Source organism: Molothrus ater, chromosome 30 (assembly GCF_012460135.2).
Source record: "Molothrus ater isolate BHLD 08-10-18 breed brown headed cowbird chromosome 30, BPBGC_Mater_1.1, whole genome shotgun sequence".
NCBI lineage: Eukaryota > Metazoa > Chordata > Aves > Passeriformes > Icteridae > Molothrus > Molothrus ater.
The window spans coordinates 2,888,954-3,023,699 of record NC_050507.2 but is presented as its reverse complement, the minus strand read 5'-3'; the positions used below and the strand labels follow the sequence as shown (position 1 = coordinate 3,023,699).

Sequence of the window (134,746 nt, the reverse complement as noted above, 5' to 3'; positions counted from 1 at the left end):
TCCACCACTTCTTCCTGGTTGGGTGGACAATAACAGACTCCCAGTAGGATGTCAGCCTTGTTGGTCTTCCCCCTAATTCTCACCCACAGGCATTCAACTTCATCATCATTAATTTCAATACCTATGGTGTCCAAAGCCTCCCTAATATAAAGGGCCACCCCTCCACCTCTTCTCCCTTTCCTGTCTCTCCTGAAGAGCTTGTAGCCATCCAGTGCAGCGCTCCAGCCATGTGAGTCATCCCACCACGTTTCCCTGATGCCAATTACATCATAGATCTGCTGTTGGACCATAGCCTCCAGCTCTTCTTGTTTGTTACCCATGCTGCGTGCACTGGTATACATGCACCTCAGCTGGGCTGCTGATTTCAGCCCTAACTCAGGCTTACCACCCTTGGGCCTGCTTCCAGACAGCCCAGCTGATTCCCTACCCCCTTCAGACCTAGTTTAAAGCTCTCTCAATGAGTTCTGCCAGTTCATGATCTAAAAACCTGCTGCCCTTATGTCCTGGTTTGAAAAGGAAGTGAATTTTTTGGGATGCTGTGGTCAAACCAATAGGTGCTCAGATTTGAATATTGGCACCTGGTGTGGCCACTGAGGACATGGATACACCTCTGACAACACAGGGGGTTAAAAGCAGAGAATTCCCAGGGGGAAGCTCTTTTGGGTTCCTTCTGTGAAAGAGGTCAGAGCTGTCCTGCCCGGCTGTGGGCTGGCAGGGGAGGGGAAGCCATGCGGCCGCATGAGGTAGGCCAGGCCTTGGACAGAGAGGGGAGGTGAAGGCCCCTGCAGGATGGAAGGGTGGAGGAACATTGGAGAGTCATCGGGCAGCCAGCCCCCCACAGAGAAAGAAAGAGAGTGAGCCTGTGCCTGTGCTTGTGCCAGCTTGAAATTCGGTATCACATACGGGCAGCACGGCCAGCCATAAAGGAGAAGGGGGGTGCAGTGAGAAGGTGCCCGGCAGGGCAGCGTGGGAGTTCTGGGCAGGCAGAGACTGAGATTTTTAACCCTTTTCTTGGATAATGGAAACCTTACAAATGCTGATCCTCCTGGAGTTGAATGAGAAGAGAGATAGAGATGAGATAAGAGGAAATGGGCCACGAGCGAAGTTGAGAAGAATCTTAGGAGGGAGGAGGTGATGGAGTGGCCTTTGGCTGGACTTTTCTTGTATAGCTATGGACAGAACCCTCTTGTGACACAGAGACTGCATCTAGGGGGAGGCAATGGCTTGGAGCCAAGAGAGTGCAGTGATGTTATGTGAAGGAGTGTGTGAACAGAGACAACAGGTGAGGAGGGTGGTGGCTGTGCTCTCCGTCTTCAGGGAAGAAGAAGATCTCTGTTCTTGAGACCCCTCGGCCCCAGGGGGTGAATCTGGGGGGGGACAGGTGTCCCAAAAGTGAGAGACTGTGCTTTTTTTGGAACTGGGCAAAGCATCCTTAAAAGGAGAACCCTAGAAGCAGCTCTGGTCCATGTGCAGTGATGAGAGCACTGGGCATGGAAGGAAGAGGTCATGATGGCAAACGTCCTCCAGGCAGTGCCACATGTGACATGGAAACACACAAGGTCTCAACTGTGTTTCCAGGGGAAGCCTATGGTACAAGAGGGACTCCTCTCTTCTTGATGAACTGAGAATTGATTATCTAAAGGGTGGTGATGGGGTGATGGACTGAGAGTTGGTGATCTAAGGGGTGGTAACTGAATTGAGAATCCAAGGTTTTGTACTACTGTGATGTATTAGAAATTTGGTGGGGGGAGAGGAATGTTTTTGGAAGGTTTTCATTCTGAGTTCTGTGTGTGTTTCTTTTTATATATAGTTGTAGGTTAATAAAGTTTTTCTTCTTTATTCCTAAGTTGGAGCCTGCTTTGCTCTATTCCTGGTCACATCTCACAGCAGACTCCAGGGAGCACATATTTTTATGGGGGCACTGGCATTGCGCCAGCATCAAACCGTGACACTGTCCCTCTCTCAGGATGGTGCTGATTACACGATCCTGAGCTGTAACTTAACTCTCCTCCCTATGGCCTCTTTCCTGGTTCCCCCATCCATTATTATGAGCCAAGATGGCGCCGACCCCATGAGGGGACCCACTATCTTAGGCCAAATGGCACGAATTTTAATCCTGCACCACAAAATGGCACCCAGAACCCTCCTCCTCCCTTCTCAGTTCCCACTCCTCCATCGTCGAGCTCCTCCCCTGTGATGTGTTCCCCTCCACCCACCACATCAATGGTCGCTCCTGTGTCGGGACTTCTTTCTCCCAGTGCCACCCTTCTGGTGCAGGTCCTGCCTCTCCCCTTGTGTTCTCCACCTCTTTTGCCCAAAACTCCACCTCTGGTGGCCATGACAATGCTGGTCCCCACATCACTGGAGCTGGAAGTAGACATGATGGTGACTGGAAAACAGCCATCTTGGCTGCCAGCAGCCCACACCAGGCCGCGCTGGTTAACAGGAAGCACTGCTCTTGTGCCAAAAGACCTTGCTCCTCGGAGGAAGAGGACAGTGATTCCTCAGACTCAAATACTGAGCCTGAGGATCATTGGGCAGAGGTGCAGAAGCAGGCCACTACTGCGGAGGGCGAATGGGAGATTGCAGGGAGGCTACAAATCCGAGTGGCCCCTGCCCAATTGACAAGAGGGAAAAACCTGAAGTGAGAGTCTATCCCATATGGAGAGCTTAGAGAACTGTGTAAAGTATGGGAGGGGGTCACCCTATTTCAAAAATTTACTAAATGTGACATTCTCGGCCCATGTTCTCGTGCTGCATGACCTGCGGCACATGATGGCAGTCCTCCTCTCTCCCACTGAGTTTCTCCTTTGGGAGCATGAGTAGGAAAAACAGCTTAAGAGACTAATTAAGAGCTATAAAGATGAGGAGGAACAAGCCCAAATGACCTTAGAGATGCTCAGTGGAGGAGGTGATCACTTCAAGCCAGTAGGACCAAGCCCAGGACATCCCTAGGACTGTCCTGGATGATATTTAGAATGCCACCCAAAATGCTCTTTTTAAAACACCAGACGGCACCACCCTGCAACAAAATTTTGCTGACATCTTCCAGGGTACCAATGAAATATTTATTAAGTTTATTGACTGCTTCAAAGATAGCATTGATAAACAGACTGTTGATCCCAATGCAAGAGAGGAATTGCTTTGCAAGCTGGCAGTTTCTTACATGAACATAGACTGTAGGAAAATGTTAAGAGCACTCCCTCTTGACCCTGAGCCCACCATCCAGCAGATGGTAGAGGTGTGCACCCAATTAACATCTATGGAACATATGGTAGCCCTGGCAGTCAGCAAGGGGGGGCTGAAATTTCCATGACAGCAAAAGTAACACCACAAAATAAAGGTAATATGAAGTGTTTCAAGTGCGGCAAACTCAGTCATCCTCCGGTCAAGTGCAATAAAGACATTTTACAACAATACCCCTCCACTACATATCCATCAGCCACCGTGTCAAGAGTGCAAAGAACATTTTAAGCATTGTCTGCAGTTCTCATCATCAGCAGATCCAACATTACCCCGTTTACTAGCGACATCCAGGAAACTACAAGCTGAGCGTGGGGCAGCCCCACACAATTACACCAAATTCCAAGCTGTTCTGTTGTGCATTCCCCACCATCTTGGAGAGTCAGTGTGCTGAGAAATCATTTACAATGACACCTACTATGAAGAGGAGCACCAGCTCTCCAAGACCTACCAACATGCCCAGATGGGGACCCAACACTCACTGGTAAGTTCCTTGTCTATACAATTTGATGATGAAGCAGTTTACTAAATGCCAACCAGGAAATTTGGACCTGCTGATGGACCATGAGACATTTGAGTTATTGGTGATTCAATCAACGGACCTGACAAATTGCATGTGTTAGTGGAAGTCCAGACTGTGGGTCCAAGAGATGAGATCATTATTAAAGTAATGTGTTTAAACCCGCCACGGTTTTTACATCGAGGCACTTCCACTTGCTCAAGCTTTTCTCCTACTGAAATGGACAGACTGGACACCTGACAAATCCAGCGGCATTTTGGACAGAAATTGTAGGTCAAGACAATCCCCTTTTAGAGTGCTGCCTGATTATAAAAAGGCTTCAAAATTTATCTTCCAGGGATGGTGGACACCGGGGCAGATGTCACCATCATCACCCTCTCCAAGTGGCCACAGGGCTGGGAACTGGTACCAGCAAATGGTGTCATTTCTATGACTGGAGGAGCTGTCACCTCCATGAGGAGCAAACAAACTATCCTAATTGAGGGACCTGAGGGTTGGGTAGCCATGGTAAGACCTTTCATGGTTAGGGCACCCATTATCTTATGGGGCAGGGACCTGTTACCCCAATGCGGGGCTAGGTTAGAAATCCCCTCTCTACCACAGGATTTCCAGTTGGGGTCACTGTAAAGCGTGTGACTCCACAACTGGTCTGGAAGACCGATGAGCCAGTGGGTGGACCAGTGGCCCCTTTCAGCTGAAAAGCTGAAAGGACTTGAGTCCCTCATTCAAGAGCAGTTATCCAAGTGCCACATCGTTCCCACCAATAGCCCTTGGAACACCCTTGTCTTTGTGATTAGAAAACCTGGCAAAGACAGGTGGTGGCCCTTGCACGACCTCAGAATGATCAATGAGGTCATTGAGGATATGGGTCCCCTGTAGCCCAGCCTACCCTTGCACTCAATGCTCCCACAAGACTGGAGGTTGGCAGTCATTGACATCAAAGACTGTTTCTTTAATATCCCACTCCATCCCAGAGATGCACAATGTTTCGCATTCTCAGTCCCATCCCTGAACAGGCAGGCCCCTCTACAAAGCTTTCATTGGCGAGTCCTCCCCCAGAGAATGAAAAACTCACCTTCTATCTGTCAAATGTTCATGGCCCCCGTTCTCGCGCCAATCTGGGAGAAAATCCCTGACGTGACAATACTCCACTACACGGAGTATTCTAATTTCTACTCAAACTGACTCCTACCTGGACATTGTACTACAAAAAAACATTGACACTATTCAGAAAGCTGGGTTTGAGATTGCCACTGAGAAAATCCAATGTACCTGCCCCTGGACCTACCTTGGACTCCGGATCGGTAAACAAACCATTGTACCCCTACAGCTCACCATAGAAGACAACCCCAGGACCCTGCAAGACCTCCATCAACTCTCTGGGAGTATCAGCTGGGGTTTTCCACTGTTGGGGATCACAACCAGGGACCTTGAGCTGCAGTTCAACCTCCTGCGAGGAAGAGAGGACCTTGACTCACCAAGGACCGTCACCCCAGAAGTCAAGGTAGCCATCCAGAAGGTAGCAGAAGCCCTGCAAGTGCACAGAACAGACCCTGCTCTGCCATTTCAGTTTTGCATTTTGGCTGTGTTGCCCAAATTTTATGGACTTATTTTTCAGTGGGACAGTACCCTAAAAGACCAAGTTTTAATTATTGCATGGGTATTCCAGGCTTGCCAGCCTGTGAAAACAATCATGACACTGCAAGAAATAATGGCTCAACTGGTCACAAAAGCCAGAGCTCATCTTCACATCCTAGTGGGGTGTGACTTTACATACATGCATCTACCACTGACACTACACGATCTGGATGCTTTGCTCCAGACAAATGAGCACCTCCAGTTTGCTTTCAATGGCTACACAGGACAAATTCTAATTCATTATCCAAAGCACAAGCTTTTTAATTTCACATTTCACTTAATTCCAAACTCTCTAAAAAGCAAAACTCGTCTGAAAGGTCTTACTGTTTTTACCAATGGTTCAGGAGGATCCCACAAGTCAGTCATGACTTGGAAAGACCCAGACACGCAGGAGTGGGAGTCTGATGTCTGGATTATCCAGGGATCCCCACAAATTGCAGAGTTAGCAGCTGTGGTCAGAGCCTTTGAGAGGTTCAGACAACATTTAAATCTATTCACTGATTGAGCATGTGTTGCTAGGGTAGCTGAGAGACCTGAAAACTCTTTATTAAAAGAGGTTGCCAATCCAAATTTACATAAGATTCTCTCGAGACTTGTTTACCTTCTCTCCCACCGAGAGCAACCCTATCATATTATGTATGTAAGGTCACACACCAACCTCCCAGGACCTATCACTGAAGGAAACTGGAGAGCTGATGCTGTGGCCATGGCAGTCTACAACACTTTGCTGAACATTTCTCAGCAGGCCAAGCTGAGTCACAACTTCTTCCATCAGAACATACCCACGTTAATGCGGGTGTTCAAGTTACCTCATGATCAGGCAAGGGCAATTGTGGGCTCCTACCCCAATTGCCAAGAACATGCATTACTGTTGATGGGGATCATGGTAAACCCCCACAGTCCAGAAAGCCTACAACTACAGCAGACCAATGTCACCCACTCCCCCTCTTTTGGAGGATAAAAATACATTCACAGATCAATCAATACTTTTTCTGGGGCTGTATTTACCTTAGTGCATGCAGGAAAGAAGGCCAAGTATGTAATCCGGCACTTCCTCCTTGCGTTTTCCACCTTGGGCATTCCACAGGCCATCAAAACAGACAACGGCCCTGCTTACACCTCCCACAAATTCCAACAATTCCTTAATCAGTGGGGAGTGAAGCACAGCACAGGCATCCGTCATTCCCCAGCAGGACAGTCAGTGTTGAAAGAGCCCATCATACCATCAAGCAGGTCCTTGATCAGCAGTGTGGTGAGGCGGGAAGGGGGGGCGGGGGGGGTGCGTTAGAACATTATCCAGCATTGAAAGGCTCTGCAAAGCTTTGTATGTCATCAACTTTCTTAACAGTTCCTTTGCCAGCTTTCCCTATCTTCAGGCACTTCTCCACCTCCACTCAAGCCCAGCTCAAGGAGACACCACCTGTGTTGATAAAGGACCCCAAATCCAAACAAATCATAGGCCCTTTCCCATTAATAACTCAGGGGAGAGGGTATGCCTGTGTTTCTACAGGGTCAGGCCCAAGGTGGATCCTGGGCAAAAACATCAAGCCCTTTGTCAAGGTGCCAAGCACAGCCCCTACAGGACCATCCAAAGAGCTGCACTATGAATAACACCAATAAACACAAGCCACTTGGAGAAGAAGAAAAAGAAAGAAAAGAACTACACTCAACCAACTAGTCAACTGATTTGACAACATCATATTCACTAGAGATCTTCAGCAAACTTACCTTTAACCAATTGAATAAGTCTTATCCCAATTCATTTAGCTTTATTGTATCTTAATTGTATCCTTCATTGTGTCTTAATGTATACTGTTACTTTTTCAACTATCCTTCTCCTCTTCCCACTCCCCTCTTTTTATTAAACAAGAAGGAGGCGTGTTGAGGGAAGAGCGAAAAAAGTTTATAAAGGTAACAAGTTATATCTTTCCCTTTGTCTTTTTGAAAACCCACAGGAAGAACCCCTTGTCCCCAGGATACCACCATGCTCCTGATGAAGCTTAATTACTGTCTGTTTACTATAAAGCTCTGGATGCTCCTTGCCCTACCACAGATAGCCGCGTGCATCATCCCCAAAACATCTGGGTCACCCTGGTGAAGACCCTTCAACAGGACAGTCTGTGTTTGTACATTGGCAGTGTAGAAAATCTGCTGTCAACATGCCTGGTGGGAATTCCTCTAACAGCAAATTATGATCCCTACACAGGTAAGAAACCAAACCTGGTTGATACCTGGGATGAGTGGACAAAGATTCTGCCACATGCATCAGAGGAACCTCAGGAATTGGATTTCCTGGGGTCCTTTGAAGCCATATTCTGCATTCAGTTCTATTACAGGCAACCAAGTCAGCCTTGACCCAAATTCTGTCGCACCCAATCCATCTACAGAAAAAAAGTGACACCATTCAGAAAGTGTATCATTTAGAAAATTGATGCAATTACACCAGCTCTACACCATCTGTGTCCTCTTACTATCCCAAAGTACTCCCCCAGGGAGTGTTTCTTATCTGTGGGGATCAAGTATGGGCTGGGATCCCCTCACGAGTTCAAGGAGGGCCCTGCAGCCTTGGCCGGCTTACTACCCTTACCCCAAACATAACCCTAATTCAAGATTGGAAATGGAAAAGTGAACTGGCCCGCAAAAAGAGATCCTACACAGAATTCAATGAAAATTGTGATAGCCAAATTGTCAATTGGAGTAAAGGCAAGACGGTCACAGCCTCTTTGTTTTTACCTTGGGTTGCTGCTGCTAAGGCCCTCGGTAAGCTTACTCATCTGGGGTGCTAGCTCAGTAAGCAGGTCAATGCTACATCTACTGCCCTGAACAATCTACTTGCTGATGAAGAGATTACCAGGCACACAATGCTTCAGAACAGAGCAGCCATCAATTTCCTATTGCTCTCCCATGGACACAGCTGTCAGGACTTTGCCAGGATGTGCTGCTTCAACTTGTCATCACATTCAAAATCAATCCATGCGAGCACCCAAAGGCTGGAGGACCTGGTGGAAAATATCAAGATCGAAAAAGGCTCAGATGGACCTACAGGACTATGAATATTGGGGACTTAAGGGATGGGTTTTATCTTTTGTTAAAGGATTTTTATAGGTTTTTATCATAGTTGTTGTTGTACTGATTACGTTCCCTTGCTTTATTAAGTTCCTGCAGAAGTCCATTGGGGAAGCCTTCTTGATTAAACATGGAGGAGGAGTTGTGGAGGCCCATGAGCCTACTGAGGAGAAGGCAATGGTGATGGCCCTGGAGAGATGCACTGTAGCTCCAAGCATTCCCTACAGGTTGGGGTGGGGAAAAAAGGCTTCCCCCATGGTGCCTCACAGCACAATGTAAATTATCCCCAGTTCTGTTCTCCCCATTGGCCCATTGGCCTTCCCTACCCCTTTGACCCTCAGGTGTACATGTTCCAGCAAGTTCTTCACTCCCTGTTCCCTCACTGGCTCCTGTAACCCTGCCTATCCACCCTGGCATCCCCTATTAGTCCCTTCCCTGTGTACTGCCCCTGTGCCCTCAGATCGTTTGCCCTCTGATGCTCTGCTCCGCCCCCTCTCTCCCTGCATTTAACCCCAGACCCTGCGTTGTATCGGGTCTTCTTTCCCTGGACCCCTTTGGCGTTGGACCCAAATAACCCTCATTGGAACCGCACACAGAAGACCCTCCTGTGTTTCCTTGTGGGCAGCTATCCGTTAATGTGGTTTTTGGGGCTTCCGGGGTCTCCCAACTCCGGCTGCCATGGGTGCCCAAGACAGAGAAGTCCAATTAAGCACGACCTGTCCAGGCCCCCCAGGCAGGCTCCAGAGGCACAGGCAGTCTTAGCAAGCTCAGCTCTTAAGTGAGATCAACTCTTAGTGATTATCAGCTCATTCATGATTTCAGCTCTTGGCTTGCTAAGTGCCTTTGGCAAACTCTGGGAGAGACATGAGAAGCACTGTGTGAGGTTCCACAGAGATGTCTTCATTGATGTCTTCTGCAAAGGGTCCCAGTAACATCTCCTCTACCAAACTGGGCAGGAATAGGGGTTTATATAGGGTACAGGAGTTTTAGAAAACAGTTCAATAGTAAGGGTCGAGGCAAAAGTGACCTATCATCTTACAGAGAGATAAGCAAGGGTCTGAAGGCAGGAGAGGAGCTTCTTAAGTCCAGCCATCATGACTAGGCATTTCCTATCTTAGGCTGCTGACTGCCATGGAGGCCTTGCAGGCCCTATGCCTGCTACAATCCGTGGCATGCTTGAATGCCAGTTGTGTGTGTGTGTCGTGAGCCTGCCTGAGTGCAGTCTCCTCAAAGACACTTTTAGGGAAGGTAGCGGCACTTCACCACCTCACTTGGCCTCCACACTGGGGCTGTATGAAGTCAACGTGAGGATCAAGCAACAAGGCAAGAACTGGGAAAATGGGGTAAGGAAGTAATGGTATGGGATGTGTGAGCTGATCAAAGCAAGGTGATTGAGAGAAGGGAGGGAATATAAATTGCACAGAGGGGTCAGAAAGGCAAAGCAAGCAATGTTCAGAAATGGCAAGTAAATTCAAGGTTGGGTAGGAATGGCAAGGCAAGGGAAGGATAGATAAAATGGTGAGAGTCTTTAGAGAAACCAGCAAGGCAATGCATGCAAGATCTGTAAAAAATGGTTAAAGAAGTCTTTGTGGGGAATGGGTGAGCAAGGCAATGCCAGGCAATGCAGTGGTAGGAACTGGAAGGGAATGGCATAGAACCCTGGAGAAATCAATGGAAGGTTGGGGGATGGAAGGCAAGGCAAAGGATGGTCAGGAATTAAAATGGAAAGCAAGGCTGAGCAGGAAAAGCAAGGAAATGCAAGGGTGGGAAAGGCAAGACAATGAGAGTCCTAGGGAAAAAGCACTGGGGAAGTCAAGGTGGGTGTAGGCGAGCCAGGCAGTGGAGGGGAAGGAAGAACAAGAGAATGAATGATGTGGAGGGGTCAATAAGGCAATGCAAGGTGTGAGTAGGCAAGGCAAAGGGAACTGAAAGAAGGACAGGCAGGGTAAAGTCAGGCCAGGGAAGAAAATTAGTCATATCATAGCAAGGTATGGGCATGCAGCGCAGCACAGGCTATAGAAGTGTTAAGCAGGGCAAGGCTAGGCAATGGATAGGTGTGCAAGGCAGGGGAAGTGCTAGACAGGCAAGGCAATGAGTGTCCTAAGAGGAGTAGGCAATGTACAGCAAGGCCAGGAAAACTGAGATAGAGAAGCCAGGGTGGAGGATGGGCGAGCAAGGCAATGGAGTGCCAGGAATAGCAAGGGAACGACACAGAGCAGTCAGCAAGTTTTGAGAAAGAAAGGAAAGGTAAGACAAGAGAGAAGATAGTCATGGAAGGCAAAGTCAGGCAAGGAAGGGGTAAAAAGGGCAAGCCGAGGAAAGGCAAATACTGTTTATTGCCCTGCACAGTCGTCCTCCACCTTCACCTACCTAGCCCTTTCTTCCCTGGTCTTGCCTTTCTGTTGCCTGCCCCTCCTTAGATTTGCCTAGCCTTGTCTACCCCAACCTTGCATTCCCCTACTGAAAACTCACTGCCCCAACTTGTTCGATTATGGAGTTGATCTCCATCTTTTGAAGGTAGTCTCCTGGAAGATGCAATTTGGCATGTAATTTCCCCTTCCCAAAGGTGGTCTTCTGAAATTTTTGGCAGTGCATTTATTTTGGACAAGATAAGAAACTATGCTGTATCTTGATATACAGCTGATCTAGGGCCCTGGGCAGGTAATGCCCAGTAACACAACCTTTGCATGGGTTCAAATCCCATGGCACCATGAGAGTTGTTTGCTTACCCTATTTTGTTACAGTTGGGCAGAAGAGAGAGAGGAAAAAAAAGAATTAATGAAGAGTTCATGAGTTGAGATAAGAACTGGAAGAAAAACACTCTAAGGGCAAAACAGGTTCAAATTTAAAGGCATAAAGTAAATTTATTATTACCAGAGTCAGAGGGGGACAAGGAAAAGTAAAATAAGCCCTTACAATACCTTTTTTCCCCTCCCTCCTTCCCACCAACAGCACTGGGATACAGGGCATGGGGGTTTTGGTGAGTTCATCACTCGAGATCTTCTGTTTGCTCCGAGAGAGGAGTCTTTTTTCTGCTTTGCCATGGGGTCCCTCCCACTGACAAACAGTTGTCCCAAAACTGTTGTGGCATGGGTCGCTAGGCCTTGGGGTGCAGCCCTCTAAGAATAGGCTGCTCTAGTTGGGAAGCAAGGGCTCTCTCTCTCTCTCTCTCTCTCTGTGTGTCTGGAAGCAAGGGCTCTCTCTCTCTATTTGGGTCTCCCACTGGATTACAGCCTTCTCTGGCATCCACTCCCTCCAGCGTGAATGCTTTTCCCACAGGCTGCGAGTGGATGTCTGCATCCCCTGTGGACTATGTGCATCACAGGGGGACAGTTTGTTTCACCATAGTTCTCACCATGGCCTACAGAGGAATCTCGGCTCTGACACTTGGAGCACTTCCTCCCCCTCTTTTTCCATTGACCTTGGTGCTGCCATGTTGTTTTACCTCACATGTCCTCACTTCCTCCTCTTCTCTGCTTAGAAGAAAAACTGCTGCCCACAGGTACCATTGCCAACAAGTTCCACCAGTTCAAAGATTCCTGCAGGATCCCGCAGCGCTGTTGGAATGTTGGGGGACACAAGACAGATTATGGACTTTGGACCTGGTTAACATAAGAGATTTGATAACAGGATGCCTTGGCAAAAGCATTGCAAGAAGATTAAATCAAATGGGTTTACTGGAAAAAGAAAATCCATTTCTTGTGGTGTGATGTCATAGCTTGCCTCAGTTTCCCGGTCCTTCCCTAGGTGCCAATGACCACTCCCTTCCCTCTCCCTTGCCCCCTGCTGAGTGCTGTCTGTCCATCTTGGCATTCCAGAAGGGCGTTGAGGGATTGGCAGAGTTCAAAAGATGCCTTTCAGCCCTGGGGGACATTGGGCCATCCAGGTGTCATTTGTCCCCTGAGACTTCCCCCCCTTACCTGGTTGGTGGGATCCCTATCCCTTCCCTCCCCCTCTCCCCGAGGTTAAAAGGAACAGCAACCACACGGTTCAGGAAGTTCTGTTAGAGCTGTTGCTGGATTCAGAGGCTTGTGGGCTAGGAATAAAGCTCTGGATCGAAACCCTCTTGTTGCCGCCGCTTTTGGGGCGTGGCGTCCCGGGTCGAGGACGGTTCAGTGGCGGCGCCTCTGCCACACGGGCCAAGCACATGCATACACCAATGTGGTGGACAGTAACTGGCCTCTATTAACGGTTAGACAGGGTCTTTTATAACAGGGGGTAACGGTCAGTTAACAGTAAAAGGGGAGGGGTTCTGCGTGACCTCGCGATATCTTGAGACCTCGCGATATTTCCCCACATTTCCCCCCCTTTTATGACCGGTTAAAAACATAAAGCAAAACTGACAAGTAGGAAACATGCATAACTGGCAAAATGCAATTAACAACATAACACAACTGCAATAAACTTGTAACTGCAAATGTTTAACAAATGAAAAGCTAACTATCTCTAACTGTTTTTTTCTAAAAAAAACCCAACACAAACTTGTTTAAAATGTAAGGCGATGAGTCATGGTGCTGACTGAACCCTATCTTTGAATATCTTTGTAGGACCTCCTCATTTTCTTGTTGGTTTTTTTTTTTTCAGTTGACCTCCTAGGACCGAATTATTTTCCCAGAGTCTGCGACCTGTTTGATCTTAAACTAGAGAGGATTTGGAGAGTCCATGTCCGGACTTATGTTCCCTCCAAATCGCCCTTTGATCCTTTGACACAGGGAAGAACTCTGGGTTACTTGGCATTCCATCCAAGTAGAGCCAGAACCTGGCCAGAGCTTGAACTCTACTTGATGGATACCTCTTTACATTTTTGCTGAGCTGTTTTTCCCCCCCATCCTTCTCTGTGCCAGCCGCTCCTTTAGTTTGGTCACTGAGTTCTTTCACGACCCTGGTATGGTCTGCCATCGGGCTGCTTGATGATTCGTCGCAGCCTTTAGGAAGCGGGGTATACAGGTCGCGGGGGTGTCTGAGGATTCAGTCCTGCAAAAACAAACTTTACAAATTTCATTAGTTTTTGCCCTGAAGGTACGGTTTTATTGACTTAAGCGGGCACCATTTGATTTTACTATTTTTCTTGACGGCTGCGTACCCTCGTCCTGTGAGTACCAGTCTCCAACCCTGTTCCCATTCCCCTAGTTCATTTTTAATTATGACCTGTGGGCCTTCCTCAAGTGCTCGGGTGGCCCAGTGTCACAATGTTAAAGTGTTCTTCTGGCCAGAAAGATCTGTTCACTGTATAGTTTGTTAAACAGTAGGCTGCTGCAGCAATTTGTGAAGGACTGAAGGAGGAACTGGCTGACGGCTGGGGCTGTTAGGTCAAAACCCAGCACTTTGAGAAGCAAGTGTTCCTTTCTTAGCAGCTGCTTCTTTGTGTAGGTATCATCTGTTATATAGACAAATTCATCCACATCTGGTGGGTAGATCTCTTCATAGTTCGCAGCCAGAAGAATTGCTGCTGTTGCCACAAGCTGTAATTTCCCTCTGAGAGCAGACATGCAGGAAAGAAACCTCTCCAAGAAGTTCACTGCCAAGTACAAAGTCTCTGTCCGAAGTTTATACTCTTCCCCTACTTCCTCCAGCCAGTCTACCAGGATAGAACGCATTCCTGTTGTGATATCTGGCTGCTTCTTCATGTAGTAGGGCTTGGGCCTAAATCTTACTTCTGCCTCTCGGAGGTACTGATAAATGTCTTCTGCATACTCTCCCACAGCCAGAGTTACAACATCTTCCACTACCATAGGAGAGCCTGAACTCAGATCCAGCCGCCAATGAATACTGGATATCATTGCAATGGTATCCAGTTCACAGTGGCTTAATTCCAGCTCTTCAGACACTTGGCAGCTGTAGTTCTCTTTATAGATAGCAAAACCTTGCTTTGATGCAGCATTGATGATGCAGTTGGGCACTTCATTTTTTCTACATGAAATGATGGTGTTTTCAAAGCCAGAAAAGCGACTGACAACAGCAGCACCCTGACCGCCGGGCCACTGCTGCTGCTGCTGCCCGTTCTCCATCAGTACCCCCAGCACGGCCCGGCCGCCGCTGCTGCTGCAGAGGGCGGCGGGGCAGGACTCCCGCCATCCCGCACGGCTCTTCTCCCCGGTGCGATGCATCGCCCCGACGTCGGTACCGCGCTGCCCAGCTCCGCTCGCCACCAGCCCACGGAAGGGTCTGGCCGCCCTGCGCCGCCCAGGCTGCCCGCCGGCCCTGCATAGGCACGGCTGCTGGAGGCGGCGGCTCTTGGCCGCGGCCAGTTGGGAGCCCGGCAGCTCAACCCTCAGTGCGCCGCCCTGCCAGCCCCGCCGGCCACGGGTCGCCATGGTGACACCCCCCCCTCTGGGGCTCATCACCCTGCGGCACATGAGGCGAAGGCCCCGCCCAGGCTCCCTCGGACTCCAAGTCAACGGAGGGGCCCCGCGGCTCCGAGTTAATGGTGGGGCTCCTCGCCTCTGAACCAACAGCCATGCTCTGCACCTCTGAACCAACAGCCACACCCCGCGCCTCTGAACCAACGGCCGCGTTCCGCGCTTCCTTTAGCAGCCCGTCCCAAAATGACAGCTTTTTCCCCATAGACGGGGTGCCTGGGCTCGGGAGCTGCAAAGAGCGCTCCCGCGGCTGCGAATCCCCACACTCAGTGGACCCACGATCGTCCGCACCCTGCCAGGGTCCCTCCCGCCAGCAGTCCTGGGTGGCCTTCCACTTTCCCCGCTCCCGCTGGACTGGCCGAGCTCTTTTCAGTGCCCGCATGACCCTGCCCCATGATTTTAGATTCCGCCCTGAGCCTGAGGACATAGCCTCCTCCGCTAGGGCCCCAGTACAACCATCCCATACTTCTGGGCAGAAGATATCCTCCAGATGCCTGATTACCCCAGTGCGCAGGAGCCTCAACACTGCGAGGACAAAATCTCCCGGCTCACAATCTATGCCCCAATCTCTGTGAATTTTAAAAATGACCTTAGCAAGGGGCTCCATCCTCTCCACCGCTGGCTATCGACACGAGCCTTCCTCCTTCGCCACTCCTGGCGCAAGCCCTCCTCCTTCGCCGAATGCCAGTGGGAGACCCGTCCCTCTTGCCGGTCCTCTGGGACCGTCCTCCCCGCCGGAGACAGTCCTGCTGCTCCGGCCACCGTCCACTCGCCCAGGTGATTCCCGCTTCCCGATTGTTCCCGGGTTTCGGCACCACTTGTTGCCGCCGCTTGGGGCGTGGCGTCCCGGGTCGAGGACGGTTCAGTGGCGGCGCCTCTGCCACACGGGCCAAGCACATGCATATACCAATGTGGTGGACAGTAACTGGCCTCTATTAACGGTTAGACAGGGTCATTTATAACGGGGGTAACGGTCAGTTAACAGTAAAAGGGGAGAGGTTCTGCGTGACCTCGTGATATCTCGAGACCTTGCGATATTTCCCCACACCCTCTAGCAGAACCCGACACCTTTTCCTTCACCTCGCCTTAAAGCTTCTCTGCCAGAGGTAAACCTGAGCTCCTGCATCCCTGGACTTGTCCCAAATACCCAGCTGCAACATCCACCCAGCTAGCCAGAGGTGTCTCTGAGGTGAAGTCACCACAGTTGCCTCTTTTGGTCAAGCAGCAAGGGCTGGGCAAGCCCAGGCACATTCCATCCAGCTATATTGGCTTTTAATTCCAATAATTGGTGCCCAACGTGGGGCTGCTCGATCCTGCAGCCCCGAGAAGACACTCCAGAGCTCCCAGAACCTCAGAAGACCACGTAGAGACTTTAAGGCAGCTTAGCATTCACTGGCAGAGCTTTGATGGCATAGCTCTGCAGCAGAGACTTTGGGACTTATCCCACAGGAGCCTCGAGGACATTCTGCGCCTCTGGAAAGCGCAGCTCCTTTTTGGTGAGCGACTTTTGATAGGGAGGATAGGGTAGCCCCTCCTGCCCATGGGGTCCTATTCAGGTTGAAGAGAAGACCCTGCCATACCACAGCATCGACAGCACTGATTTGGGGTGAGTATATCTGCTCCGTAAAGGATAGAAACTCAAACACAGTCTCTGCCGAGAGTTCTGTTCTTTTTCACTCTTATTCAGAGCACGAAAAGGCTGTGCAGCCACGTGGAAGGGGGAGTGATAGCAGGTTAGGCATAGCCCACAGCAGCGCTGCACTGCTGATTTTAGAACTCATGCGGCAGCAAGCTTGCACCACGGTGCCAGCTCAGAGGAGTGGGGGAGCTGTCCCTGCCCCTCCCCTTCACAGCAGCGTGGCACCGGCTCAGCTCTTGAGATTTCTCAGGGCGCCGTGGCTCGTGCGGCTCAGGGTTGCAGCGCGGCGCGGGAGAGTTCTCACTGCAGCGCAGGGGGGCTTTCTCGGCGCGGAGCGGCTCCGGTCTCAGGTTTGCTGTGCAGCACAGGCAGGGGGGCTCTGTCTATCCCCTAGCACGGTGTGGTGACTTCCGATCCATGCCACTGCCAGTGGCACTTTTAAAAGTAGTACAAGCAGCTGCGTTGTGAAGGACTAAAGATCTGTATGTTTTCGCTTCTTAACCGCGGTTTTTGGAAATTGGTAGCTGATTTGGTTTTGTCTTCGGTCAGTGGGAGATTGTGTTGTGCCTTTTACATCTAAAATGGGCTCTAAGTTAAGCACAGCACAAAAAGGAGTGTATTATCAGATTGTTGGAATTTTAGTTAGTGGAAATGTAATGTTCTCTAAAGGAAAATCGACACAGTTTACTTCCCACAAATTTCTCCTGATCAAGTCCATAATATCCAATTCTGGGACAAAGTAGGGCATGAATTGATAACCTTGGGAAAATCCGGGGACATGTCCTCAGCTAAATTTGTGTTTTGGAGATTACAAGTTCTATCAGCCTTGCTCAAGCAAAGGGAAGTGGAAAAAAACCTAAATAACAAGGAATGTACCTCTGCTCTTCCTGTTTCTCCCCCCACCAGCTCTGAACCCTGTACCCCAAAACTTGGTATTTTAAAGAGAGCTGACTCTGCTCATGCCCAGGGAAGCCGGCTCCCTGAGCACTCTAAAATACCTGCGTTCACCTGGCCAGACCATGTGGAATTGTCCCCAAACCCTTGTGTCCCCAGCTCTGTAACCCAGAGCACGTGTTGGCTTTTCGGAGAGCAGTAACACCAAAATGGCTCCCAGTCCCCAGAGAGCCAAGAAAATGGCGGATGCCACATGATACCATGCCATACCTCATCTCCTTCTTCCCATGATTCCCTTAAGCATCCCAAAATTCCTCATCTCCCACCCCTCCTGATCCTCATGACACCTTCCCTCCCCCCCCTTACCTGCTACTCCCTCAGCTCCGCCCCTCTACCCTTCCTAGGGAGTGTCTGCCAAAGTGATGTCACCAGGTGTCCCCGCTCCCTACTGATCCCCTGTCCCTGCCCCCTGTTCCCACGGTGTCCCTGCCCCCTCCCCAGGTTCCCACGGTGTAGGCACAAGCGCTGCTTGTCCCCACAGCTGTACCTGTGATCCCAATGCTTCCAATTCAGAGGATACAGGGCAGGGAACAGCAGACCCAATAGAGGGTCCCCCTTTGTCATTCGCTCCTGTTACATATCAGTATGCAGGGCAAGGGGGAGGAGTCCCAACTGCTAACTGGAAAGCTTTTGGACGAGAAATTATAAGAGAGGTCTGCAAAACAGACAAAGAGTATGGCCCATATAGCCCATACTTCCGTGGCCTTTTAAATGCCGAACTGGGTAGGACTGTAGTAGTCCCGTATGATTTAAAACAGCTTTTCTCGTGCCTCATGACCTCTACAGAATTCAAATTATGGGAATTGGCATAGAAACAACTGCTAAAAGAAGCTCTCCCAGACTTGCATGCTGACCCAAAAACAGCAAAAGATGCCAATGGCCTGCCAATTACCATTGAGCATCTCTCCGGTGAAGGCCAATGGTCCTTAGCCCAAATCCAAGCCGCAGTAATTCCTGTAGAAGCACTTGAGAGAGTCAAAGAAGCAGCTGAAAAAGCTTTTTTTACCCTCCAACCAGAAGGCCCATTCAAACCATATAGTAAGATCAAGCAGCTACCATCAGAGCCTTTTTTGAAATTTGTAGAAAGGTTGACTAGAGCTATTGAAATCCAAGTTAAAAAAAAGAGAAGGCAGGGGAAGAAGTTTTAGAAGAAATGGCATTTACAAATGCAAATGAACAGGGTCGAGCAGCAATTTTAAGCTTACCTCTAGAACTCCCCCTACACTAAAAGATATGCTTCTAGTTTGTAACAGGAAAGTGCCTCTGATGAGTGTGGCTGAAGACACCAGACCAAAGCTGCTGTCAAGACTACCTCAGCGTGTCACCGTTGCCAGCCCTGCGCCCATTCCCTCAGCACAGCAGCACCCTGGGCAGCAGTGAAGACCAGCAACGGTTGACCCCACAAAGCCATGCCTGCTTTGCCACAACCTTGGGCATTGGAGTAACCAGTGTCCCCTGAAAAAGCAATTCGATGAATTTAGAAATAGCAAGGGAGGAGAACTACAAGCGTTTCCAGAGGGTCAACAACAAGAAAAAACTGAATGAGGAGTGCCGGCCTGCCAGGCACGCAGACACAAAAAGAGCAGGCCAAGTAAATGAGGGAAACAAAAAAGTTTCCCTCAGGTAATATCTGTATTTCTCTAAGTGAAGCAGATGCTTCAAGGACCACTTCTGCTGGTCCACCATTGAAAGTGAAATCAAATAACCTTTACTATGACTTAGGTGAACCTATGTTAACCACAACTTCTGTTAATGAGCCTTTCAGATTGCAGCTGACAGAACCACTCCACCTGAAAGACACTGAGTGGCATTTTGTCTCCATCAACCCACAACAGCAGGGTACTTGGCACCAAATTCGCTGTAAGTACATCGTCATTGGGGACACCAAACACACACCACAAGAGATTGAAATTGCTCCAGGAATGACAGCATCAGATCCTGAGCAATTCGTTCTCGGGCTGCACTGTTTCCACCCACTCCTGTTTCTTCCCAAAGGACAAATTGTTGCACAAGCCATTACAGTGCCAAGTTTACCTGAAGACACTGAAAAACAAGGGCCCACAGTCGCCCGGGTCCAAGTTATTGGGAAGGACAAACCCAAAATCTGGTGTAATGTCAGTGGGGGTGGGGAGTCAAAACGCATTGAGATGCTTGTAGACACGGGTGGAGACTGCACAGTGATCCCAGCACAAGACTGGCCTGCACATTGGCCTTTGCAAAATGTGGCTGGTCAAGTTCGAGGTGTAGGGGGCATGCAATTGGCAAGACAATCCAAGAGCGTTGTCCAAATTGAGGGGCCAAATGGACAATTGGCAAATATACGTCCGTTTGTGTTAGATTATCTGGAATCATTGTTAGGAAGAGATTTAATGGCCCAGTGGGGTGTCACAATTGATATTCCAGACTCTCCACAGGATTTTTGGGCAACAGTCACTGAAAAGCACTCTACCCAAAAACTGAATTGGAAGACAGACACACCAGTTTGGGTAGAACAGTGGCCACTCAGTAAACAAAAACTGAAGGTGCTCGAGTGTCGCAGACATCTTTTCATTAAAAATCCTTTCTTAGGATTTTTCTTCCTGAGAAGCTGAGAGGCTTCAGGAACAAAATGTAAACAATGGTTATCTGCTGCTGTGGAGTGCAACCGGTGCATCTGTGATTGGCCCATCTTGGATGTTTATAATTAATGGCCAATCACAGCCCAGTTAGCTTGGACCCTCTGTCTGAGACACAAACCTTTATTTTTCATTCCTTTCTATTCTTAGCTTAGCTAGCCTTCTGAGATGAAACTTTTGCTTCTATTCTTTTAGTGTAGTTTTAATGTAATATATATCATAAAATAATAAATCAAGCCTTCTGAACATGGAGTCAACATTCTCGTCTCTTCCTTCACCTGAAAACCCCTGTGAACACCATCACACTCGAGGAGCTAGTGGAAGAGCAACTGAAAAAGGGTCACATTGTGGACACCACGTCTCCATGGAATTCTCGTGTTTGTCATCCAGAAGGCTGACAAAAAGAGATGGCGGCTCCTCCACGACCTCAGACAAATTAATAATGTCATTGAAGATATGGGCTCTCTCCAACCTGGTATGCCGTCCCCAGCGATGCTTCCCCAAGATTGGAAATTGGCTGTTAATGATATAAAAGATTGTTTTTTTCTGAATTCCCCTACACCCTGACGATGCACCGCGTTTCACATTCTCGGTCCCCACTATCGACAGGGAAGCCCCTATGAAAAGGTACCATTGGACAGTTCTTCCTCAGGGACTAAAAGCCTCACCATTGATCTGCCAGTGGTATGTCTCTTCCCTGCTGTCCCCAGTGCGTGCAGCTGCAGAAAAGGCCATCATCTATCATTATATGCATGATATCCCTGTGTGTGCCCCCAATGATGATTTACTCACCCACACACTTGACCTAACGATTGATGCATTGATTGCTGCAGAGTTCGAGCTCCAGGAAAAGAAAATTCAAAAGATGCCACCTTGGAAGTATTTGGGCTTAGAAATTGGAAATAGGACCATTGTTCCTCAAAAATTAGAAATAAAACGAAGACCAAGACCCTTGCAGATGTCCACAAGTTGTGTGGGTCCTTAAACTGGGTAAGGCTGTGGCTGGGTCTCACCAACGAAGACCTTTTCCTCTTTTTGATTTATTGAAAGGGGGAGGGGACCCGAGTTCTCCTAGGTCTATTACCCCAGAGGCACGGAAAGCTCTAGAAAAGGTTCAGATTGCAATGTCCACAAGACAGGCCCACCGATGTCAGCCTGACCTGCCATTCAAATTTATCATCTCAGATAAGTTGCCACACCTCCATGGAATCATTTTCCAGTGGGAGAAAAAACAAACACCTAGACAAAGAAAACACCTAAAAAGGGCCAGGACCAGAGGGATCTTCTCTTGATCATAGAATGGGTTTTCCTCAGTCACAAAAGGTCCAAGAGAATGACAAACCCCCAAGAGCTAGTAGCAGAACTGATCTGGAAAGCTAGGACCTAGATCAGAGAGCTGGCAGGATGTGACTTTGAGTGCATTCACATTCCAATCAAGTTAAAATCGGGCCAAATTACTAAGAAAATGTTAGAACATTTGCTTCAGGAAAACGAGGCTTTGCAGTTTGGTCTAGATTCCTACCCAGGACAAATTTCTATATATCTGCCTGCCCACAAACTTTTCAAACAAAAAGTCCAATTTACCCTGAAATTGGGAGGTATTCAAAGTAGGAGACCTTTAAAAAAGGCTCTGACCGTCTTTACAGATGCGTCCGGGAGATCCCACAAGTCTGTTATGACTTGGAAGGATCCTCAAACCCAGCAGTGGGAGACGGACATTGCTGAGGTGGAAGGTTCAACTCAGGTTGCTGAATTGGCTGCAGTTGTTAGGGCCTTCAAAAGGTTCTCAGAACCATTCAATCTGATTACAGACTCTGTATATGTGGCCGGAGTGGTATCCAGGGCAGATCAAGCAATACTGCAAGAAGTGTCTAACATCACACTTTTCAAATTGCTCTCAAAACTTGTAAAGTTAGTCTCCCACCGAGAGCAACCATTTTATGTGACGCACGTCAGGTCACACACCGACTTGCCAGGGTTTATAGCTAAAGGCAGCAGAAGGGCAGATGCTCTCGCTGTGCCTGCAGAGATGGCCCCTCTCCCAAATGTTTTTGAACAGGCAAAAATCAGCCACCAGCTTTTCCACCAAAATGCACCTGGCCTGGATCGTCAGTTCCACATCACTCGAGAACAGGCCAAAGCGATTATGGCCACATGCCCAAATTGCCAACAACATGCACTCCCTACAGTGAGTACGGGAGCAAACCCTAGGGGGTTGAACAGTTGTGAACCGTGGCAAACAGATGTAACACACATACAGTCATTCAGATGGCAGAAATATGTTCATGTTAGTGTAGATACCTTTTCTGGAGCAATCTATGCCTCTGCCCACACAGGAGAATCATCTTCCAATGCCAGAAAGTACATCCTACAGGTCTTTTCTTTCATAGGCATGCCCAAGGAGTTGAAAACTGATAATGGGCCCACTTACAAATCCAAGGAATTCAGGAGCTTCCTGCAGCAATGGGGAGTAGAGCACAAAGCTGGCATCCCCTACTCCCCTACAGGTCAAGCCGTAGTAGAAAAGACTCACCGTGATATCAAAAGAGTTCTAGACCAGCAACATCAGGTCCTGAAAGTGGAGCCTCCCCAAATCCGGTTGTCCAGGGCAATGTTCAAAATCAATTTTCTGAACTGTTCTTTTGACAGCCTGAATCCGCCCATCCTACGCCACTTTAGGGGGAGCAGTCAGATGTCAATGATAGAAAAGTCTCCGGTCTTAGTAAAGGACTCTGAGACTTGGAAGACAGTGGGACCTTAAAAATTTGTTACATGGGGACAAGGATACACCTGTGTGTTCACCTCCTCTGGTTTAAAGTGGGTTCCTTCTAAATGGGTAAGGCCCTATGTCCCCAAAGTCTCAGGGAAGTCTACAGAAGCGCCCCAGGTTGCCAATGCTGCCTGGAAAAGGAATCGCCGCACACATTCCCTGGAGGAAATTCCATTTAAGCTTCCTATCTGGAATAGTTTGTAATATATGTTTGTCTTAAGTTCCTTGTACCAGTTTAGATCCCATGGTTAGTGTGCAGTCTTGAGACGCCATGAGAGCGACTCTGCTCCTTGTCCTACTTGCAATCATTCCACCAGCGATCTCCTGGATAGCCTCTCAGCTGAAAGCAAATGTATGGACCACCTTCAAATTACGACATCAAGAAAGAAACTGATGACTGGCTGAGTTCGAGGGCTGGGGTCTCTCGGGCGGGTTGGGATCTATTCTGAAAACTGTAATTTTAGTATTGTTTATTTTAGTTATTGTTGTTGTAGTCGTTAGCATTGTTTTCAGACTAATCAAGCGCATGATTCACAAGCTAATTTCAAGCTCATCTCCCCCTCCTGAAGTCTACCATTTGGAAGCCCTTAGTGCTCCAATGGATGACATGGAAGCCTCAGTGGAAAACACTGACCCTCCTGAAGAGGAGGAACCAATTTACCAGTCGTGGTTTGGCAAGAATTCTGTGCCCCAAACCCAGTCCTCTTCATTTTAAACAAAACAAGGGGGAGATGTTGTGGTGTGATGTCATAGCTTGCCTCAGTTTCCCGGTCCTTCCCTAGGTGCCAATGACCACTCCCTTCCCTCTCCCTTGCCCCCTGCTGAGTGCTGTCTGTCCATCTTGGCATTCCAGAAGGGCGTTGAGGGATTGGCAGAGTTCAAAAGATGCCTTTCAGCCCTGGGGGACATTGGGCCATCCAGGTGTCATTTGTCCCCTGAGACTTCCCCCCCCTTACCTGGTTGGTGGGATCCCTATCCCTTCCCTCCCCCTCTCCCCGAGGTTAAAAGGAACAGCAACCACACGGTTCAGGAAGTTCTGTTAGAGCTGTTGCTGGATTCAGAGGCTTGTGGGCTAGGAATAAAGCTCTGGATCGAAACCCTCTAGCAGAACCCGACAGCTTTTCCTTCACCTCGCCTTAAAGCTTCTCTGCCAGAGGTAAACCTGAGCTCCTGCATGCCTGGACTTGTCCCAAGTACCCAGCTGCAACATCCAGCTAGCCAGAGGTGTCTCTGAGGTGAAGTCACCACAGTTGCCTCTTTTGGTCAAGCAGCAAGGGCTGGACAAGCCCAGGCACGTTCCATCCAGCTATATTGGATTTAATTCCAACACCATTAAACTCTGCAAGCAAGAGATGTTATATGCCTAAGTATGTGTATGTGATTTAAATCTAATCATTGTAGTACACATTACTAGTCTCCCTGAAATAGTATATAAGCGTTTGTATCCCACAAAAAAATCAGATTCTGATCACTGAGTCAGTGTCCCTGTCTCTCTCCATTGCCAACACAGCACTAAGTTGATTTTGTCTAGGTTCTGCATCAGTGAGCTGCTCGCTGTGCTTCCACTGTTGGCCATACAGCCCTGCTGCCATTGCAGGGCAGTGGCGGCCAATGTGGTGCTGGCGCTATTTAACGCCTCCCCTCATGCAGGGTGCTGGGAAGGGGACGCTACTGCCACTGTCCCTGCCCTTTCCACTGGCAGTGCAGCTGGCTCGGGGCAGCCACACAGGCAGGGCTCGCCGCAGGCCTTGCAGGCCAAACCAACACATCTCCATCCTTGTGCCCCACCCCTGCTGTCCTTGTCCCCATCCCATCCCCTCCTCCCCACCCTCATCCTAGTGTCCCCATCACAATGTCCCTATCCCCATTCATGTGTCCCAACCCCATCCAGGTGTCCTGATGCTCATCCAGGTGTCACTGTCCCCATGCCCCCTGCGGTGCCTCCGGAGCTGGCCAGGGTTCCAGAAAGTGCCCCTGCACTCAGGGCAGAGGTGAGGCTGCTCTCGGCCATGGGTACAGCGGTGTTGCCGCAGGTTGGAGCTGACACTGAAGCTCTTCCCGCATTCCCTGCATGTGTACGGCCGCTCCCCGGTGTGCATCCACTGGTGCTGCACCAGCGCCGAGCTCTCCCCGAAGCGCTTCCCGCAGTCCTGGCAGCCGAAGGGGTTCTCCCCGGCGTGGATGTGCCGGTGCGTGGCCAGGTTGGAATTCTGGCTGAAGCCCTTCCCGCAGGCGCTGCAGGTGAACGGTTGTCCCCCAGTGTGGGTGATGCAGTGCCGTGCCAGGCCCGAGCTCCAGCTGAAGCCCTTCCCACATTCCCCACAGATAGTGGGGTGCAGCCCAGCCCCTTCTGGCCTCAGCAGCTCCTTCAGGGGACTTGGTCCCCCCACAGGGGGCCTGGGGGGCTTCCGGTGTTGCTAGGCCGGGCCAGGATGGGCTGTGCAAGAGGAGGGTGGGCACCAGTTGGGCAAGGACAGGGGCTTGGGGCCCCCTGCCGCCTGCTCCATCCCAATGACACCTGCCCTTTCCAACTGGCACCTGCTCCAGGTCCTCTGTCTCAGCTTGGTCCCACTGGTCCCTTCATCCTTCTCTCCATTTTCCATCCTCTCTTCCCCTTTTCCATTCCTTTTCCACATTCTCCATTCTATTTCTACCTTCTCTATTCCCACTGTCCTTTCCCCATCCTCTTTCCCACCTTTCTCCAACTCCTCTTCCCCTTTTCCCATCCTCTTTTCTCTTTCCTTCTCCCATCCTTATCTGCTCCATCCCCTCTTTGCATTCTCCATCCCCTCTTCCCCTTCTCCACCTCCTCTGAGCCTTCTCCATCCCTTTTCCCTCTTCCCCATACCTGTTGCCACCTCCTCCCTCCCCTTTCCTACCCCCATCCCTATCATATTCCAAAGCCAGAGTTCACTTCCCCCAGCTCTGCACTGCCACCCAAACAAGGGTCTGGGATTGGGGTGCAAGGGGGGCCAGGGGCTGGAACAGACAAATTCCTTCCGGAAAACAGGGATGAACTTGGGGTACCCAGAAAATCCCCTGCACCCCAAAATCAGGACACCCTCATGCCATGGGTTTGGGGTAACTCTGCACTCCAACACTGGGACATCCTGATACGTGAGACTAGGACATTCTCACACCCCAAAATCAGGGCACCCCCATCCCACAGGACTGGGACATCCCTGCATCCCAATATTGGGGCATTCCCATGCCATGAGATTAGAACCCTGCACCCCCAAATCAGGTGATATTGACCTTTAACTCTGGGATTGTGGTGCTGCCATATCCTGGGATCAGGGCATCCTCATGCCCTGGAATTGGGGTACCCCATTCCATGTGAATGGGACATCCCTGTACCCCAACCCTGGGACACCCCCATTCCATGGGAACGAGACATCGCTGCACCCCAGGACTGTGGCACCCCTGGGCTGTTGGATCAGGGCACCATCTTACCCTGGATTTGGGACAGCCCCATACCCTGGGAACAGGGCACCCTACACCATGGGCACAGGACAACCCCACATTCCTGAGATTCCCATATCCTGGGATTGGGGAACCCCCATACTCCAGGATCAGGGTACCCCATTCCATGGGACTGGGACATCCCCACATCCCTGAAGCACCCCCAGACCCTGGAACTGGTGTACCCTTAGGCCACAGGAATGTGACACCCCTGTATCCTTTGGCATGGAAAAGGGGAATACCTTGGAACTGGGCTACCCCCACACGATGGGTGCAGGATACTCTCACATCTCTGTCCCCCCTTACCCTGGAATTGAGGTACCCCTGTGCCATGGGAATGGGCTACCCCAACATTCCTAAGATTCCCTTACTCTGGGATGGGGTCACCTCCATACTCTGGGATCGGGGTCCCTCCACACCGTGGGACCACAAGCCCCCCCATCCCTGGGACCCCCTGGGACCCTCCCTGAGGTTTGAGGTCTCCCTGTACCAGAAGGGCAGGGTCTCCCCCATTGCAGGTCGTTAAGGGACTCCAGAAAAAGCACCCACCCCCCCTCCACGATTCCCCCTCAGAACCTCTTGCCGTGGCCAGAGGCCTCTTTGGCAGGAGGTGGAGAGGTCTCACCTGTGGGGGGGCCCTCGAGCAGTGGGGTTTCCCGGGGATCCGTGGGGCCGGGGGGATCCCGGGGGGCCGACCCCCCCCCCCCCCAGCGTCCATTGCCGCTGTCCCCTGGACGGAAGGACCAGGGGGGAAGAGAGGGGGCAGGGAGAGAACTGGGGTGAGCCGAGGACACCCCACGGGGGGGCCGCTGCCGCCCCCAAGGGAGGGTTCGTCCTGCCCGAAGCCTTTCCGTGCCCCTCCTGACGCTGGGGTCACACACACAGTGACATGATGGCACTGCCCTCGTCCCACCCCACAGCCCCTCCCATTCCCCCATGGAGGAACCCCTGTATCTGGGGGGGGGTCGCTCCCTCTCGCCCCTCCTCCCGCAACTCAGCAATCGCGGCGGAGCTCTCGCAAGGGGAAGCGGAAAAAAGAAAGGACACGGCGGGGGCGAGGGGAATTGTTCACTCTCCGTTTCGGGGGGGGTGTCCCCGGTGGCCACTCACCGCTGTTGGGGAGCACGGGGGCTCAGGGGCACCGGACGAGGCCGGGCGAAGGGAAGGGCTCCCGCGCGGCCGCACTCGGGGCTGAACACTGGGCCCAAAACTCACGACCCGCACCCCCGAACCGCCCCTGAGCCCCCAAACGACGCTCCGGACTCCGCTCCGGACTCCGCTCCGGACTCCGCTCCGGACTCCGCTCCGGACTCCGCTCCGGACTCCGCTCCGGACTCCGCTCCGGACTCTCCGCTCCGGACGGCCCCACGCAGGACGCGCCCCGTCCATTCATAGCGGCCCCGCTCCGCTGTGGCGGGAGAGGAAGCCGCGCCTCCACTCCGCAGATGCGGAACTGCCCTGGCGGGAACGGAGCGCGGTGAGAGCGGGGCGGCGGCGGGGGGAGAACGATGGGCTTGAGGGAGAGAACTGTGGGAATCCGGGCTAGGGAAGTACCGAGGGCGCCGCGAGATCGTGGGGACCCGGAAGGAAGGGCTCTAGGCACACGGCGGGGACATCGGGAGGGACATCGGGGGGAGCCAGGACAGAGTGGGGGCACTGGGGTGACATTGGGCGTCCCAGGCCCAAGGAAGGATGGGGAGGCACAGTGGGGACCCAGCCCCAGGGTTGGGGGGCCACTGGGGGGAGGCTCGGCGGTCTCAGGCCCAGGGCAGGGTCTGCTCTAGGGGGACGCTGGGAGGGTTCAGCCCCGGGGGCACCAGGAAAGCCCTTGGGGTGGGTGGTGACCCATCTATCCCCAATTTATGGAGCACAGGGTGACCCCTTTCCACTCACACCCCGAATTTTTTGGGCCCAGGGGTCACCCGCTTTATCCCCCACTTTTTGGGCTGCATGGTGATTCCTCTAGCCAAACCCTTGTGTCCCAGCAGTGACCCCATTTCCCTGCGGGATTTTCTGCCCCGATGGCGAGAGACGAGCGGGCAGTGCTGCTGGATGTGCACCAGGCGCTCTCGGAAGAGCAGTTCCAGGACCTGAAGTACCTACTGGGAAGCGAAATTCCTGCCGGCCTTGTGCTCCAGGCATCGCGCCCAGAGTTGTGCCAGATCCTCCTCCAGCGCTTCCCAGGGAATTCCCTGCATGTGACCGCTAGGATCCTGCGGCAGATCGGCCGCCTCGACCTCATCCAACGCTTCCAGCTGCCCCTGGAAGAGCAAATCCTGGAGGAAACCCCCAGGGAACCTAATGGGGACACCCCCAATGTGACCGGGGACCCCACTTCAGGACAGCATCCTGGAGGGATTCCAGCTCCACCCGTGAATTCCCGACGCTTGACAGAGAAGGATTTGATGACAGTCGCCCGAAAATTGGGAAGAGAGTGGCAGGAGGTGGGAATTCTGTATCTAGGGCTGGAGCGGAGCCGGCTGGAGCAGATCCAGGAGGAAAATCCGAACAATTCCATCCTGCGGAGTTTTGAGATGCTGCGGGATTGGCAGCGGCGGCAGCGACACGAAGCCACAGCGTCCCAGCTCCTAGCCTGCCTTGAGCATGCTGATCGTCTTGATCTCGAGATCCTCAACTTCCTCCGGAGCCTCCAGGGGAATTGAGGGACCCCCAAACTCCATTTCTGGGCGAGGGGAGTGTGATATCAAATTAATTTAAAATTGGGACCATTAAATGCTCTTTTATTCCATGAGTGCTGAGTTTTAGGATCAAGCGCGGAGAACATCCATCTTTACTCCTGATTTAAAGATCCCAGAAGGAAGTCCAGGCTCTGCTCCGCCTCTTCAGGGATGGACGCAGCAGGTTTTGCAGTACTCTCCCAAGAGTTTTTTTGGGTACTAACAGATCCTCTTCCCTACAAGTTCCAGCCTCTGGAGCTTCAAGAAGTCGTGGGAATGTCAGGAGAGTCACAAGGCCACTACATGCTGTTCCCAGAATCCACAACCTCCTCTGGAGCTTCCAGGGAATTAAGGGACCCCCTACACCCCAAACCCTATTTTGAGGGTGGGGTTATATCAAATTATTGTCAGATCAGGACCATTAAATGCTGTTTTATTCCATAAGTGTGGAATTTTGGGGTCATTTCCAATTTGGGATGTGGGGAGGAAATCAAGGCTCTGTTCCTCTTCCTCAGGGATGGGGGGAAGGTTTTGGGGTCTTTCACAGGGGTTTTGGGGAGTGCTCACAGATCCCATCCCAATTCCTGTATCTCATCCAGGAAGAAGTCCAGGTCCTGGCGGGTGACAGCAGGATTGGTGATAATTTGCCGGAAGAAGTTGACGTGGGATCCTTGGGGTTGGTATCCCACCATCATGGAGCCCCTCCGGATCATCTTTTCCTTGATGGCTGGGGCCACCTAGGGGGAAACACCATTTCAGGAGGATTTTGTTTTTCTTTTTGAGTGATTTTTGGGGATTTGGAAGGCTGTTGGTGGTGGGGGAATTTGGAATTCTGGGCTCACCTTTCCCAGTTTGTCCCAGAATTCCGGGGAGTTCTCCTGGCCCCGCAGGCTGGGTGGGATGAACCAGAAGCAGAGGTTGATAAATTCCGGCTGCAGGAAGAGGAAGAAGAAGGAGATCATGGCCATTCACCCAATTCTCAGAATCTGATTGGGATTCGGAATGCCAGGAATTCAGCCATGTGTATTCAAACCTCTGAGATTTCAGCCTCTGGGATTGAAAACTCTGGAATTTAAACTTTGGGGATTCAAACCTTTGGGATTAACCCCCAGGGAGTTAAAGCTCCAGGATGATTTAAACCTGTGGCATTCCAACCTCCAGGACTCTTAGGTGTCCATATCCCCCATCCTACATTCCACTATCACCCTTACCTCCATCACCAGCTGGAATCCCTCCCTCCTCTTCACCTGCTCCAACAGGTACCTGGGGAGAGCAAAGGGGTGAAGCCAAGTTTGGGAGGGTGGAGGGTCCCCCTGATCCTGGGGCTCACCGAGTGGCACTGAACGCCCGCTCCACACGCTGTGCCAGCCCCCGGGTCCCCACGGCTTTCCAGAGGATCCAGAGCTTGAGGCCATCGGCACGGCGGCCGCACTGGGGGCTCTTGTCCCCTGTGTCCAGGGACACGTCGTAGAACTTGTCCCGCTGGAACAGGTAAGAGGCCCCCACACCATGGCAGCGCTGCAGGAGCCCCTGGGAGGAGCAGGGGGCACCAAAATTAATGAGCGGGCCCGGAAGGCATCCTAGGAGCATGAATTCAGGATGGGGGGCACCTACGGAGCTGTCATGGAGCAGGAATGCCGAGCACTGCAACCCCACCATCAACAGCTTGTGGGGGTTCCAGGTCACTGAGTCAGCTCTGGTGGGGAGGAACAGCAGAGTTTGGGGGGGGCCCTGTGGGGAAAAAGGGTATCCCCAAAAGCTCAGAGGGTGGGTGGGAGTCTTTTGCAGGGGTAGGGGGAGGGACACACCTGTGGATGCCGGCAAGGAGATGACGGAGTCGGGGGGACAGGAGGGCGCTGCCCCCCCATGCTGCCTGCAGGAAAAGGGGGATCAGCACCCACAGGGGGACCCCTGAGCCCCCCGCCAGCCAAGCACCCCCGAACTCACGTCCACATGCAGCCATAGCCCGTGGCGGGCACAGACGTCGGCGATGGCATCCAGCGGGTCGAAGGCACCTAGGACAGTGGTGCCACTCGTGGCACACACGAAGAGGGGCTCCGAGCCCTGGGGGAGGATTAGGGAGGGGTCTGGGGGTATTGGAGGGTGCAGGGGGCATGGAAGGGGGTAGAGGGCAGGGGAGCACAGGGAGTCAAAAGTGGCCAGGATGGTGGCACAGAAAAAGAAGGGGCTCTGAGCCCTGAGTGGGCATTTGTGGGGACTTTGAGGGGGCTCAGGAGGAAGGCTGGGGGGTGCTGGAGGATACAGGGAGACATTGGGGGTGCAGGAAATGGGCTACAGAGGACGTTGGGGCAGACAGGAGACTGACTTTAAGGGGGGACAGGAGGTCTGGGGAGGACAGGGGACTTTGGTGGATTGAAGAGTTGAAGAGACAGTGGGGGGCATTGGAGGATATTCAGGTTATTTGGGGGGACATTGGGGAGGTTTGAGGAGACATTGCGGGACATGGAGGGTGGTTTGTGGACGTGGGAAAGGCTTTGAGAACATTGGAGAGGCTTTGGGGACTTAGAGGGGGACACACGGACTTTGAGGGAGCTTTGGGAACCCTGGGAAGGCCGTTGGGGATACTGCAGAGGCACTGGGGAGTTTGAGGGGCTTTGAGGTGTGCAGCCTCTCCTGACCTCAGCTTTCACCCTCTGGATCTCCTTCTCCAGCTCTTCCGGGATCATCTTCCCCCTGAAAGGAAGGGATAGGGATGGATACATGCAGGAATCCCCTAACCTGGGGTCCCTCGGGACCTCCCAGCACTTACCTCTCATCTGTCCGCACCAGGTGAACATTGTCCGTGCCAATTCCCAGGAGAGCAGCTCCTTTTAGGATGGAGTAATGGCTCTGGGCAGGAAAACAGGACTGGGATTGGGGGGACCCCAGGAACCAGATCTGGAGGCACCTCAGGGACCAGACTTGGGGTAACCCCAGATTTTGGGTAATCTCAGGGATCAGACTTGGGTTGACCCCACGGGCCAGGTTTTGGGGTAACCTGTGACCAGGTTTTGGGGTGACCCCATGGATCAGGTTTAGGGCAACCTCCAAGGATCAGCTTTGGGGCAACAGCAGGATCAGGTTTTGGGATGACTCCATGTGACCCCCTGGATCATGTTTTGTGGGGATCCCAGGGATCAGATTTGGAGTGACCCAGAGGATCGGGTTCAGTGTGACCTCAGGGGGCCACATTTGGGATGAGTCCAGGAATCAGGTTTTGGATGACCCCAGGGATCAGGTTTTGGGGTGACCCCAGGAATAAGGTTTGGAATGACCCCATGGATTAGAATTGGGATTACTCTGAGGATTAGGTTTTGGGGTAACCTCGAGCCCCCACTCCCACCTCCTGGGATGCAAACAGGCCCAGGCGAGGCAGGTCCCAGTTCCCTCTGCTCCGGCTCTCCGGGAAACGCCGGAATCGCGCCACATTCATGGCCAACATGTTGGACATAGAGCCACCTGCCCAGGACAGGGACCTCTGTTTCACCCCCAGGGCACCATGGACAGGCTGCCAGGGGCAGAGGGGGACAGGGATACCCCTCGGGAAGGGTCTGGGATACCGGGAGCGAAGATCCCGTCGCCGCTGCTCCACCCCACAAGCTCCCGGAGCTTGGCCAGGACCTGCTCTTCCATCAGCACCAGCACTGGGGCCACTTCGTATGTGTACCTGGAAGGGCCCAGCAGGAGTTGGGGGGTTCCCCTCCCCCTGAAACCTCAGAACCCCAAACAACTTTCCCCAGAGCCTCAGCACCCCAAAACCCTCCCCCCAGAACCCCCCCTCCATCAGCACCAACACTGGGGGCCAGATCAGGGGAGTCAGCAAAGGGTTTTGGCAGGTACTTCCTCATTTGGGCTCCTCAATCCCCCCAAAACCCTCCCTCCAAACTTGAGCAGCCCAAAATCCTCCCCCCACTCCATCAGCACCAGGAGCTCCTTGCAGGTGGATCTGGGGGAGGGGAGGGTCACAGCAGGTTTTTGAGGGGTCTCCCCACCCGCCAGCCCCTCTTTGGGAGTGTCGGGGGCTCACGGGCTCGTGTTGAGGGTCTCGGTGAGGAACCGGCCAGCCAGGGCGTGGTGGTCCAGCCCTGAGAAAAGCTGGTTGAAGAAGCGGGGGTGACCTGGGGGAACATGTTGGGGACAGAGGGTGGTCAGGGGAGGACATGGGGGGGGGGAGAGGGGGGAACAGAGAGAGATATGGGAGGGGATAGGGAGAAATGGGGGGGACCATGAGAGAGTTTGGGATGGCACGTGGGGGGTGGAACACGGGAAGATAAGGGAAGGACCTGGGAGGTTCAGAGGAGTCATAGCAGGGTCATAAGGAGACTGGGGAGACAGGAGGAGGACATGGAGGGCAGAATGAGGGGGTGTGAGGAAATGGGAAAATGAGGGGGCAGGGGGGATATAGGGGAATCAGGGGGGACACAAGAGGGACATGGAGGATGGGGGGACATGAAGGATCGAGGGTCGGGTAGGGAAGGAACAGATGGAACATGGGGGAGTTGGGGGCACATGGGGAGGGTCAGGGAGTGGATGCAGGGGGAAATGGGGGGGGGGGGGCACGGGGGCAGTCAAGCGAGACACAGAAGATCAGGGGTTCATGGAGGGGAACGTGGCAGGGGCCACAGTGTTGGACACTGGAGGCACCAGGGCCACACTGGGAACTGCTGGGCTGAAGTGAGAGCTGCCGTGCCAAATGGAGTTTGTGCAGAGCTAAACTGGGAGGCACTGGGCCTGCCCTGGGGCTGTACTGGTGTGCACTGGTGTGTACTGGGAGCGCACCAGTGCGGACGCTGAAGCGCAGCACGTCCCGGCAGCGCTGCAGGAGCCGCTCCCGCCCCTCCCCGTCGCTCCGCAGCTCCAGATCCAGCAGGTCCCGGAGCTCCTGCGGCTCCTTCCAGTCACACACCTGGGAAAGTGCTGGGAATGACTGGGAGGGACTGGGAACGGGACTGGAGGGGGAATAGGCTGGGAATGATGTTGAGAGTGGGACTGGGAATGGAAACAAGACTGGGAATGGGACTGGGACTGGAACCAGGAAACAGAATGGGAATGGGACTGGCACCGGAACTGCAAACAGAATGGGGAATGGGAATGAGAATGGGGCTGGAAGTGGGACTGCAAATAGGACTGGAAATGGAAACAAGATGGGGAACGAGACTGGAAATGAGAATGGGACTGCAACTGGGACTTACTCTCATTCCCAGCCCCAGTGCCACTCCCAGTCCTGTTCAGAGTATAAGATTGGGAAGGGGACTCAGAATGGGAACAGGACTTGAAATGGGAACGGGACTGAGAATGGCACTGGGAATGGGACTAGCTGTTGGAACAGGGCTGGAAGCAGGACTTGTATTAGGAACAGGATTGGGAATGGGACTGGAACTGGGTTTCAGAATGGGAATAGGACTGGGAAAGGAGCAATATTGTGACCCTCATCCCCTTCCATGTCTGCTTCCAGTCACACGCCTGGGAATGACTGGGAATAGGATTGGGAATGACTGGGAATGAGAATGGGATTGGGACTGGGACAGGGAATGACTGGGAACAGGACAAGCAATAGGGACAAATCGGGAACCCCACCCCTTCCCAGGGAGCTCCTTCCAGTCACATACCTGTGGGGACAGGAATGGGATTGGGATTGAGAATGGTACTGGAAACAGGAATAGGAGGGATGGGACTGGGGACCACCCCCCTCTCCCGAGTGCCCCAGTGTCCCAACCTTCTGTGTCACATCTGTGCTCTTCCGCACGCCCTCCTCCAGCAGGATCTGGAACACTTCCTGCAGGAATTCCTCCCCAGCGGCCGTGTCCAGGCCAGGACATTCCAATGAGATGCTGTCCCCAGACCCAGAGGGCTCAGCCATGGCAGGAGAACACAGGGAGACCCCAAAGTGCAGCGGGAGGGACCCTGGAATTGGCAGCAGGTGGCAGGAGTGGGGGATCCCAGGATGAGCTTCTCCTGGAAGGAGATAATCTTGGGATAAAGTGATCCCGGGACAAGGATCTTCTGGGATAAGGTGGTCCCAGAACAAGGTGATTGTGGGACAAGGATCTCCTGGGATAAGGTGATCCCAGGCTGAGCTTCCCCCGGGGATGAGGTGCTCCTGGAATAAGGCTCTCTCAGGATTAAATTCTCCTGGGATACGGCGATTCCAGAATGATGTTCTTCTGGAATGAGGTAGTTCTGGAACAGGATGATTGCAAAATTAGGTGTTCCCAGGATGGGTTTCTGCAGGCATCAGGCTCTCTGGACTCACCTCTCCTCTCACTTCTGCCAGCTGCAATTTTCCAAGATCAGGATTAGGTGATCCTGGGACCAGGGGATCCTAGAATTAGGTGCTCCCAGGAGAAGCTTTTCCTGGGATCAGGCTCCTCTGGATCAGGCTTTCCCAGCTCCTCTCTCTTCCCTCCCCAGGATGGAATTTTCCTCTGGTCACGTCGCCAGGGGGCAAGGAGCAAAGTCCAGGACTCGGGAAGGAACCCCGGAGGGTTCTGGGGACAGGGGGCAGGGTTAGGACTATGTCCCCGGATCTATGGGAAGAGTGGTGACCCCATATGACCTCCCACTCCCAGTGTCCCCACAACCCATTCCCAGTGTGGCCCCCATCCATTCCCAGGGTCTCCAAACTTATTCTCATTGTCCCCCTTGTCCCCATTGTGCAGCCCACCTGTCCCTAGTGTCCTCCCATCACTCCCAGTGTGTCCCCCCACCAGTGTTTGGTGTCCCCCATGTCCTGTGTCCCCACACCCATTCCCAGTGCCCTTCATTTCCAGTGTACCCCAAATCCCAGTGCTCCATTTCCAGTATCCCCCTCATTTCCCAGACGCCACGGGGAGAGCCAGTACCGGCCCCAGGGGGAGTGTGGGGGGACAAAAAGGGGGGCAGAGGAAAGGGGCGGACCAGCCCCCAAAAGGAGTAACGGGGGACACCCCAAGGGAAGGGGTGGGAGTGAGGGGGGGAGCCCAAAGCGGGGTTGTAGTGGGGGGTCCCCAAGGGTTTGTCGCGAGTGGGGGCCGCGGGGCGTGGCGCCGGCGGAGGATTGGCGGGTGGGAGGGTTCGGTCTCTGTCGCGGATGGGGTGACATGTAGGGGGCTGTAGTGGGTCCCGCTCGCGGTGAGTCAGGGGGGATCGACGGGGGGTGCGACCCTCCCCGGGTAGGTCCCTCCCCTGGAGAGGGCCGGGGGCTCTCAGAGGAGTCCAGGCCGCGCCGTTGCCATGGTAACTCCCCCCCCCAGCCCCCCCACGATGGCGGCGCAGCACTCGCCGTCACGCCGCCGCTCTGCGCATGCGCACGGAAGCCCGCACTTCCGCCCGGCGCCCTGCGGCCCCGGAAGCGGCGGCGGGGGCGGGGGCTTCCGGTTCCGGGTGGCGGTGGCGGCGGGGGGGCGGCGGGGCCGGGCTCGGGCGGTCGGAGCGCGGAGGGGCCGCGGCAGGTACGGATCGACCCCCTCGTGACACCCCCTGCGAGACTCTCCGGCACCCTGAGGGCCGCCTGGACTCCGACCGGCACCGGGGGGCCGTTCCCACGGGGGATGAGGGAAGGGGAACGGGCTCGGGGTGGGAGGGGGATGGGGAAGGATTGAGGGGAGGTCCCTAACGAGAGAGGCGGCCCCGATCTCCGGTGCGGCCCCTCCCGGCGTGACCCTCCCCAGGCCTTTCCCCGGTTGTGACCCCTCCCCGGGACACAGCCGCTGGGACAGCCCCGGTATCTCTGCTGTCCCCGGGGTCTCCCTGGTGCTCCCACCCCCTCCGTGCTCCCTCCCTCCCCGCTCACCCCCGGGCGTGACGCCCCCCCCGAGACTTGGTGATCCCCCACTGTGTCACCCCCCGACTCCTCCAACCCCCGCAAGTTACAGACACTCTCGGGTCCCCGGAACCGTCCCCACGCCCACCTCCCGCTCCCCAGAGTCACCCACCCTCGGGACCCCCATTTTCCCTCTTCCCCTGGGACACCCCCTGTTTCAGGAATTTCCCCCCCCAGTGCCATCCGGTCCTGGGACACCCCCCCACATTCCTCGCGGGGTGTCCCTGTTTCCCCCCCAGGCTCCCACCCCGAGGTCCTCTTCAGGCCCTTCTCTGACCCCCTCTGCCCCCCCACTGTTCCCCCTTGACCCCACCCCAACCCTCCCTCTGTTCCCCCCCTCCCCCGACCCCCCCTCTGACCCCTTTTCCTGCTGTTCCCCCAGGCGGATCCCTCTGGATTCAGCTCCGTCCCTGCAGATCCAGCACCCGCCCAGCTCGGGGGGTCCCGGCATTGGGGGAGAGCCCGGCCCTGTCTCCCCCCCCTTCCTGCCCCAGTGGCCCCCTCAGGAGGAGGAAGAGGAGGAGGAGGAGGAGGAGGAGGAGGAGAAGAAGGAATGGCGGCGCCGTGGCGGGTACTGGAGCCCGCCCAAAAATCCATAAAAATTTACTGATCCCACCTTTTCTTACCCCAAACGAGCTTTACCTGGGCAAGAAGTAAGGCCAAAGGCTCCCACAGCATGGCTCAGGTAATGAGCCCCCACCCTCTGCATCCTGACACCCCCAGGCCCAGGAATTTGGGGGAACAATGGCCCCAAAAAAATGGGAAAAGGGAAAGAAGAGGGGAGAGAGCTGGAGCTTCCCTCCCCCTGCGCCAGGGTGGGGGGTGCCTCCCCATCCTGCTTCAGGGGATATCACAGGATTATCCCTGTTCCCCTCAAGATTATCCTGATTTTCCCCAGAAATACCCTGAATTTTCCCCTTAGCCCTGAGGGCCTGTGAGGCCTCAAAAAAGGAGGTTCAAGCCGCCCCTCAACATGTGGATTCTTCCCAAACTTCCACAGTATTATCCCAAATTTTTCCCCTGATTATCCCAGTTTTCCCCAGGATTTCCCAAATTTCTTCAGTAGCCTTTAGGGCCCCAATAAAGGCAGGTCAGTCATTCAGTAGATGGTTTGGGAGTGTCTTTGCCTCGCCCCACCTTTCCCTCCCCACTTTTGGGGTTTTTCCAGAGTTATTCCTGGATTGTTCCAGTTTTCCCTGAGATAATCCAAATTTTCCCCAGGATTATCTTGAAATTTCCTGTTATCCATTAGATCCTCTCTGGGCTGGAAGAAGATTTTCCAACCCCAAACACACCCTGGGGTCTTCCCAGAGTTACCCCAGGATTATCCCAGTTTTCCCTGGTATTCTCTCAATATTTCCTCACATTTATCCAGAATTTTCCTTGTGATTATCCCAGTTTTCTCCAGGATTTCCCTAATTTCCCCAGTAGCATTTAGGTCCTGTCAGGCATCAAATTTGGGGCTCAACCCCCCCTAAACCCTCCTTCTCTGGGGCTCTTAACAAAATTATTCAGGAATTACCCCAGATTTTCCCCATAATTCCCCATTTTTTCCCTGGGATTATCCCCTAATTTCCCATTAACCCTTAGGTCCCAACAGGCCTCAAAAAAGGGGGTTCATCCTCCTCCATTCACAGTTTTGGGGTCTTCCCATTTTGCCATGGGTTTATCCCACTTTTCCACAGGATTATCCCAAAATTGCGCATAATTCCCTTGAATTTTCCCATTTGACTTTAAATCCTCATTGGGCTGAAAGAAGAGGGTTCAACCCCTTCTGTCCCACTTTGGGGGTCTTCCCAGGACTATTCTGGGATCATCCCAAATTTCCCCTGACATCATCCCCAAAGCTTCCCCAGATTACCTCAAACTTCCCTTGACATCATCCCAAAGTTTCCCCAGAATTTCCCTCGAGATCATCCCAAAGCTTCCCCAGGATTATTCCAAATTTCTCTCGTGATTATCCCAAAGTTTCCCCAGGATTATTCCAAACTTCCCTCGAGATCATCCCAGAGTTTCCCCAGCTTAACCCAAAGCTCCCATCAGGGCCCCAGAAGCAGGGGGCTGCTGCCCCACCCCCCTCCAGGGTGCCCCCCGGTGTTCCCGGGCTGGGGGCTGATCCTGGGGGTCCCTCCCTGTTCCAGGCGAGTCTCCTGGCCTGCGAGGGGCTCTCGGGCGTCTGCCTCGTCCCCACCGTCGCCAGCAAGAAGATGATGCCCAAATCCGGCGGGAAACAGGACGGGAACCGGGAACGGGGCTCCAGCCCTGACCTCCTGGTACGGAGTGGGACGCCCTGGCTGGGATCTGGCACCTTCCATGGGGGATCCCACCTTTGACTGGGGGATTTTGCCCTTAATTTGGGGGTTTATGCCGTCAGTCTGGCTTTTCCTACCTTTAATTTGGGGCTTCCCTGCTTTAATTTGGAGTTCTCCACCTTTAATTTGGAGTTTTCCACCTTTAATTTGGGTATTGCCACACTTAATCTGGGGGTTTCCACTTTTAATTTGCTTTTTTTATGTTTAATTTCTTTTTTTCTGACTTTTTTGGGGGGTTTCCAACTAATTTTTTTCCCTGCTTTAACTTGGGCTATTCTGCCCCAAAATTGGCATTTTCCACCTTTAATTTGCCTCTTCCTCCTTGAATTTGAATTTTTTCTCCTCGAATTTGAGGTTTTCTCCCTTTAGTCACCTTTTCTATATTTTGTTTGACCTTTTCCACTTCTAATTTGGCTTTTTCCTGCCTTTATTTGGCTTTTTCCTCCTTTAGTTTTCCTACTTTAGTTTCATTTTCCCACTTCTCATTTGACCTTTTTCTGCTTTAATTGAGTTTTTCATCCTTTCATTTCCTATTTCCGGCCCTTACTTGATTTTCCTTCCTTCACTTGCCCTTTGCTTTCTTTTGTTGGACTTTTTCTCCTTCATTTGGATTTTTCCTCTTTTATTTGGTCTTTTCCTGCCTCGGATTTTCCTGTTCTAATTCCATTGTTTCCCCTTCAATTCCATTATCCCCCAACCTCCCCATTCCCTGCTCATCCTGAACCCCCCTCCCCAATTTCCTGCCCCGATTTACCCTCCCTAATCCCCCCATCCCAATTCATGTCCCCCAATTCCTGCTCCCCCAACCTGCCCCAATTCCTGCTTGCCAAATCCCCCCTTCCCAATCCATCCTCCCCAATTCCTGTCCCCTTCCAAATCCCTGGTCCTTCCATCTCCCTTTCCCAAATGCCCCCCAATTTCTTCCCCCGTCCCAACTTCCCCCCTCGCCATCCCCCATCCCAATTCCTGCCCCCCAATCACCCCTTCCCAAACCCCTCCCTGCCAATTCCTGGACCCACAATCCCCTCTTCCCAATCCCCTCTCCCCAATTCCTGCCCTGTTCCAAACCCCTCCCAACTTCTGCTCCCCAAACCCCCCTTTCCAACCCCCACCCCAATTCCTGTCCCCCCCAGTCCCTCCGCCAGGACCCCGACAAGCCCCGTGCCCGCAAGGACGATGATGCTCCTGAGGCCTCCAACCCCAAGAAATCCATGAAAAAGGCAGGTCCCCTCCCCCAGCGGGGGGTCCCCCCTCGATTTTGGGGTCTGGGGGGGGTCGGGGGCCATCTCGGGGGCCGCTGACACCCCCTCGCCCCCCCGGCAGCGCCGCAAGCGGGTTCCCGGCGCCGAGGGACCCCCGAGCTCCTCCCGCCGAGGATCCCAGGTTTGCCGCCGCGCCGCACGAGGAGGAGGAGGAGGAAGACAATCTCCCAAACTCCGGCAGGCGCAGGACGGCCGGGGGGGGGGATTTGGGGGGGCTGCTGGGGGTCCCCCCGGCTCTGAACCCCCAAATCCCCCCCATTTCAGATGGTGGTGATTGAGCAAAACGGCTCCTTCCAGCTCAAGAACTTCATCTGCGACCACTGTTTCGGCGCCTTCCGGAGCAGCTACCACCTCAAACGGCACATCCTCATCCACACCGGTAATGAGCCCTCATTAATGAGCAGGCCCCCCACCCCCTCCCTCCACCGCTAATGAACCCTCGGTAATGAGCAGTCCCAGTCTCCCCGGCCCTTCCCTCACTAATTCCCGGCCGGAATTCCAGGGGAGAAGCCGTTCGAGTGTGATATGTGCGACATGCGCTTCATCCAGAAGTACCACCTGGAGCGGCACAAGCGCGTGCACAGCGGGGAGAAGCCCTACCAGTGCGAGCGCTGCATGCAGGTATTCCCGGAGAATTCCCGTGGGAATGGGCGGGGCATCCCCAGCGCCACCGCCAGACCTGAGCCCGCCTTGTCCCCGCAGAGCTTCTCCCGCACGGACCGGCTGCTCCGACACAAGCGCATGTGCCAAGGCTGCCAGACCAAGACCCCGCCCGACTCCCAGCTCCTGCTGTGAAAATCTGGAAATACCGGGAAGTTCAGGGGGTGCGGGAGGGGGGTGTTTCTTCCTGCACCCCCGCACATCACCATGCTCTGCCTCACCTGGATTTCTCACCCCTCTAAGGATGGGGAAGAACGCGAGTGCTGCCAGCATGAAAAAACTTGGATCGTTCCTGCCCTCCGGCCTAAAAACTTGGATTATGATCCCAAAAATCCTCCTGGAATCTTCAAGTGCCCCCCCCGCCATCGTTATACCCCTGAATCCACCCCTCCCCCTCTTAGGAAAGACTGGGAACCCCCAAACTGCCTGAAATCCCGGCGGATCCGGGATGCCTGTGCACAGGTAGGAGGGTCCCACTGGGAACAGCAGCATCAATCCCTCTCTTCTTTGGGAAAAGGAGGAAAACTGAAGATGTTGGGGAGTGCCTCAGCTTGGGGGGGTACACCCCTTTTTTTTTTTTTTTTTTTTGGAAAATAGGAAAAGGAATTTGGGGTCCCCCTTGAGAGGCGCATCCTGTGGGACACTCAGCAGCACTTCCCATTTCCTCTGGAACTCCTTCAGATTTTGGGGGGCTTCCCCTAATTCCACATAGTTTTGGGGTGCTGCCTATGTCCCCCCATGCTGGGAGGTCTGCGCCCTAGGTGGGGGCAAGGAAGGGGGGGCAAGGGGACCCCAGTTTCTGGGGAAACCCTGCTCCAAGGGAAAGGAAAACCCCTGGATCAGGGGCAAGGTGAGGGGGGCAGGAGCAGCCCCCAGAGACCACGAGGTGGGCCCTGCTCTTCCCCCCCATTTTGGGGGGTCCCTCTCCCCCCATCACAGACTGCTCCAAGGGGCAAGAGAGATGAGTTTGCGCCCCCCCATTTTTGTGCCCTGAACCCCCTTTCTGGGCCTGCAGGAGTTTTTGGAGGGGCCCAAATTTTGGGGACCTCCCCCAATGAAACTTCAAGAAGGACTTTGGCTCTGCTGAGCCCATTCCCCCAAATTTGTGGGGCCCAGGGGGGCAGTTCGGGGGCTCCGGCAGGGTTGGGGTGCTGGGGGAGGTTGGGGGATTCTGGTGGGAGAGGTGGGGGGGGGGGGGGGAACTCCAGGGTCCCCCAGCTGCGAGGGCTCCCAGCTCCCTCACACCCCCTGGCTTCATTTTTGGGGTGTTTTGTTGGGATTTAGGGTTTAATACAGTTATTTTGCTATGGGGGGGAAGCGGGGTGCAGCCCTGGGGGGGGGAGGGGGGGCGGGGGGGGGTCACTTTTAAACTGTAGATTTTTCTAAGGGTCCCCAAATTTTGTGTCCCCCCTTTCCACTGTGTCCCCCCAGTTTCCCCCTCCACTGTGTGTCCTCCCTCCTCCTTTAGGGTTTATTTAAATAAAAACTTGGGTTTTTGCCTTTTTTAACCCCAAATTTAAGTCCTTTGGGGAGCGAGGGGGGACCCCAGAACCCACTCATGCCAAACAAAGTCAGGGGAGGTTACATTGGGACTGTGGGGGATTTAAATTGGGGAGGGGCACAGAGGTGTCCCCTCTTTATAGCTAGGGGTAGTCCCCGGGTGACCCTCTTATTCTGGGGGGTCCTCCCAATTGGGGAGGGGTCCTCAAGTAGCCTCTTTGTCCCTGGGGGAGTCTCTAAGTCAGAAGGGACCCCAGGTACCCCCCCCTCCCCCGTACCCCAGGGGTGCCCCCTCACCTCAGGGGGGGGTCCCAAGGTTCCCCTCTCCCCCCAAGTCACCTTTACAGCCCCCCCACCCCAAATTCATTACTCCCCCCAAAATTTCCATAACTTTATTTTGCAAAAATAGAAAAGTCCCATGTCCCCCCTGAGCGCGGGAGGGGGTGGGTGGGCTGTAAACATGGCAGGGGGGCCCCCCAAAAAGGGGGGAATTAGCAGGGTGCAGCAGCGGGGGGGGGGCCCTGTTCTGAGGGGGCCCGATGTAAACGCAGAGGAATAAATAGGGGTGAAAGTGCAGCCCCCGGGGGGGGTACCCTTCTGTGTAGTGTAACAGGCTCCCCTTGAGGGCTCTGCACCCCCACATTCAGGGGGGCAGTTGTAGGGGGGCCAGCAAGGCCAGACCCTACAATCCAGCCAGGCTGGGGGTAACAGAGAGTTGGGAGGGCAGTTGGGTCTGGGGGGACCCCCAGGATTTTGGGGTCACCCTATGGCTTGAGCCCACCCCGAAATGGGGGGAGGTTGTGGGGGTCACCTTGTGTCCCCCATCTTTGGTCTCTGTAGTGTTTGGGGGGCCACCAGGGGAGGGCAGTTTTGGGGTTTCCCTCCTCACCCCAACAGCATCAAAAAGCAAAACCCACAAGCAGCCCCCCACCAATACAAACAATGTGTCCCCAGATTTGGGGGGTAGGATGTCCTGGGGGAGAAGGGGGGTGTGTCCCCCCTCGCAAATCCACCCTGTGTCCAATAAATAAATCATGGGGGGGCACCGTGGGAGTGCCAGGCATTAATTTGGTGGGGAGATGCTGGGGCCCCCAACTCTCCCCCCCCTCACAGCCCCCCCAGTACAAGGGGAGGGTGGCAGCAGGGTCTGAGGAGGTTTTGGCGTGAAGCTGAGGTTTGGGGGGTGCCCCCAGACTCCCCCAGCTTAAGGCAATAGCTTTGCTCTGTCAGTCTCTGCCCCCTTCCCCAAATTCGGGGGGGGCACTTTGGGGAGCTCCCCCTCCCTGGAGCAAAAGGGAGGAGGAAGGCAGCTTCCCTGGAAGGCAGCTCTGAATGTCCCACCCCACTGGGGATGGGTTTTGGAGATCCTCCCCGAGCTGGGGGCGGCTATGGGGATGTGGGGGGGCCAGGGGGACTGTCCTGGGCGGCAGGAGGCTCTGGGGGCGGGGGGGGTGCATCCCCCCCCACTTCGGTGAAGATTTCGGGGTTCTCCAGCATTTCCCGGATCAGGGGGGGCATCGGCCCCGGGATCTCCGTGCGCAGGGTGATGGCTCGTTCTGCCCCTGGGGGAGCCAAAATGTCAACACCCCTGAAGGCCTTGGGCCCCTCCTGAGAGATGGAACCCCCTTCCAAAAAATGAGCTTCAACACCCTCTCAAATTTCAACTCCCGCCCAAAACCCTGAACCCGCAAAACCTTGTACCCCTCCAAGACCTTGAACACCTCCAAGACCTTGAACACCTCCAAAATGAGCTTCAATTGCTGCAAAGCCTTGCTGCAAACCCCACAAGAGATTGAATCTCCCCCTGAGGCTTTGAATCCCACCCAAAAATGAACTTCAGTGCCCTCCCAAATGTCAACAGTCCCCAACTTTCAAAACCCCACAAAAGCTTCAACGCCTTCAAAACCTTGAACCTCCCCAGATACCCTGAACAACCCCAAAATGAGCTTCAGACCCCGCCACCCCCCCACCCCCGCCCCGCACTGCCAAAACCTTGAAACACCCCCAGGACCCTCAACTGTGCCTCCCTGAGAGCTTCAAATCCTGTGGTGCCAGGGGCAGGTTTGGGGGTGTCCTGATGGGTTTTGGGGTCCTGGGAAGGTTTGTGGGTTGCCCTCTTTGGTGGTGACTTTGAACAGCATTTGGGAAGATCACTGTGGCTAGGGGGTTTTGGGGGGATCCCAAGGGGGTTTGGGGGGTTCTGGGGTCCTGGCAGGGTTGCTGCAGTTTGGGGGGCCCCGGGGATCTGGGGGTTGCTCACCCTTGGTGCTGATGCCACGCAGGTCAGTGATTTTGAGCAGCATCCGAGGGAAACGCTGAGGCTGCCACGGGCGCCGGCGCCGGGCATAGACCCGGAGAGCCTCGAGCAGTGGCTCCTGCAGCCGCTCCACGCGCCGGGGCTGCTCCAGCTCCATCCGGTCTGGGGAGAGAGAGACACCACCTGCATAGACATCGTCCCCATTTCCCCTGTCCCTGCGTCCCCATGTCCCCACATGCCCATCTTCTGGAGATCCCCATCTCCCCCCAGTATCCCCTCATGTCCCCACTTCCGCAGTTGAGCGGCCACAACTCAGTCCCATGTCCCCATGTCTGCCATAGCCCTGATACGCTCCCAACGTCTCTGCAATGTCCCCCAAAACCTCACCCTGACAGATGAGGCAGATGGCACTGGGCAGCCCTGGCTCAGTCCCCTGTCCCCCCCATCCTCCAATGTCCCCCATGTCCCCACCCCACAGATGAGCAGCCCTGACTCAGTCCCCTGTCCCCCCCGTGTCCTGCAATGTCCCCCATGTCCCCACCCCACAGATGAGCAGCCCTGACTCAGTCCCCTGTCCCCCCCGTGTCCTGCAATGTCCCCCATGTCCCCACCCCCACAGATGAGGCAGATGGCACTGAGCAGCCCGGTCTCGGTGTCATCGAGCTGCAGCGGCAGCAGCTGCCCCGCAAAGGCGAACACGAGGTCGGTGAGGGGCCCGAACCCCGCGTTGTGCATCTGGGTCCGGGTCAGCGTCAGCCCGTCTGAGAACGTCATCGTGTCCTGCTCTGGCGTGTAGCGGGTGCAGATCCGCAGCATCTGTGGGGCAGGGACCCCAAAATCACCAAGGGGCACCACAATACATCCAGGGACACCAAAAATCCATCCAGGGTCACTGAAATCACCCAAGGGCAATAGAATCCACACAGGGACAATAAAAATCCACAGAAGGGCCTGAAAACACGTCCAGGGACACCAAGAATCCACTCAGGGTCAGCCCATCCCATCACTGTGTCCTGCTCTGGAATGAAGCAGGTGCAGATCCACAGCATCTGCAGGGCAGGGACCCCAAAATCCACCCATGATCTGCCCATCCTGGAGCATTGTCCTGTCCTGTTCTGGCTCTGCCACAGGACAGACACAGCACTGGGTGGGGGTCGGGGTCAGGGACACCCCAAAATAGCCCAAGGTCACAAAAAGCACCTAAGGGACCATAAAGTTTCCCACCAAGGGATCCTCAAACCCACCCAGGCCCTCCCAGGAGACCTCCCAGCCCCTCTCCAGGATATCTGTCTGTGGGAGGCGAGGTCAGGACCATCGTGGGCCACCCCAAGCCCCTTCAAGGAGCCCCTAAGCCCCCTGAGGAGCTCCCCCCAAGCCTCACCAGGATGTCGAGGCAGGCAGCCTTGAGCAGAGTGATCTGGTCGGCCATGCTGAGCCCTGTGAAGCCTGGGAGCCTCTTGGCAAACTCCACAATTTTGATGATGCACTTGGTGGCCAATTCGCTGAACTTGTCCCACAGCCCCAGGTCCAGCTGCACCCGGTGGTCAGCGCTCGAGTTCTGGGGGCACGGGGGGGCCACGGCTGTTAGGGGACTGTTCAGGAGCCCCTGGGACCCCCTGGAACCTCTGGGACCCCAACCCCAGCACCCTGAACTTGTCCCACAGCCCCAGGTCCAGCTGCACCCAGTGGTCAGTGCTCAGATTTTGGGGGGGGATGGGCTCAGTAATGGGGGTTCAGGGTGGACTGGGACTCCCTGAGACCACTGGGACCCCCTGAGACCCCCAGTCTCAGTAACCCCCAGCCCCAGGTCCAGCTGCACTATGTGGTCAGTGCTCAGTTTATGAGGGACACAGGCTCAGTTATGGGGGTTCAGGACCTGCTGGGACTCCCTGGAAAGTGCTGGCACTCAGTGACCCCCAGCCCCAGGTCCAGCTGCCCCCCTTACTCAGCAGCTGAGTTTTCAGGGGTCAGGGTGTGCAGAGACCCCGCTCTGAGCTCCAGCATTAGAGTCCCTCCTACAAGTAAGCCCCCAAACACCACCCACGACCCCCAGTGCTGTCCCAGTGCCCCCCTACCCCTGAACTTGTTCCCAGCCCCCCCCCTCCTCCGCTAGGGCTCAGCACTTATGGTTTGGAGGGATCAGGAGGGAACAGAGACCCAACTGTAGGTGTGAGGGCTGGGGTTGGGGCCACCCCCAAAGGGACCCCCAAAACCCCCTAAGCACAGAAACTTGGTGCCCCACTCCCTCTGAACATGTCCCCAGCCCCAGCTGCCCCCAGTGCTCATGTTTGGGAGGATCAGGAGGGAGCAGCGACCCTGCCCCAGATCCAAGGGCTGGGGGAGGGTTGGGGCCCCCCCTTGGTCCCCCCAGACCCTCAGCCCTGCTCACCGTGGTGTACTTGCCCAGCTGGCCCAGGGAGGGGAAGGTCTCCTGGTGGGCTCTGCTCACCCTCCGCACCAGCTCGGCCAGTTCGGGGCTCAGCTCATCCCCACCCAAATCCTCCTTCACCTCCTTCTTCCTCTTGTTCCGGTCGTTCCGCACGGCTGGGGGGGGTGGGATTGGGGGTTGGGGGCATTGGTGTGCCCCCTCAGATCCCTCTCAGGTGGGGTTTCCTCCCCCAAAAATCCCCCATGGGACAGGAACATCCCCACCATGAGCATCCCCAGAACCCTGGGACCCCTCAGCAAGGCTTTGGGGGAGGGGTTCTCAATTTTAGGCAATTCCTCTGCAGGACCAAGGGGGGAAAGCCTCACACCCAAGGAGGGAAAGCCTCATACCCACAGTCCCCTCCACAGCCCCAAATCCTCCCCAAGTCCCTCCCAAGGACAGGAACATCCCCAGGCCCACCGCGACACCACCAGGGCCCCTCAGGAATGTTTGGGAGGGTCCCCAACTTCGGGGGACCCCGGCCCAGACCCCCTCGCACCTTCCTTGGACATTCCGACCTGGAAGCACTTCTGGAGGCGGCAGAACTGGCAGCGATTGCGGGTGACCTTGTCGATCTGGCAGTTGCGCTCCCGGTGACACGTGTACACCATGTTCTTCTGGATGCTCCTCCGGAAAAACCCCTGCAGTGGGAAAACGGGGAGTCAGGGCACCCCCAAACTGGGGGCACCACTATCACACCCCCAGGGATCCCAGTAAGGCTCCCCAGTGCTTGGGGTGGAGCTCCTCGGTGGTTCCCCAGTATCCCAGGATGGGGCACAGGGCTTGGGGAGCTCCCACTTCCCCAGGGGGTGCCCACTGGCCTAGGGAGGAGTCCCCATCCCCCAGGCATGGTCCCACTCGCTCCACAGGGTCTGTGATGTCCCCAAGTGTCCCCATTACTGCTCCCCAGTGCTTGGGGGATTCCCACTCTCCCAAGGGGTCACCAGTCCTCAGGTGGATCCCCACTGCCTGCGGTGAGCCCCTTTTATTGGGGCAGGTCCCCAGTGATGCCCCCTCCTCCAAGTGCTGGGTCCCCAGTGCCCCCCCTCCCATCACAGGGTCCCCACTGCCCCCACCCCCAGGGTTTCCACTGTCTCGGGGGTCCCCTTGCCCGGGGGGTCCCGGGACCCCCGGCTCCCCCGCACCTTGCAGCCCTCACAGGAGCTCACTCCGTAGTGGTAGCCAGAGCTGCGGTCACTGCACACGAAGCAAGGCTTGTGCACGCGGGGCGGGGGCGGTGGCGAGGGGGGGCCCGTGTCCCCCAAAACCCGCCCAGGGGAGGGCTCCAGGGCTGCGGGGGCAAAAGATGGAGGGAGTTAAACAGCCCCTCTCAAGCCCTCTCCAAAGGGGCCCCAGCCCACAACAGGGGCTGGAGGAAACTGAAGCACAAACTGAAGGGGGCTTCAGTGTGATTTTGGGGGTCTCGCTGTCACCTCCACGGCCCTAAAACCTGAGTTGCAAATCCCCAAAATCGGGGCTGGGGGGGCTGAAATCCGGGGATTCCACCATGGGTGCGGGACATATCAGTGTTCACCCTCTCCCCTCTGATCCCCAACACCTGGCGTGGGGAGGTACCCAGCTTCCCCAAACCCCAAAATCCGGGAGAAGGGTCCCCAGCCCCCTCAATTCCCCCCCTCGCAGTGCCGGGGGTGACACAGGGGGGAGGGAAGAGCCCCCCGACGCGCAGCCCGGGCGGCAGTGGGGGAGGGGCGGCTGGTTTCAGATTTTTTTTTTGGGTAGGTTTTGTGTGTTTTGCTAAAAAAAACCCAAAATTGCTGAAATTGAGGAAATTCCGGCCTCGAGCAGCGCGTTTGTAACCGCGGGGGAAAGGGGGAGCGAGGGGACCCCGCCCAGCGCGTGCCACGGGCACCCTAAAATAACCCGGGGGGGCGGGGGAGGACCCCACCCTAAAAAAACGAGGCCGAAATTGGGGATCACACTCCGGCCCCCGTCACGGGGACCCACCCAGGCGCACCCCAGGTTTGGAGAGGGCTGGCTCTGACCCCCCCCCCCCCCGCATCAATACTGGGGATTCCCCGCGGAGGGTTGAGGCGGGGAGGGGGTTTCATTTGCGGGGTGCACATTTGGGGGACCCCACCGTGCCTGTTTTCTCTTAAAGTTTGATTTTTGAAGGGGGAGGAACCCAAATTAAAGCATCCACGCCCCAAAAAACAGCGCCCCAAAAAACAGCACCCCAAAATCGGGGACCACGACTCTGTGGGGCCCCCAGTTTTCTGGGGTCTCCACGCTCCAAGGGGCAGTCTCCCACCAGGCCTTAAACTGGGGGAGGTGGGGGGAAGTTCCTCCGCCCAGGGTGGAATTTGGGGGGGCCACGGGGGTTCCCCTCAAAACCCGGGGGGTGACGCCCCCCCCGCCCTGCTGAGAAGGGCCCCCTCCCCCCCGTCCCCACGCCAAGTGGGGTTCGGGCGGGTTTGGGGCAGCCCCGCAGGGGTTAAAGTGCCACATTGGCAGCGCGGGGGGGACGCGGGGGGACGCGGGCGCGGCCACGACTGGAACCAGTTAGGCCGAGGAACTGGGAGGGGGGGAGGATACAGGAGGGGGCAATGCACCACTGGCATAGGTGGAAGGGGGGAAATGAGGGGCGTTTTAGGGGATTCTGTCCCCTCCCACCCCGTTTGTGCCCAGATGTACACGGTAGGGTTCCTGTGGGGCCCCCAGGACCCCCCTCGTGGGCCCCCCCAAAACTGGGTGCCTCTTTCTACCCTCACACAGGGGTCTGCGACTCCCCGAAAAGAACAAGGTTCGGGGCCCCCGAGCCCCTCCAAAGCAGGGTCCAGGACCCCCGACCTCCCCAAAAGTGTCCTGTGTGGTCCATGTCCCTGTGCCCCTCCAATACCGGGTCCCCATTTCTGACCCCCAAAGGGCTCCGGGACACCGCGACCTCCCCCAAAACCAGGCTCCAGGTCCCTCGAGCCCCCAAAGGGGCTCCCCCAGTGCGGTCCCCGCGTCCCTGTGCCCCCCCCGCCACCCCGGGTCCCTCCTGGGGGGAATTTGGGGACGTCACTCGCCCCCCGCCGCGCGCACGCCCCCCCGGCCACCCCCTCGCGTCATTCCCGCACACGCCCAGGCCGCTCCGGCACCCACGCGCGTCACTCCCGCCACCCCCGCGGCACCCCCGGGTCACCCTCACCCCCCCTCAGGAGCGTTCACACCCTGGGACACGCTCGCACCCCAGCTCCCGGCACACCCACGCACCCACCCGCGGACACGGGGCCAACCCCATGCCCGCCCCGACACGCCGCCTCCCGCACACGGGCACTCGCTGGCACACCCGGGCTCACTCTCGGAGACCCCTCCCCACGGCCCCGACCCCCCCACGCTCCCCACACCCACTCGCAGCCGCGCCCCCGCCTCTCCCGCGCAGTCACCCCAGCGGGGGCACAGCCAGCGCACGCTCACGCTCATTTACACACGCACTCACACGCCCAGAGGGTCTCCCGAGCGCCCCGAGCACCCACTCGCGACACGAACACTCCCCACGCACCCACCGCGCGCCCGCACTCGCTCTCGCACCCGTTTGCACGCTCAGTTCACACCTGGCCGCGCTTCCCCGCCCCCCCAGCCCCACACACACTCGAGAACCCTCCCACCCCTCGAGCGCTCCCGATCCCCCTCACCCCTCGCCCCCGGCCCCCCCGGTACCTCTGCGGGCCGGGCCCCCGCAGCCGGCGGGCACCGGGACCCTGCGCAGGGCGCAGCCCCCGCGGTTCGTCACGTCGTGCAGCCGCCGCGGCGCCGCCGCCGCCTCCACGCAGCCGAACATGGCGAGCCCGGCCCCCCCGGGCCCCCCGGGCCCGCCGCGATCGGTCGCGATCGGCCCCGGTCGCGATCGGCCCCGAGCGGCCCCGGAGGGTGCGGCTGCGGGGGCGGGGCCTGAGCGAGGGGCGGGGCCTGAACAAGCTGGGGCTGGAAGGCGAGCGGGGAATGGGGCGGGGTCTGGGCGGGGCTTCGGTGGGAGGTTGTGAACGGCGACGGGAAACGGGGCGGGGCCTGGAGGGGCGGGGTCGTTTGGAATGTGAGAGCTGGAGTATGGGCGGGGCTTAAATGGGCGGGGCTAAATTCGGAACAGGGCCGGGGTTGAGATGGAGGGGCTTGGAAGGGGAGGGGCCTGGAGTGGCCGGGCTGAGCAGGAACGAGGCGTGGCCTCAGGGATGGGCGGGGCTGGACGGGGAATGGGCGGGTATTGGAGCACTGGGCGCGGCCTGGGGCGCGGGCACGCGGTGTCTCGTACACACGTGTCATATGTGTCACACGGTATCAGGCGTGTTTGTTCCCTCCGTGTGTCCTCCCTCCCTGGGGGGCACCCAGGCCCCGCCCCCTGTCTCCCCCAACCCCTCCCAGTCCTCCCAGTCCCCGCGTCGTCACGCCCTCCCCAGTCCCTCCCAATTCCACGCCGTGCACTCCCAGTGCTCATGTCATCACCCGTCTCCCCAGTCCTCCCAGTTCTTCCAGTCCTTTCCAGTTCCCTGTCACTACCCCAGCCCTTCCTAGTCCCTCCCAGTCCCCTTGTCACCCCTCAATCCCTCCCAGTCCTACCAGTTCTCCCAGTCCCCCGCGCCATCTCCCCAGTCCTTCCCAGTCCCTTCCAATCCCCTTGTCACTTCCCCCAGTGTGTGCACTGTGGACAGGTGTGTGCCAGCATGTCCAGGTGTGTGTGAGCATATCCAGGTGTGCACAGGTATGAGTGGGTGTGCGCAGCTGTGTCTGGGTGTGCAAGGGCTGTGCCAGCACCGCCTGCCCGACTGCATTTCTGGGGCTCTGCAGGAGTAACACACCTGTAACAACATCCCTGCACACGGGATCATTGCACAGCTCACACACCTGCACACAGGATCATTGCACATGTCACACACCTGTACAGAGGATCACTGCACAGGTCACTGCATGTGTCACACACTTGCACACAAGTTGATCACATGTAAAGAAAGGCATGTCACACATCTGTACGTGGGGATGATCACGTCACTGCGCGTGTCACACACCTGAACACAGGATGGTCAGGTGTCACTGTGTGTGTCACACAGCTGTACATAGGATGATCACATGTCACTATGTGTGTCACACACCTGTACACGGGATGATCCCATGTAACTATATGTGTCACACACCTTTACACGGGATGGTCATGTGTCACACACCTGTACATGCGATGGTCACATGTCACTGCACGTGTCACACACCTTTACCCAGCCTCCAGTGAGCACACACATGTCTGGGCATGAGGACACATGTGCAGGGTGTGTCCCTGCACATCACACACACGCACACGCGTGTCCCCATGTCCGGACATGCGTGTAACCCACCCCCGCCTCTCCCCCCCGTGCCGGGAAAAGGGGAGGGGAAGGGCTGGAGTGGGGGAGGGGCAGGAATGGGCTCATGGAAAATGTTTTGGGTGGAAATTCCTCTCCCCGCCCCTCCCCCACTGCAGCTCAATGGCCCCTTTGTGCAGCCCCGGCCCTGCCCCCGCCACGCTGGGACCCCCCCGTGTGTCTGGCCCAACCCCCGTGTCCCCCCGTTTGTTCTCCCGTTTGTCCCCCCATGTCTCCGCACAGCCCCCATGGCCCCATAATTTCCTGTGAGCCCCAATCGTGTCCCCCGTGTCCCCCGTGTCCCCAACCTGTGTCTCCTCAGTAGCATCCCCCCGTAATCCCCGTGACCCCCAAGTCACCATAACTCTGGGTCCACCCAATCGTGTTGCCCCATGTCTTTCGTGTCCCCTGTGACCTCCCCATGTCCCCAGGGTCCCGTGTGTCTCCCCATGGCCCCCGTGTCCCTTATGCTGCTGCATGCCCCATAACCCCTTCCTCCCCCAGTCGTGTCTCCCCGGTGTCCCCTGTGCCCTACCATGCCTCCATAATCCCGTGTCTCCAACCATGTTCCTCATGTCCCCTGTGCACCCCTATGTCCCCTGTGTTCCCCCAGCTGTGTTCCCCATGTCCCCGCACATCCCCATGTCCTCCATGTCCCGAACGTCCCCCATGTCCTGTGTGTCCCCCCATGTCCCTGTGTCCCCACACTGCCCCCAAACTCATGTTCCCTGCCCTCAATTTCCTCCATGTCTCCCGTGTCCCCTGTGCCCCCCCATGCCTCCTGTGCCCCCCGTGTCCCCGGCGCCCTCCAATATCCCCTGTGCCCCCCTGCATCCACTGTGCACCCCCATAACCCCTGTGTCCCCCTGTGCTCTCCCGTATCCCTTGTGCCCCATCGTGTCCCCGGTGCTCTCCCATATCCCCCACCCCACTGCACCCCCCTCATTCCCCCTATCCCAGGTCCCCCCATGTCCCCCGTGTCCCCCCACCCCCCATCTTCCCCATGTCCCCGGTGTCCCCATGTCCCCTGTGCCCCACTCGGTGTCCTTATGTCCCCGTGTCTCTCACCCACGGGTGCCGCCACGTGCCCCCCCCGCTCCCCCCGCTCAGCCGCTTTGCCCGGTAAATCCCCGGGGGGGGCCGTGGGTTGCGGGGGGGGAGGCTCGGCCATGGGGCTGGGCTGGCCGCGACCCCGGCCCCGCCGGCGCGGGGGAACGTCCCCGCGCTGTCACCCCCCCTGTCACCTCCCGCCCTGCTGCGCCCCCCCCTTCTGCTCCCCGCCCTGCCCCTTCTGCTCACCCCCCTCCTGCTGCCCCCAGTGCCACCCCCCGCCCTGCTGCGCCCCCCCCTACTGCCCCCTGCCTTGTCACCCTTCCTGCCACCCCTCCTGGTGCCCCCCACCCCCCTGTCCCCAGTGTCACCCCCCACCCCAGTGCTTCCCCCAGTGCTTCCCCCAGTGCTACCCCCTGCCCTGCTGTCCCCAGTGTCCCCCCCTGCCCTACCACCCCCCTCCTTGCCCCCCCCAGTGTCACCCCCCTCCCTGCTGCCTCCAATATCACCCCCCGCCCTGCCGCCCCCCCTGCTGCGCCCCCCCCGCCTGTCCCCAGTGCCAAGCCCCGGCCTGTCCTCCCCCGTGTCACCCCCGATGCTGCCCCCCCCCGCGCCGCGTCCCCCCCCGGCCCCGCCTGAGCCTCAAGTGAGGGGGGCCCGGCCCCCCCGTGCCGCAGCGCGGACCCCCGGAGGCAGCGGTGAGTGAGGGGCGGGCAGGGCAGCCCCCGGTACCGGGACACGGAGAGGGGGTTCCGGGCGGTTCCGGGGGTACGGGGGGTACCGGGGGGGTCACCAGGGGGGTTTGCTCGGGGGTTTCCCGGGGGTTTGCTCGAGGCTCTTCGCACGAGCTCTCTGAGGGCGCGGGTCCCCACAAACCCCCCGCGGCGAGTCAGGGGGCGGCTCTTTGGGCTGGAATGCCGCACCCCCCCCACGGGGGGTACAGTGGGGGACACTCGGGGGTCTCCGCAATCCCCCGTGTGCTGTCTGAGGGTCCCTCGGGGGGGGCCCCACCGGTCCCCGCGGGTCTCTGGGTGTCTCTGTGGGCACCTGGGGGGCCCGAGCGGGGGGGCGCGGGGCCTGTGTCACGTGACACGGGCCAACATGGCGGCGCCCATGGGACCGGAAACGGAAGTGGCTCGGCAGAGGCGCCGCGGAGCAGCTGCGACGCCAGTGGGGCCCGGGGGTATGGAGGGGACCCTGAGGGACCCGCGGGTTACCGGAAGGGATGGAGGGGGTTTGGAGGGTCTGAGAGGTGTCTGGGGGCATCCTATTGGGCAACTCTGGGGTCGGGGGGGGGGGGCTATGGGAGTGGAGGGGGCGCTGTATGGCTCTGTAGGGGGTATATGTGGGGGGCTTAAGGAGGATTTGGGGTGCGAGGGTCCTGTGGGGGGGTGTGGGGGTTCTATGAGGGTCTTATGGGGAGTCTGTGGAGGTTCTATGTGGGGCCCGTGGGAATCTGGAGCGTAGGGGGTATGGGGGTCTGTGGGGGGTTGTGGGGAACTCTGGTGGGGGTTTAGGGTCTGTGGGGGTTCTGTGGGGCCTGGGGGGGGGGGGTCTGTGTGGCCTTGGAGGGGTGGCCTGTGGAGGAGCTGTGGGGGACTGTGTGGCGTATCAGTGATGCTGGGAGTCCCTGTGTGGTGGGGGGTCCCTAGGGAACCCACGGGCTGTCTGAGGAATTTGGGGCACCTGGGTGGTGCCTCGGGACTGTCCCAGTTCCTCCTAGTGCTGATCTCCCTTTTTCCCTTCCCCAGGCCCTCCTGAGCCCCCTCCCCACCATGTTCCTGCTGCCCTGCTCTGCCCTCGCCCTCCTCCTCCTCACTTGCCTGGCTCTGGAGCCGGCCCCGCGCCGTCCCCCGCCCTCCAACCCCGCGTTCCGCAGCTTCCAGCGGCAGTTCCTGCTGGGATACCTGCCGGCACTGGCCGCCGACTGGCTGCAGGGCCCGCTGCTCTTCCAGCTGCTGCACAGCCGGGGCTTCCTGCGCAGCCAGATCGCCACCCTCTACTCCTGCGGCTTCGCCTCCAACGTCGCCTTCGGCCTCGTCTCCGGGGTTTTTGTGGACCGGCTGGGCCGGAAGAAGTCCTGTGTGCTGTCCTCGGTGCTGTGCTCCGTGTCCTGCCTGCTGCAGCTCTCCCACGATTTCCTGGCCCTGGCGGCCGCCCGGGTCCTGGCAGGGCTCGGCACTTCCCTGCTCTTCTCTGCCTTTGAGTCCTGGTACCTCCATGAGCACCTGGAGCGCCACGACTTCCCTGCCGAGTGGATTCCTGACACCTTCTCCCGCGTGGCGCTCTGGAACAGCGGCCTGGCCGTGGCAGCTGGCCTGCTGGCCTGGCTGCTGGCCGAGGGGCTGCTGCTGGGCCCCGCGGCCCCGTTCCTGGCGGCACTGCCCTTCCTGGCTCTCTCGGGGATCTTCACTGGGAAAAACTGGGATGAGAACTACGGGAAGAGCCGGCCCTGTGGGAAGGCCTGCGGGGAAGGCCTTCGGGGCCTTGTGTCCGAGCCCCGGGCGCTGCTTCTGGGGCTGGTCCAGGCCCTGGTGGAGAGCATCCTGCTCATCTTTGCCTTCCTTTGGACGCCGGTCCTGGAGCCGCACGGGATCCCGCTGGGAATCGCCTTCTCGGCATTCATGGCCGCCAGCGCCGCGGGCTCGGCGCTGTTCCGGCGCGGTGCCACCGGGAGGCTCCGGCTGCAGCCGCTGCGGCTCCTGCCCGGCTCCGTGCTGCTGCTGGCGCTGGCGCTCGTGCTCCTGGCCCTGCCGCTGGACGCCCCCGGCGACTTCTTCGCCGTGCTGCTGCTGCAGCTCTCCTGTGGGATCTACTTCCCGGCCATGGCGTTCCTGCGGCGCCGCCTGGAGGGCGGGGGTAATGCGGCGGGAGGAGCGCGGTGGCTGCGGCTGCCCCTAGGCCTGGGGGTGGCGCTGGCACTGCCAGCGCTGCCCGGGGACCCCGCGGGGACACGGGCCGTGCTCGGGGCCGCCGCCCTGGCGGCGCTGGTGGCGCTGGGGGCAGCCGGGGGGGTCCTGGGCACCAGCCGTGGGGACGAGGGGCTGAGGGTGGGGGACGAGGGGCTGCTCGAGGGGGACACTGGGGAGTGACAGGCACACTGGGACAGGGACACTGGGACAGCTCAGCAGCGACACCTGGCTCTGATGGGGACACTGGGACAGTTTGAGGGGGTCACCAAGGTGTGACAGGAACACTGGGCTGTGACAGGGACACTGGGACAGCTCGATGGGGACACCGGGGTGGGACAGGGACACTGGGACAGCTCCATGGGGACACTGGGGTATGACAGGGACATTGGGGCAGCTCAGTGGGGACACCGGGCTGAGACAGGGACAGGGGCACTGGAACAGCTTGACAGGGACATAGGGGTGTAGTGCTGGGGTGTGACAGGGACATCAGGACAGCCTGATGGGAACACTGGGGTGTGATAGGAATGGGGATGCTGGGGTGTGACAGGGACAGCAGGACAACTCAATGGGGACACCAAGGTATGACAGGGACACTGAGATATGAGAAGGACAGAGACACTGGGATGTCACAGTGACAGGAGCACCGGGCCAGCTCAATGGGGACACCAGGGACACAGGGACAGCTTGATGGAGCACTGGGATTTTACGGGGACAAGGACAGTAACACCTATCTGGGACAGGAACACTGGGACAGCTCAACAGGGACACCAGAATGTGACAGGGTCAGGGACACAGGACGAGCCCATGGGGTCACCAGGCGGTGATGGGGTCAACAGTGTGACCCCTGTGTTGAGCTGTGAGTGACAGAAATACCCCATGGGGACACTGAGTGGTGAGGGGTCACAGTGTCACCCCACAATGGACTGTGGGTGGCTGGGACACCCCTTGAGGCCACTGAACTGCAGTGGGTCACAGTGCCACCCCATGATGGACTTTGGGTGACAGTGACACTGGGACACCCCGATCATGACAAGGAACTGTGACAGGTCACGGTGTCACCCCCATGGCTGAGCTGTGGGTAACAGTGACACTGGGACACTGATGGTGACACAGAGCTCTGCTGGTGACCCATTACCAGTGCCATCCCCACAACGAGCTCTGGGTGGCAACATGGGGACACCCCGAGGTGACACTGAGCTGGGACAGATCACGGTGTCACCCCCAAAACGAGGGGATGGGGACACTGGTGCACCCCCAGGTAACCCCTGGGCTGTGACAGTCACAGTGCCACCTCCCCCATGGCACAGCAGAGGGGACATGGGGACACCAGACCAGCTGTGGCCTGTGACCGACCCCGTGTGCTGTCATGGGTGTGGGGGTGTATTAATTACTTAATTAATTTCTAATAAACCCACCCAGTAGAGGTGTTTGTGAAGTCCTCCTCCTCCCCTCTGGGTCTGGGGGACCCTGAAACCCCCCTTGAGCGGCCCCAGTTCAAACCAGTGACTCCCAATCCAGCCACATCTTCAGTGCGAGCACAGCGCTGGTTTGTCCCCAGGCTGAGCCCCTCAGTGCCCCCATTATCCTCCAGTTCCCCCAGTCCTCCCAGTAACCCCCCCCATCCTCCCAGTTCCCACCTGTCTCCCCAGTTTCCTCCGTTCCTCCCAATCCCTCCACAGTCCTTCCTAGTCCTCCCCAATCCCTCCCAGTTCTCCCCAGTTCCCTCCATTCCCCACGGTCCCCCCCAGTTCCCCTCCACTCTCTCCCCAGTTCTCCCCAGTTCTCCCCAGTTCCCTCCATTCCCCACGGTCCCCCCCAGTTCCCCTCCACGTTCTCCCCAGTTCTCCCCAGTTCCCTCCAATCCCCACGGTCCCCCCCTCCCGTCCTGTAGGGGGCGCCCTTACGCCTCTCGCCCCATGCCTGCAACGTCACGTGGTCATGACGCACACTGCCCGTTTTCCTCGGTAGGCTCCGCCTTCCTCCCGTTTCGTGCTCCGATTGGCTGAGGGAGCCGTCAGTCGGGGCGCAGCGGGTGGCGATTAGTCCGCGGGGCACAGTGGGCGGGCACAGGGAGGCGGAAGCGAATGGGACCCGGATGTGAGCGCGGCCCATGGAGGGGGCGGGACCCCCGGTAAGGGTCGCTGGGGGCCGGGGGGCTCTGGGGGAGATGGGGAGGGGTCCTGAGGAGCTCTGGGGAGACGGGGAGAGCCCGGGCTGGAGAGTATGGCAGCGATTTGGGGGTCCTGGGCGGAACTGGGGAGGTGGGGGGGGTCGCATGGTGGGGGGCGGCCGCGGTGCGGGGGGAACGGGGGGGGTCAGGGGGTGCTGGGGAAGGGAGACCCCCGGCATGGGGGGACCTTGGCGTGGGGCGGGGGTCAGGATTGGGTTGGCAGGTGTGATTTGGGGCGGGGGGGGGGAGTCAGGTGTGATTTGGGTATGCCAGGTGTGATGCGGGGGTGTCAGGTGTGGATTTGGGTGTGCAAGGTGTGGGATTGGGGGTGTCAGGTGTGGATTTGGGGGTGCCAGGTGTGGGTTTGGGGGTGTCAGGTGTGGATTTGGGGTGGTCGGGTGTGGCTTGGGGGAGGGGGTCAGGTGTGGGTTTTTGGGGGGGGGGTCAGTTGTGATTTGGGTGGTCAGGTGTGATTTGGGTGTGCCAGGTGTGGATTTGGCTTGGTCAGGTGTGTGTTTGGGGTGTCAGGTGAGTGTTTAGGGGCGGTTTTGGGGTGTCAGGTGTGGGTTTTGGGGTGTCAGGTGTGTGTTTGGGGTGTCAGGTGAGTGTTTAGGGGCGGTTTTGGGGTGTCAGGTGTGGGTTTTGGGGTGTCAGGTGTGTGTTTGGGGTGTCAGGTGAGTGTTTAGGGGCGGTTTTGGGGTGTCGGGTGTGGGTTTTGGGGTATCAGGTGTGTGTTTGGGGTGTCAGGTGAGTGTTTGGGGGGCGGTTTTGGGGGATCTCGGGTTCTGGGGGTTCCTGGCCGATTTGGGGTGTCAGTTTCGGGTGTGTCGGTCCCACCCGTCCTTTCGGGGGTCCCAGCGTTGCCTCCCCGCAGGAGCCCCCCCGCCATGGATGACCTGAACCTGCACTTCAGGTTCCTCAACTGGCGCCGGCGGATCCGGGAGATCCGGGAGGTGCGGGAGGGCCGGGACCGGGACCGGGACCGTGATCGGGATCGAGGCCTGCGCTGCCAGGAGCGCGCCCGACACATCCTGGTGGACGGGGACACCCTCAGGTACCCGGGGGGAGCCCCAGGAGGGGCTGGGAGCACTCACAAAAAGGGGCTGAGGGGGCCCAAGGGGGGGTGTGGGAGGGTCCTGGCGGGGCCCAAGGAAGGAAGGAAGGTGGGGGGGATGCACCCAGGGGGATGGGGGGGGGGCTGGGGGCACCCACAGACCTGGGGGGTGTCTGAGGGTACCCGGGGGGGGTCGGGGGCTGTCTCAGCCCCCGGTGCTGTCTCAGCCCCCCCCCGCTCCCCGCAGCTACCGCGGCCCCTCGGGCGAGGTTGGCTGTTACGTGGCCCCGCGGCCGCTGACCCGCGACAGCAACTACTTCGAGGTGAGCGGGGGTGCGGGGGGCGCGGGCCAGCCCGGGGGCTGTGCCGGGGGGCTGTGCCGGGGGGCTGTGCCGGGGGCTGTGCCCGGGGGTCTGTGCCAGGAGGCTGTGCCCGGGGCTGTGCCGGGGGGCTGTGCCGGGGGCCTCTGCCGGGGGACACGGAGCCCTGACCCCGCCGGGCTGTGCCCAGGTGTCCATCGTGGACAGCGGCGTCCGCGGCACCATCGCCGTGGGGCTGGTCCCGCACTGCCACAGCCTCGAGCACCCCCCGGGATGGGGGCCCGGCTCCGTCGCCTACCACGCCGATGATGGAAAGTGAGTGTCGCGATAGCGGGGGGCGGAGCCGGGAGGGCGGAGATTGTTCGGGTAGTGAGGATGTCGCGATAGCTAGCGGAGAAGCGTTGGGATAATTGCGGGTGTTGGGATAGTAAGGAATTTGAGGACGCTGGTAGATGTCAGGATGTGAGATGAAGGATGGAACGATTTGGGATGTCAGGGGTATTGGGATAGCAGGAGGATGTCGGGATATTGGGGATTGTTGGGACTTTGGGGATGTCAGATATTGGGGAGTTTTGGGACCTTGGGGGTTTTGGATATCGGGGAGTGTTGGGACCTCAGGGGTGTCAGATATTGGGGAGTGCTGGGAGCTTAGGCGTGTTGGATATTGGGGATTGTTGGGATATTGGGGAGTGCTGGGACCTTAGGGGTGTTGGATATGGAGGGGGGGGCCAGGGGGGCAGCAGGACTGGGAGGTGTTGGGGGGCACCTGGGCCTGTCACGATATTTGGGGTCTGCTCCAGGTTTGAGGTCCCCCCTTAGTGACACTCTCCCCAATCTGACCCCCCCTTTTCGGGGTCCCTCCCGGTTTTGGGGTGTCCCAGGCTCTACAGTGGCCGGGCCAAGGGGCGCCAGTTCGGCTCCAAGTGCAGCTCTGGGGACCGGATCGGCTGCGGCGTCGAGAGGGGCTCGTTCGGAGCCCCCCCAGCCCAGGTTTTCTTCACCAAGAACGGCCAGAGGGTGAGGGGATCCCCACCTTGCCCCAGAGCACCCTCAAAACTCACTGGGGCACTCCCAAACCTTTCAGGACCTCATAAACTGGGCTCCTTCTACCCCTGCCCCAGCTCTTCACAAAGAATGGACAGAGGATGGGGGGATCCCCAAAGCTTCTGAAACCCCAAAGCTTCCAGAGCCCCCCCCACTTCCTACTTTAGTTTCCCTAAATCCCAGATGGGGGGCCTGGGGGTGTTCCTGAGCCCCCCTCACATCCTGACTCCCTCAATTGCAGGTAGGGGGTCTGGGGGTGCCCCTGTCGCCCCCGGGGCTGTTCCCAGCCGTGGGGCTGCACTCGCTGGGCGAGGAGGTTCGGCTGCACCTGCCCCCGCCCGGGCCCCCCGAGGATGAGGGGGGGGCCATGCTGGTGGACAGCCTGGAGGAGGAGTGGGGGAGGCTCCACGACGTGCGGCTCTACGGCTCCGTGAGCACCCGGGGGGGAAATGGGGGCTGGAGCCTCCCCCAGGACTGGGGATGGCCCAGGGAGGTGGGGAGGGGGCTCAGAATGAGGGTGCAGGGGAGCGGGGTTGGATGAGATTGGACCTCCTTCCTGGGTTGGGAGGTCAGAAATTGAGGTTATGGGGTGAGAAGAATTGGGCTTTGGGAGTTTGGGTGAGGACAGTTTTGGGGATGGGACAAAAAGGGTCCCCAATCCTGGGGAGGGTGAAAAGGGGGGCCGTGACACGGGGCCGGGGTAAGGAGGTCCCAGCAGAAACATCAGGAGTCTGGGGGTTCTTGGGTGCCCCTCAAATCCCCTGTGTGTGCCCCCCCAACCCTCTATGGCTCCCCCCTCAGCCCCTGTGATCCCCCAATTCCCGCAGCACCCCTCAAACCCTCCCAGGTGCTGTTTTTAGGTGGGGAAGGGAATGAATTTCCTGGATCTGGGGCTGGTCCGGGTTGGGGGGTACCCCCTTTCCCCCCTGTCTGAGCCCCCCCGCGCCCCCCCCAGGTGTTGGAGTACGTGGGGAAGGGGAAGAGCATCGTAGATGTGGGGCTGGCCCAGGCCCGGCGGCCGCTCAGCCCCCGCAGCCACTACTTCGAGCTGGAGATCCTGGACCCCGGCGAGAAGTGCTACATCGCCCTGGGTGTGGCCAGGAAGGTGCGCGGGGGGCTCGGAATTGGGGTACGGGGGGGCTGAGGGGGGTGGAGACACCTATGGAGCTGGGGGTGGTAGGGAAGTGGGGGGATGTGGGTCAAAAATGGGGGTCTGGGGGTTACAGAGGGAGTAAAGGGGGGCTGGAGCCTCCTCTAGGGCTGGGAGTGGCCCAGGAAGGAGGGGGGCTCAGGTTTGGGGTACGGGGGTGCTGGACCTCTCCCCCGGGCTGGGGCTTGGCTGAAAGGATGGGGGCAGGGTGTCAAAAATGAGGGTTAGGGGGGGAAAATTGGGGTCTATGAGTTGGGGGTCTATGAGTTGACCCCCCCCCCACATTGCCATTACCTCCCTCCCTCCCCTGTGCATGCCCTCAGGATTACCCCAAAAATCGTCACCCTGGCTGGAGCAGGGGCTCGGTGGCCTACCATGCAGGTGAGCCCCCCAAAAGTGGGGGGGACCCCCAGAATGGCCAGGACCCGCCCCCCCCCCAGATTCCAGAACCCCCCCAAACACAGGGACCCCAATAGTGGCAACTCCTCCTACTCTTTCTGCCCCTGAAAACCCATTTCTCATTTTTCCTCCCTATTTTGTGTTGCACCCCTATAATGAGGGTCTGGGGGTCTTCCCCATGACCTCGGGGGTCCTCTCTAATTTGGAGGGTCCCCATGGCTCCTCCTTTCTCCCTTCCTCCATCTTTTTCCTATTCATCCTCTTCCGTTTCCAACCCAGTATCCTCCCTTTTTTTGGGGTGCACTTCTGTGGGGAGGTCTGAGGGGTGGTTTCCAATTCCTTGGTGGGGGGGGGCCCTATGGCCTCTTCTTCCCCCTTTTCGACCCTTTTAGCTCCTTTCCCTTTCACCTCCTTCACCCTCTTTTTCCTTCCTTTCCTTCCTTCGGGCCTATTTCTCTTCTATTTTTGGGATGCAGCCCCATGGGAGGGCTCCTCCTCACGGTGGGATTTGGGGATCCCTCTATGCACCCCCATCCCCAGCTGTCCCCTTCTCCCTTTCCTTTCCTCCTCCTCCTCCCCTTTCTCTGCCCATTTCTCCCCCTTTCTTTGGGGTGCACCCCCATGAAGGTATCTTGGGGTTTCCTCCACAAACTGGGGGGGGGTCCCCCTAATTCGAGGTCTCCCCCCCAGACGACGGAAAGCTGTTCCATGGCAGCGGGGTCGGGGATCCCTTCGGCCCCCGCTGCTACAAGGGTGACGTGATGGGCTGTGGGATCATGTTCCCTCGGGACTACGGCCGGGACAGCGAAGGTACCGCGGGGCCGGGGTCCCCCGAGGCCGGGCGGGCTCGGGGCGGGTCCCTCACCCTTTTCCCCGCCCCAGGTGACAGCGATGACGCCTCGGAGCCCCCCGAGGTGAAGGTGAAGGTGCGCAACGTGATGTACCTGGAGGAGGAGGAGGAGGAGGAGGAAGAGGAGGAGGAAGAAGAGGATGGGGAGGACATGGAGCAGGAGCAGGAGGGCAGGAAGGTCGTGGTAAGGGTGGGGACACCCCACAAAAAAAAAAAAAAAACTGTGCCCTAAAAAAGCCCCCAAAAAGCTTCTCCTTCACCCCAAAATTCTCCTTTGTCCGTCTTTGGGATCCTTTTGAATCAGTCTGGGGGCTCGAAGACCTGGATTTTGGGGGGGTTGGGGTGTCCCGCCCCCCTAATATTTTAGGGTGACCCCTGGTTTGTCTACAATCCCCACACGTATTTGTGCCCCACCCCTGGACCCTCCATCACACCAAAAATCCACCCTGCAGCCCCCTTGGGTTCCCTTGACAGTGACTCACTCTGGGGTCACCCCCTTTGTCCCCACTTCATTGGAGATTGGGGCCTCCCCGCCCCCCCCCTCATATTTTGGGGTGACTCTGCTGTGTGTCCCTGAACCCCCCTCCATGTGTTTGTGTCCTCTCACCCCAAAAATCCCCCTATACCCCCCTTTTGGCTCATCTTTCTTGGCCTTACTCCCCCCTTCACCCCTGTTATTTTGGGGGGGCTGGGGTCTCCGCTGCCCCCCAGTCTCAGGGTGAACCCCCTGGTTTGTGCCCCCCCAGGTGTTCTTCACACGGAACGGGATGGTCGTGGGGCGCAGGGAGGTTGGGGTCCCCCCCGGGGGGCTCTTCCCCACCGTGGGGATGCTCAGCACTGGCGAGAGGGTCAAGGTGGACCTGCATCCCCTGAGCGGATAAAGGGGGGGCCCGCGTGGGGCCCCCCCCAAAACCTGAAACCCTGCGGTGCTCCTGGTGCCCCCCCAGGCCCTCCCAGTGCACTTTAGGGGGTTTCCACGGCAGTGGAGACCCCAACAAGGTGGTTTTTAGGGGGTTCACTCCTGCCCCCACCCCCATAATGTCCCTCTTATGGGGCCTCTTTGAGGGGGGTTCCCCTCATTGAATCCCCCCTCAAAAGTACCCCACCCATGCCCCCCCCAGATGGTTTTTGGGGAGTCTCAGCCATGGCCCCCCCATTTTTGGGGGACTCATTCCTGCCCCCCCCAGTTATCCCAGTGACCCCCCAGGTGGATTTGGGGGTCTCAGTCCTGCCCCTTCCACAATGGGTGACCCTCGTGCCCCCCCCTTTGACCCTCCCCAGCCCACCCAACCCCTCCCACTCCACTGACCCCCAGTGCCCCCCAAATCACACTTGCACCCCCTCATCTCTTCCAGCACTCCCCATTCCTGGGGGGGTTCCAGGGGGCAGGATTTGGGGTCCCCCATCATGAATGTAACCAGACCCTTCCAATTCCATGGAACCCCAGAGTCCCCAGCTCTGTGCTGGGGGCTGGGCTGGTTTTGGGGTCCCCTTTGATGTTTGCACATGGCGGGCGGGGGTCCCCATGCCACCCCCCCCACCAAATAAACCAATTTCTTACACCAAAATAAATGTGGATTTATTGGGGTTCTCCAGGACCCCCCAAATTGCAAGGGATGTCCCTGTGCCTCCTTTTCTACCAACCTCCACTTCTTCACTTGAGGGTGTTTGGGGTCCTTCAAGGGTGGTTGGAGGGTCTGGAGAGTATTTGGAGGGGTGTGGGGGGGGGGTTTAAGGGGGAGTTTGGGGGTCCCCAGTAGGACTTTGGTGCTTAAGATGGTGGGAAGGACAATTATGGGGGTGGGGGTCCCCTTGTGCTCCCTCAAATCGGGGGTGTCTGGGAGGGTTTGGGGGAGCCAGGGGTGGTTTTGGGGGGGTTTGGGGGTGTTCAAGACCATGGTGATGAAGGTGATGATGGGGGGGGGGGTTGGTTATGTGTGTCCCCCTGTCCCCCCCCTCGGCACGGGGGACTCCAGGGTGTTTTGGAGGTCCCAGGGGATTCTGGGGGTCCCTCAGTGTCGTGTCCCCAGCAGGACCTCCGTGAAGAGTGGCGGGGGGAGTCCCGCCGGGTTTGGAGGGTGCCCCCGAGCCCCCCCTGCCTCGGGGGGGTTTGGGAGTCCCCAGGTGGTTTTTGGGGTGCGGGGGCGGTCCCCAGTGTCCCTCAGTGCCGCGTCCCCAGCAGGACTTTGGTAACGAAGGTGACGATGGCCCCTGCTGGCTGCTCCGGGTCCAGCTCCGCGAACACGTGGCACGCGTTGCCCCCCCCCGGGGCCCCCGCCTGCTTCGCCACGAACCCGAAAATCCTGGGGGGGCCGGCGGGGGGGGAGGGGCGAGCCAGAGTTAGAGCTGTGCCCCTTCTCCTTCCCGGGGGTCGAGTTCTGGGGGTCTCCCCGCCTACCTGGCCGTGGTCCCGTCGGGGTTCGCCCACCTGGGGGTGGTTGGAGGGGTTGGGAGGTGTGAGAGGGTTTGGGAGGTTGGGGTTCCCCGCCGTGCCCCCCCCGTGCCCCCACTCACCGGCGCTCCTGCGGGTCGGTGCCGCAGTGGGTGACGCTGCTCACGGGGTAGTGCCGGCGGAAAAAGAGTCTGGGGGGGGCACCGGGGGGAGCACGGGGTGAGGGGGGGCGTGGGGGGCAGGGCAGGGTCGGTGGGTGCCGAGGGGTTCCGGGGGAGGCCGGGGTTGGTTTGGGGGGGATTCGGGGTTTGGGGGATTCGGGGTTTGCAGGGGTTGGTGGTTCAGGACGGGGCTTTGGGGCGTTTGAGGTTTTGGGCTTTGGGGGCTGGGAGGTTTGGGGGGGTCGGTGTTTGGGGGATCTCGGTTTGAAGGGGCCCAGGTGTGGGGGCTGGAGGTTTGGGGAGGGTCGGGGTTTGGGGTGGGGGGGTCAGAGTGGTCTAGGTTTGGGCTGGGGGGAATTAGGGGGGTCTGGGTTTGGGATGGGGAGGGTCAGAGGGGTCTGGGTTTGGGGTTGGGGGGGTTCAGGGGTGCCTCACTTGCGCTGCCGGTCCGTCAGGGTGATCCCCTGCACCGACACCTTGAAGTGCACGGGGCTGGGGGGGGGCCGGGGGGACCCCTCCGCGCTGGGGGCCCCCTCCAGGAGGGACCCCACGGCCTTGGCCACGGCCTGGGGCCCAGTCAGGGCCTCGGTGCCCACCGAGCCCAGGAACAGCACGGAGCAGGCTGGGGGGCAACGGGGAGAGCTGCCCAAACCAGGACCAGCACCCCAAAACCAGGACCAGCCTCCCCAAAATTTGGATAAGCGCCCCCAAACCGGACCCAACCTCCCCAAAACTGGGACCAGGCTCCCCAAAACTGGGCCCAACCTCCTCAAAACTGGGACCAAACTCCTCAAAACTGGGACCAGCACCCCAAAACCAGGACCAGCACCCCAAAACCGGGTCCAACACCCCAAAACCGGGACCTGCCCCCGCAGTACCCCCTGTCCCGATGCCAACCCCTCATGGTGCCCCAATTCCCGTGCCTGCGGTGCCCCAGTGCCCCTCCCATCCCAGTGCCCCCCACTCCAGTGCCCTCAGTGCCCCAGGCCCCCACCTGCCCCCTGCCTCAGGAGGGCTCCGGCCGTGCTGACATTGGGGGGTCCCGGCGGCTCCGGGGGCTCCTCCTGCAGCTCTGGGGAGGAAGGCTCAGGGTGGGGGGGGCGGCTGGGGAAATGGAGGGGCTGGGGGAGTTTGGGAGGACTCTGGGGGGATTTTGGGGCTGGAGGAGTCTCTGGGGGGTCCCATCAGCTTTTCGGGGCGGTCTCCACTGTTTGGGGGTGTCCCCACAATTTTGGGGGCTCCTGCGGTTTTGGGGCTCCCGCAGTTTTGGGGCGTCCCAGTGGATGTTCAGGGGGTCCACGTGGCGGTTTTGGGGTGTCCCCGCGGGTTTTGAGGTGTTCCCTCGTGGGTTTTGGAGGTTTCCCAGGGGAGTTTTGGGAGTTCCCTGGGGAGCTTTTGGGGGGTTCCCTGGGGTTTTGGGGTGTCTCCGCGGGGTTTTTGGGGCGTCCCATGGCTTTGGGTTTCTCCCGGGGGCTTTTGGTGTGTCCCGGGAAGGGGTTGGGAAGGTGTACCCGCAGTTGGAGGGGGGGTTCCTGTGGGGGTTTTGGGGTGTTCCCGCAGTTTTTGGGGTGCCTACCTGCATGGGGGATGCGGAGGGTGCAGGGCAGTGAGATGGGGGTGATGGAGTGCTGCAGTACCAGCGCTGGCAGGCTCCCTGGGGGGGAAGAGGGGTCAGGGCACCCCAAAACCCCCACGGACTGCCCGAAGCCCCCACAGATTCCCTCGGACCCCAACCCCCCCCTCCCCCGAACCCCCTGAGCCCCCCCCGAGTTCCCCTTGAGACCCCACTGACCCCCACAGCCCCTACCACCCACCTCCCCATTCCCCCCTCCCCCCAGACCCTCCGAGACCCCCCAGACCCCCCCGAACCCCCCTCACCAAAGTAGGGCTCCTCGGGGCACCCCCGGATTTTGACCCCCCGCGGGCCCGTCTCGATCAGGAAGTGCCGGACCAGCTGCTCCTGGGGGTCCCCTGGGGGATCGGGGGGCGTCAGACGCCAGCGAGACGCCCGAGATCCCCCCCGCCCCTCCAGGGGGTGTCCATGGGGGGGTCCGGGAGGGTTCAGGGGGTGCTGGGGGTGTCCAACCTCCCACGGCCCCCCAGAACTGCGGGGGGGGGGGGGGGGGGGGGTCTCTGGGTGGATTTGGGGGCTGCTGGTGGGGAATTTGGGGGGATTTTCAGGGGTCCCAGGATGTTGGGGGTGTCAGAGCCCTGGGAGACGCCCGAGACACCCCTCCCAGTATTCCATAGGGAGGAAGTGGATTTGGGGCATGCAGGGGGGTCTGTGGGGTTCGGGGGGGCTCGGAGGGGTCCATACCCGCTCTGGAGGTGGCGCGGGGGGGCGGGACCCCCACCCTGAGCGCGAGCCCGAAGGCCCCCGGGAAGCTGCTGCTGCGGCGGACGAGGAACGAGCCGGGAGGGGCCGCCTTGAGCAGCGCCACGGCTGGGGAGACACGGGGGGGTCACACGGGGGGGACCCCACCAACCCCCCTGTTTAACCCTCCAAGCCACCCACAGACCTCACCCATGACTCCGCCCATAGATCCCTCCCGAACCCCCCGGTGCTCCCCACAGACACCCCCAGCACCCACTGACCCCCCCACTGACCCCCCCCACTGACCCCCCCCCCCACTGACCCCCCCTCGCTGACCCCCCCACTGACCCCCCCATGCTCCCCCGATCCCCCTCAATCCCCCCTCAAAACCCACAAGACCCCCCCCCAAACCCATCCCTTCCAACCGCGCCCCCCCCCCCCCCACCCCGTACCTTCCTCCCGGGACAGCCCCGGTTTGTACCAGAACTTGCTCGTGTCCTGCACGAAGGTGCCCCCGGCGGGGGTCCCGCCCGGCCCCTCCCCCGCCGAGGGGGGTCCCTGGGTCCCCCCTGGGCTGCGCTGGGGTGAGGAGGGGTCCCGGGGCCCCCCCGGGGCCGGGGGGTGCCGCTTCTCGGGCAGGGGCGGCTGCGGGGGCGGGGGGGAGCCGGGGGTGCCGCTGCCGGGGGAGGGGGCGCGGGGCGGGCCCGGCCAGAGGGTCCCCTCAATGGGGCTCCGCCGTCCTGGGGGGGCACAAAGAGAGGGGAGACCCCCAAAAACCCTCTGGGGGGGGCCTCCACAGACCTGTCCCCCGTGGCTCCATTCGCCCGGCACTCCCCAACTCCCCCGGGTACCCCTTTAATCCCCCCAAATCCCCCCAGCCTCCCTCAGTTCACGCCTCAGCTCCCCCAAGCCCTCCTCCCCCCCCAGCCCCTCAGTGGTCACGACCCCTCCCCAGAACCCCCCAGCCCCTTCAGACCCTCCCTCAATCCCCCCTCGACCCCTCCAGACCCCCCCACGGACCCTTTGACCTGCCACGATCCCCCCCAAGACCCCCCCCTCAACTCCCTTTAATGCCCCATAACCCGCCCCAAGCCCTTTTAGATCCCTCCAAACCCCAAACACCCCCCAGCGCCCCCATTAACCCCTTCGCGCCCCCATCGTTACCTGTCGGCTCCTGGGGCTCCCCCACGGCGGGGGGGTCGTAGCCCCCTTTTCCGGGGGGGGGGTCCCGCTCCGGTCCCAGCCCCGGGCGGCCGCAGTGGGGGCAATTTGGGGGCTCGGGAGGCGGCGCGGCGGGGTCCCCCCAGCCGTGCCCGCCGTAAATGGGGCGGGTGGGAAGCGGGGAGATGCCCCCCCAGCCCTGGCAGTCCTGGCAGGGGCAGAGGGGCGGGAGCCCCCCCAAAAGCAGGTACCCCCCCGCCACGGGGCGCCCGTAGCTTCCCCACGGGGGGAAGCCCTCGGACAGCGAGCGTTGCACCCCCCGTTTTGGGGGGTCCCGGGAGGAGGCTAGGCTGGCCCGGCGGCACAGGGGGGGGCACGGGGGGGCCCAGGTGCTGGGAGGGGCCCAAGGGCTCGGCGGGTTGGGGGACACCGGGAGGCTGTGAGCGGCACAGGGGGGGCTCTGGGGTGCTGCGATCCCGTGGGATGCGGGGGGGCTGTGCAGTGAGGGGGTCCCGTGGGTTCCCGGGGGGCTGAGGGATGCGGGGGGGCCATGGGACATGGGAGTCCCGTGGGGGGCTGGGAGTCCCTCGGATATCGGGGTGATGTGGGAGATGGGGAGCCCGGGCGATGCCGGGGTGCCGTGGGGTTTTGGGGGGCTGTAGGATGTCGGGGGGCTGTGGGGGGCTGGGCTCTCCTGGGATGTCGGGGTCCCATAGGGTGTCAGGGTCTCGTGGATCAGTGGGGGCCCGTGGGCTATTGGGGGGCTGTAGGACACCGGGGACTTCTGGGCTGGGGGGGGGTTCTGGGGAGTGTGGGGGCCCTGGGGTGTTGGGGATCCATGAGATGGGGGGGTCCCATAGGATTTTGGGGTCCCATAGGGTGAAGGGGACCCCTGAGATGTTGGGGTGCCGTACGGAGTTGGGGTGTCCAGGGATGTGGGGGTCCCGTGGGACGCTGGGGGGCTGTAGGGCAGCAGCGAGCCCTGGAATGTGAAGGTACCCTGGGATCCCAAGGCGCTGTTGGGCAACAGGGTGTCCTGGGAAAGTGGGGTCCCATGGAATGTCGGGGACCCCCGGCATATTGGGGTCCTGTGGGATATCGGGGTGCCATATGGCACGGGGACCCCGTGGGATACTGGGGTCTCGGGGGATGCTGGGGGGCTATGAGGTGCCAGGATCCCAAAGGAAGTTGGGGACCCTTGGGGTGCTGGGGGGCCATGGGGTGTCAGGGTCCTGTAGGGCTTTGAGGGGTCATAGGGTGTGGGGGACCCCTGGGGTTTGGGGGCCCCACAGGATGTGGGGAAGCTGTGGGGTGTCAGGGTCCCAGGGGGACTGTGGGGAGCGGGGGTCCCATGGAATGGGGGGGTCCCGTGGGATAGGGGGGTCTTATGGGATATGGGGGTTCCATGGGACAGCGGCGTCCCGTGGGATGGGGGCGTCCCGTGGGATACGGGAGTCTCATGGAAGGGGGGGCTCCCGTGGGATATCGGGGTCCTGTAGGGTAACGGATTCCTGTGGGGTGCTGGGCTCCCGAGTGCTTCGGGGCTCCCATAGGCTGTGGGGGTCCCAAGCGCTTCGGGGGCGTCGGGGGGCTCCTCCCCCGGGCCGGGGCTCTCGCGGCCCCCCCGAACCCCGAACCCCCCCAGCAGCTGCTCCAGCTCCCGGCGCTCGGCGGCCGTGGGGGGCGGGGGGGGGGCCGTGGGGGGCTCCGGGGGGGGGCGAGGAGTCAGAGTCCCCCCCGTGGGAGGAGGGACCCCCCTTCTTCTGCACGCGGGCGTAGGGGCTGCCATCCAGGGGACCCCAGGTGTGGGAGGGCTCTGGGCAGAAGAAGGGCGGTCAAAGCCCCCCTCCACCCGGACCGCCAAACCCCCACGGGACCCCCCAGAGCACCCCGGGACCCCCCGTGTTCTCCCGCACCCCTTCAGGCCATGGGGACACCCCCCCGTACACCCACGTTGCCCCCCAGAGCCCCACGGGCACGCCCAGTACCCACTGGCATTTTCTCCAGGCCTTCAACTCCGCTGTTGAAGGGGGGACCCCCCGGCCTCCCCCAAAGCCCCCCGTGCACCCCCAAAGTCCCCTCGGCCCCCCAAACCCTCCTAGGCACCCACCCCTGACGCCCCAGGACACCCCAGCATCCTCCAGCACCCTCAGACCCCCCTGCACCCCCCAAAACCCCCAGTCACAGGGTCCCTCCTCGCGTACCCCAATTCCTACCCGGACCCCCACTCACCCTCGGGGCTGTCCCAGGGCTCCTCAAAGGAGTCGCGCCGCACTGCGGGGTCCTGCACCCCATAATCAATAGGGGTGGTGGGGGGGCTGCGGGGGGCGACCCAGCCTGGGGAGGGCCAGTAGGGGTGAGAGGTCAGGGGGGGACAGCGGGGAACCCCCGCTGCTCTCTGCCCCCCAAAACCCCGGAACCCACCTTCGACCCTCTCGGGGCCTGAGGAGAAGATGAACTCGACGGTGGCGTCGGGGGGGAAGCGCTGGTCTGGGGGGATCAGCAGGAGCGTTTGGCAGGGTGGGGGAGGTGGGGTCCTCATAACCTGCACCCCCAAATCCCCGGTGGTGCCACTCCCAGCCCTCACCCCCCAACCTGCACACCCCAATTCCCCAGCACCGCCCTGCTTGCTTTCATCGGGGCGGCATGGGGGAACTGGGAGCGTTCCTGTTATTTGTGACCCCAAATCCACCCATGCAACCCTCCAGATAAATTCTGAGTCACCCTAACATTAACCATAACCCTAACACTAAACCCTAACACTAACCGAACCTTAACCCTAACCCTAACACAACCTTAACCCAAACCCTAATCCTAACCCAAAGACTAAACCTAAACACTAACCCCAACCCTAAACTAATGTTAAACCCTAAGCCTAAACCTAACCGTAAGCCTAACCCTAACGCTAAACCCTAACCCTAACCCAAACTCTAACCCTAACCCGAACCCAAACCCAAACACTAAACCTCAACCCCAACCCCGAGCCCCCCCAAACCCCCCCTGAGCACCCCAAACCCCCCCTGAGCACCCCAAACCCCCCCTGTGCTCCCGCGCCCCCCCAGCCCCGCACCGCCCCGGTTCTCCCGGCCCGTGCCCCCCCCCGTGCCCCCACCTTGCCAGGCCAGGTCCAGCTCGTCCCGGCGCAGCCTCAGGCGGGGCCCGCGCAGGGTCCCCGTGTGGAACTGAACCCCAAAAATCGCCTCGCGCCCCCCCCGCCGCCGGTGGTAACAGCGCACCTGGGGCGGGGAGGGGCACAGGTGGGCGGGGGGCTCGCACAGGTGGGCGGGGGTCACACACAGAGGGCGGGGGTCCCCCCTCCCCGCGGCTCCCCCTCACCATCACGTCCCCCTTGAGCAGCAGCGCCGGTTCCAGGGTGACACAGAGAGACTGCGAGGCGGGGGGGCTGCGGGGAAAGGGGGGGTCAGGGTTTGGGGGGGCTGCGGGGAAAGGGGGGGCATTGGGGGGCTGCTGAGGAAAAGGGGGGGGTCACGGTTTGGGGGGTCAGGGTTTGGGGGGGCTGCTGGGGAAAGGGGGGTCAGGGTTTGGGGGGTCAGGGTTTGGGGGGGCTGCTGGGGAAAGGGGGGGCATTGGGGGGGCAGGGTTCGGGGGGGCACGTTTGGGGCAGTCATTTTCGGGGGGTGTGTCAGGATTGCGGGTACCCTCTGAAACCTCAGCATCCACAGAGCACTGGGGGAAATTGGGGGGAGTCCCTGCACCCCTCAAAGGGGGGGGTCGGGTGTGCAGGTCAGGTTGGGGGGGCGGGGCTGTGAGCTTTGGGGGCGCCCCAGGACCCCCAAACGGGCACAGTGGGGGATGGGAGGGGTGGGGGACGGGCCGGGACGCCCCCAGCAGGCACGGCAGGGGGGGGGGAGGTTTGGGAGGCTCCCGGACCCCCCCGAGGTGCAGGGGAGGTCAGGTTTGGGGGGGGGGGGGGTCACTCACTAGACCCCCGAGGTGTAGACGAGCTGCAGCGATTGGTAGATCTTGAGGAAGGGGCGGCAACCTAGGGGGGGCACGGGGGGATTATTGGCGGCCCTGGGGGGGTGCTGGGGTCCTTCCCCCCACCCCAAACTGACCGTCGGGGGGGTCGTAGGCAGGCAGGGGGGGCAGCAGGACGTGGTGCAGGAACTGGGGAGAGCTGTTCAGGCGGAGCCGCCCCGAGAGCAGCGCCCCGAAATCCTCCGTGTACCTGGGAGGATGGGGCACAGGTGGAACCCCAAAACCGCCCCAACTCCACACCAAAACCATGCCAAAAATCCCCTCGAAACGAGCCCAACCACCAACTGAAACCACGCCAAAAATAATCTCAAAACCACCCCCAAAACAGCCCTAAGAATCACCCTAAAACCATCCCAAAAATCACCCTAAACCACACCAGAAGTTACCCCTAGAACACTAAAAGCCGTCCCAAAAGCACCCAAAAGTCACCAGAAGAAACACCCCAAAAACCACCCCAAAACCCCTCAAAACCACCCCAAAAACCATTGTCCCAAATCACCCCCAAAACACCCCAAATCCCGCCATGGCCCCCGCCCCCCCCACCTGCGCTGGGAGGGCTGCAGGACCCCCCCCAGTTTCTCCTCGCAGAATCTCCTCATGCTCAGCGCATTCAGCGCCTGCTCGGGGCTGGGGGCAGGAAAAGGGGGTTAAGGTACCCCCAAAGACCCCGCGAACCCCCCGGGACCCCCAAGACTCCCCCAAACCCCGCAGGATTTCTCCACAGCCCCAATCCTCCCACGGCCCCTTTACCCCCCCAGGACACCCTGCACTCCCCCCCCTCCCGGGACCCCCGCCCTGCCCCCCAACCCCCCATAAACCCCCACCAGCCCCCATTATCCCCATAAGCCTCCAAGTCCCCCCTTACCCCCCTCGGTCCCCCCAAATTCCCCCCGCCCCCCCTCACCTGCCCCACACGTCGCTGTAGTGCAGAAACGCCCCCACGACCACCCCGACCGGGGCCTTGCTGCCCTGGGGGACGGGACGGGACAGGGGAGGAGCCTCAGAACCCCGCGGTACCCCCCAGTACCTGCCAGTACCCCCCCATGGCTCCGAGAGCCCCCCCAAGTGTCTCCCAGAGTCTCCCCAGCACCACCCAGTGCCCCCCACAGCCCCGAGCGCATCCCAGGGACCCCCAGTGCCCCCCCAGTGCCTCCAATGCCCCTCCCCAGTGCCCTCCCAGTGCCCCCAATGCCCCTCCCCAGTGCCTCCCAGTGCCCTCCCCTGCCCCCAATGCCCCTCCCCAGTGCCCCCCCAGTGCCCCCCCTGCCCCCAGTGCCCCTCCCCAGTGCCCCCCCAGTGCCCCCCCTGCCCCCAGTGCCCCTCCCCAGTGCCCCCCCAGTGCCCCCCGTGCCCCCAATGCCCCTCCCCAGTGCCCCCCCCAGTGCCCCCCGTGCCCCTCCCCCTCCCCGCTGTCCGCAGCCCCCCCGACCCCACGAGATGCCCCCCCAGCCCCCCCCCGGCCGCACCTTGCAGAGCAGCACGGCCACGTTGCGGGGGTGCCCCCCCAGACACCCCTCGAGCGCTTTGCAGACGGAGCAGAGCAGCTCCAGGGGGGGGGCGAGCAGGTCCGGCCACCCGAAATCCAGCACCTGGGGGCGGGGGGGGCTCAGAGCCGGCACCCCAAACACCGCGGGGGACCCCGAACCCACCGGGACACCCCAAACACCGCGGGGGACCCCGAACCCACCGGGACACCCCAACACCGCGGGGACCCCGAACCCACCGGGACACCCCAAACACCGCGGGGACCCCCAAACCCACCGGGACACCCCAAACACCGGGGGCACCCCAAACACCGCGGGGACCCCCAACCCACCGGGACACCCCCAAACCCACCGGGACACCCCAAACACCGCGGGGACCCCGAAACCACCGGGACACCCCAAACACCGGGGGCACCCAAACCCACCGGGACACCCCCAAACCCCGCGGGGACCCCAAACACCGCGGGGGACCCCAACCCACCGGGACACCCCAAACCCATCGGGACACCCCAAACCCACCGGGACACCCCAAACACCGGGGGCACCCCAAACACCGCGGGGACCCCCAACCCACCGGGACACCCCAAACACCGCGGGGGACCCCAAACCCACCGGGACAGCCCAAACCCACCAGGAGGCCCCCGAGACCCCAACTCCATCCCTCGAGACCCCCGCAACCCCCCGAGACCCCCGCAATTCCCCAGGGAACCCCCCACCATCCCCCACCCCCTCCTAACCCCGCGGGACCGGCCCCAGGACCCCCCAAACCCGCGGGACCCCCGGACCCCCCCCCTCACTTTGGGGTTCAGGCGCGGGAGGTCGCGGCACTTCTCGGCCAGGTTGAAGATCTGCGGGGGCACCGCGGGGTCGGGGGGAGCCCGGACCCACCGGGAGCGCCCCAAAACTGCCCTGGAACCCCCAGATCCCAGCCCCCACCAGCCCCGGCTCCCCCATGTCCTATCCTACCCCCAGGGCTCCCAGTGCCCCCAGAGCCCTCCAGATGCCCCAGCTGTTGCCCCAGTTGCCTCACTTGCCCCCCCAGCAGCCCCAGCTGCCCCCAGCAGCCCCAGTTACCCCCCAGCAGCCCCAGTACCCCCCAGCAGTCCCAGTTACCCCCCAGCAGCCCCAGCAGCCCCAGTACTCCACCCCCAGCAGCCCCAGTTACCTCCCAGCAGTCCCAGCTGCCCCCCCAGCAGCCCCAGGTGCCCCCAGGTAGCCCCAGTTACCCCCCAGCAGCCCCAGTACTCTGTCCCCAGCAGCCCCAGTACCCCCCTAAGCAGGCCCAGTTACCCCCCAGCAGCCCCAGTACCCCCCCCAGCAGCCCCAGTTACCCCCCAGCAGTCCCAGATGCCCCCCCAGCAGCCCCAGTACTCTGTCCCCAGCAGCCCCAGGTCCCCCGTAGGTGCCCCCCAGGCTCACGGTGTAGTTGGGGCCGTGCCGCGCCCCCAGCAGCCGCGCCAGGTGCCGCAGGTGCGCCCCGGGCCCCCCCTCGCCCCCCGGCAGGGCCACGCTCAGGATCCGCTCGGTGACGAACGCCAGGTCCAGCGGGGGCAGGGGCGCGGCCTCGGGGCTGGGGGCGCGGGGGGTCCTGGGGGGAGGCAGCGGCTCAGGACGGGGGGGGCACCCCCAGAACCCCCAACGCGCCGGGGGGAACCTCACCCTCAGCGCCCTAAATCCCCCCCCCAGCACCCCAACCCTCCCCGCGACCCCCCAGGGCCCCAAAACCTCTTGGGATCTCCCCCAGACTCCCCCCAGTACACCCCAAAACCTCTTGGGATCGCCCCAAATTCCCCCAGACCCCCCAGCACCCCCAAACCCCTGTACCTGGGCAGGGTGCTCCGCTGGGGGGCGCTGTCGAGCGAGGAGCCCTGGAGGGTCCCGGGGCAGCCCCAAAAACGAGGAGGGGCAAAAGGGGGTCAGGGGGGGTCCCAAAGCACGGGGGGAGTTAAGGGCTGTCCCCAAACACGGGGGTGGGGAAGGGGGGGCAAAGGAGGGGGTCGGGGGGGTCCCCAAAATAGAGAGGGGTTGAGGGAATCAAGGGAGGGTCGAGGGGACCTGGGGTGTCCCCATAACACGGGGAGGGGCAGGGAGGTCCCCAAAACATGAGGGGGGTCCGGAGGGGTCGGGAGGGGTCATGGATGGGTAAGGGGGGGCCAAGGGGGGTGTCAGAGGGGTCCCCAAAACACCGCAGGGTCACGGGGATGTCAGGGGTGGGAGGGGGGGAGGGGTCGGGGGTCCCCAACTCCTGGGGAGGGTCAGGGGGTTTTGGGAGTCCCGGGGGGGCTATTGGGGGCTTCCCGGGAGGGGGATTGGGGATACAGGGAGGGGTTAGGGGTCACGAGGGGCTCAGTGAGTCCAGGAGGTTTTGGGGCTCCGGGGGTCTCGGGGCTCTCACCACGCGCTCGCTGCGCCGCACCGGGGCCGTGTTCCGCCTCTGCAGGGACACAGCGGGGTCTGGGGGGGCCCGAGCACCGGGGAGGGGGCAGCGTCCTGCCCGGGGGGTCCCGAGGGCGATTTGGGGGGTTTAGGGTTCAGCGGGAATATCGGGGGTGCCGGGTGCTGACATGGGCGTTTGGGGTTCCCGAGGTGCGGGGTCCCGTCTCCTGCTCGGGGGGGCTTGGGGTGGTTTCACCCCTTCCGTGGGGTCCCTGATCCTGCCTGGGGAGTTTGGGGGTCCCGAGGGGAGTGCGGGGGGGTCCTGCCCGGGGATGCTTCGGGAGTTCGGGTCGTGTCCGAGGGGTCTGGGGGTCTCGAGGGGGATTTGGGGGGGTCTCGGTTCCTGCCCGGCGGCTTCGGGGAGGTCGCGGCCCCCCCCCCACTCACCAGCTCAGGCGGGGGCAGAGGTTGGCACGGAGACGTCACCTGGAGGAGGACACGGGGATCGTCCCAAATGGGACCCCAGCCCCAAAAGGGCCCCCCCGCCCATGAGTGACGCCCCCCCCCCGTCGTACCTTGCTCTCACATCTCTTGTGGGCGGCGACTTTGCAAACTGTGGGGGGACAACGGCGACATCAGGGACCCCCAGGGCCCCAGTACCCCCCCCTTCCCCACCCTCCCCTGCCCCAGCAACCTCCCAGTATCCCCAGTAACCGCCCACTGCCTCCAGTGAACTCCCCAGTGCCCCCAGTAACCACCCAAGGAACCCCCCATTGCTCCTAGTAACTGCCCAGTGCCCCCCCAGTGCTCCCAGTAACTGCCCAGTGCCCTCCCAGTGCCCTCCCAGTGCCCCCAGGAGCTGCCCAGTACCTCCACTGGCCCCAGTAACCCCCCACCATCCCATCCAGCCCCCCCGGTGTGACCCAGGGGTGTCCCAGGGGTGTCCCGGGGGTGTCCCGGGGTGTCCCAGGGGTGTCCCGGGGGTGTCACCTCTGCACACGAGCCCGTGGGGTCCCAGGGGGGTCCCGCAGCCCCCGCAGGGCGCCCCCCGGCGCAGGCTCCGCTCGCGGAACGCGTGGGGGGCGGCTGGGGACGGCCTCGGCTGGGGGGACACGGGGGGGTCACCGCTTGTCCCCCGCGTCCTCCCCGTGCCACTGCCACGACCTCTCGCGTCACTTCTGTGTCGCCCTCACGACCCTCCCGGATCCCATTTTTGTCCCCCCATGTCCTCCCCGATGTCACCTCTCGTGTCCCCTCCTTGTCCTCCCCCCTTGTCACCCTCTGTGTCTCTTTCGTGAACCCCCCCCGTGTCCTCCCCGGGTCCCCTCGGTGACCCCCCCGTGTACGGCCCCCAGTCCCACCCAGTTCCCATCGTGTCCCCTCGTGTCGCCCCCCAGCATAGCCCCCGTCCTCCTCTGACCCCGCACGCGTCCCCAGGTGTCACCCCCGTGTCCCCTCGGTGTCACCCGTGTCCCTCCTTCTGTCCCCCATGTTCCCTCCATGACTTCCCACTGACCACTCAGCGTCTCCTCCGTGTCACCCGTGTCCCCTCCATGGCGCCACACGTGTCCCCGCATGTGTCCCCACCATGTCCCCCTCTAGTCACCCCCAATATTCCCCCGTGCCCCCCCCGTCCTCCCGTGTGTCCTCTCTCGGATCCCGCTCCTGTCCCCCCCACGTCGTCCCTGTGCCACCTCCGTGTCTCCCATGTCCCTTCCGTGAGCCCCTCGTGTCCCACATGTCACTCCCCGTGTCCCCGCGTCCCCCCCGCTTGCCCCTCCCGGAATTCCCGGTCCCTCCCGCGGCAGCCCCGCTCTCTCTCGTGTCCCCCCCGGGTCCCCCCCAGGTCGCTCATGTCCCACCCGTGTCCGCCAGGGTCCTCTCGCCTTCCTCCCCGTGTCCCCCCCCCGGTGTCGTCCCGCGTGTCCCCCCCGTGTCCCCCCCGGCCCCTCTGGCCTCGGGCCACGGACAGCGCGTCCCGCAGGAAGCGGGGCCGGACCAGCCCAGGAAACGGCGACCCCTGGGACGACCCCGCCGTTCCCACGGAGGGGGAGGGGCGTCGGAGCGTGTGCGGGGGGGGGGGGCAGCGGGGGGGGCGTGGGCGGGGAGGGAGGGGCGTGGGAAAAACGGGAAAAAGTGGGAAAATGGGGGAAAATGGGGGAAAAGGGAAAGTGGAAGCGAGGGGTGAGCGTGGGAAAATATGGGGAGGGGCGGCAGGGGGAGGGGGAGGGTCAGACTCGACTTTGCCCCCCCCCGCCCTCCGAGGTCACCCAGCGTCACGCGTGGGGAGGGGGCGGCTGGAGCGGGAACCCCACGGGGGCGCCACGGGGGGGTTCCCCCGCTTCTCCCCACGCCCCCAGCCCCCCCTTCCCCGCCGAGGGGGTCCCCACCCCGCGGGACCCCCCCCCACGGGGAGCTCCCCCCGCTCCTACCGTGTCGGGGCCATCGCGGCGGCCGAGCGCGCGCAGCAGCGTCCCCACAGCCCCGGGGGGCTTCATGGGGGGGGCTCCGCGGGGACCTCGGGGGGTCCCAGGCGCTCCCGGGGGGCTCTCGGGGCTCCCCGCGGGTCCCGCGAGCGGCTCCGTGGCCGAAGGCGCGCGGGGAGGGGCCGTTTCCGCGAGCCCGGAGCCGCTTCCCGTGCCGGGGGGGGGACAGGGACACGGGGGGGACACGGGGGGGACGACACGGGAACGACACGTGTGGCCACGGGGAGGGGACACCGGGAGGGACATACGGGAGCCAAGGAGGAGACACGGGAGACACACAGAGGCGACACACGGGGGGGACACGGGGGGGACACGGGGACGGGACACCGGGAGGATCACAGGGGACACAAGGGGAGGGACACAGGGGGGACACACGGGGGACACGCGGGGTGACCCTCCCTCTGCTGACGGTTCCTCAGTTTCCCCCTTTCTCACTTCCAGGATCCCCAAATTTCCTCCCGAGCCCCCCCCCGGCACCTTCCTGGCGCTGCCCCCGCCCTCTCCTCTTCATCCTCCTCCTCCTCCTCCTATCGCCCTCCCCGTTAACCCGCTCCCGCGGGCCCCCGGGACCCCCAAACTCGGGGGGAAGGGGGGGCTAGACCCACCCCATGGGGACCCCCAAAGTCAAGGAGAAAGGGGAGGCTGAGACCCCCCCACGGAACCCCCAGATTAGGTGGGAAAGGGGATCCTCAGCACACGGAACTCCCAAACTTGGGCCGGGGGATGTTGGTTCGGAGGGGCTCAAGGGACCCCACGGAGTCTCGGGATGGGCTCCCCAGGGGCTGCAGGGACCCCAAACCCCTCCCTTGCGAGGCCCCTGCGGGGGGAGCTCGTTTCAAGGGGAGGAATTGGTGTACAGGGGTTTTGGGGGGCGTTGGGGTGGGGGTTATTGAAGGGGGAGAGGAAATAGGGTGCAAAGAGGGTTTTGGGGTGCAGGGCCGGTTTCGGGTGCAGGTTATTGTGCAGGGGGCGTTGGGGTGCAGGGAGGGGAATGGGGATCAGGAGGGGAATTGGGGAGGGGCCTTTGGGGGTGCAAGAAGAGAATTTGGGTTTGAGGTTTTCGAAGTGCAGAGGGGATTGAGGGGCCTGATCAGGTCCCAGCCCGGCTGGGGTTGGCAGGATCCCATTCTCCCGGCCCCTGGGGTCCTCCCCCCGCCCCCATCCCGGCCAGGACAGACCCCCCTTTGTGGGGCCGGAGCCGCCGCGGGGGGGGCCGCATTCCAGCGGTGGGGGAGGCGGTTCCAGCATTCCAGCGGTTGGGAAGAGCCGGGAAAGAGGAAGGGTGGGGAGGGGGGGCGGCATCCCGGGGCTCGGTGCTGTGCCCGTGCCCCCAGTTAATTACCGTTAATTAACGGGGGCGGAGGAGGAATGGAAGGACGCAGAGAAGGAAGGATCAAGATGAAGGTGAAGGAGTAAAAATGAAAAAGGAGGAGGAAGAGGATGAAGAATCAGGGATGAGGAGGAAGAAGATGGAAGGAGGAGAAAAGTGAAGGAGGAAGAAGGAAAAAGAAGGAAAGAGGAAGAAAATGAGGTGGAAAGAGGAAGTTGAAGGGGAAACAGGAGATGGAATGATGGAGAGGAGGAATAAATAAGGAAGTGGAAGAGGAAAGGGGGGAAGAGCTAGAGAGGATGGAAGGAAGGAGGAGGATGGAGGAGGAGGAAAGGCAGGAAGAAAGAAGGAATGAAGAAGGATGAGGAAGGAGGAAGAAAGATGGAATGAGGGAAGAGAAGGATGCAAGAAGGAAAAAGGAAGCCCAGAGAAAGGAAGACCAATGTCAGGACAGGAAATTCCCCCTGGGGGGCTTTGGGAATTGCCCCGCTCCCCTCCAAGGTGGGGAGGAGAAGGGCAGAAGGATTTGGGGCCTTTCTGATCTTTTTCAGCTCATTTTATTGGAGAAGACAAACAGCCCCCCAGCCTGGGGGAGAACCCCAAAACTCCCCCAGGACCTCCCAAAACCCCTGGGAAGGTTCTTTTTACACATTTTTACAGCCCACCCCAAATCCCAAAATCTCAGAGTATCTTGAGGTTCTGGGGTGGAAATCTAGGTTTTCCTGTGTAAAGGGCAGGGTTTGCGTCCCAAAAATTGGGTGGGGGAATTGGGGGGGACACCTGTGAGCAGGAGGATGATGAAGGTGTCCAGGGGGAAATCAACATTCCAGAGGTGAGGAAAATGGGAGGCAGAGGGGGATCCCAGGAGGGGGGATTGGGGGGTTGGATGCCTCCCAATCCCTGTTTTGGAGGGGCTCCGGTGAGGAGGGGGTGGGAGGAAGGCCAGCTCTTCCTCACCCCTTATTCCATGGAAAACACAGAGAGGGGGGCTTTTCTTTCGAGAAAACTCTTGGAATTACCCCTCCCGCCCCCCGTGCTGATTTTGGGGTGATTCCCATTCGTTCATGGTGGGGTTTTTTTTCGGGATTTAAGAAGCTGTAGCTGAGGGAATTGATGAGTTTTAGGCTTTATTTCCATCTCGCCTGGATCAAGGTTGGGATTTTTGGGAATCTCCGGAGGTTCCCACGGCAGCTGAGGAGGAGGAGGGGGAGGAAGCTTTTACTCAGCTCCTTCTTCATCATCACCTTCATCCTCCCCATCCATGGAGAGCGCGGCATATTTGCTGGCATGGCTGAACTGCAGGAAAAACCAGGAAAAATTCCCAAAAATGGGATTTGAGAGGAATAAAGATCCCCAGGGACTCACACATCCCAAAACCAGGGGGTCACAGCCTCCCAAAAGGGGCCAGAGAAATCCAAAACTGCTGGGGTGGTTGAGCTGGGAGGGCCAGGGGGGTCATTGTTGAAAAAAAAAATCCCCAAGCCCGCAAAAAACCAAGATTTGAATGGGGTGAAGACCCCCAGGGGGTCATGCACCCCAAAAAGGGGAGTTCACAGCCTCCTCCAAAGGGGTTTCAGACTGCCCAAGGCTGAACTGTGGGGGTGGGCAGAGGGAGGGGGACAGTAAAGCAGAAATTTCCCAAAATACCCCAAAAAATGAGATTTGAGAGGTCGAAGTCCCCTGGGGGTTCAGTCACCCCCAAGAGGGGTCACAGCCCCTGCTGGTAACTGGAGGCATGGGGCATCAGTTATGGTGAAATTCCCCAAAACCCCCCAAACCCGGGATTTGAGGGGGGTCCCTCCCCCTTCTCTGGGTCCCCCTGGATCCTTACAGAGGGGGGGTTCTCCTCCAGTTTCTTTGGCTCGTGCTCCTTCCGGGGGTCCCTCCTGAGGAACAGAGGTCAGAGGTCAATTCCCAGGAAATTCCGTGTGCCCGGGGGGGGGTTTCCCGGTTCCTGAGGGGGTTTTGGGGGGGGGTCTCACCTCTCAGGGTCCCCCATTCCTGCGGGGCCACGGCTGCAGCTCCGGCCCTTGGAGCTGCTCTCCCGACCCCCTTCAGGCTTCAGTTCCTCTGTTGGGAAAGGGTGGGGGGGTCACAGCCCCCAGAACCCCCTGAGCTCCCCAAGCCCTCCTGAGCCTCCCAGCAAGGCCTCAACATCCCTGGAACCCCCCAACCCCCTTTAAAACCCCCCACAAAATGCCTCAACCCTCCCAGATCCCCTGATACCAACCTCCCCCTGAGCCCCCCCCCACGCCCCCCTGAGCTCCCCTAAAATCCCCCAAAGCCCCCCTAAACACCTTCTGAGCCCCCCAAGTGCTCCCAAGACTTCCCCAAATCCCCAAAACCCATCCCAAGCCTTCCCAATCCCCTCCTCCCATTCTCACCTCTCCTCTGGGTGGTCCTGGGGGGGCCCGCATCATCTCCAGGGGGGGTGGGGCCAGAGGGGCCCCCACTGGGGAGACAGAAAAGGGGGGAGGGGCATCAGGGGGGGTCCCTGGAATGGCCCCAATCAAGGGACATGGGGGAATGGGGCATGGGAATGTTGGGATAGGGCCTGGGAATGCTGGAGTGGAGGACAGGAGTATTAGAATGGTCTGTCCACAGGGAATTCCTGGGAATGTTGGGATGGGGCACAGGAACATATCTGAGCCACAGGAAAGTTGGGATTGGGCACAAGAATGCTGGGATGGAACCCAGGAAGGTTGGGATGAGCAGAAGAGTCTCCAGGGGCTGCAGGAATGTTGGGATGTGCCACAGAACATGGGGATGGGGCTCGGTAATACTGGGATGTGTGGCAGAAGCATCCCCAGGCCACAGGAATGTTGGGATGTGCCAGTGAGTCCATGGAGTGGGCCACAGGAACACTGGGATGGTGCAGAGGAACCTCTCTGTAATAAAGGGGTGTTGGGATGGGCCTTAGAAAGGTTGGGATAGGCAACAGAAATGTTGAGATGCACTACAGGATCATCCCTGGGAATGTCAGGGTCCCCTACTCCTGGCCCTTGGGGTCCTCCACTAGGGAAAAGCAGGGACCCATGGAATGATTAGGGCTGGAAAAGCAGCCCCCAGGCCACTCCTTCCTGGGACACTCACCTGGTTGGGGAGGCTTGCTCCGAGTCAGAGCTCTGGGAATTGCCGGGGGGGTTCTGGCTGCTCCGCTTCATCCAGGCGTTTTCCTTGGGAGGCGGTGCCGGCATCACCTTTGGCTTCTCCTCCCGGGATTTGGGGGGCGGTGAGGGTGGCTCCTCCTCTTTTCCTAGGGGCTCATTTTCCAGGGATTTCTCGCTCTCCCTCCTCCGTGTGGCTGGGGGGACACAAACCCGTGTGGCAGCTGCTGGCCGCCCCGGGCTGGGACGCTGCGGCTGCCCCGGACCCCGACTCACTCCGGCCGGTGGGGCCAGAGCCCGTGGACGTTCCCGGGGGTCCCGCGGGGCCGCTCTGGGAGGATTCGCTGCCTGTCCGGGATCGCTCCTGGTTCTCCTCGCTTCGCCAGCTTGGATGCCTGGGATAGGGTGGAAATAGGATCAGGGGACTGGGAAAGGGCTGCCCCATCCCACCTTTACCATAGGATGAACGCCATCCCACCCGAACCACTCCCAAGGATCACTGCCACCCATCCTGCTTTTCCATGGGGACCATTCCCTGTCCCTCCCATCTCTCTGTAGGGATCAGCCCCAATCTCCTGAGGGATCATTTCCATTCCATCCCACCCCTCCGTGGGGATCATTCCGTGCCCATCCCTCCCTTTGCCACTGGATCATTCCTAGCCAATACCCCCTTTCCCAAGAGACCATTCCATATCCCCTCACCTTTTGGGTGACAAATCATTCTTTGTCCATCCCATCACTACCATCACTACCAAGCGATCATTCCTTACCCATCCCATGTTTCCCAAAAGACCACTCCCAGCCCTTCCCACCTTTCCCAAGTGACCATCCCCATCCCATTCCCTCTTTCCCAAGGCACCATTCCCACCTTTCCCGGGGCCGTCTGTCGATCCTCTTGTCGTCCTCCAGCTGCCGCTGGAGTTTTTCCTGCTCCTTCTGGAGCCGCTCCTCCACCTCCCGCTCCCGAGCCGCTGTATCCACAGGCTTGGCCCCCCCGAAGATGGAAGCAGCCCGGCTGGACTGGGCAGCGGGAGCTGCTGAAGTTTCCTCTTCCTTGGGAGCACTCCGGGGCTTCAGGTTGAGCTTCGGTCTCTGGGTGGGACCTGGGAACGAGCCAGGAGATCCAGGTGGGCATTGATCCCACCTGCAACAGTGCTGAGACTGACAGCATAATCCCTGTCCCATCCTGCCATTCCCAAGGAATCATCCCCTTCCCCAGCCCACCCTTCCCAAGGGATCATTCCCATTCTCTTTCACTTTTTCATGGGAACATTTCCATCCTAATTCACCTTTCCTGAGGGACCATTCCATGTCCTTCCCACCTTTCCATGGGGATCATTCCTGTACCATCCTGCCTTTGTCAAGGAACCCTTCTCCCCCCATCCCTTCTTTCCCAAGGGATCATTCCCATCATATCCCACCATTCCCAAGGGACCACTCCCTATTGCTCCCACCTTTTCCACGGGATCATTCCCATCATATCCCACCATTCCCAAAGGAACAGCCCTAGTCCCACCCCACCTCTGTCCTCACGGCGGAAGTCATCCCGGCCGTAATCATCCCGGGAATTCCACCGATCCATCCGGTCATCCCGCCGGTCATAACGATCCTCATAGCCACGGTAGTCATCGTCCCGGCGGTACCCGCTTCCAAAGGCTCTCCGGCCGCTGCCTATTCGGGAATCGTAGCCTGGGGAAGGAGACGGATCATCTGAGAGTCACTAGGGATAATGCAGCCCAGATTCCCAGTGACAACAGTCTGGGAATTTGGGGCATTCCCAGTTACTCGCTGGCCATGGCGGGGTCTCGCTCCCACTCTCTCTGCCTGTGAGAACCCTTGGGAATTCCCACCTCGGTCGTAATCCCTGCTGCGGTCGTCGTAGCGATCCCGGCTCCCAAAACCACGATCCATGTCCCGCCGTGGCCCGTCCCGATACCGGTCGTCATAGCGATCACGATATCCTGGAAGCAGGATGGGGTTTTACTGGGATAGGCACAGATTCCACAAGGAAGGAGGAAAATCCCAGTGCTCCATGTGGGAAAGGAGGAGGCCCCATTCATCCTTACAAACTGGGAATGAGCTCAGGTAGGAATGAAGAGTTTTGGGAATGAATGAGCTTGGAGTTGGAATGAGAGCTGAGAACAAATGAGCTCCAAATGGGGAATGAACAAGCTCAGGGTGGGACTGAGCTCCAAATGGACATGAACAAACTCAGGGTGGGAATGAGCTCAGGTGGTTCCTAATCTCAGTCAGAGCAGTGTCAGCTGCCCCTAGATCTTGGGACAATGCTAGCTGCCAGGACACAGGGGAAGGAGGGAGTGCCCGGAACGCTGGGCCCATTCTCTTCACTCACTGTCCCCGAATCCATCGTCGCTCCGGCGTGGGGGGAAGTCATCGAAGGCATCGGGAGCAGCCGGACGCGCGCGCCAGTCGCTCTCGAACCGCTCTGAGTCCCGGAAGCGATCTCGGTCTCTGCCGAAGCAGCGATCATCCCGGTCTGCTGGCAGCCAGGGACACAGACAGGGACAAGGGGAGGCAAAAGGAGTGGGAAAGGGAATGAAGATTAAAAGGAAAGGAAGGAAACAGGGCAGGGTCAGGGCTGGGCCCTTGGCCACTCTCCCTGAATCCCTACCCTGCCTGATCCATGTCCTCAGCTGGACACTCACCTTTATCCTGAGCTTGATCTGCCACATCCACTCGTATCCTTCTGTTTCCTAAAGACTGGGAACAACAATGGGAAGTGAGTGCTGGGCTGGGAATTCCCTCCCCATATCCCACCTGACCCTCCCCTCTTCCAGCTGGAAGCCATTTGCCCTTTTCCCACCAACTCCAGGCCCGTGTCCAAACCCTTCTCCAGGTCCTTGGAGCCCCTTTAGGCCCTGAGATGTGCTCTTGGAAGCTGGGATTGGACTCACCTCTTCATTGAGGCTCAGGGCCTGGAACAGGGAATCGATATCCTCGAATTCCGCGTATCCAAAACCTTTCAACCTCTCGGGATTGGTGGGTTCCCGTGGGAGCCGCACGGCGCTGATCTGCGAAGGGAGGGAAGGCAGGGAAGCTCACCTCAGGATCTTGGCTTCCAAAAGGGGAATGCGGAAGGGTGGCAGGATCTGGGATGGAGCAACTCATGGATATTGAGGGATTGAGGGGGCTCCTCGTGCACGAAGAGGAAGACAGGGGTCCCACCCTAAACACTGCAGAACGTTCCAACATCTTTGGATTGAGGGACTGGGAAGAGAATCCCAGCTCTGGCAGCTGCACTGGGAACAATGGGAAGGGCCAGGTATGCTCTGCAGCCTCCTGCCCGGGCTCAGGGAAGCAGGAGCCATCTCAAAGCTCATTCCAGTGGAAAACCAGCCCTGGATGTGTCCAGCACAAGTCCCACGTGGACACAGGGTAGCCCACAACCTCCTTTTCCTAGATTCTGGCTCCCAAAGTGTGGGAGCTCCTTGCTCATTACTGATCGGAGCCCTGAGAAATGTCAGGAGCCACATTCCTAAATCTTAGGGGGTCATAGGGTCCCCAAAGCATCCCTTAGATTTTTCTGGGGTGGATTTCCTGATGGGAAACCTCTTGCAAAGCCAGGATCTTGCTTGGACCAAAGGAGAATCCACAACACGTCCATGGAATTATATTTAAAGAATGACAAATGCCAAGAAATAGGGAAAAGGAATGAGGAAGGCCAAGGTCAGGTACAGAGCTGGAGAGGGAAAAGCAGGATAGGTTCAAATGGGAATAAACTTGGTTTTTCCCAATTTGTGGTTTTCAACACCTCTGTGTGATCCATGAGCTTCCTGATGCTGTTTTCTTTCCACCTGGGAGCAAACCAGCTGCCCTACCCTGCCCCACCCCCCAGTCTAACCTCCACCCGATTCCACAGGGAAACCCCCCCCACTGGAGGCTCCTCAATCCCCCTGGAAGAGCGGGAATGGCTGATCCATGGCTGGGGAATCAAGGGATTCTCTCAGGATCAACCTACAGACACCCACATCCCAGGAAAACGCCCCATGGCAATGGAATACGGGTGCCCGATAGAGAGAGAGCAGCATTTCTGCCCTCTGGAATGTCACTCACATTAAGTCCTCGGAAGAAATCCTTGATGGACTCTTCCGTGACATCGTAGGGCAGGTTTCCCAGGAATGCCGTGTACGGAGGGGATTTGGGGAGGCGGCTTCTGTCGATGTTGGGCTCGCGGGCAGCGCGCGGGGCCGTGGGAAGGATGGAGCGGTCGATCGGAGGCGCCCGGTAAACGTCGTCGTCATTGCTGTGCCACGTGGTGGAGACTGCAGAGAAAGCCGGGATGTGGGCACAGACACAAGGCCAGAGCCAGCTGGAGCTGACTGGGGCCAACTGGGGCCATCCTGAGCTGGCCAGGTCAGCTGGAGGCAGCAAATCATCCCACAGCCCACCCAGATGGAGGCAGCTGGAAGCAACCGGAGGCACTGGGAAGAAACCGGAGTCATCCAGAGGCACCCAGAGGCAACTGGTAAATCCATGGAAAAGGTGCCCTGAAGCCATCCAGAGCACCCAAGGCAGGGACAGACAATCCCATGAGTGGCTTTCCAGGATTCATTCCAGCTTGGATTCCAGCCTGGCTCAGTGGGAAGCTCTGGTGAATCCGGTCCCCAAAACCTCAATATCCCACTGCTGCTCCCCCACTTGGCTGGACACTGAGTCCCATCCCTAAGGAAAACTTGCACGGCTCTCCCAGCTTTATTATTCCCCAAAAACTGAATAGCCAGTGGATTTTTCCAGTTATGATGCCACTGGCAGCTAGGAATGCCAATCCTGGAGCCTTCCAATCTGGAAGGCAGGAATTACGTTCCAGGACCTGGGAATGACAGTCTGGAAGCTGGGAATGCCAACCTCAGAGCTCAGAATGGTGCCCAGGCATTGAGAATGCTGTTCCAGCTCTGGGAATACTGCTTCTAGGACTGGGAATGCCAATCACAGAGCTGAAAATGCCACTCTGGGGACTAAAAATGCTATCCTGGCTCCAGAAATGCTGCTCTGGGGGCTGGGAATGTAAATCCCAGAGGTGGGAATGTCGTCCTGGCTCTAGGAATGCCATCCTGGCTCTGGGGATGCTGCTCTCGGGGCTGGGAATGTAAGTCCCAGAGCTGGGAATGCTGTCTTGGTTCCAGGAATGCCATCCTCATCCTGGTTCCAAGAATGCCATCCTGGCTCTGGGGGCTGGGAATGCTAACCCCAGAGCTGGGAATGCCATCCTAGCCCTGGGGATGGTGCTCTGGGGGCTGGGAATGCCATCCTGGCTCCAGGAATGCCATCCTGGCTCTGGGGGCTGGGAATGCTAACCCCAGAGCTGGGAATGTCATCCTAGCCCTGGGGATGGTGCTCTAGGGGCTGGGAATGCCATCCTGGCTCCAGGAATGCCATCCTGGCTCTGGGGGCTGGGAATGCCAACCCCAGGGCTGGGAATGCCATCCTGGCTCCAGGAATGCCACGCTCACCTTCCAGGTCGTCGGTCTCGTCGGCCCAGCTCACAGGTTTGGGGATGTAGGTGGGGCCCCCCCCCGCCCCCCCCATCCTCAGCCAGGAAATCCGTGAGCGTCAGCGTCTTCCCCTTCTTTGGCTTCTTCTTCGCTGCCGCTGCAGGAGCGAGCGGAGACATGGATCAGAGCGGGAACAGGAGTGGGGACGGGGGGAACTGAACAGGGAAAGGGTGGGAATGAGAGTGGGAATGGCAGGACAGAGAGGGAATGAGAATGGAAATGGTGGGAATGGGAGTGGGGATGGGCAGGACAGAGAGGGAATGAGAATGGAATCAGAGCGGGAATGGGAGCAGAGATGCGTGGGAATGAGAGCTGGGACAGGAGGGAATGAGAGCAGGAATGGGTGGGAATGGGAGGGAAGGAGAGTGGGAATAGGTGGAATGAGAGCAGGGACAGGAACAGGGCGGGGCAGAGGGACTGGGGACACTGGGGTGGGACACAGGACACTGGAATAATGGGAGTGGGGACAGCAGGGTGGGACATAAGGCACAGGGATGGGATATGGGACACGAGGACCTGACGTGGAACGTGAAGCACCAGGATGTAGGACATGAGACACTGGAATGGGACTGGGGACACCAGGATGGAACATGGGGATGGGACATGGGACACTGGGATGGGACATGAGGAGCTGACATGGAACATGAGGCACCAGGATATAGGACACGAGACAATGGGATGGGACAGAAGACACCAGGGTGGGACACGAGGCCTTGGGATGGAGCACAAGGTGACAGGATGGGACACGGGACATTGGGATGGAATGGGAGGAGCTGGGAAGGGACATGAGACAGGACAGCAGGAGCCAGGAGGAAACAGTACAGGAGGACATGGAGCACCAAGATGGGACAGGAGGCCCTGGGATGGGACACAAGGTGACAGATGGGGACATGGGATGATGAGGATGGGATGGGATGGGATGGGATGGGATGGGATGGGCTGGAACAGGACAGAAGCCACTGGGATGGGACATGAGGTGCCAGGAGGGGACATGAGATGGGACACAAGGCACCAGGATGAGATAGGAAGTGCTAGGATGGAACACAGAGCACCAGGATGGGACAGCAGCCACTGGGATGGGACAGGAGGAGTCAAGAGGAGACAGGAGGTGTCAGGATAGGACACAAGGAGTTGAGAGAGGACAGAAGCCACCAAGATGTGACAGCAGTCAGTGGGATGGGACATGAGGCACCAGGATGGGACACAAATGGGACATGAGGTACTGAGATGGGACAGAAGGCACCGGGAGGGGACACAGGATGGGACACAGGCACTTGCATGGAATATGGCACTGAGAGACATGAGGTGCTGGGATGTGCCATGAGGGCACCAGGGTGGGACAGGAACCACCAGGACGGGACAGAAGGAACCAGGAACGGATGTGGGGCACCAGGATGGAACATGAGGAACTGGGATGGGACAGGAGGCAGCACAGGAGGAGCCAAGAGGGGACAGGAAGTGACAGAATAGAACACAAGATGGGACATGGGATGGGATACGAGGAGCTGGACATGAGGACCCAGGACAGGGACAGGAGACACAGGGGTGGATGGGGTTCCAGACTGGGACAGGAAACACCAGAATTGGACAGGAGCCACTGGGAGGGGACCTACCAGGGGCCAGGAGCCACCCCCCAGCCCCCTTTATTTGTTATTCCCACTGGAAACATTGTCCCCATCCCACCCCTTGTGGGGACACACCCAGGCACAAGCTGTGACCCTCCTGGAAAACCTGGGTATTTCCTGGAAGGTGGCTTTGGATTTACAATTCCCTCCCTCTGGGAGGAACTGCTGCCCTCATGTGGCTCTGTCGCTGAATCTGGGACCTTTCCTGGCAAAAACTGCTGCATTTGCCAGGAAAAATCCCTCTGGGTGGAGCCAGGGGGGTTGGAGCCCCAAAGAAATGGTGGAGTCACCTCCTTCCCCCATCAGATTTTGGGGAGGTCAATAGTGGTCCCAGGGGAAGCAAAACTGATGGGTTTCAAGGACATGAAAGAGAAAGGCATGGAAAAATATTCCCCTCTTTTTTTTTTAAGGAGAGATCATGAATTTTTGGATGGCCAGAGCTTCTAGTCAGATATCCCTGACCAGAGGTAATAATAATTAATGAATCAACCAAAGGGCTTTAACGAGGATAAAAAGGATGGAGGTCGGATTGCTCATAGAATGGCCTGGAAATCGTTATTCCATGGAAATCCAGCATGGAGAGAACCACCACCACCGGTGTTTTCCCATGGGAACTGGGAGGGGGTGGTGGTGTGTGAGACCCCCGGGATGGCTCCATCTTCTCCCAGTCCATCTCTTCCCTCTGCACTATGGATTTCAGGGAAGTGTGGGGCCCTTCCTGGACTCCTATGGGAATCCCAGCCTGGGATGCAGGAGCGCCAAGGTGCTCAGAGCTGCCCCAGGGTGACCCAACCTCCCGCAGGAAACTAGCCTGGGACACTGCTGGGAATGCGGGAAGCACCTGAGGCCCAGGGAAAGCCGGGACAGGGATGGATCCAGGTGGGGTGGAGGCACCTTCCAACCCCCCGTGCTCACCCCGGTACCGGGACCCCACCTCCCGCTCCAAGCAGAGCCGGGGATCCCGGGAGATGCTGCGGGATCGGGAATGGAGGGGAGAGCCGGGTTGGAACTGGGGGGCGTCTGGAGTGCTCCCTCACGCCGGGACCGACCCCTGAAGGGGCTGGAAGGGGTCACATCCTGCCCCGCCTCCCCGGTAATTGACCCCGAGGAGCCTCAAGGGCACCGCGGGCCCGGGAAGGGGGTCCCGGTGAAGTCCCTGCGGGCAAATGGAGGGGGGGGGGCCTGATCCCACCTCTCCCCCCAAACTCCCGGTACCGGGGCCCCTCCGACCCCCCCCCGTTCGCGGCCACGTGGGCGCGTCGCCCCCTCCCCCCCTTCCGCGCGCACGCGCCGGGCCGCGCCCGGCGCGCGCACGTCAATCACTGGCTGGGCGCACGCACGTCAATCACCGGCCGGGCGCGCGCGCCCCCGCCAATGGGAGACGGGGGGGGTGTTGGGGGGCCCGGCGCGCGCACGTCAATCACAGGCCGCGCGCGCACCCCCGCCAATGGGAAGCGGCGGGAGGGGGGAGGAAGGGCGCGCGCCCGCCTTGAGGGGACGCGGCGGAGGAGGAAGGGGGGGGGTTCGGTTTTCCCGCCGCTTCCCCCGCTTTTCCCGCCACCGCCTCCCCCCCAGCACCATCTCCGGAAGCGACGGCACTCGGAGCAGCCCCGGGACCGCCATCGGTGCCGCCATCAGTGCCCGCGGAGCTCCACGCGGGCCGGCGCGGCCCGGGCCCGCGGCGCAGCGCTCACCTGGGGCCGCCATGTTGGGACGAGGCAGAGAAGGCAAAGGACCCGGATGGCGGCGTCACGTGACCACGAGCGTCGCGCCCTGTCAGGGGGCGGGGCGAAAATCGTGGGCGTGGTCTGGGCCGGGGGCGGGGCCTGGGGCTGGCTGGTTTTTCGGGGGAGGGGCTGGAGGGGGAGGGACCGCCGGGACCCCCGGCACTGACACCCCCGGGCACCGGCCGACACCGACAGCTCCCGGCGCCCCAGGCACCACCCGGGCTGCTCGGAACTCCCGAGCACCGACACCCCGGACACCGAGACGCGCCGACCCCGTCACTCCCCGGAGCCCGGGACACTGGGACCCCTCGGCACTGACACCCCCGGGATTCCCGGTCACTGGGAGCCCCGCATACAGGCTCCCACCCACACCGACAGCCCCAGGCACCGCGATGCCCCGCACACCGACACCCGTGGCAGCGCCCCGAGACCCCCAGTCCCCGCATCCCCGGGCACGTCACCCTCTGGGCACCAACACCCCCGGTCTGCTGACACCCCGGGGACTCCCGGACACCGCCACCCCCGGGCACTGACACTCCCAGGCATCTGCGCCGGGATCCCCGGGCACCGACGCCCGAGGAACTCCCGACGCCAGGACTCCTCGGCACGAGGATGCCCGCGACCCCCGAGCACCGCACCGGGACCCCTGATCACCGCACCGAGACACCCGAGTACCGCACCGGGACCCTCGGGTACTGCACCGGGACCCTCGGCTACCGCACCGGGATCCCCGCTCCCGTTCCCCCCGTGTCCCCCCGGGAGCGGTTCAGGACAGGACGACGCCCGGAGCTCGGGGCTGATCCCGGGGCCGGCGGGGACAGGGACGTTTTGGGGTCCTCCCGGCTGGTTCTGGGAGGTCGACGCCCCCAGGGACCCCGACATGAGCAGGGGGCAAAAGGGGCGTCCCGGGGGGGCGTGGGCGACCGGGGGTCGTTGTCGGGATGGTGACAAGAGGGGGTACAGAATCCATCCCTCCCCCGACAGCTCCCCACACCCCGTGCCTCAGTTTCCTCCCGGTCTCAGCCCCATGTCCCCACTCCCGTTTTCCCCCTCTGGAAGGACACACCAACACATCCCATCTCCTATTCATGGGAATCAGCACTTTATTTGGATCTGGGGGGAGCTCGGGGACCCCCCCCCGGGTTTTGGGGGCCCGGGATCTCCCGTGACCCCCTCAGTACGTGCGGACCTTCACCTCCCTGGTCTCGGTGATCACGCGCTTGGTGGGCCCTGTCCCTGCCGTGGTGGCCGTGGTGGCCGTGGTGGCCGTGGTCTCCTTGTCCAGGGCATCCCTCAGGCTGTGGGGGGGGCGGTTAGGGGTGGGGGCACGCAGGGGTCCCCTCCCCATGCTGGTAGTGTCCCCCCCTCAGTGTCACCCAACAGGTGACAGAGATGGCATGTCCAGTGGGATGGGCTGGGGTGTCCCAGCACCCTGGAGATTGTCCCCTCTGGGTGTCACCCCGTCCCCTGGCTGTTCCCAAGATCTTGTAACTGCTGGGACCCGGACACTGGGACACCTGGGGCTCATCCCCTCTGATGTCACCACTGTCCCCATCCCCAGGCCATCCTGAAGGACAGACCTGGGATATGTGATCTCCTGGGATCATCCCCCTGGATGTCACTGCTGTCCCCTGGCTGTCCCCAAAATCTTGTAACTGGTGGGTGGGACCTGGACACCTCATCACAGGGCTCTCATCTGCCCTGGGTGTCCCCTCCCCATGCCAGGGACGGCACCTGGACACTCAATTCCTGGAATTATCCTTTTCCATCCCCTTCCCATCCCCTTCCCAGCCCATATACTCCCCCCTCTGTCTCCATTTCCCCCTCACCTCAATTTCCATCCCTCTGAATTTCCCCCCCCCTGAGCCCTTATACCTGAACTCACCCCCCAAACTTCCTCACCTGAGCTCTGTTTGCTCACCTTCCCCCAAAACCTGAATTCCCCCCCTTCACCTGAGCCCCTGTACGTGAACTCCCCTCTGATTTGAAGTCCCACCCCCGTACCTGCCTTCCTTCCCCTTCTCACCCAAACCACCCATATCTGAACTATACCTCCAAATTCCCCCCTCACCTGAACTTCTAACACCCCGTACCTGGATTCCTTCCCTCTCCACCAAACTCCCCCCCAAACCCTCTCATACCTGAATTTCCCTCTCACCTGAACCCCCCTGAACTCCTTAACTCCTCCCCCTCATCTGAACCTCCCCTGACCTGAACTCACGCCCCTGTACCTGAACTTCCCCTCCCACCTGAACTTCCCCCCCCCCGGCGCTATCTGAATTCCTTCCCCCCAGCTGAACCCCCCCCGTACCCGATCCCTTCCCCAGTTCCCCCTCTGTTAACCTGAAGCCGTCGTCGCCCTCCAGCAGCTGCCGATATGTCGCGATCTCCGCCTCGAGCCGGTCCTTGAGGCCGAGCAGCTCCCGGTGCTGCTCGTTCTGCCGCTGGAGCTGCGCCCGCACGTCCCGCAGCTCTGCCTCGGCCGCGCTCACCTGGAGCTGCACCTGCGCCAGGTGAGCCCCGGCCCGCGCCTCGGCCTCGGCCAGCGCCGCCTCCAGACCCGCGTTCTGGGGGAATCCGGGCGATTAGGGGGGTTCGGGGGAGTCAGCACCCCGAGTTCATCCCGAGCTTCAGCCTCGGCCAGCGCCGCCTCCAGACCCAAGTTCTGGAGGGATTGGGGGGTTAACGCGGTTTTGGGGGAGTTCACTTTGATCTGAGCCTCAGCCTCGACCATGGCAGCCTCTAAATCTGTGTTATGGGGCGTTCGTGGGGGAATTAGGGGGTTTTGGGGCAGCCAGAACCCCTAAAATGGGGGGATTGGAGGATCTGCACCAAGAAAATGGGGGGGTGAGTCACCTTGGGCTCAGCCAGTGACTCCAGACCCACATTCAGGGGAATGTAGGGGTTTTGCAGGGGTTCACCCCAAATCCTGGGGGTTTACCCTGAGCATTGGTTGATGCAGACCCCAAACCTGTGTTCTGGGGGGGATCAGGGGAGGATTAGGGCGTCTTATGGGGGTTCACCATGCCCTGAGCCTCAGGCTCAGGCAGTGCCACCTCCAGCCCCGAGTTCTGGGGAATTCAGAGGGTTTGGGGTTGGTGGAGGGGGTCAAGACTTCAAAAATGGCCTTTGTGTGGCTGGAGTTATGGCTTGGGGGTTGGAGGGGTTTTGGGGCTCTGGAGCCATGGATTAAGGGGAGCTAGGTTTTTTGGAGGGGGAATTGGGAATGTGAGGCTGTGAATTGAGGGATTTGGGGGGCGGGTTGGGGTTTTTTGGGCGAGTTTGGAGAATTTTGGGGTACCTGGTTGCGCAGGGCCTCAAGGTCAATCTCGAGGGTTTGCAGTGAGCGACGCAGGGCCCCAACAGTGCCTCGTGCCACGTCCAGGTCCTTCGTGCTCTGCGTCACCTCCAGGGTGGTCTCTGTGATCTGGGAGGGAAAGGAGGGGTCTGGGGGGGCCTGGGGACAACCTTGGGGTCTGGGGGGCAGCAGCCTTGGTGCCACCCATCAGGAGCACCCCAAGTCCTGGAGGGGAGGTGGGGGAGTGAGACCATCCCAAGAAGAGCCAGACTCAGGCATGGGACCCTAATGGGGATCCCACATTGTGCGGGTGCCCTAGGAGGGGCTCCAAACTTGCACCTTGGACAGAGGCCATCCCAAAAGTGTCCCCAAGGCTGGACCAGGAACCTCCTGGAGCAGTTCACCCCAGGACTCCCCCTGAAAATGTCACGAGTGTCCACCCAGGCCCCTCCTGGGTGTGCCACCCCTCTTCCCCCTGGCTTTGTGGGGCTTCGTTGGGGACCTCCCATGCTACCCTGGGGACACCCCCCAAAAGGGGTTTCCCCTTTTTTGGGACCCCCCCCCAGTGGCCCCTCATTGGGGACACCCCTATGGGGACCCTTGGATGTGGACTGGTAGGGCTTTGGGGTCTCCAACTCTCACCCCCTCTGCTTCTTCAGGTCTTCCAGGACCATTATCTTGGATCCACTGCTCCCCCAGGATCGTTTCGGGGCTGGTTTTGGGTGGGATTTGAGGTTTTTTAGGGTTCCTTACCTGCTGCCCCCACTGCTTCTCCAGATCCTCCAGATTTTTCTGGGCCAGGGCATCATACTGAGCCCGCAGCTCTCCCAGGACCTTCCCTAAATCCTGTGACTGCGGAGCGTCCACCTCCACCGTCAGCGCTGACTGCGAGGCCTGTGCCCGCAGGTCCTGCACTTCCTGGAGGCAGCATGGGTCAGTTTGGGGTCCCACAGCCCCTCCCGAGCCCCCCAAGTCCTCTGGACCCACCAGGTCATGGTCCTTGCGCAGCAGGATCAGCTCCTCACGCAGGGCCTCGATGTCCCCCTCGAGCTGCAGCCGCGTCATGTTGGTGTCGTCCAGGACCTTGCGCAGCCCGGCGATGTCGCTGTCCACCGACAGGCGGATGGCCAGCTCTGCCTCGAACCTGGACACGCCGCAGGAATGGAGAGCCAGGGTGGGACACGGAGCTGAGCCAGCCTTGTGCCCGTTCTTTACTTTGTCCTTGTCCTTGTTTCTGTCCCTGATGTATCCTTGTCCCCCACCCCCATCATCAGCCCCATTTCCATCCCCAGCCCAACACAGCCTTTTCCTCATCCTTGTTCAATCCCCATCATCCTCAGCCCCGTTTCCATCCCCAACACATCCTTCTCCCCATCCCTGTCCCATCCCCATCCCATTCCCATCATCCTCATTTCCTTCTCCATTTCCCTTCCCATCCTTGTCCTCATCTCTATTTTCAATTCCATCCCATCTCCTTGTCCCACCCTCACCTCATTTCCATCTCCAGCCCCACCTGACCTCATCCCATCACTGTCTCCATCCATGTTCTTATCCCTGTCTCATCTCCTCTGCCACCTCCACTCATCCTATCTTTGTTCCTGTTCCCATTCTCATTCTTCTCCTTGTCTTCATCCCCATTTTTATCCCCTATTCCCGTTCCCATTCCTGTCTCATCCTATTCCTCATCCTCATCTCCAGTTCTGTCCCATCCCTGTCTCCATCCATGTTCCCATTCCTGTCTCATCCCAACTCTAACCTACAGTTGTCCCCATCCCTGTTCTTTTCCCTGTCCCCATCCAGTTTCCCATCCCCATTCCTACTCCTATTTCCATCTTTGACCTTGTCCTCATCCTGATTTCCATCCTCAGCCCATCCCTGTCCCTGTCCACATCCAGTCTCCATTACCACTCCTATTTCCATCCTTGTCCTTGTGCACTCCCTGTCCCATCTCCACCCCATTCCAATCCCTGTACCCACCTCCTTCCCACCCATCCCCATTCAGTCCCCATCCCATCCTCATCCTCACTCCCATTGCCACCTGTTCTCTCCCTAGTCCCCATCCCCATCCACATCTCCATCCATTTCCACCCTATTCCCATTCCCACTCCTGTTTCCATGCTGGTCTCCATCCCATCTCCCTCACCATCCTTATCCGCATTCCCATCCCCGTTTCCATCCTTGTCCTTGTCTTCATCCCCATCTTGTCCCCATCCTCATCCTCATTCACACCCCCATCCTCACCCTCATCCCCCCTCCATCTTCATCCCCAGTCCTACCCAATCCCACCCCTATTCCCATCTCCATTCCCACCTTGTTTCCAACTCCATTTCCACCCCATCCCCATTCCCACCCCTATTTCCACCCCATCTCCACCCTCTCTTCCATCATATTCCCACCCCCATTTCCATCCCCATTCTCACTCCATCCTCATTCCCATGTCACTCCTGCCATGTTCCCACCCTCATTTACTCCCAGTATTCCCAGTATCCCCAGTATCCCTCCCTCACTTGACCCGGAAGTCGTCGGCCGCCAGACGAGCGTTGTCAATCTGCAGCACAGTGCGTGCATTCTCCACTGTGCTCTCCAGGATCTGGGATGGGGACACGAGGACACCCGTGGATACAGGGGGCACACGGACATGCAGGGACAGATGGACACATGGGCATGGGGACACGGACACAAGTGGACACGGGGAAATGGGGACTCATGGGGGGGGGGCATGGGGAGACACAGACAGGGGGACACACGTGGACATGGGGGTGCACGGATGGGGGACGTGTGGAGGGACACACGGACATGAGGGGACACGGGTGGACACACACAGACACGGAGACACAGACACAGGTGACCACATGGATATGGGGGGTACAGGTGAGGGGGACACATGGACACGCAGACACAGGGACACTCGCAGGGACGCAGGGACACAGGGACACGTGTCACCGTCGCCGTGGCAGGGTGACTTCCCCAGCCCCCCTTCCCTGCAGGGCCTCGCCCCGGAAAAGCTGCGATAGCCCAGGGTGGGGGCGGGGCGGGGGGGCCTAGGTGTGTGTGTGTGGGGGGGGAGGGGTGCCGGTCACCTTGAGGAGGCTCCAGGAGGGGCTTTGGGGACACGGGGGGGTCTAATTTACCCAAAAATCGGAGTAAGAATGGAGGGGGGACTCCTTCGACACTGCCCCACCGCGGTGGCCTTGGTCACGTCCCTTCGCTCCCCCCGTGGGGAGAACCCCCCCCCCCCCCCAGCCCCCCACCCACGGGACTTACAGACCTCCCCAAGCCCCCCTACGCCCTCCCAGGGACGTACAGACCTCCCACAGATACAAAGTTCAGCTCTTTCCCTCTCCCTCCCCAGTTAATGTTTAACCCCAACCCCCCCCCGCGCGCCCACCTTGTCCCGTAGCTCCTCTATCAGCTCCCACTGGGGGCTCCAGTCGTGGGCGCTGGGTCCCTTTTGGGCCATAAACTCCCGGATTTGGGTCTCCAGGCGCCGGTTCTCCCGCTCCAGTCTCCGCACCTGCTCCAGGTACGTGGCCAGGCGGTCGTTGAGGTCCTGCATCGCCTCCTTCTCGTTGGCCACGGTCCCGGAGCCCCCCAGGAGGACGCTGCCCCCCAGACCGGCCCCATAACCGGCCCCAAAGGCGCCCCCGGCGCTGCTCAGGGTGCGGGTGACGGAGATCCGGGACCCCGCGCCCCCCGCCCCCGCGTACACGCTCGCGGCGCTGCCCAGGGGGGCGAAGCGGCGGCCGGGGGCGATCCCGGGGGTCCCGAGGGTCCCGATCCCGCCGGAGCGGACGGAGCTGGAATAGACGGTGCGGCGGGAGAAGCTCATGGGGACGGCGGCACGACGGCGGGAGCCCGAGAGTAGCACGGACGGACGCACGGATGGAATTCCGGGCGGGAATTCTGGCCGGGATTTATAGCCGGGAGCGGCCCCGCGGCACCTCCCCACGGCCTCGCTCCCGGGAAGGGAAGGTGCGGCTGGAGCCGGCCCAGGGCTTTGTTCCTGCGGAGACCGGCCCCAAAACCTGAGGAGTGGGGTGTGAGGGAAAATAATCAGCCCCAAAACTCGTGGGATGTGAGGCAGAGGTTTGGGAGTCTGACCCAGAAATGGGAAATGCAGGGCAAGGGAAAGGGAATCAACCCCAAAACTTGTGGGGTGCAGGGTGGGTGGAAAGGGGTATGACCCAGAACTCTGGGGTGGGGGGCAGAGGGAAAGGAATCAGCCCCAGAACTTGTAGGATGAGGGTTGGAGGGATGGGTATCTGACCCAGAATTTGTGATGTGTGTTCAGAATGATGGCATCGACCCCATAACTGTGGGGTGGGGGACGAAGGAGTAGGACTTGGCCCCAGAACTGTGGGATGTGGGGCAGGGTCAGCCCCACACCTTTTCAGGTCACCATAGCCAGCCCCACATCACCCTACTAATCTTTGCACTGCTGCAGCCCCTGCCTGACCTGAGACCCCCTGTTTTACTCTATTCCTGGCCTGTTCTGCTCTGTTTTCCCCATTTTGCCCCATTTTGTCCTATTTTGCCCTGTTCATATCCCGTTTACTCATTTTTGCCCACTTTTGAGCCATCGCTGCCTTGCTTTATTTCTTTTTGTCCTATTTTTGCCCATTTCTCATTTTCCCCATTTCCTCCATTCCTGTCTTTTTGCTTCATTTTACTCTATTTATGCAAAATCTTCCCATTTTGCTGTTTTGCCTCATTTTGTTGTCTTACCCCATTCCTGTCCCATTTTACTAGTTTTTGCCCTATTTATCCCATTTTGCCCATTTTATCCCATTCTAGTCCCACTTTAACCCTTTTTGCCTGATCTTGCCCTGTTTTATCCCATTCATGTCCCATTTATCCCTTGTTGCCCGATTTTGCCCCATCTCTGTCCAGTTTTGCTGGTTTCCACCCCATTTTTTTTTGCCATTTCTGCCCATTTTGTCCTTCCCCTTTTTCTCCAATTTCCCTTTTCACCCATGTTTTTCTCCGCTTTGCCCCATTCCTTCCCTTCCATTCCCTTTGTTTTGCCCCATTCCTGCCCAATTTTTCCCCATTTTCCCCCACTTATGCCCAATTTTATCCTGTTCTGCCCCGTCTCCCCCTTCTCCCCCTTTTTGCCCCGTTTCCCTTATTTTTTCTCCATTTTCCCCGCGGGGTCCCTGAGGTGCCGGACCCGAGGGTCCCAGGGGGTCCCGCCCGGGGTGCAGCGGCCTCGTCCCTCTTTGGGGACCCCCTGGGACCCCCTGAAGGGCATGGGGGAGGGGCGGGGGTGTCGGGGCTGCTCCCACCCTGGGCCTTATCAGGAACATTCCGGGCGTTCCGGGTGGGTGACGTGTCCCACCCGTGTCCCCCCGCCCCGCCGTGTTCCCCCTCCCACTTGCCCCAAATGTCCCCCATGTCCCTGTGAGCCCCCGGTGTCCCCCACATCCCCCCAGTGTGTCCCTCGCGTGTCACCCGCTATCCCCCAGTGTCCACTCCTCGTGTCCCCCCGTGTCCCCCTGAGTCCCCCCCATGCCCATAACGTCCCCCATCCCCCCGTCACCTCACGGCCACCCCGTGTTCCCCCCGTGTCCCTCCGTGCCTCAGTGTCCCCATCTGATGGTGATGGGGGGCTCAGCTGGGGCCGTCAAGGGCTTAGGGGGTCCCCACTGCTCCTTGGGTGGTCTTGGGGGTCTGGGGCAGTGTCCTGCAGGGTCTGGGACCTACCCTACCCCCCCTTCCAGGGTTATCTCTGGAAATTCCTTCCTGATAAGACGGGCGGGATTTAGGGAGGGAGCTGGAGGTGGTGGGAGCCCCTGGGGGGGCAGAGGGGGGAGCAGATCGTGTTCCCTCCTGGGCATTGCAGGTCTGGGGGGGCTTGAGACCCTCCCTGTAGGGCTGGGCTGCTCAGACCTATTGACTCCCCCCGGGTGGAATCTGGATGGATTTGGGAGGGAAGGAAAAGAAGGGAGGAAGGGAAAGAAGGGAGGGAGGAAGGAAGTGGCGGAAGGAAGGAAGTGGCGGAAGGAAGGAAGTGGCGGAAGGAAGGAAGTGGCGGAAGGAAGGAAGTGGCGGAAGGAAGGAAGGAAGGAAGGAAGGAAGGAAGGAAGGAAGGAAGGAAGGAAGGAAGGAAGGAAGGAAGGAAGGAAGGAAGGAAGGAAGGAAGGAAGGAAGGAAGGAAGGAAGTGGCGGAGGGAAGGGAGGGAGGAAGGGAGGAAGGAAGGAAGGAAGGAAGGAAGGAAGGAAGGAAGGAAGGAAGGAAGGAAGGAAGTGGCGGAAGGAAGTGGCGGAAGGAAGTGGCGGAAGGAAGTGGCGGAAGGAAGTGGCGGAAGGAAGTGGCGGAAGGAAGTGGCGGAAGGAAGGAAGGAAGGAAGGAAGGAAGGAAGGAAGGAAGCTCCCTCTAGATCCCAGCTGCGGGATCCCAAACCCGTGGGTGCCGCCCTCCCAGTGCCCAGCGTGTGCCGCCCTCGTGCCGGGCAAGTCTGGGCAGGAGACACCACTGCACACAATGGCACCTGTCAGACCCACCTGCACACACCTGACCTCACCTGAACTCACATCCATCCATCCATCCATCCATCCATCCATCCATCCATCCATCCATCCATCCATCCATCCATCCATCCATCCATCCCATGCCATTTTGGGGATGTTTTTCCTATTTTGCTGCTGAGTTTGGCACTGGGGACAGGCCCTGGTGAAGCCTGGGGACAGGTCTGAGGCTAGATTTGGAGTGATGTGACTGGAGTCCCATGTTGTGATTTGGGGACAGGGGCTGGGTTCAGGGGTTGTGGGAATAGTTTGGGGTCACAGATTGGGGATGTGGTGCTGGGGATGCAGACTGGGGGACACAGGGTGGTGACAGTGGTCTGGAGACCCAGGCTGGGGGACAAGCTGGGGACATGGGCTTGGGTCAGGGGTTGGGGGCTGAGACTGGGGGGATCTGGACTGGGGTCGGGGGCCCAAACTGGGTGACAGGACTTGGTGACATGGAGTCAGGGACTCAGATTAGGAGACTCAGGTGTGGGGACACGGTGGGGAAGGGCTGGGGACACTCCCTAGGGAGTCTTGGTGGGTCTCCTCCTTCGGGAAGGGGCACAGAGGGGGATGGGGAGCACAGGGACCCGCATTTTGGGGTAAGCCCACCCCCGCGTACCCTCCCGTCCCGATGCCTGTGGATCCCGGTGATCCCGCCAATCCCACGTCCCGAAGGGGTTAAAGCTCCGGTCCCTCCCCCCGCTTCTCCTCCCCCGGCTCTGGGATAAACCCGAGAACCAACCCGGGAACCAAACCGGGAAGGCGCCCGGAACCCGCCCGGCCGCTCCGCCCGGCCGGGCCCGTCCTGCCCCGACCCGTCCGGCCGGTCCTGCCGGGGCTGCCGCCGGAGCCTCCCTGCCCCGAGCGCGGCCTTCGGCCTTCCCCTCCTCAGCCTTCTCCAACCTGCTCCAGCCGTCCTCATCATCCTGAGCCTCTTCAGCCTCTTCCAGCCGTCCTAAGCCTCCTCCAGTCGTCCTCGTCCTGCTCAGCTGAGGACCTTCTCCAACCCTCTTCCAAACTTGCACCAATCTCCTCATCCTCCTTCTAACCTTCTCCATCCTCCCTGCAGCCTCCTCATCCCCCTCAGCCTCCTCCAACCCTCTTCCAACCATCCCCGACCTTCTTCATCCACTTTCCAACCTCTTTCCAAACTCCCTCGTATCTCCTTTCCCATCTTCCAACCTCCTCCCAATCTTCTCCAGCTTCCTCATCCTCCAGCCGCCCTCCTTTCGCACCTCCCGAGCACTTGGCAGGCTCTCTGCAGCCTCTGTTCCCACTCTCCCCTCTCAGATGTCGGTCTCCATCCCCCGGGAGCCGCTGCGGAGCAGCTCGGCCGTTCCGGGCCGCTCCTTCTCATCCCGCTCCTTCACGGCCGCTCCGGCGCTGAGGATGAGCACGGCCCCGGCCCTCGGCCCTTACGGGGGGCTCCGGGGCGGCTCCGGGGGGCTCGGGGGACCCTCGTGGGTGCCGGGCGCGGGCATCACGGCCGTCACCATCAACCGGAGTCTCCTGGCGCCGCTGGACGTGGCCGTGGATCCCGAGCTGCAGGAGCTGCGCCGGGAGGAGAAGGAGCAGATCAAGACCCTCAACGATAAATTCGCTGCCTTCATCGACAAGGTGGGGCTGGGGGGACCCCGAGGAGGGGTGGGACCACCCTGGGGACTGGCTTCTGGGACCTCCTGGGGCACCTGGGACGTCTTGGGACACCTGGGGACATTGAGACCACCCTGGGACCTCCTGAACATCTCTGGGGACTTCTGTACCCTTGGGGACTTGAGACCTTCTCTGGGACCCCCTGAGTCTCAGATGGGACGTCCCAAGCATCTTTGGGGCCCTCCTGAGACCCCTGGGGACACTGAGAAGCCCTTCTGGGTGCCCTTCAGGGACCCTCTGGATCAGCTGGGACCTCCTGAGCACCTTTGGGGACTTTCTGAGACCCTCAGAGACAGTGACACCCCCTTTTGGGGACACTCTGAACCCCCTCCTGAGTTACCCAAGGACACACAGACTCCAGCTTGCCTCAGGACCCCAAATCTTCCCCCTGCCCCCCCCCCCCCCCTTCCACTCCATGCCCCTCTCCAGCCCAACCCATTCCCCCAGAGGTGATTTGGGGGTAGTTTTGGGGTTCTGATTCCCTTTTCCCCCTTTCCCCCAGGTATGAATTGGGGGTGGAGGTGTTTTTGGGCTGATTTTGAGGTATGGGAGTGCCCCAGATCCTGCTTTTGCCCAAGTGGGATTTTGGGGTGCAGGGGTGATTTTGGGGTAATTTTGGGATGTCGAGTGATTTTGAGGTGATTCTGGGGAGTGGCATTGCTTCTGACCCCCTTTCCTCCAGGTGTGATTTTGGGGTGGAGGTGATTTGGGGTGATTTTGAGGTATGGGAGTGCCCCTGATCCTGCTTTCCCCCAGGTGTGATTTTGGGGTGATTTTGGCTGGTTTTGGGGTGCTGTTCCTTGTCCGCAGGTGCGGTTCCTGGAGCAGCAGAACAAACTCCTGGAGACCAAATGGGGGCTCCTGCGGGCACAGCCCCCTCCCCGCAGCAGCCTGGGGGGGCTCCTCGAGGGCTACGCGGGGACCCTGCGGCGGCAGCTGGAGGCGCTCGGGCAGGAGCGGCAGCGGCTGCGCGCAGAGCTCGGCCACGTCCGCGGGCTGGTTGAGGAGTTCAAGGCCAAGTCAGTGTCCCCAAATGTCCCCTAAATCTCCCGGGTACCCCCATGTCTCCCCAGACCCCTCCACAACACCCCAATGCCACCTTGTAGCCCCCCAATGCCACCCACGCCACACCTGCAGCCTCCTGGAGGAATTCAAGGGCACGTCTGTGTCCCCGAGTGTTCCCCCACATATGCCTGTGTCCCCACCCTGTGTGCCCTCACCCCCATGTCCCTTCATCCCCGTGTCCCCCTGTCCCCATGGCCTTCGATGTCCCCACCATGTCCCTGGGTCTCCCTGTATCCTCATGTCCCCACATCCCTGGTGTAAGTCCTCTCTATGTCCCCACATCCTCCCATCACCTTGTCCCTTTGTCCCCCTGTCCCCACCTCCCCATGTCCTCCCATCCCCTTGTGTCCCCATGTTCCCATGTCCTCCCATCCTCATATCCCTCCCTGTCCCAATGTCCCCATAGACCCATGTCCCCCCTGTCACCATGTCCCCTCCCTACTGTCTCCATATCCCTGTCCCCATGTCACCCCATTCCCATATCCCCATGTCCCCCATTCCCATATCCCCACGTTCCCCCTGTCCCCATGTCCCCCATTCCCATTTCTCCATGTGCCCCTGTCTCCCCCCATCCTTGTGTCCCCCTGCCCAGGTATGAGGAGGAGATCAACCACCGCACGGAGAAGGAGAACGAGTTTGTCCTGCTCAAAAAGGTGGGGGAACCCCGACACTGAGGGGGGACCCCGACATAGGGGGAGTCCCTGAGACCAAGGGGTTGCTGTGGGGGTCCCTGGGGTGCTGGGAACAGGGGGTGACAGGGGTGTTCCTGCAGGACGTGGATGAAGCCTACATGTCCAAGGTGGAGCTGGAATCACGCCTGGAGAGCCTCACGGACGAGATAAACTTCCTGCGGCAGCTCTATGAGGAGGTTTGGGGGTGCCTGGGATTGGGGGTGCCTGGATTCAGGGGGTGCCCCCCTGCTAAAGGCACCCCCTGTGTGTGCAGGAGCTGCAGGAGCTGCGGGCGCAGGTGTCGGACACGGCCGTGGTGGTGTCCATGGACAACAGCCGCCAGCTGGACATGGCCGGGGTCCTGGCGGACGTGCGGGCGCAGTACGAGGACATCGCCGGCCGCAGCCGCGCTGAGGCTGAAGGCCTCTACCAGGTCAAGGTCAGGACAGCATCCCCCTGCTGCTGCTGCCCAAGCCTTTATCTTCCTCCTCCTCCTCCTCCTCTTCCTCCTCTTCCTTGTTCCCCAAACCTTCTTCCTCCTTGCTTACCCAGTAATCCTCCTCCTCTTTCCTCCCTAATTCTTCTTCCTCTTCTTCCTCCCCCTGACACTTCCTCCTCCTTCCTGCTCCCTAAAACTTCCTCCTCCTCTTCCACACCCTGAGCCTTCATCCTCCTCCCTGCCCCATCCTCTCTTATTCCTACTTCTCCTCCCTGCCCTGAGCTTTTTTCCTCCTCCTCCTCTCTGCTTCTCAAGTCTTCATCCTCTTCCTTGCTCCCCGATTCTACTCCTAGTTCCCAAGCCTTCATCCTCCTCCCTCCCTGCCCCATCCTCCTCCTCCCTGTTCCTCAATCCTTCTTCCTCCTTGTCACCTCCTCCCTGCTTCCTGAACCTTCCTCCTTGCTGCATCTTCCTCCTCCTCCCTGCCCCAAATCCTTCCTCCTCCTTCTCCTCCTCCTCTTCCTCCTCCTCATCCTCCTCATCTTCCTCCCTGCCCTGGAGGAAGCAGCTGCTGCGTGGGAGAAATTCTGGCTTGAGACCCAACCGGAGCTGCCACATCCAGCCTGAAGTGTTCCCCCTGGCATCATCCCAGTCCTGGGGAGCCACGGGGCAGGGAGGGGCCCCATCTCCATTCCGGGTGCAGATCCCAGTGCCAGAACTTCCCAGGCTCTTTCATCCTCCGTTTTGGGATGCTGGTGGAAAGTGGGGGGCCTCATCCCACTGGGATCCCAGATTCAAGCCCAGCCAGATCCACCACATCCCAATGAGAGCTGCCATATCCCAGCTGGATCGGCCCTCCCAGCAGCGCTGCATCCTGGCTCTTTCCGCTGAATTTTTGGGGTGCTGGTAGAAAAATTAGGCTCCCCCCTCCCCATCCCACCAAGACCCTGACTCCAAATCGGACCCATGGCATCCCAGCTGGAGCATCCCTCCTGGCGTGGCCACATCCCAACTCTCTCCACCCTGGTTTTGGTGTGCAGGGGAAGAGAGGGGTCCCCTCATCTCCATCCCCTGAGATCCCAGATCCCAGTTGGAACATCCTTCTTGATACAGGCAAATCCCAGCTCTTCCCAAATTTTGGGGTGCTGGGGGAAAAGAAGGGTCCCTCCAATCTCCATTCCCCCAGGATCCCGGTTCCAAACCCAGCTGGACCCCCCAAATTCCAACTGGAGCTACCACATCCCTGTCAGGGCATCCCTCCTGCCTCCACTGCATCCCAGCTCTTCCATCCCAGTTTTTTGGGGTGCTGGTGAAAAAGGGGGGTCCCCCCATCTCCATCCCTCCAAGATCCCAGCCCCAAACCCAGCCAGACCTACTGCATCCCACCCTGGACTATCCCTCCAAGTTTGGCCACATCCCAGCTTTTTCCTACCAGTTTTGGGGCACTGGTGGGTTTGGGGGATGCCCCACATTGCCACCCCTGTCTGGTGTCTCCAGTACGAGGAGCTGAAGACAGCAGCTGGGAAGCAGGGGGACGACCTGCGCCAGACTCGCAGCCAGATCCAGGAGCTGAACCGGCGCATCCAGCGGATCCAGGCAGAGATTGAAGCTCTGAAAAACCAGGTCTGGGGTCCAACTCGGATGGAAATTTGGAAGCACACGGCCTGCCCCTCCCCCACACATCCCCCAGCACCCCCAGGGAACCCCCACACTGGATTCCGGAGGATCCCTTGGCATGTCATCCGGGAAACGGGAGGAGAGAGCGATGGCTCGGAGACGTGGGGGATTTTGGGGGGCTGGGAATACTGGTGGGAAAAGGGGGGTGAGGCATAGTGGGATATGAGGGATTCTGGGGGGTGAGGAATACTGGGACACAGGGACACTGGACCACAGAGGATGACAGGACATGGAATACTGGGACACTGGGTGCACTTGGACATGGGGACACTGAGGGGGCGAGGGACATTGGGATACTGGGGATTTTGGGTGATGGGGACACTGGTCCGGGGGGATGCTGGGCTCAGTGTCCTGTCCCATAGCGCTTTGGGCTGGAGGCGGCCGTGGCCGAGGCTGAGGAGCGCGGGGAGCTGGCACTGAGGGACGCCCGGGCCAAGCTGGCTGACCTGGAGGGGGCCCTGGCCCAGGCCAAGCAGGACCTGGCCCGGCAGCTCCGGGAGTACCAGGAGCTCATGAACGTCAAACTGGCCCTGGACATCGAGATTGCGACCTACAGGAAGTTGCTGGAGGGCGAGGAGAGCAGGTGGGAAGCCCCAGTCCCAAATCCCAGATCCCATGGACATCCCACATCCCATAACCCACTGCATCCCACATCCCATAACCTCTGGGCATTCATATCTCACACCTGGTGTCCCATGCTCCATCCCAAATCCCATGGGCATCCCCTTTACCATGCCCTTCATCCTGGATATCATGAACATTCTGTACTCCATGTCCCATATCCTGCGAGGATCCCATATTCCAGGGCATCCCACGTCCCATATCCCATATCCCATATCCCATGGACATCCCATGTCCCACATCCCGTACCCTGTGGTCATCCCATGTCCCATGGACATCCCATGTCCCACATCCCGTACCCTGTGGTCATCCCATGTCCCATGGACATCCCATATCCCACATCCCATACCCTGTGGTCATCCCATGTCCCATGGACATCCCATATCCCACATCCCATACCCTGTGGGTATCTCATGTCCCACGGACATTGCATGTCCCATGTCTCACATCCCATGAACGTCCCAAATTCCCCCCTCTTGACCATGTCCCTTATTCCTCTCCCCCCAAAACTGTGCGCTGGCAGTTTATATACAGACACAAACGGGATGGGGCTGCTATGACAAGATTTTATGGATTCCCACAAAAACCACTCAGTCTGGGGGACCCCCTCCAACCCTCCCCCCACCCAGATTTCCCCCCAGGCCATGTCCTTTATCCCCCACCCCGTCACTGATCCTATCTGGCGGATCCCCCAGGCTGGAGGCTGCTGTGCAGAACCTGAGCATCCACACCAAGCCTTCAGGGTACCTGGGTGAGTTTGGGGGGGTCCCCAGAACCCCCCGATTTTGGGTGCCCCCCCGTGCCCCTCCTCACAGCTGCTCCCTCTTCCCCACAGGTGGACTCGGGGGAGGTTTTGGGGGGGGATTTGGGGGGGTGTTTGGGGGGGCCGTGGTCAGCTCAGGGTACTCGGTGCCGCCCACACCCCCCGAGAGCACGGCCCCCCTCAAATCCCGGGCCATCGTCATCAAGAAGATTGAGACCCGCGATGGGAAGCTCGTGTCCGAGTCCTCCGACATCCTGGAAAGCTGAACCCCCTTTCCTGGGGGACCCCTAGGCCTTGGCTTGGCTGGCTGAGCTGAGCCCCCCTCTTTCCTGAGCAAACCCTAAATCCTGACCTGCTGACCCCCCCCCCCCGGGCCCCACTTTCTGGGGTGTCCCCCATGCCCACACAAACCAAACCCCCCCTTTCCCAGGGGGCTCCTCCATGTTCCCTGCCCCCCCCAGGGTGTCCCCCCAAGTCCTGGCCAAGCGAACCCCCTTTCCCGAGAGGGGGTCCCCATGTCCAGCCCAGCTGAGCCCTCCCCCTTTCCTGGGGGTCTCTCATGTCCAGCCCAGCTGAGACCCCTGGGCTTCCCCTTCTCAGGGTGTTCCCCCATATCCTCCCAAGCTGAACCCCCTTTTCTGAGGTGGGGGGGAGGGTCCCCCATGTCCTGACATTCTGAGCCCTCCCCCAGGTCCCCTCTTTCCTGCCCGGGGATCCCCCCAAGTCCAGGCTGAGTCCCCTTTCCTGGGGGGTCCTGTCCATGTCCTGGGGGGATCTTTGGTGGGGCATCCCCCTTGTTCAGGCCAGCTGAGCCCATTCCCTTCCTGGGGGGGTCCCCCATGTCCTGACCTGCTGAGCCCCGCCCTTGGTGTGTCCCCCCTCCATCCTGGCCCCCTTCCCGGGGGTCCCCAGCTCCCGACAGGACACCAGGCACCCTCTGCTGACGACCTGAGCCAGTGCCAGTCTCCCCCGGGGGGCTCCAACCCCCCCCATTGTCCCCTCTTGGACGGGGAGGTGGGAACTGGGAGGTCTGGGCCTCCCCTGGGTGTTCTGCTTGCTGCTGGAATAAAACCTTGGAAATTCGGGAGTGTTGATAATTGAGGGGGAAGGGGAGTGGGGGAGGGCTCATCCCAGGCTGCCTGGGGTGTTTTGGGGTGCCAGGACGATATTGGGGTGCTCAGATCAATCTGGGTGTGGTGGGATCCATATCTCGGGGTGCCTGGTCTTGTTTTGAGGTTCCCAAGACTTTCTTGGCAGACTGGGACAAGTCTTGGTGTTGCCAGATCAGTTTTGGGGTCTCTGGGTGTGTTTGGGGGTCCTAGAATCTGTTTTAGAGTGCCAGGACCCATCTGTGGCTGCCAGGACCAATCTTGGGGTGCCCAGCCCCCATCCTGGGGTGCCAGGACCAGTTTTGGGGTGCCAGGACCCATCCCAGGGTGCCAATACCTGTTTGGGGTTGCCTGGATCTCTCCCAGGTGCCAGGACCTATCTTGGAGTGCCTGGGGCTGTGTTGGGGGGCCAGAACCCATTTGTGGGTGCCAGGGTTTGTTTTGGGGTACCAGGACTCATCCTGGGGCACCTGGATCCCTCCTGGGGTGTCTGTGACCGTGCCAACGTGCCCAGGTCCCTTTTTGGATGTCTGGCTGTGCTTTGGGGTGCCAGGACCCATCCTGGGCTATCAATATCTGTTTGGGGGTACGAGGGTCCCTCCTGGGGCGTCAGGACCCTTCCAGGGGTGCCAGGACTTGTTTTGGGATAGCAATCCCTGTTTTGGGGTGCCTGGGTCCTTTCTTGGATGCCTAGAGCAGTTTTAGGGTGTCTGTGCCCATCCTGGGCTGCCTGGGACAGTTTTGGCATCTCAGAACCCATCCCAGTTTTGGGGGGCCATGGCCCCTTCTGGGGTTCCAGGACCCATCTTGGAGTGCCAGGGTTTTTTTTGGGGGTGGCCAGTTCCCTCAGGGGGTGCCAGGGCCCATCTCAGGGTGCCGGGGTCCGTTTTGGGGTTCCTGGATACCCTCTGGGGTGCCAGAACCAGTTCATGGGTACCTGGGTCAGTTTGGGGGTACAAGCACCTACCCTGGGCCCTCAGAGCTCATTTTGGGGTGCCTTGGTCTGTTTTGGAATGCCAGGGCTTGTTTTGGGGTGTCAGGACCCCTTCTGGGACATCAGAATCCATTTTGGGGTGCCTGGGTCCCTTCCTGGGCTCATCCAGGAGTACCAGGGTCTGTTTTGGGGTGCCCATGTCCTTCCGGGGGGCCTTTGTGGGGTCCTTTTCTCTCGGGGTGCCACCGCACCCCAAAACCCCTGGCTGCCCTCCGAGCCCCCCCCCATTTTGGAGCAGCGGGGGAGGGGGGGGGCAGCGGCCTCTTTTGGGGGTCCTGGGCCCCCCCAGTTGGTTTCGGGGTGTCGGGGGGGTGCCCTGGGCTGTTTGGGCTGGTGTGGTGGAGATTTGGGGGTACGAGGCATGGTTTGGGGGCCTCAGAGCCGTTTTGGGGGGCTCGGAGCCGCCCTGGAGGGTCGGGAGGGAGGGAGGGAGGGTTTGGGGGTCCCTCCATGGCTTGGGGGGGTGGGAATGTCCACAGGGTCTGGCGGCCTTGCAGGTTTTGGGGTGTCCCCCCCCCGTTCCATCCGCAGGCCGGGGGGTGACACCTGGTGTCCGTAATTAGTGCCAGCAGAGGGTTAATTAATTAAGCACTAATTAATTTAGGAGCTGGGGAGGCGCTGCAGTCCTGCAGCACACGGAGCCCTCAGGGCTCCCCAGTTCGCACCCCGGGGGTTTTGGGGACCCTTCCCCGATTTGGGGGGCAGGGGAGGGCTGCTCCCAAGCTGGGGGGGCTCCCTCAGAGCCACCGCGAGCCCCTCAGATTTGGGGATTCCGAGGGTCGGGCACTCGGGGTCCCTGGGATTCGGGCTTGAGCTTTTGGGGGGCCTTTGGGGTGACGGGGGGCGCCGGCTCGCAGGGGAGCTCACACCGCCCCCCCTTAAAAAACCAATTTAACCGGGGGGTTAAACTGGGGTCACCTCCCTGCACCCCCTTCCTGCCCCCCTGACCCCGTGTCGGGTTTTTTTTTTGGGGGGGAGGGCTGGTTTGGGGACCCCCGAGGTCTCCCCCGCAGCCCTCAGAGCTCCCCCGGCCCTCCCGGCCCGGTGATTTTGGGGTTCGCGGGCGCTGGAGGGCGGCAGAGGAGCGGGAATGGAGCCGCGGGCGGGGCTGGGGGCAGCCGGGCGTTGGCACCCCCCAATTTCGGGTGGGGTGAGTCGGGAATGGGGGGTCCCCGTTGGGAATGGGGTTCCCCGGCCAGGTCCGGCTCCACGGAGAATTTGGGGGGCGGGGGTTTGGTACCAGGGGCTGGATCTGGGGGCAGATGAGGTTAGGGGGGAGGCTGATGGGTTATGGGGGGGTCGGGAAGGGTCTGGGGGACTCTGGGGTGGACCTGGAGGTGCCGGGGGGGGTCTGGGGGTGTCTGCGGTGGTCTAGAAGTAGATGGAGGGGGTGTGGGGGGGTGCGGCCGAGCGGGGGTCTGGGGTCTCAGGGGCTTCGGGGGTGGGGGGGGGGGGGGATCTGGGTGGTTCTGGGGGGGTTGAGCCCCACGGACCCCTCCTGGTTGGAAACTGGGGGTCACGGGGACCCTGCAGGGAAACTGAGGCAGGGATTGTTTGGGGGGGGAGCTGGAGCCCTCCAGCTCGGTGGGACCCCCGGGATGTCACCCCGTGTCACCCCGTGTCACCCTCAGCGCCATCTGGACTCGGGGGGGGGGAGAGGACCCCTCCCATGACCCCCTCAGTGCCAGCATCCCCTGCTCGCTTCGCCCCCTTCCCCACGGGGGGGCACCCCAAACCAGGGAGGGGGCAACCATGGGCGGGTCTCTGGGGCAGGGGGGTCTCACCCCTCCCCGCTGGGACACTGCGGGGGACCCTCGGGGGTCCCGGGGCACCCACAGGGTCCTGGGGAGGGATTTGATCCCCCTCATCACCCAAACCTGCCAGCGCTGGAGCTGCGGGTGCTGGAGGTGGCCGGGGAGGGAAACTGAGGCACGGGGACATCTCGGGGATCCCTCCCCATGCAGGGTTTGACCCCGAACCCACCCTGGGGGTTCATGCCCGAGACCTCGGGACCCCCCCAGGCCGGGGGGGGGGGGGGGGGAGGTGGGGCAGGCTGAGACCTGACCCAGCTCATCCCATGGGTGGGGCCGTGACTCACCCGCCCGGGGGCGCCCTCTTTGGTTTGGGGGAGTCCCTGAGCCTTTCAGGGCATTGAGAAGGAGCCGAGAGAGGGGACCCGGACCCTGGGGTCGCTTAGGGCCCATTCTCGGGGCCTTCGAGGCGTGCTGGGGGACATGGGAGTCCTCCAGCGTCTGGGGTCGAGCTCAGGGTGTTTGGGTTTCGCAGCTTTGGGGGGTCCCTGCTCCTTCTGGGATCACCTGGGTTCCTCTTGGGATGGGGGGAGTGGGGTGAGGGGTTTGGGGGTGCTGAACCGTTGGGGGTGGTTCTGGGGCCTCATGAGGGGTGATGGAGGAAATGTGGGGGACCCTGCCCTCTGGGGGGGTCCCCCTGTGTCTGAGGATGAGGTCAGGCCCGGGGGACTTGGGGGTTTGTGCCCCCCCCAGATTTTTCTGCTAGGGAAACTGAACCCCCATTTCCACCCCTGAAGGTCCATCCAAGCTCAGACCTCCCAAATCCACGAATGGGCTTCTTCTCCTCAAACACCACCCATGAGATCCCCAAAATCTGGGGGCTCAGACAGACACTTCCTGCCCCCCAAGTGTTCCTGGATCAGGGAGTCCTCAGCCCCCATCTCTGTCTTTACGGGGACCCCCCCCCAAGCTCAGCCCTCCAGAGATCCACCTCCTGAACGGGCTCCTTCACCCCCAAATCCCACCTCTCCACAGAGAGGACCCCCAAAATCAGGTGCTCAGGTGGGCACCTCCTCACACAGATGTGTCCAGGGTGTTTTTGGGGGGGTCTCTGCCCCACAGTGGGGTATCCGTGCCCCGTATTGGGGGTTGGTCCCTTGGCTGCCACCCGGGTGGGGTTTTGGGGTGCAGTGACAAGCTGGGGCCTGTTGGGGCAATTAACTGTGTAATTAGCGTCGGGAGGAGCCGCCCAAACTCTCAGTACTTTCACACGCACACCCCTGCACTCCTCTCCTCCCGGCACCCCAAACCTCCTCCCGTCCCCTCCCTGTGATCCCCCGCAGCCCCTGAGACTCTGCACCCCCAGACTCAGCACGTTTGGAGTCAGTGTTGCCTTTTTACCTGGGGGGAGATGTGCAGTGCCCCCGGAGCTGGGGAACCCCAGGAATGGGGCCTGGGGTGGTAGCTTGGGGTGTGGTCTCGTTTTTGGGACCCTGGTTGGGCTTTGGGGCACGTTCCGGCCCTTTAGGGGTGGTTCTGGATTTGTGATCCCAAGGGCTTGGGGAGGGAGGGATGGAGGAAGGGTGGGGATGGATGCAGGGATGGATGCAGGAATTCCCTGGGGTGCAGCCCACCTGTTTCCCACCCTCAGGAATTGGTGATGCTGCAGCTGGGGGGCCTACTGGGTTCAACCCCCCCAATCCAAATGGTTTTCCCTCAAAAACACGGGATCCCCCCCACCCTGAGCACCTGCCCTGACCCTTTTAACACTGAATTCACCCCATTTTGGTGTCCTTGTTTGCCGCCCATGCAGGGGGACCTGGGTATCCCGTGGGTCTTTATTCCCATGGGATATTCACGTGGATTCCTGTGGGATCCCCAGGGTCAGCCCTGCCCCTGTCTGGCGCCCACCCCCACCCTGTGACCCCCAGAAGGGTCCTCACCCCCTCATGGGGATCATGGGGGGCTGTCAAGTCCAAGTGGGTGCTCCTTCCTGGGACTGCCTCCCTGACGATCCCAATCCTCCTTCCCTGGGATCTGTTTCCCAGCGCTGGGGCTCAGATGAGCTTTCCCTCCGGCTGGGCATGGTGTGGGGTCCCCCCCTGGCAGTGGGACAGCAGGAGAGGTGACCCCAATGGCCCCACATCAGGCATGAGCCAACCCGCCCCTGGGGGCTGTGACCCCTGGGATTGGGGGTGCCATGAGCTCCTGCTGCCAGCTCTGCACCCGCCGTGGATCCCGGGGCGCCCGGGGCTCTCGGCAGTGCCAGGTGCCGCCCGTCTTCTGCAACACCTGCTTTGATCTCCCGGGACTCCATCTTGTTCCAGCCGCCACCACTCCTGCTCCCAGCCCTGCAATTTCCCAGCTCGGTGGCTGCCAACGGAGCAGCCAGGAGTTTCCGGATCTGAGGTTTTCCCAGTTGGACCCAGTCCCAGCACAGTTCTGGGGTGAAAATGGCTGTATTTGGGCTCTGGTTGTGCTACACATTGCCCTGGTTGGGACTGCTGGGCACGGTTGTCCCACAGGATACACGGGGAAGGTGGGAGGTTGAGCTGCTGGGTGGGTGATGGTGGCCAGTGTTGGGTGGGTGACAGTGGCCAAGACTGAGCAGAGGATGGTGTCCCACGTTGGGTAGGTGATGGTGGCCAACACTGAGTGGGGGATGGCCCTCCATGGGTGCCAGTGTGTTAGATGGGTGATGGTGGCCGACACTGGTGAGTGGATGGTGGCCAATGTTGGCTGGTGATGTTGCCCAGCATTGGGTGGGTGATGGTGGCCAGCACTGGTTGGGTGACAGTGGCCAACCTTGGACCCTCAGCTTTGCTCCTGATGCATTCCTATCCCGGCAAGTGCTGGAGCATCTGAGATGCTCCACCTTGGAGTTCAGGAGGGATTTGGGAACTGATCCCATGTCCCAGTGAGGTGTCTTCACCCCTTGGTGGCAGGGTGGGGCAGGGCTTTGCTGGCCCAGCAGCTGCTTGGGCAAGTGCTGGGCTGGCCGCAGGGCAGCAGCTGGGCCAGGAGCTGCTGCTGAAGCCACCCTGGGAACTCCTGGCAGGAATGCTCTCCGCCCAGGCTCCAACAGGTTCATTCGGTTTTGGGGCTGATCTGCCGGTTGCGTAAGGTGAGGAGATGCAGCCTCCGCCTTCTTCCGCCAGTTCAAACCGCTTCTCCTCTCCAGCTGGAAAGCTGGGGAACCCCGGAGGGTGGGAGGGGGTTTCCAGGTGGGATTGGGGCATGCAGGACACGCATTGTTCGAGGGGAGCATCAACTTCCCTGTTCCCTGCACTGCAAATTCCCTGCGGCTGAAAATCCTGGAGCTTCAGGAATCCCCAATGAGATTCAGGAGGAAACACCGGGACATGCACCCAGACCTAGATTTACATCTTTTCAGTGAATAAAAAGCCGGGGTAAACAGTCTTGCAGCTGAAACTGGTTCCACAAACCCCTCCCAATAAACGGGATAATCCAGAGCTGGATTTTATTGGCAGTGTGGAGTTGGGGGAAGTTTTGAGGCTTCTTATTTGTTTTAACAGTGGGATAAACCGGGATCCTCAATGAAGGCAGCTCAACACCTCATTTAAATAGAAATTTAAAGCAATTAAGCAATTAAATTGTGTTGTTTTAACAATGGCGTAGGCTGGGAGTGGCTTTGCTGAATACCATGTGCTGACGTGCTATGGAGGGACTGGAGATCCACAGGGACCCTCAGGAAACATCACAAAATCCCTGGAGGGTTCCTCAGAGGAGGGATGTGATCCCCTGTCAAAGTTGTGGGTCAGGAAACAGTCTTGATGCTGCTGGGGTGTGCCCAACACAGATATATTGGGATATTTCAGTCTCTGCAAATCCCAGTGTGTCTCACCCAGCTCAACCCATCACTCAGAGAGATCCAGAATGACTTCAAAATGCTTTCAGAAGGTTTAAGAAGATTTTAAAATCACCTTTATTGACATAAAAGTAGTTTTAGAACCCTGCCCAACACTAATGCTCCCAGTTGTGAAACACTTTGGACAACCCACGTCACCCCTCCTCGGAGCAGGAGGTTGAAACTGAGTGCATCTGAGGGTGTGCCTGGGAGCCTGGGTTTTTGTTGGAATTCAGTGAACCCAGCCACTGGAGTCAGGCCGAAAGTGACAGATTTAGCTAAAACAAGGGTTTCCCTCGAGGGTGTGATACATTAGAGAGTTCACGGGGCTTTGGCCATGGCCCAGGGAATTTGGGTTGGAGTTCGCCTCCAACACCAACAATACTTTTGTTTTTCTTTGCACTCTGGGGAGTGTTTGCAGGCAGGTCACGGTTGTGCCAAAGTGAGGAGGGCGTCCTTTCAAACCTGAAAACAATGAAGAGAATGAAACAATCCCCAAAAGGTGACATTTCCACTCCCCCCTGGCACCGATCAACTCCCTGTGCCCATAAAAAGGGGGACCCAGCAGCTGCTCCCACAGACTTGGCTTCTCTTGCCTCTCAAGCCCCAGCCTCAGCTTTTTGCTCAGAATTTTGGGGACCCTTCACCATGTCTCGCCAGTCCTGCGCTCTTGGCAAGGGGTTCAGCTCCAGCTCTGTGTGCTTCGGGGGCAAGAACAAGGTCACGTTTGGCTCCATGCCCCGTGGAGGATGCCGGGGAACTGCCGGTGGCTTCAGCAGCAGGAGCCTCTATTCCCTGGGGGGCAGTAAAAGCACCTCCCTGGGAGGATTTGGGGGTGCTGGTGGTGCCTGCAGAGGCTTTGGTGGCCAAGGAGGCTTCGGCTTCGGGGCCGGAGCAGGATTTGGGGGGGGCTATGGTGTAGGGTGCTTTGGTGGAGGCCCTGGCAGTGGCTTTGGTGGCTTTGGTGGAGGATTTGACGGTGGGATGGGGGGCCAGGGCTTCCCGCCGTGCCCCCCGGGTGGCATCAGGGAGGTGACCATCAACCAGAGCCTGCTGGCCCCCCTCAATCTGGAGATTGACCCTGAGATCCAGAAGGTTCGGACACAGGAACGGGAGGAGATCAAGAAACTCAATGACAAATTCGCCTCCTTCATCGACAAGGTTTGGAGGGGCTTCACTCCAGGATGGGCTCCGGAGGGTGGGAATGACCAGGAGATGCTCATCCAGCGGCACCCAGAGCTGCAGTTGCCCAGATCACCATAAACTGAAGGTGTCCAGAGCTGTTTTTAAGGGGAAAATGGGCTATTTTATGGGGAACATTGAGCTACTTTGAAGAGTAGGTGACATTTTTTGGGTGTTTAGGGCTATTTTTAATGGGATTTTGGATGCCTTAGGCTTCTTTTAAGGAGATTATGTGATTTTGGTGAATTGAGCTATTTTAAAGCAGAAGGTGGGATTTTTTTTTTTTTATATTTTCATGGAGATGTTGGGATTTGGGGTGTTTTGGACTATTTTTAAGGAGAAGATGGGATAAGTAGTGATTTAGGCTTTTTTTAAGGAGACGATTGGACTTTTTGGGTGTTTTGGTCCATTTTGAAGATGTTGCGACTTTTTTGGCTATTTTGAGCAAGAAGATGCCAAACCCATGAAGTTCATTGTGTTTCTCCTGTTTAGAAGCTCCAAAATTGGGAAGGGGATGTGACCCCCTTTTGCCCACTTGCCCCATTCACTGTGGTCCTACCTGTCCTGTAGGACTGGGGAGTTATCAAACATTAAATGGGAATAAAATATGGAAAGCACATGGGGGGAAAAATCAATAAAAAGATGGGGTTTTGAAGGGAGCATCTGACTCTTTCCCCACCTGTTCAGGTCCGGTTTCTGGAGCAGCAGAACCGAGTCCTGGAGACCAAGTGGAAGCTGCTGCAGGAACAGGGCGGCGCAGGAACGGGGGGCAGGAACCTGGACCCTTTCTTTGAGACCTACATCAGTGGGCTGAGGAAGCAGCTGGATTGTCTCTCCAGTGAGAAGCACCAGCTGGACACAGAGCTGAAGAGCTTCCAGGACATGGTGGAGGACTTCAAGACAAAGTAAGTTGCTTGAAGTGTCTGGTGGTGAATAATCAGAGAGAAAAACTCACTTCAAACAGTGAAAAAATGAAAAATATTGATAATATTTATCAATATTGATTTTTTTCCCCGATGGTTAGAAAATGTAAAATGTTTTGGGAAAAGTGAGTTTGGATGAAAAGTGGTGCTTTTTCAAGGTTTTTTTCAACTGTTCTCAGATTTTCTCAATATATTGCTTGAATTGTGCTTCTTCCTGAAGGAGGATCCTCTACTCTTTGTCCTCCTCAAGAAGGAATTCCTTAAGAATCAGTGACATTATGATTTAATTTATTAATCAGTTTCTAAATCCAGCTCTAATTTCCTTATGGATTTCCTCATGATTCTTTCACATAATATCATTCAGGATTTGAGGGTTTCTGTGGAAGGCTGACAAGAAGTTAAAAAAAAAAAAGAAAAGTAAAGACTATTTTCCTGCTGTTAGTTATTATAATATTATAATATATAATTTATTTTAGTCTATAAATATGAACATAAAATGTGTCCAGTTTGAAAAAGTAGAACAAAGACTGGAGAAAGGAATCCACTTGAGGAATTACAAAAAACATTGGGCAAAGAAGTCTGGGAATCATGGGAATCCACAAGACCTGGGATCAACCAGAGGCTGAGTGAAAATTGACTTTATATTTGGGGACAAGCATCTGGAAAATTTGAGTCTATTTGGGATTCTGGGGTGTCCTGCGCAGGGCCAGGAGCTGAACTCGATGATCCCTGTAAGCCCCTTCCAAATCAGGAGATTCTACAATACCTGTGAGGAGCTGAAGGTTCTTGGATCTCGTAGAAGGAGCTTGGAGTGGCCGCAAGCACCAGGACTCCCTTTAGCAGAGCCAGAATTCCTCTTTCCAGGCTTTCCTCACCCAGGTGCTGGAAGTGCAGGAGCCAGGGCTTGTCCTGAAAGGCAAAGTGCAATTCCCTGTCCATAAATCTCCCTCATGGCAGATCTATTTTTGCTGGGTTTATGAGTCTGAGGCCAACAATGTTCATTAGCCTGAGCCTGAGCCAAAACAAGCAGCCAGATTCCATCTCCCTCCTTCCCATCCACAGGTACGAGGAGGAGATAAACAAAAGAACGGCAGCTGAGAATGAATTTGTGCTCCTGAAGAAGGTCAATCCTTGCTTTTTAACTAAAGGGACTCCAGGAGGGTTGGAGAGGGACTTTGGACAATGGTCTGGGGTGACAGGACACAAGAAATGGCTTCCCACTGCCAGAGGACAGGGATAGATGGGATACTGGAAAGGAATTCTTCCCTGTGAGGGTGGGGAGGCCCTGGAATGGATTTCCAAGAGAAGCTGTGGCTGCCTGACCCCTGGAAGTGTCCCAGGCCAGGTTGGATGGGACTTGGAGCAGCCTGGGAGAGTGGAAGTTGTCCCTGCCCATGGAAGGCGGTGGAATTGCATTTAAAGTCCCTTCCAACCCAGACTGTTCCATGAAATTTTAGATTAACTGGTGTGTGATGAGCAGCCTTTCTCATCCCATCTCTGCTGCAGGATGTGGATGGAGTCTACATGGCCAAGGTGGAACTCCAGGGAAAACTGGATTCTCTGCTGGATGAGATCAACTTCCTCAAGTGTCTTTACGAGGCCGTGAGTACTGTGGGGCAACCGGGATGGGGGAGGGTTGTGGCACCATAAGGAAGCTCTGGAAGGGCTAAATCCGGGTTGGGCATTACCTGCAGGAGCTGGCCCAGATGCAGAAGACGGTGTCCGACACCTCGGTGGTGCTGTCAATGGACAACAACCGGAACCTGGACCTGGACAGCATCATTGCCGAGGTGAAGGCGCAGTACGAGGAGATCGCCAACCGCAGCCGGCTTGAGGCCGAGTCCTGGTACCGGTGCAAGGTGAGGGTGGCACACTCTGCTGGGGCTCTCCAGTGTCCAAGGGGGTGGGAGAGCTACTGGTAGCAGGTCTGGCCATGCAAGATCTGGAACGTTGCTGGTGCTGGTCCATCCAGAGTGGACCTGGCACCGATTTGCTCTCCTTGGCTTCTCTGCGGTGATGTGGGAGCAGCTGTGAGGTTACAGTGGACTCAACATGCTCCTCCTGCTTCATCCCACCAGTATGAAGAGCTGCAGGCAACCGCAGGCAAGCATGGAGACAGCCTCAAGGACACCAAGACCGAGATCTCAGAGCTCAACCGCATGATCCAGAGGATCCGGGCTGAGATCGACAGTGTGAAGAAGCAGGTGGGGGTTATGTTTTTGGAGCAATGGGGAGGACCTCTTGGTCATGCCTTTTGAAACTTCCCTGAAGGAAAATAAGTGTGGTGGGAATTGTTGGGCATGGGAGGGACCTGGGAATAGCTGAGCCTAAGTGGCTCTGGCACATGTTGCCCAGAGAAGTTATGGATGCTCCATCCATGGAAGTGTCCAAGGCCAGGTAGGACATGGCTTGGAGCAAAGTGGGATGGTGGAAGGTGTTCCTGTGCATGCTCCAGATCCTCTTTAGGGTCCTGTCCAACCCAAACCATTACATGTTTCTCTGATCTGGGATTATGGCTGCATCTCTCACTGGCTGCTCCCACCCAACTCATCCCCCCCATGCCTTGCCCTCCAGTGTGAGACCATTCAGACGTCGATTGCGGATGCAGAGCAGCGCGGGGAGGTGGCTCTCAAGGATGCCAGGGATAAACTGGCCGAGCTGGAGACAGCCCTGCAGAAAGCCAAGGCTGACATGGCCCGGCAGCTCCGGGAGTACCAGGAGCTCATGAACGTCAAACTGGCCCTGGATGTGGAGATTGCAACCTACAGGAAGCTGCTGGAGGGCGAGGAGTGCAGGTGGGTGGGATACAGCAGGAATTCCCTGTATCCTGATCAGTCAATGGGAAAAATGTATACCATCGTCTTCATAAACATTAATAGTGTTGTTATGAGCTGTGGACCGTGGTCCTGTGGCTGTGTCAGTGGACCAATCCTGACTTCATGGAGTTGAACCACTCCAGATGCTCTGGCTGGATTTGACACTCCATCTTGTTTCCTTGCAGGATGTCTGGAGAGTGCCAGAGCTCTGTCAGCATCTGTAAGTACTGTTCCCACAGGAGTGTGGTGGGCTGGGACTGGTGCTCCCACACTTCTTGGTGGCATCAGAGGTAACCTGGTCCTTTTGTTCCTCTCTGCAGCTGTGGTGGGCGGCAGCAGCTCTGTGGGAGGTGCATATGGCAGCGGACTGTGCCTTGGAGGAGGAGGAATTGGCTTTGGAAGCGGGAAAGGCAGCTGCAACACGGGCGGTGCTGGTTTATGCTTCAGCCTGGGAGGGGGTGGATTTGGTGCTGGGGGTGGATTTGGCTCCCTGGGTGGGGGATCTAACTCAGTGGTGGTGGGGGGATCTGGCACCATCCTGAAGAACAGTGGCCCCACCAGGAGGGCATAGGAAAGGGATCAACCCCCTGACTGCGGCAGCCAGAGGAGAAAGGGAGCAAACTGCACGATGACCCCCCCAGTGACCACCTGGTAAGGACTGAGATTCCCAACAGCAGCCAAGAACAGCTCAATCCCTCGTGCTGCTGGACATCAAGGTGCCCAGCTCTCCTTTGGGAGCGGGACCTGCCCATTCATGGGGAGCCGCAAACCTGGCTGGGATGAGCCCAGCACCCTCCAAGCAAGAGACGCCCGACCACAGGCAGGAGCGGGGATGGATCCAAGCGCAGCTCCGAGTGTGCAGGGGAGCCTTGGCTTCTTTCAAGCTCTTGTGCTGGATCCAGCCATGGTGCAACTTTAATCAATGTCACTCATCAGCCGCAGCTCGAGCTCCAAAACAGGAATTTCCTCCTGGTGCCTTGGCTGAAGATGTTTCTCACCCAACTGACTTTTTAGTTTGCTCCCCTGGAAGTTTCACTCGTCCTGTTGTAAAATGTTTATTTTTACTCAGGGTTCACCTTTTCCTTGGGACCATGGGAAAAATCACGTGTGTTTGCTTAAGCCTTTCTCCTTGGCATGTGCCATCCCCCAATAAACATAAGAGGCAGAAACCTGGTGTGGTTTTCTCCCCGACCAAAGAGTTTCATGTTGTAACAAGTCTCATCTTCTGATGAGATCTGAAAACATTTCCTGACTTTCTCCTGCCCTTTGAAGTCTGAATTTAAAGGAACTCAGGTGAAGGGGCAACTGGGTCTCCTCTCGCCCCTCTGTCTCCAAAAATGTGGGGAGTTTGTGAGTTTTGCAGAATAAGAGGGTCTCACCAGGGAGGCTGAAGGGACGTTGGGTACAAAATGACAGTGACACAGTTGGGGGTGACTTTGGTGACAGCCCTGGGAATGAGCCTACTCCTAGCAGAGAGAAAGAAGCAGCCCCTGGATCCTCCTATGTATCCTGCAGGATCCCTGGACATGGCAGAGATTGTTGTTTCACCCTTGTCCCCACCAGGTCTGAGCAGACTTTCAGACTCTGTAGATTTTAGGAGACTCTTCCCTTCCTTCTCTTCCTAAGCCCTTTCCATGCTGGAGTTAGCCAATTTGGGATGTTCCCCAGCTATCCCACCTCTCCCTGGCCACTGTGCCTGACCACACAACTGCCCATCCTGTCTTCTGAGGTGGTCCAGCTTGGGGTGCCACAGCTGGAGCTCCCAGGACACTCTTTGTGTGCACTCCAGGTGGGAGAAGGAAGAGCAATCATCACCCCTCCAAATAATTTGGAGTTAATTCCTTGGTGTACATTATTTTGGAGCCAGCCCTGCAGCTTTTCCTACTGTCTGCACTCATCCAGGATCCATGGATTGCTCTTAAGGCATCTCCAAAAGGTAACTGAGACCATGGGAGGAGACCTTCCCCCCCTGCTCCATCAAACCACACCTCTCCCCAAAAGCAGAGTATTTGGATGAATTTCGATCCCCAAACTCCTGCTGTGGTTTGACCTCTTGCTCAGGAGACCTTGAATCACATCCCTGGCCAACCACAGCCTGTGCTTGGGGTGACTCATCCCATTTCTCCCATGTTCCATTCTGAGCTGGTGAAGGCTGAAGACATCCAGTACCAGCAGTGACAGGCGGAATGTCACAATGGAATGTCACAATGCTGCCAGCACGGGCTTGTCACTGCTTGGGTGGGGACATGGTTTGAGTGGTGGTTAAACATTCAGGGAGTTGTAAAAGTGACCTGAAGTGCTGTTGAATGAAAAGGCATTGACTTCCCTCGGAGTCACCCCAATCCAAAGTCGCTTCCAGCAGTGACTCCTGCCTGAGGAGAGACAAAGGGCTTCTCCAGGAGCACAAAGGCTGTCGCTACAACAAACATACTTACAAGTCCCTCCCTTTTTGTTCCTGGGATTGCACCAGCAATTAGGGAAAAATTATCCCAGGCTGGACACAGAGGGTGATATAATTCCTGCCTCCTGTTGGAGGAGAGACAATGTTTTCCATGGTCTGAAAATAGGATTGGATTCATCAGGGTTTGTCCCTGCCCATGGCAGGGAATGGACCAAGATGAACTTTAGGGTCCTTTCCAGCCCAAACCATTCCATGATTCTGTGATTTCACGGTTTCCTCTCAGTTATTCAAGGCCTGTTTATTTTCACAGCAACATGGAACAGTTTGGGTGGGAAGTGACCTCTGAAGGTCATTTTCCTGCACTGGGGGTTCCAGGAGAGCTGTAGAGGGACTTGGAAAGGGCCTGAAATGGTGGGCTAAGGGGTGATGGCTTCCAGCTGGAAGAGGGCAGGATTAGATGGGATATCTGTAAGGAATTCCTCCCTGTGAGGGTGGTCAGGCCCTGGAATGGATTTTCTGGAAAAGCTGTGCCTGCTGCATCCCTGGAAGTGCCCAGGTCTAGGCTGGATGGGGCTTGGAACAGTGAGGTCTACTGAAAGAAGTCCCTGCCCATGGCAGGGGTAGGATGGGATGATCTTTCCACTCCTTTCCCACCAAGCCATTCCAGCTCTGCCCATCATGTCTGAACCCAGGAGGGGATATCAATACCCAAATTCCAGTTCGATTTCCTAAGCTTGGCTGGAGCCAGGGCCGTGACTCAATGCTCTGCGTTATCTCTCCATGGGCGCTTGGGGCTCTGCCGTTTGCTGACTCGGGAACTCTCTTCCCCTGGGAACAGGAGAACTTTCAAATCGTGTCATCCCGCCCACAGAAGGAGAAAAAAATCCCAACAAAAATCCCCCAGGAAAGCGTAACCAGAGGTTTGATAACACTGAGGAAGATGGGTCTTGGCTGGGCAGTGCCCCAGCCCCCATTTTTATTGTCTGTGTATTGATTTCTTGTCTATTTTTCTGATTTATTGCCTATAAAAACCTCTGTCCAACCCACAGCCCCTCTCTTTCTTTGCTCTCGCAGTGAGGTTTTGATATTATATATTTTTTCAAAAGTAAGACTTGATGACCTTGAAAGTCTTTTCCAGTCTTAACAATTCTAGGATTCCCTGATTTTTCTTAGCCTTATCTACCCCCCTAATCCATCTCCTTGAGTCCTCCCAGACCCACACAGGTCCTGGAGGTGGGATAAACACAGGGAATGTCATGTTTTCCAGTGGAAATGCCAGTTTAGCTGCATATCCAGGTCCCAAGGCACTTTTGGAAATGGGTGTCAGGGCAATATTTTTAGAGGTATTTAAACATCTGATGATACCAGAAGTTGCTGGTGTGGATTTTCCAGAAGCTCTTAATTAACATGTGTCCTGTGAGAATTCTGAGACCTGCACCAGATGGCTGCCAGCACAGTTAGGTGTCTCCAGAGCTGTGGGTTTGGACTTCAATATGGCCTAGGTGGCTTTAAAATGTTGAAAAGTAATAAAAAAATCTATTTTTTCTACAAAAAAAGAAAATGAGACTAATTGCTGTTTGACAAGCAAGGCAAAAGGGTGGATCTGTGATGGATTTTTGGATTAAATGACTTACAGAGTCAGCCTGAATCACTCCATGATTCTGTGAAGGGTGGTGCATGCCCCATCCCTAGAAATGTTCAAGCCCAGGTTGGACAGGGGGCTTGGAGCCACCTGGGATAGTGGAAGGTGTCCCTGCCCACGGCAGGAACTGGAATGAGATGGGCTTTAAGGTCCTTTTCAACCCAAACCATTCTGGAATTCTGTGAGGGATCATAGTCTGAATCCGCCCTCAGCTGGGGATCTGAACTGGATGATTCCGACAAACTCCTGCCTTTCTAAAATCTACATCTGACAAAGATATATTTACATATAAACACCAAAATAAGTCAAACGGCTGAAAAGCATGGTGATTCCTCCAAGCCCTGTGCTCTCCGGATTTTCACATCTCTATAAATGAGTTGAGCTCTATTAATTGCATTTAAATTGTTCCAGGGCATGTGATGTGGGAAGCAAGGTTTGGGATCCCTCCTCCCACTGAACTCCCGGGGCTGTGCCTCCATTTTTCTGCAAGTCCCACCATGGCAGCCGGTGCCTGGTGTCTCCTTATGGTCCTGAAGCTTTCAGAAAATCTTACACAGGTTTCCCGGATAGGGTATTTCCTCACCAGTGCTGAGATTATCTTGGCATGAAGACAGTGGGACGTGCATTAGTCCAACAATAAATGAATTTCCAGTGCCAACACCGGCGTCTCGTCACTGGTGAGGTTTTATTTATCAAAAAGGTGCAGAGCCTCATCAAAATGCAATTTGCTGAGCTCTGGCTGTAGATTGAGAAACTCAATTCTCCAAGCCAAAGGCAATTTTCCAAGTAAAAAGAAGGCTGAGGGTGTAACTTAGGTGTGTTTTGGGAATTGTGAAAGTCGGGCTACAACTTGGCATAAACCGCAATGCCTGCCTGCAATGGGGCTTTGGAGTGAGAGATTTAAAGATAAACACAAGCAGGGAAACAACCCCAGTGGATGAAAGGTGGAAAAAAATGCCTTGTATATCCCAGGGAGGCTCTTGCTGCTCCACAAGGTGTAGGATTCCTTAGTCATGGAGTGCTGGGAGCTCCATTTGGATCTTTTTTGCTTTTTCTCCTGCATTAGAGGGTGTGTTTCTGGGTAGGGTCAATGTTTGGCAAATTGGAGATGGAAATCTTTAGCCACGCCACGCTGATGAAGACAGGACCTGTCTCCTCCTTCACGCCCATGCAGACCCAGCCCACCTCCACAAACACATAAAAGGGAGCGTCTGCTGCCCTCCAGCCAGAGGGACTGACTTCCCTTCTTCCATCCACCTCCTCACCCACAACCCCATCGAGTTCCTCAGCTTCTCCATTCTTGGCTCTTTTGAGGATAACCAGCCATGTCTCGTCAGTCTGTCTGCAGGAGCTTCGGAGGGGGGAGCAGAAGGGGCTTTAGCTCCTGCTCTGCAATTGGCGGTGGCTTTGGAGGTGGTGGCCGGAGCAGGAGCAGCTACAGCTCGTACTCCGTGTCCAGGGGATTCGGAGGTGGAGGACGCTGCGGGGGCTTCGGCAGCCGGAGCCTCCACAACATGGGGGGCAGCGCCAGGATCTCCATGGGTGGGTGCTATGGTGGCGGGTACGGCAGCAGGATGGGCGGCTTTGGCGGGAGCTACGGGGGTCTCGGCAGCTTTGGGGGAGGAATGGGTGGAGGAGGAGGAGGAATGTGTGGCTTTGGAGGAATGGGTGGAGGAGGAATGGGTGGCTTTGGTGGTGGGATGGGTGGCTTTGGTGGTGGGATGGGTGGTGGAGGAATGGGTGGCTTTAGTGGCCCAGGCTTTGGCATGGGTGGACCTGGGAGAGGTGGTCCTGGGATTCAGCCAGTGCAGATTGACACGACCCTCCTACGCCCGGTCCACGTTGAGATTGATCCCCAGATCCAGCAAGTTAAAAACCAGGAGAAGGAGCAGATCAAGACCCTGAACAACCAGTTTGCCTCCTTCATTGACAAGGTGAGAGGGGGGGATTGTGCCTGATTAAGGCCAAAATTAGGAGGAACTTTACAGTTGCGCAGAAATGTCCTTCTGGAGCTAAATCCCAGCAGGCAGAGAAGATTGAGCAGAGCCTTTTCATTAAGGGAAGAGATGGGAATCTCTCCTCCACACAAGATCAAAGCCGTGTCTCCAGGGCTTTCATCTGTCCTGTTGCACCAAGCTCTAGTCTGAGGTTACACTCTCAAGCAGGTTCAACACCTTCAACCTCCGCAGGTTTCGGGCACAGATTCTCCCTCCTCCACCACTCTCTGCCCAAACAACCTCCCATTTAAGTATTAATTTATATATTTTTCTCTTTCAAATCTCCAGGCTTTTAAATCTAGCCTGGATATCAGATTTCCACACTACCTGTGATGGGGACAGACTTGGAGTAAGGGCAATGTGTTTAAACTCCTTTGAGTAGAAAAATATTAGAAATTTCCTTCTTTTCCTGATTTTGCAGCTTAGGCACCAACAGAAAGTTTAAAAAACCAGAGTTTATTGGTTCTCTGATCACCACACAAATCTTTGTGAGTGATCCAAGAGATGTTTTGGTGGGAGCTGTTCCTGTATGATGGTGGGTCCTCTGTGTCTTGGCTGTAGGTCCGATTCCTGGAGCAGCAGAACAAGGTGCTCTCCACCAAGTGGGAGCTGCTCCAGCAGCAAGGGCCGTCAGGGCCCAGGAAGAACCTGGATGTGATCTTTGAGAACTACATCCAGAACCTGCGGAGGCAGCTGGAATCAATCCTGGCACAGCGGGGCCAGCTGGAATCGGAGCTGCAGAACATGCAGCAGTACGTCGAGGATTACAAAACCAAGTGAGTGCAGAGCCAGGAGCAGCTCAAGCAGCCTTTTGGTCACTTTAATTTTCCCCCACCGCTTTTTATGGTGATAGTGGAGATAGTTTTTCAGCCTAAATATTTTAATTTAGTGATTTTTTCCCTTTTAGTTTGTTTCTAATGGCCTTAGGCAGGAAAGTCCAGGAATACAATTTGCACTTTTCCTCTCCATAGGTATGAGGAAGAGATCAACCGGCGCACAACAGCCGAGAACGAGTTTGTGGTGCTGAAGAAGGTGAGTCACAGGCATCACAAAATAATCCCTCAATATTTCGCTTTACCTCTGCTTGAATGGGAATCGCGGAGTTTTTAAGATGTCCCAGCTGATATCTGGAACGCCTTATATTCAATTTGCATAAGTGGATGACACCATAACATTATTTATTTTTAATTATTTGCATATATGGTTACTGAATTATATATAAACATAATGATGTCCCAGTGAATAACATCAAACCCTCAGCACAGACAGCGATTCCCACAGGCCTGAAGGATTCCCAAGAGGAAAAATATTATTTTCTGTGGGGTCTTTCCTTTAGGATGTGGACAGTGCCTACATGACCAAAGTTGAGCTGGAAGCCAGGGTGGGAGCTCTGACAGATGAAATCAACTTCCTGAGGTGCATCTACGAGGAGGTAGGAGCTCTCTCTTCTCCTGAGGGGCTGAAATTTTCATCAGGTGTGTGGTGGCCAAGGACACTGAGGTTGGACGGGGTGTCTGGGTGGATTTAGGCTTGAGATGGTGCCTCTGACTCATGTCTTGGTTGCAGGAGCTGTCCCAGATGCAGACGATCAGCCGGGATCTGTCCGTGGTGGTGTCCATGGACAACAACCGGCACCTGGACCTGGACAGCATCATCGAGGAGGTCCGGCGCCAGTACGAGCAGATCGCTCAGAACAGCCGGGCTGAGGCCGAGGCCTGGTACCAGAGCCAGGTGAGTCAGGGAGCAGTCGAGACTCCTGGGTGTGGCTGGGTTATTTACAATAATTTATGTCTGGGTGAGACACCTTTTTAAGCTAACGGGGCTGGAGCTTGTGGTGCAAGGAAGGTCCAGAGGGATTGAACTGCTTTTGAGGGATCTGACTCACTGTTCCCAATGCGTCCCAAACTCACCAAGGTGTGTGGCACAAACTGATGCCTTGGGAGGCTGCCTAGAACAGAGGCCAGACTGTTAAAGGAATAAAGTAGGTATTTATTAAAAAGGCCTTCAAACGATACACCTTGGGCAGTACAAGAGCCCAGCCAGGGCTACCAAGGTGGACCCAAGATGGACAACGGGTCATGAGTTTTCTCACTTTTACAGGTTTTGGTCCGTTTACATATTGAGGTTAATTGTCCAATTACAGCTTCAGGTTATGAAGTCCCATCCTTCCAGACTGTGCTCCTCAATTCGCTGTTATTTATGCTTTTTGGGCCTGAAGCTTGGTTTTTGGGCTGGAAAAAGATTGTTTTGTCTTACTAAACTGTGAGGAGAACTTGCTAACACTTTTTATGAAGTTCAGAGTTATATACTAATGCAGTACAGAATCTGGACAATATGAACACTAAAACTTAAGGCACCTCTCAATAAAAATGGCCCAAAATGCACCTTAATGAGAAAATTCCAGCCCAAGTGACTTTTCAGAAGCAAAGAGATGCTTTATAGTGTCACTAAGATCCATTTCAAAGCTCAAAGCCCATGACTGAGTCCCAGAGCCACCTTGACCACTGAGCTGGGCACCTATCATCAGTGCAGTGGGTCCTCATAGTGTCACCTGAGCCTTGAAACTGGGGAGGCACCAGGAATGTGTCACTGAGGGGTTGTTCTCTCTTGGTGCCATCAGTACGAGCAGCTCCAGAGCACGGCTGGCCGGCACGGGGACAACCTCCGCAACACCAAGATTGAGATCCAGGAGCTGACCAGGAATGTCCAGAGGCTGCGGGCTGAGATTGAGAACGTGAAGAAGCAGGTAGGGATTCATTGATGTCTTAGGGATGAGATTGAGGACATGAAGAAAGGAAGGGGCTGGTTGGTGTCTCAGGGGAAGATGGCAGCAGGTTGCATCACAAAAGACCATGAGTGGGGCAGAAACCTTCTGTCACCCCAAGTTCACTTCATGCAGATGTTTATTTGCCTCCTGATTTCTCCTCTTGGGGGTCTGAGGACTGATCATTAGGGACAAAATGAGGTCTGAGAAAGCTCCCTTCGTGCTCCCCAGAACCAACAGCTGCAGGCAGCCATTGCTGAGGCTGAGGAGAGGGGGGAGATGGCTCTCAAAGATGCCAGGTTGAAGCTGGAAGAGTTGGAGAGTGCCCTGCAGAAGGACAAGGAGGAGCTGGCTCGCCTGCTGAAGGAGTACCAGGAGCTTCTGAACATCAAGATCGCACTGGATGTTGAGATTGCCATGTACAGGAAGCTGCTGGAGGGGGAGGAGAACAGGTAAACAACTGAGCTCTCTTTGGGTGCTGTGATCTACACCTGGAATATTAACTGAAATCCAAAACCAATTCTTTGGGCTAAAGGGTAAATGTTGTGCTTGATACTTTGTGGGATATTCTGGGGGTCAGAACCCTTAACTGGCTCCCTAGAGGTGGCAGAGCTGCTGCCCCATGTCTGCCACTGCTGAGTTTTTAATGGACCTCAAATCTGGAGAAACCTCATTGTAAAGAGGAATTGCCAACACCTTCCGTCCTCCAATCTTTTAGTGATTCCAAAGTGGTTTATGAGGGTGAACCAGGAAAATGATTGGACAGTCAAAACACAGTTTAAAGTTTTTACAACCCCTCTTTTATTAGGTAATTAAAATGTCCAATTTCCTTCACAGGCTGTGCAACGACAGCATGGCCAACGTCAACGTCTGTAAGTATCTGCCTTGGGGTCCTTCAGAAAAAGCATCAGACTGTTTTATCAGAGACAGAGCCTGTGACTGGGCAATGGGAACATAACCTGTGCTTCTCTTCCAGCTGTGGTAGGCAGGACGACTGTCTCTGGAGGCAGAGGAGGCATGGGAGGAGGATTCGGAGGCAGCGGCATGGGAGGAGGATTCGGAGGCAGCGGCATGGGAGGAGGATTCGGAGGCGGCAGCGGCATGGGAGGAGGAATGGGAGGAGGCGGCATCTGCGGAGGAGGCAGCAGCTTTGGAGGAGGCAGCATGGGCGGCAGCTGTGGGATGGGGGGAGGAATGTACTCTGGTGGCTTCTCCTCTGGAAGTGGAAGGATGTGCGGCTCTGGTGGGGGATCCTCCTCCGTGCGGAGATGCGTCACCACCACCTCGGTCAAATCTTCGGGAGTGAGATTCTGAGCCCCGAAGGTTGACAAGGAAAGAAGCACCTCCTCTCTCCCCCTGGCAGCAGCCCAGCCTCCTGAAGCCCAGCTCTGGTGTCCTGCAATGGGATGAACTGTGTCCCTCTCGCCCAGCTTGTCCCAGATCCTGGTCCCACCCGGTGGTTTGGTGGCGATGCCGTGGGTGTCCCGGCACCGGGAGCTGCCCGGCAGGAGGGGCTGCCCTGCCTTCCTTGCTGTGTTGTACATTTCTTTTGGCAAATGTGTATAAAACTCCTCTTTCCTCCTCTCTCCTCCTGTTCTGTGTCCCTGGGGTGCTTCTGTGTGTGTCCATCCTGCTGTTCCCTTTGCAGGCCTTTGGGGTCAGGGTGGGTGTGGGGCAAGTGGGACTCATCCCTTGGGGAGGGGGCATCTCAGGCAGCGGCTGGAGGGAGGAGGTGGCCCAGGGTCGAGCTTCTGGGCAGCTTTGCTTACTTGGGAGCCCCAGGCATGCTGCCAGCACACCTTCCCTGGAGCTACCGCTTCCAGTCCACTAGTCCCAGCTCTCAGTGACACCTGGGACACCGCACACACACCTGGACTATTCCTAAGGAGAACAAAACTGTCCTTCAGTGCCCAGCTCCCATGACACAGTGTAGTGTCCCCACCTCCCCCCCTCCTCTGTGGGCTGCCCTCCTTCCTCGAGATGTTTCCATTCCCAATAAATTGCAGATAAATAAATATTCACGATTGTCATGTTGTTGCTTTAGGAGCTGCTCTGGGCAGGGTGGGAGAGGGGGTTTTTCTCCTGCCTGTCCCTATGTTTTGAGGGAGCAGATCAGTGTTGGGGATGGATCAGGGCAGGTGCCCCAGCTCAGATGATGGTCTTGACTCTCCCCTGAAGGCACAAGCCTATATCTGGAATGGTGGAGGTCTGGATCCTCCAGCTGAACAATGAGAAATAAGAATCCAGGTTGGAGACCTGGAATCTTTGAATAATGGAATGGTTTGGATTGGAAGGGACCATAAAGATCATTCAATTCCAAACCCCTGCCATGAACAGGGACACCTTCCACTAGACAGAAGGTGTCGCATCCCTTGGACCAACCAATGCAATTAAGTTGCTGCTTCTAAGGTTCCTTTGGGATCATCTCCAGGTGCAGGAGACTTTGACCTGCATTAGGTGAAGGAGATGGCACCAGTGTTGCCGTGTGCAGTGGTGGTAGGGCAGGTGAATATGGATCAGGATGTTGGTGACGCACCTGCCACTGGCTGCAGTCAGCCACAAACTCATCTGCCCCAGGATGAGCCATGATTTCAGCGTGGGAATACAATGGGCTGGGAAGGTGTGATTCATCCCCATCCATGAGCTCAGGTACCATCCTCTCCCTGAGAAGCTGATTAATTCCTCAGCGGCTCATCCTTGCTCCAAGAGCAGGAGGGAGAAAGATTTGGAGGACCTCAAGGTTGGAGTTTGGGAGGGGAGTCCAGAGTGTTTGATCTGAGCTGTGCTTTGGTTCCTCCACCACCTGGAGAGATCAAAGAGGCAGAAAATGCTGTCAGTGGTGCTTCAGGAATCCCACAACAGCCTCTGGGAGTTGCTGATGTTCCCAGAGTGGATCAGGAAGCTGCAGACTGAGGAAGAGGTCCAGGAAAGGCAACAGGGAATGACTACAGGCTTCTTGGAAGAGACAATTATACCATTGGAAGCCCAGCAGGAGGGTGCCAGGGTTGGGGAACGTGGCTGGGTTTGGCCCAACAAGAAGATGCTGAGAAGGCTCTAAGAAGCTGGTGTTGTGCCAGGAGCACTTTGAGGTTTGGCTTGGGGAAAGAGTCACCTGTTTTGGTGCTTAATTTTAAGAATCTCTTTCTTCTCAGCTTTAAAATCCAGAACACAGCGTTGTAGTGCCATGTGAGTTGTTGCAACATCTCTTCTGTGCAAGATCCATGACGGAAGCTCTTGGCTGGGTCAGATGCGAAGCCGGAGCGTGGCTTTGGTCTCCATCCATGTTTTCTGACGAGTTCACATTTTCCCCGGTGTTGATCTTACCATGTTCAACTCCCTGTGTGAGAGATCTGAAGGATCAGTTTGGTGTTGAGTCTCACCTGAAGGAGGCTGAAGTGACTCCAGGTTTGGAATAATCTGCACATCTTGTATGAAGACGTCAGAGTGACTCAGTCTGGGCATCTTATCTGCAGGAGCTGAG

General features: G+C 58.6%; 13 protein-coding genes across 18 annotated transcripts in view; 7 read left to right on the top strand and 6 right to left on the bottom strand.

Moving 5' to 3' along the window:
- Positions 1-13,628: 13,628 nt before the first annotated feature.
- On the bottom strand, positions 13,629-14,574 carry LOC118697240 (cyclin-A1-like). Its single transcript, XM_036399777.1, is given in 2 exon segments — positions 13,629-13,740; positions 13,742-14,574. Coding segments are annotated over 2 exon segments (945 nt in total).
- A 12,756-nt stretch (positions 14,575-27,330) lies between these two features.
- Positions 27,331-29,388, top strand: LOC118697397 (uncharacterized). Of its 2 annotated transcripts, none has more exons than XM_036400019.1 (2): positions 27,331-27,743; positions 28,255-29,388. In XM_036400019.1, the coding sequence occupies exon 2, from the start codon at positions 28,288-28,290 to the stop codon at positions 28,927-28,929; it is 642 nt and encodes a 213-aa protein (XP_036255912.1). In that variant the 5' UTR covers positions 27,331-27,743; positions 28,255-28,287; the 3' UTR covers positions 28,930-29,388. The 2 variants fall into 2 exon arrangements, with proteins under 2 accessions (XP_036255912.1, XP_036255913.1); XM_036400020.1 differs by having other exon boundaries at positions 28,252-29,388.
- Positions 29,361-35,467, bottom strand: CSAD (cysteine sulfinic acid decarboxylase). Its single transcript, XM_036400018.1, has 15 exons — positions 35,198-35,467; positions 34,661-35,124; positions 33,724-33,850; positions 32,972-33,062; positions 32,505-32,611; positions 32,288-32,403; positions 31,715-31,794; positions 31,584-31,638; positions 30,892-31,008; positions 30,753-30,817; positions 30,559-30,640; positions 30,275-30,474; positions 30,156-30,207; positions 29,787-29,876; positions 29,361-29,681 (listed from the first exon to the last, which is right to left on the bottom strand). Exons 2-15 carry the CDS (start codon positions 34,802-34,804, stop codon positions 29,508-29,510), a joined length of 1,500 nt encoding a protein of 499 aa, XP_036255911.1. The 5' UTR covers positions 34,805-35,124; positions 35,198-35,467; the 3' UTR covers positions 29,361-29,507.
- Positions 35,468-36,311: 844 nt separating this feature from the next.
- Positions 36,312-42,124, top strand: ZNF740 (zinc finger protein 740). Of its 3 annotated transcripts, none has more exons than XM_036399859.2 (8): positions 36,312-36,374; positions 37,128-37,430; positions 38,887-39,018; positions 40,191-40,277; positions 40,381-40,440; positions 40,584-40,698; positions 40,822-40,940; positions 41,022-42,124. In XM_036399859.2, exons 2-8 carry the CDS (start codon positions 37,422-37,424, stop codon positions 41,112-41,114), a joined length of 615 nt encoding a protein of 204 aa, XP_036255752.1. In that variant the 5' UTR covers positions 36,312-36,374; positions 37,128-37,421; the 3' UTR covers positions 41,115-42,124. The 3 variants fall into 3 exon arrangements, with proteins under 3 accessions (XP_036255752.1, XP_036255751.1, XP_036255753.1); XM_036399858.2 differs by having other exon boundaries at positions 36,318-36,374; positions 37,128-37,316; XM_036399860.2 differs by lacking the exon at positions 40,381-40,440 and having other exon boundaries at positions 36,318-36,374; positions 37,128-37,316.
- A 733-nt stretch (positions 42,125-42,857) lies between these two features.
- RARG (retinoic acid receptor gamma) lies at positions 42,858-51,346 on the bottom strand. The gene is made up of 8 exons (XM_036399856.2): positions 50,828-51,346; positions 48,310-48,455; positions 47,664-47,805; positions 47,126-47,280; positions 46,118-46,294; positions 45,348-45,552; positions 44,740-44,898; positions 42,858-44,041 (listed from the first exon to the last, which is right to left on the bottom strand). The coding sequence occupies exons 1-8, from the start codon at positions 50,946-50,948 to the stop codon at positions 43,866-43,868; spliced, it is 1,281 nt and encodes a 426-aa protein (XP_036255749.1). The 5' UTR covers positions 50,949-51,346; the 3' UTR covers positions 42,858-43,865.
- Positions 51,347-54,139: 2,793 nt separating this feature from the next.
- MFSD5 (major facilitator superfamily domain containing 5) lies at positions 54,140-56,636 on the top strand. The gene is made up of 2 exons (XM_036399855.2): positions 54,140-54,242; positions 55,296-56,636. The coding sequence occupies exon 2, from the start codon at positions 55,320-55,322 to the stop codon at positions 56,634-56,636; it is 1,317 nt and encodes a 438-aa protein (XP_036255748.1). The 5' UTR covers positions 54,140-54,242; positions 55,296-55,319.
- Positions 56,637-56,649: 13 nt separating this feature from the next.
- SPRYD3 (SPRY domain containing 3) lies at positions 56,650-65,056 on the top strand. 3 transcript variants are annotated; one of them, XM_036399905.2, is made up of 11 exons: positions 56,650-58,587; positions 59,540-59,680; positions 59,928-60,003; positions 60,191-60,315; positions 60,882-61,017; positions 61,286-61,474; positions 62,000-62,149; positions 62,518-62,575; positions 63,284-63,403; positions 63,476-63,627; positions 64,190-65,056. In XM_036399905.2, the coding sequence occupies exons 1-11, from the start codon at positions 58,541-58,543 to the stop codon at positions 64,322-64,324; spliced, it is 1,329 nt and encodes a 442-aa protein (XP_036255798.1). In that variant the 5' UTR covers positions 56,650-58,540; the 3' UTR covers positions 64,325-65,056. The 3 variants fall into 3 exon arrangements, with proteins under 3 accessions (XP_036255798.1, XP_036255797.1, XP_036255799.1); XM_036399904.2 differs by having other exon boundaries at positions 59,501-59,680; XM_036399906.1 differs by lacking the exon at positions 56,650-58,587 and adding an exon at positions 59,362-59,373 and having other exon boundaries at positions 59,501-59,680.
- Positions 65,057-65,506: 450 nt separating this feature from the next.
- Positions 65,507-80,085, bottom strand: TNS2 (tensin 2). Its single transcript, XM_036399907.2, is given in 28 exon segments — positions 65,507-65,746; positions 65,842-65,871; positions 65,958-66,026; positions 66,432-66,618; positions 66,991-67,068; positions 67,573-67,650; positions 67,875-67,967; positions 68,314-68,439; positions 68,763-69,050; positions 69,475-71,278; positions 71,280-71,287; positions 71,704-71,808; positions 71,896-71,961; positions 72,584-72,707; positions 72,808-72,874; positions 73,414-73,474; positions 73,548-73,660; positions 74,014-74,097; positions 74,375-74,439; positions 74,937-75,059; positions 75,752-75,802; positions 76,374-76,542; positions 76,779-76,822; positions 77,350-77,388; positions 77,778-77,816; positions 77,906-77,943; positions 78,321-78,432; positions 79,763-80,085. Coding segments are annotated over 28 exon segments (4,503 nt in total). The 5' UTR covers positions 80,063-80,085; the 3' UTR covers positions 65,507-65,604.
- A 2,171-nt stretch (positions 80,086-82,256) lies between these two features.
- On the bottom strand, positions 82,257-89,977 carry EIF4B (eukaryotic translation initiation factor 4B). The gene is given in 15 exon segments (XM_036399951.2): positions 82,257-82,442; positions 82,978-83,032; positions 83,129-83,216; positions 83,531-83,598; positions 84,240-84,450; positions 84,530-84,648; positions 85,122-85,356; positions 85,775-85,942; positions 86,104-86,214; positions 86,607-86,750; positions 86,920-86,974; positions 87,169-87,285; positions 88,328-88,536; positions 89,725-89,788; positions 89,790-89,977. Coding segments are annotated over 15 exon segments (1,818 nt in total). The 5' UTR covers positions 89,886-89,977; the 3' UTR covers positions 82,257-82,364.
- Positions 89,978-94,292: 4,315 nt separating this feature from the next.
- Positions 94,293-100,256, bottom strand: KRT18 (keratin 18). Its single transcript, XM_036399935.2, has 7 exons — positions 99,805-100,256; positions 98,924-99,006; positions 97,404-97,560; positions 97,170-97,334; positions 96,420-96,545; positions 95,462-95,685; positions 94,293-94,416 (listed from the first exon to the last, which is right to left on the bottom strand). Exons 1-7 carry the CDS (start codon positions 100,243-100,245, stop codon positions 94,293-94,295), a joined length of 1,320 nt encoding a protein of 439 aa, XP_036255828.1. The 5' UTR covers positions 100,246-100,256.
- A 3,615-nt stretch (positions 100,257-103,871) lies between these two features.
- LOC118697324 (keratin, type II cytoskeletal 8-like) lies at positions 103,872-110,509 on the top strand. The gene is given in 10 exon segments (XM_054517732.1): positions 103,872-104,546; positions 105,393-105,601; positions 106,240-106,300; positions 106,420-106,515; positions 106,593-106,757; positions 108,255-108,380; positions 108,797-109,017; positions 109,751-109,864; positions 109,866-109,966; positions 109,969-110,509. Coding segments are annotated over 10 exon segments (1,536 nt in total). The 5' UTR covers positions 103,872-104,219; the 3' UTR covers positions 110,085-110,509.
- Positions 110,510-118,188: 7,679 nt separating this feature from the next.
- On the top strand, positions 118,189-123,032 carry LOC118697239 (keratin, type II cytoskeletal 4-like). Its single transcript, XM_036399776.1, has 9 exons — positions 118,189-118,701; positions 119,410-119,627; positions 120,708-120,768; positions 121,152-121,247; positions 121,340-121,504; positions 121,724-121,849; positions 122,220-122,440; positions 122,647-122,681; positions 122,782-123,032. Exons 1-9 carry the CDS (start codon positions 118,189-118,191, stop codon positions 123,030-123,032), a joined length of 1,686 nt encoding a protein of 561 aa, XP_036255669.1.
- Positions 123,033-127,829: 4,797 nt separating this feature from the next.
- Positions 127,830-134,746, top strand: part of LOC118697382 (uncharacterized) — a 22,540-nt gene continuing 15,623 nt past the window's right edge. The window contains 10 exon segments of the mRNA XM_036400002.2: positions 127,830-128,438; positions 129,063-129,277; positions 129,473-129,533; positions 129,838-129,933; positions 130,068-130,232; positions 131,122-131,247; positions 131,497-131,717; positions 132,103-132,137; positions 132,242-132,567; positions 133,444-133,471. Of these exon segments, the coding sequence (XP_036255895.2) occupies positions 127,830-128,438; positions 129,063-129,277; positions 129,473-129,533; positions 129,838-129,933; positions 130,068-130,232; positions 131,122-131,247; positions 131,497-131,717; positions 132,103-132,137; positions 132,242-132,567; positions 133,444-133,471 (1,882 nt within the window).

Coding starts and splice junctions, on each gene's coding strand:
- LOC118697397 (XM_036400019.1), top strand. CDS start 28,288: ATGGCGAGAGACGAGCGGGCAGTGCTGCTGGATGTGCACCAGGCGCTC.
- CSAD (XM_036400018.1), bottom strand. CDS start 34,804: ATGGCTGAGCCCTCTGGGTCTGGGGACAGCATCTCATTGGAATGTCCT. Junction 33,063..33,723: donor GCGCTTCAGCGTCCGCACTG/GTGCGCTCCCAG, acceptor ATGTTCCCCCAG/GTCACCCCCGCTTCTTCAAC. Junction 30,641..30,752: donor CTCCTTGCCGGCATCCACAG/GTGTGTCCCTCC, acceptor CCTCCCCACCAG/AGCTGACTCAGTGACCTGGA.
- ZNF740 (XM_036399858.2), top strand. Junction 39,019..40,190: donor GCTCCAGCCCTGACCTCCTG/GTACGGAGTGGG, acceptor TGTCCCCCCCAG/TCCCTCCGCCAGGACCCCGA. Junction 40,941..41,021: donor AGTGCGAGCGCTGCATGCAG/GTATTCCCGGAG, acceptor TTGTCCCCGCAG/AGCTTCTCCCGCACGGACCG.
- RARG (XM_036399856.2), bottom strand. CDS start 50,948: ATGTTCGGCTGCGTGGAGGCGGCGGCGGCGCCGCGGCGGCTGCACGAC. Junction 48,456..50,827: donor CGGGGGCCCGGCCCGCAGAG/GTACCGGGGGGG, acceptor TTGCCCCCGCAG/CCCTGGAGCCCTCCCCTGGG. Junction 47,281..47,663: donor GGTCGGAATGTCCAAGGAAG/GTGCGAGGGGGT, acceptor CACCCCCCCCAG/CCGTGCGGAACGACCGGAAC.
- MFSD5 (XM_036399855.2), top strand. CDS start 55,320: ATGTTCCTGCTGCCCTGCTCTGCCCTCGCCCTCCTCCTCCTCACTTGC.
- SPRYD3 (XM_036399904.2), top strand. CDS start 58,541: ATGGGACCCGGATGTGAGCGCGGCCCATGGAGGGGGCGGGACCCCCG. Junction 60,004..60,190: donor GCGACAGCAACTACTTCGAG/GTGAGCGGGGGT, acceptor GGCTGTGCCCAG/GTGTCCATCGTGGACAGCGG. Junction 60,316..60,881: donor TACCACGCCGATGATGGAAA/GTGAGTGTCGCG, acceptor GGGGTGTCCCAG/GCTCTACAGTGGCCGGGCCA.
- KRT18 (XM_036399935.2), bottom strand. CDS start 100,245: ATGAGCTTCTCCCGCCGCACCGTCTATTCCAGCTCCGTCCGCTCCGGC. Junction 97,335..97,403: donor TGCGCAAGGACCATGACCTG/GTGGGTCCAGAG, acceptor TGCTGCCTCCAG/GAAGTGCAGGACCTGCGGGC. Junction 95,686..96,419: donor TTGAGGCCCTGCGCAACCAG/GTACCCCAAAAT, acceptor GGATTCCCCCAG/AACGCGGGTCTGGAGGCGGC.
- LOC118697239 (XM_036399776.1), top strand. CDS start 118,189: ATGTCTCGCCAGTCCTGCGCTCTTGGCAAGGGGTTCAGCTCCAGCTCT. Junction 118,702..119,409: donor TCGCCTCCTTCATCGACAAG/GTTTGGAGGGGC, acceptor CCACCTGTTCAG/GTCCGGTTTCTGGAGCAGCA. Junction 121,505..121,723: donor AGTCCTGGTACCGGTGCAAG/GTGAGGGTGGCA, acceptor TCATCCCACCAG/TATGAAGAGCTGCAGGCAAC.